We start from the raw sequence: 142636 nt of genomic DNA, 5'->3' as shown, positions 1-142636 counted from the left end.
GATCATGGAACAAGCAATATGATCTAGAGCAGAAGTGGCAAACTGTTTTAGTGGATTTGGTGGCCTGAATTAGATTAATTGGGAAATGTTTAACAAAATCTATAAAAATATAATATAGATAATGCTAATTTGTGGTTTTCTATGTCAGTATGCTGAGTGGCAGCCCAGACAGCCATTTCTAGTTGAATTTGACACAGCTGTTGTAATGGGGATATAGCATTGAATTTGACAAACAGTACATGCAGTTTCAAATCACATTTCTGACTAGCTTTGGGACCCTAGGCATGTCACTTAACTTGTAAGCTTGAGTTTCCTCATCTGTGAAATGAGCTGGAGAAGAAAATGGAAACCATTATTTTTGCCAAGAAAACTCCAAATGGATTACAAAGAGTCAGACATGACTGAAAATGCCTGAACAGTGCTCTAGAAGAAAGTGAATAAATATCCTGGAACATCAGAAGTAGAAGAAAATCTAATTTACCATTGAAGGGCAGGGTTCACGACTCCTTAAGATATGGTTTATCTCTATACTTCCTGCTCATTCTTGATGATTCTCAGCATAACTGTAACTGACTTTTGGATAGGGTAGTTACTGCATTTATTCAAGAATTTGTCATTTACCAACTTCATGCAAGACACAGGGGGACACCAGGGGACTGAATTCCTGCTGAGAATGCAACATTCATATTATATACATACATTCTCACACATACACACAGATAATTCTAAAAGAGAGAAAGCACTGGTCATCATGAAACCCTCTCCCCCTAAAATATAGCAATTGGGGTAAGCATGGAAGGAGGTTTTGGATTCTGCTCTAGGAGGCCGAGATGAGAAGGAAATTATTTCTAGAATGTGTGGCAGATACAGAATTTGCACTTGGGTCCTTTGAATCTAAATAATAAGTACTAACATATATCTAGGACTTTGTCAAGACACTGAGTGCTTAGCACTTTACAATTCTCCGATTTGATTCTCCTAACAACCCTGGGATGTAGGTGCTATTATTTCCATTTTACAGATGAGGAAGCCGAGGTATTCAGAGACTTTCCCAGGCCTTTCTAGTGTCCCATACTGGCTGAGAGTATCATCATTTTACAGAGGAGGAAACTGAGGCATTAGTGCAGACCTTATCCTAAATCACAAAACAAAGTATTTGTTTATTATCTTCCTCTTAAAAGAAGAAAATCTAAATCCCCACCTTTAATATGTTATCTAAACATATCAATATATGTTTGAACTAAATCACATAGTTTGCACTGGCTGAGAGTATTGCGTTTTACAGTCGTTTCTTGTAATGGCTTTTAAATAAATATCAGTGATTTTGGACATCTGGCTTCAAGTAGGTGTCAGTAGACTTCCTGAGAGCAAGTCCCGTGTGGAAGCAGAGCTTCTTTTGGGTAGGAATTCAGAGTCGTACATTAGAGGGGCGGGGCCAGCGGAAGTTGCATCTGCGCACTAGGCCGGGTTTGGGTGGAAATCGAGGTGTTGGCTATAGGGAGGTGGAGCCAGCGGAAGCTGCGCCTGCGCCCTGAACCTGGTTTGGGTGGGAATTCTGAAAAAACGTCGCGGGCGACTGGGAGTCCAGATCCAGAACTGGATTTGGACTGAAATTGAGAGCCGTCGCCGGCGATGGTGAGTGACGAGTGCTGGCCGCGGAGGGGCCTGATAACTCACTTACGGAGCTAGAGGTGAGGGTGAGAGCGGTGCTTCATTCCCAGGACACCCTTTCATCTCTCCCCGAATACCCCAGGGCCCATCCGTCAGTGAGCCTGCTCATGTTGGGAAGCCTCCCTGAGGATCCCTGCCCTCCCTTCCCCCTCACGGGCCACCGGAAGCAGTGACCTCGTCTGGGCCTGGGAGTGGGCCGCTCTGGTCCCCCACAGGCTGTAAGAGCATCTGGGACCCTGAGGCCCTGCTCGGGGGTTATGTGGGGGGGGGGAGGGGCGATTCAGTCATTCTTTTGGGGTCAGACTCCACTCCATTGATGATTTCTAGAGGTTTGAGGATGTCTTTAAAATCTTGGGGTTTTGCAGATCCAAGTGTTCTCGAAGGTGGTCCCCTTTAGCAAAGGAGCAGAGATGTCCAACCTTAGACACTAGTGTGACCCAGGGCAATCATTTAACATGTTTGCCTCAATTTCGTCAACTATAAAATGGGGATAATAATAGAGGTAATATTTGTAAAGCATTTCGCTTCCCTGTTGTATAATAATAGGTTCTTTATAAATGTGTATTCCTTCTCTCCTAATCTAAGCTTCTTCCTGATATTGAAATTTATTGACCAGTTAGAAACAAAGTATAGTGGAGTTATAAATAACATATTAAAAGTAGGGATTTAGATTTTTTTTTTCTTTAAGAGGAAGATTATAAACAAATACTTTGTATATACAAGACCAAACAGAAGAAAATAACTGGAACATTAGGTGGAGTTATATTTAAAAGAGCTTTAAATGTCAGTCTGTGAAATTTTAATTTAATCCTAGATGTAATAGTGATCTACTAAAGATTTCTGAGTAGTTAATAACGTGGTCAGATTTGTTCCATAAGAAAATTGTTTTGGCAGTTGTGTGGAGGATAAAATGTAGAGAATAAAACTTGAGCCAAGAAGATGAAAATTATTACAATTGTGGAGATAGAATCTTTAGATCTTGGCCACTAATTGGATATGGGGGAGTCAAAGAGTAAGGGAAAGGGGTAGAAGAAGCAAACTCTTCTCTCTGCCTCCTTATCTCACAACTTATCTTACAACTCAACATTATTTCCCTATATTTTTTCCTTTACTCCAAAGTTGAAAAGATGCCTTTTTTCTTTGCAAAGACCAATCCTACTGTTTGTATCCTGGATCTCATTTCTTCCCATTTTCTCCTGTAGATTGTCCCCATAATCATCCTTTTTCTTATTTTCAGTCCCAATCCACAGGTTCCTTCCCTACTTGCAATATTTATGCCTATTTCCTTCATCCTTTAAAAAAAAAATTAATCTTATCTCTGCTAGCTGCTTCTATCTCTTTTCTTTTTTTCCAGCTAAACTGAGAAAGAGTGATCTTCCTTTCCTCATTCTCTTGTAAGTTCTTTCATATCTGGCTTCTAATCTCATTACCAAATTAAAACTCTTCTCACCAAAGTTACCAAATATTTTTAAATTGCTGTATCTAATGACCCCTGCTTGTTTCTCATCTTTCTTGACCTCCCTGAAGCTTTTGACATTGTTGCTCACTCTTTACTCCTTTATATTCTCTTTCTGAGCTCTTGTCACTCTTCTACTCTTTTGTCTTCTGAACTCTCCCTCTTTTCTTTATACTTTTTCACTGGATAACTTTATCAACTCCCATAGGTTTAATTTTCATTTCAGTGCAAATGACACACAGATCTACATGTCCAACTATAGTTTCTCTTTCTTAAAGAGATCCAGTCAACTATTGTCTATTGGTCATTTTCAGCTGGATGTTCCATATGTATCTCAAATTTAGCTTGTCCAAAACAGAACTCATCTTTTCCCAAAAATCTACTCTTCTTCCACATTTGCCTTTTATTGTCAGGAGTACTGTCACCTAGGTTCACAGTCTTGATGTTACTAATGCTTCACTCTTGCTTATCTCACATCCATTGAATTGCCAGATTTTGCATATATATACCTCCACATTATCTGATGTATCCGATCTTTATTTTCCCTTCTCACAAATTTAGTTCACTTCTCTTCACCTCTTAATGGATAGCAATAACTTCCTATTTGGTCTCCTTGCCTCAAGTCTCTACCTATTTCATTCTATCTTTGTGTGAATGTAGAACACAGCTTCCAAAGTGATTTTTCTCAAGCATAGGACTGATCATGTCCCTTTTTTTACTTAATAAATCTCATTACTCCTAGGATCATATAAAAATTACACTATTTGGCATTTAAAGCTCTTCATAATATGACACTTTCCTTTTTTTCCTTCCATTTTTCTTACACATCATTCGCCTCTATCTGCTCAGTGATAAAGGCAAAGTGGTGTGCTTGCTGCTCCTCACACATAATATTCTCTGGATCTTTGAGAATCTTTTTTTTTGTTTCAGCTCTTAGGATAGTATCTGACATATATAGTAAGTACATATTTTTTTCTTCTTCATCTCCCATTACCACATTTTTATACTGGCTGTCTCATTTGCCCCTTCTCTCTATATCTTGAAATCTTTTTCTTTCTTTTACAACTTAGCTGAAACACTAGTCTTAATTGATTCCTGCATCTGCTATTGCCTTCTCTCCCAAGACTGCCTTGTGTTTATTCTCTTTATGCTTGAGAGGCAGCATGGCATAGTAGATACAGAATTAGCTTCAAAGCTAGACCTGGGTCCAATTTCTGCATCTTGATAAGATTCTGACTAGGTGAAAAAATTTCTCTTAATTTCTCTTAAGACTAAAAGTTGCAGAAAAGATACCAACTTGCATTTCTTGAGGAAGTTTCTTCACCCAGGTATTTCCTATATGAAATTGATCTAGGAGATGAAATGAGATGTTGCTTGAATATTAAAATATGAATCCCACTATTTACTTTATTCAGAGCTCCAACTCTGTGAAGGTTGTATACTTTTTCAGGTCACTTTCCAGAGAATTCATAAATTAACTGTGTTGTGATCAAATAGTTTTTGATAATATGATATGTTTTTAAAATCTCTTTGAGAAGAGAAAGAGCTCTCTAGAAATTCAAAGCATGTTTTCCACCTAGGACTTTTTTTTTTGTTATTCCAGATTATTTTACTTAAGCTTTTAGAATCCTAGTTTCTCCATCTATAAGATGGGGATATCACTCTGCTTCCTATTTTACATTTCTAATGAGAAGATCAAATAGCATAAGGTATATGTAAAAGAGATTTTGAAAATTGAAGTGCCAAATAAATATTAGTAATTAGTAATTAGAAAATTGAGTTATTTTCATAGTATAAATTATGAATTATGTATTTATCTGGAATATGCTTCTATAACATATAAATACATTATAATATGTGTATATAATATTATAAATATCTTAATTATCCACATTAAAGAGGGAGAGGTTAAGGACTGGTTACTCCCTTCCAGAGAATTTAATCTCAGTCTTGCAGGGGAAAAATCTTAGCTGCAAATTTCTCTGATAAAGTTCTGATACTCAAGATGTATTAATAACTGATTCAAATTTATGACAATAAGAGACATTGATAAACAAATGGTCAAAGTATAGCCATAAGTAGTTTATAATGGAAGAAAGACAAGTTATTAACAACCAATGCTTAAATGCTTAAAATAATAAAGAGAAATAAAAATTAAAGCAGATTCTACTTCATAGCCATCAGATTGGCAAAGATGATAAAAGAAGAAAATGATAATTATTGAAGGGACTTCAGGAAAACAAGTACAATAATGTGTTGTTGGTGTAGCTGTCAATTGGTCCAGCCAATTTAGAAAATATTTGGAGCCATGTCCCTCAATAATATTTGATCCATTGATGCCACTATAAATCAAAGAGATCAAAGAAAGAGGAAAAAGACCTATCCATATGTATAAAAATATTTATAGAAGCTCTTTTAAACAAAAAACTATAAAGGAATGGACAAAAATTATGGTATATAATTTTTATATACCATATAAATGAATGGATTTATAAGATTATAAGAATGGATTAAATGAATAGTTTTAGTTAAGTTAGAAAGACATATATGACTTGATGCAGAATGAAATGGGCAGAATCAGGAGAATACTTTCTATATTTCAATGTAAAGAAAAATTGTTTTAATTGCCTATGAAAATTAATTATAAGGGTTTGGTTTGGTTTGGTTTTTCAAAGTGGGAGAGGTAAAAATAGTGGGAGGGGATAGGGCCAGGTTTCTCTGTCTCTCAATTGAGAATATGGAAGATAAGCCAATGAAGGTAAAAGTTACATATATTTGAAAAGAAGAAACAATTCTATATAATAAAAGTTTGAACTTTTATATAGTCTCCTTTTCTATTGTTTATATGCAGATATTCATTTATTTACTGTTTATTGAATTCGGAAAAAAAAGAACAAAAGAGAAAAGATCACATGTTCGGTGGTGTGAAGAGATTAAAGAGGAGTCAGGATGAAGTTAATAACTACATTAGTTGAGATGAAATATAATAAAGGCAAAAAAACAGGACAGAAGCAAACCTTATTTTATTGTACTTTGCAGATAGTGTATTTCTTACAAATTGAAGGTTTGTGGCAACCCTACATTGAGTAAGTTTATAGGTACCATTTTTCCAACAGCATGTGCCGACATCATTTTTCTGTGTCACATTTTGATAATTCTCACAATGTTTCAAATCTTTTTTTTCATTAGTAATATACTTTTTTTGGTGATTTGTAAACAGTAATCTTTGGGGTTACTATTATAATGGTTTTGGAGTGCTCTGAACTGTGCTAGGAAAAGACAGTAAAATTATTCAATAAATATTGTGTGTTCTGATTGTTCACTCACTGGCTACTCCCCCCATTTCGCTCCCTTTCTTTTGATCTCCCTGAAAGTATAATGGCTTCTAAGTATTCACGTGAAAGACTCAATGCAGCAAACTTCGTTGTTGTCCTATTTTAAGACATTGCCACAACCATCCCAATTACAGCAACTACCATCCTGATCAGTCAGCAGCCATCAACATAGAAGCAAGATCTTCTCCCAGCAAAAACAAATCATAACTTTCTGAAGTCTCAGATGGTTAGCAATTTCTTTTAGTGATAGTTCTTTTAATTATTTTTAAATTAAGGATGAAACTCTTGCCCTCTCCCACCAGCTGACATCATTTGTTGTTTTCATCATAAAATGGACTTCTTAATTTTTTGACATAATATTATTGTATATTTAATAGGCTACAATATACAATGTATATTTTTATATGCATGGGGAAATAAAAAAATTCATGTGATTTGCTAAATGAGATTTTTGCTTTATTGTGGTGGTTTGCAATCAAATCCTTAATATCTCTGAGTTATACCTGTGATTGTAGTAGGGTTAGAAAGGAGAGAATAAATTCCAGAGGTATGTGGAGGGAGAATGAACAAGGCTTGGCAATTGCTTGTTTGTGATGTAGAGAGTGGAAAAAGACAAAGATAAGTTTTGAGATTTTAAGGCTGGTGACAAATAGAATAATGGGAGCACCAAAGTCAAAAAGTTTGGGGGAAGAGACAGATTTTTTTTGTTAAAGATTTCTGTTTTCAAAACATATGCATGAATAATTTTTCAACATTAATTTATGCAAAACTTTGTGTTCCAATTTTCTCTCCCCTTCCCACATCTCCTCCTCTAGGTAGCAAATAATCCAATATATGTTAAACGTGGTAGAAATATATGTTAAATCCAATATAACCATACATATTTATACAATTATCTTGCTGTACAAGAAAAATCAAATCGAACAGGAAAAAGAAATAGAAAAAATAAAATGCAAGGAAACAACAACAAAAAGAGTGAAAATGCTATGTTGTGAGTCACCCTCAGTTCCCAAAGTTCTCTCTCTCTGGATGTAGATGGCTCTCTTCATCACAAGATCATTGGAACTGGCTTAAATCATCTAATTGTTAGAAAGAGCCACATCCATCAAAATGGATCATCATATAATATTGCTGTTGCTGTGTACAATGATCTCATAGTTTTCTCACTTCATATAGCACCAGTTCATATAAGTCTCCCCACACCTCACTAAAATCATCCTGTTGATAATTTCTTACAGAACAATAATATTCCATGACATTCATATATCACAATTTATTTAGCCATTTTCCAACTGATGAACATCCACTCAGTTTCCACTTTCTAGCCACTACAAAAAGGGCTGCCATAATCACTTCCCTCTTTTAAGATTTCTTTGGGATATAATCCCAGTAGTAACACTGCTGAATCAAAGGGTATGTACAGTTTGATAGCCCTTTGGGTATAGGAACTATGTATATATAACCTGAAGAACAGAAAACTGAGGGAAACTCTTGTATTTGTAAGGCTATCATGTGGAAGAAGAAATTTAGAATACAGAAGGCAGACTTGGAAGCATAAGGTAGATGTTGCAAAGAGTCAAATTTAGGTTTGATGTTAAAAAAAACAAAAATCTAATAATTATAGAGTTCTACAGAAGTAGAATTGGCTTCCTTGGGAGATTATGGGTTTTCTTCTCACTAGAGATTTCCAAGTATGGAGATAGAAGCCATGATGATGATGATAACTAGCATTTTTGTAGTGCTATAAAATTTGCAAAGCATTTTACAAATGTTAATTATTTGATCATCACAATAACTGTAAAGTAGATACTATTTTTAGTTTCACTTTACTGTTGAGAAAACTGAGATTGAGAAGGTTGTGATTTGTCCAGGATCACTCAAGTATTAAGTCTGAGGAAGTCTATTCCTCTATCCACTGAACCATGTAACTACCTAGCTACCTGGGATAGAAAAGTGAGTTTAGAAAGAAGAAATAGAAGCAATGAGTAGAGACTACTCTTTTAAAATTTTGGTAGTGAAAAAAAAAGATAATTAGCATAAGTTCAAGGGATATCAAGGTTAAAGGTGTTAAGGACTCTTACGGAGTCCCCTGAACTTAATCTTTTTGAGTTTGCCACATTTGCTAGAAACACATTGCTTGTGCATCTTGGCACCCTATAGATAAGCAGACTATCCTGTCTAAATAATCTAGTAGTTTCCAAGGGAAAGGATGCAGCTTTTGCCATTGCCTTGCTCCTCCTCTTCAGGAGTAATTTTGTCCTTTTCCCACCTTTACTATATCTTTCCCTCCTCCCCCCATAGTGTACTCCTTTAGGTGGAGATTTCTTTCTCCTGCTATTATGAAAATGTAAACTCCTATATGGATTGAGAAATCTTTGAATTCCACATGCACGTTCATTTTTCTTGTAATAAACCTAGTTTTCACATAAGTTTTATGGAGTTGTTATTGCCTGTTGACAATGGTTTTGTTATTTTATTTTCAGAATAGAGAACACCTGAACCTATTTATATTTATAACATTCACAGTCCTTGAAGAGGTGATGATAGGATTAAGAATGTAAAATTGGTTTTGGCATGAAGGAGAGCCAGTTTATCATCTGAGACTGAAACTGAGCAGGGGAGGACAAAGATTTTAGAAAGTTGAGGGAACTTATTCTGGGTAGCTGTAATATCAGGAAAGTGGGAAATAAGATTGTCTTCTGAGACTGAGGGAAATGGTCCATAAATAAAAGAGAGTACTGGTTCCCTTCTGGAAATCAAAGTTGGAAAAACATGTTAAGTTTATGGATTAACTGTTAAGTTTCCTGATATTTAAATAATTAACTTTTACACCAGAAAGCATGAATAGTTCTGGACAACATGAACTCTTTATGAAGAAGTTGTTTGAACATTTCTGAGCAGCTCAAATTACAGATTCCCATTTTTGTTCCTCTCTGTTCTAAATTAAAGATAGAAATCCTATTTCCTATAGACTATTTTCCCACATAGTTATTAATGCAGTACTTAATTTTCTAGTTAGTAGATAAAGCAATAATTAGTAATAGTTGATATAGAATTTAATGGTAATTTTAAGTCAACAGACAATATGAACTTTGAGTTATAAGAATGCTGAAAACATGATAATTATAGAAAAATCTATAGAACAATTACACATCGTTAACATATATGGAACACAAGATTTTGCAAAGGTGAATATTTAAAATTATTTATGCATTTGTTTTGTAAATAAAAAAGCTTTAATAAAAAATTTTTAAAAAGAATACTGCAGGAAGAAAACAGTTGTTTTGTGAATTTCTTCTCAACTGTCCAGACTTTTGTGTTGAAAGTTTTCTGACTGCTATCAAGTCATAGCTATTTGACTTTGGATAACAATATAAGAAAGTTAAATTCCCCTATGAAAATGATGAAGTTTCAGTTAGAGATGCTGCAGCAAAGTTCAAACTATTTTTGGTAACTGAAATCTAAAAGATGAAATGGCTATGTTTTAAATAAAATGTACTCAGTCCTTTGGGAGAGTTAGGCAGTGTGGAAGGAACAGTGGACTAACAATTAGGAAGTTTGGTTTCTAGGTCTAACTTTGTTACTGTGGAATTTTGAGGAAGTCATTTAAGTTTTTCAAGTCTCAATATTATCTACAAATGAGCCTTAGAAGAAGAGAAGGTGGCCCAATGTTGAGGTATGGGGTGTGTGTTACGGTGTTGTCTTTTAAAGCATTCAGACTCAGACTTCCAATCCAAGGAAAGGCATTGATTGGGGTAATGCACCCAGCAAGCTGCACTTCTCAAGGGATGAAGCAGCTTAGGAAAGCAGGGCAAAGACTTTTATGGGGTAAATGATGCTGATTATATCACAAATATGTAGATTTTGAGGTGACAGGAGGGGTTTGTTAATATGGGGAGGAGTGCAGCTCACTTAGGATTTTATGTATGGTAATTATAACTAACCTGACTTTGTCCTAAGTTCGCCGAAAGGACAGCAAATAAGAAGAGTGCACAGGCACCACTTTGGAGAAAGGCCCGTCTGTGGCCTGTGGTCCAACAACCTGCTCAGGATTCTGTTGGTGTGGTTTTCTTATTGGCTGATTTCTGTGGTGTGTCTAAACCAGACAGTATGATTATAGAGCATGTCAGCCTGCTTGTTGTTCTAATGACATCCAGGATTAAGGATTTCTGTGGGATTTGGGCTGGAGGACAACAATTAGAATTCCATCACTGAGTCAGACCCCTGGGAGATACCTTGATCATAATCCAGAAAGACTGAGAAGGAAAGGTCAGATAGATAAGAAGAGACCCAGGAAAGAATGGTACCTAGAAAGAAAACTTAGAGAGAAGAGAATATAAAGGACAAGAGAGTAATGAAGAAAGTTAATTAGGAGGAATGAAAGACTGCATGGTAGTTGGGAAAAGGCCAATTGATCTGGCAATGGAGAGATCACTGATAATTTTGGAATGAGCAGGTTCTATGGAATAATGAAATAAACTGTATGGTAAGGGATTAAGAAGAGAATAAGAAGAGAGAAAATGGAGATACCCATTGTAAAAGACCTTTTCAAGAAGTTTAGCCAGTTGTGCAGATCCAATGAGATAATGTGATTCAATTCAGTTGGATCATTCTAGACTATAAAATTTTCTAGGAAAAAAAAATCACTGTATTATAATCCTTTGATCTAACTTGAACTCCAAATTAATAAATATAGAGGCTGGCCTCTATCTTGTCCCTGATAATCCTGATCATTTCTCCTTAAGAATTCTGGATAGAATGATAACACATTTATATAGAGCTTTAAGGCTTATTATAAAGCACTTTTACAGTAATGAATTTACAATAATTCAGGTCTTATTATCCAATTTTATAGGTGAGGAAACTGAGTCTTAGAGATGATCTGTCCATTGTTGGATAGCTATCAGAAAAGGCTGAATCCAAATCTAAATTAATGCCAAATCTCAATACCCACTCCCTCCCTCCTTTCCTCCCCTCCCCTCCCCTCCCCTCCCCCTCTCCCTCTGTCTCTCTCTCACACACACACATACACACACACAAGTGTATGGCATGTATATGTATGTGTGTATGTATATATATTCGGTCTCTCAGATTACCATTATTTCTGTCTCTGGATATAGAGTAGGGAAGAGATACAGAGAGAGAGGAGAGAAAGATTCAGACACACACACACACACACACACACACACGCACACACGCACACACACTCACAGAAGAGAGAGGAAAGAAAAATGTTGGCCTTGAAATAAGAAAAACTTAAGATTCAAATTCCACCAGAAGTGGCCAAAAATAAAAAGGCCATTTGTGCTTCAGCAACTTCCTAAGATTTACCTATTTTCTTTTGCCTAAGGACATTGAAAGGGTTTGTGATAAGGTCACACTGCTGGCGTAAGCTTTTCTTCTTTATAACTTTGAGACAGCTTATTATCTGCTATGCCTGGCTTTCTCTGATGAATATTCACATGGTATTTGAATATTGATGTATATAGAGTTGTAATTGGATGAATAAAGAAATAGTAAAAGTATGTGTGCAGGCCCATTTTTGGTAAAGAATAGACCCAATGCCAAATTAAAAAATTAGATACTTAAGGCATCAATTTGTTTTATTTTCAGTATCACATATATGCTTATAGTTTTCCAATTATTACCCCCCCCCAAAAAAAAAGCCCTTTTTAGAACATTCTTTTTGTCTAAATAAGGTTTTTTAAAGTAACGCTTCAGAGGTTCAATTGGATTACTTCATGTTTAATTTGTAGGTATTGTGTTGTTCTTAGGTGAAATACTTTTAAAAAAATTTCTGATAAATACCCAACTCATATCTGCAGAACACCTAAAGTCTTATGATTTAAACAGTTTTGTTTGCTCAGTACTACACTGTGCCTTGTTCTACCCACAAAGCCACGAAATAAGCCAGGTGTTTTCTGTGAGGAGTCATTAAAGAGCTATGCCTCATAAGATTCAATGAGAAACTGCCACTAATTTTAGTCATTAAAGAAATTTTCCATATCCATGTAAAGAATCAATCCATCAGGGTCTCCATCTGACCTGGTTGATGATTATATTTGTTAAAACAAAAGCAAAAATAAATCCCTAAGTTAGGAAATTTAAATTCCTAGAATCAAGTGGCTTATAGAAATTTTTCATTCTAGCTTTCCTTATGGTACTTTGTCATACTTGGGGATAGGCTTTGTGGAATTTTTTCTTAAAAAAGAGAGTGGTGAAAGGAACATCCTGATTAAAGATCACCAGGTAAGTGATTTAAATTTAAAGATATTTTGAAAAAATATGTGCTCATATATGGGAACAATGTGACTGAGATTTGTTGGAGTTTGTTGTCTAAAGTTTCACTAAGACAATTTAGAGTAGTAAAGTTTCAGACAGGTGTGGCATTGAATATTCTTTTCTTTCAAAAAAATATAGGGGTTTCCAAGGATAGCGCTATTAACAAGGTCATTCTTGTTTGTTTTGTTTTCTTTTCTCTACTCTTGTCCTCTTTTTTGCCCAGCTTAAAATTTAGCATGGTTTTTTGTTTGACAGGCTTGACCAGGTGGTCCATTTTAGACTTTATACACAGTGCATTCACAGTTTATATTAGTACTCTCCTAAATTTGGAGCAATTTAATGGAAATTTCTGGCTGTTTCTAAGATTCTAAGTGCAGCTGCCTAGTTAAGATAACATCAGTTTCTAGTGAATCCTGTAGGAATGGTTTCATGACTTTGTGCCATTGCTTTTCCTTGATTTATGAGGGGAAACTGCCTGTAATCTCTCACTATCCTATTTGCTAATACTCTGCAAAAGAGACATTGTCTAAACCCATGTATGCCATGTTGTCATGTGCTTCTCCTTGGGGGAAAAAAAAAACATGTTACCTGGATGAATGAGAGGGCTTGAAAGCTGAGTTGGCCTTGATACTAAATTTGGTTTTCTTCTTTTTAAATCAGATTTGCAAGTTGTTATCTCATTTGTGTTAAAAATAAATTCTCAGTTTTATAAATTCATCAGTGTTTTTATTTCAGCTGTTGATCTTTTCATTTTAAGATTTCTGTTTTGGTTTTTGGGAGTTTTTATGTATAACTTTTCTGGTTTTGTTTTTGTTCTTTTTAATTATGTACTCAATTCATTGATCTATTTTTTTCTCCTTTGTTGATAAAGATTTTTAAGGATATAAATTCTCCCCTAAAGAATGCTTTGGCTGCATACATTTGTCTCATTATTATAATTTTCTTTGATGAAATTGATGAAGTGTGAGAATTGAGGGTAAGAGATCTCCTAACAGCAATGGGATCCCCTCTGATTGATGTTGTAGATTCTTTGCAAAAGAATTTGCAAACCCGAAGTTTGTGACAAAAAGGGATTTATTTACACTAAGAAGACAGTGCTAAGAAGACAGCTTTCTTAGCAGGCAAACTCCTGAGAGGAATTAGCAAAGATGGGTTTACACTGAGAAGAAAGTATCTTCATCAGTGGGCTAAGTCCAGAAGGGCATTTAGCAAAGCTTTGAGTTCAGAGTCATCTTTTATTAGCCTTCTGAGGTCTGGGGCTTCTTTGATCTTTGGCCCCGAACTGGGGATCAATCTTTGGATGAATCTGAGAGACTGATTTTCAATTCAGTTCAATTCAAAATTGAATGAAATTACTTATCTTGGGAGTTTCCCTTATGGACAGGAGGCTGTGCCCCTTCCAGAAGTGGGGAGGGTTTGAGACCCTTCCCCCAAAGGTTCCTTTCCAACCCTCCTCCCACAGGTTAAACAGGACACCATTTACATCAAAATTATCTGTTCTTTTCTATGATTTGTTATTACTTGATTCACCAATTCTTTAGGGTTAACTTATGTAGTCTATAATTAATTTTTAAATTTTTATTTTATTTTTGATTCTATGTTCCTTTTCTTCTTAAATTATTAATTAATTCTTAAATTAAAAAGTAAATTATACTTTTAGAGGCACGTAGATAACACAGTTGATAAAAGTATTGTCCCTGAAGTCAGGAGGACCTGAGTTCAACTCCAGATTCAGACACTTAAGTCACTTAACCCCAATTGCCTTCCCCCCACACAAAAAAAGAAATGATACCCTTATCAGGGAAACTTACTACTAAGATTTCCACTCCTTCCCTAATTTCATGCTTTTGATCTAATTTTAGCTGCATTGAGCTTTTTTATACAAAAAAGATCTTAATTTTATGTAATCAAAATTATTTTATCTCCTGTGAATTTCTCTATCTTTTATTTGGTCATAAATTCTTCCCCCATTCATACATGTGATACCTTCCATGTTCCTATAATTTATTTATGATATCATCTTTTATGTGTAAATCAGGTACCCATTTTGAGTTTATCTTGGAATGAAGTATAAGATGTTAGTCTCCACCTATTTTTTGCTAGACTATTTAAAAAATTTTCCCAAAAGTTTTTGTCACATAGTAAGTTGTTCCCCTAATAGCTGAGATTGGGTTTATCAAACACTAGGTCATTGTGCAGGAATTAAGATTGCTGGGATAAATATCAATAGTCTCAGATATGTAAATATGCACTCTGATAGTAGAAAGTGAAGAAGTAAAAAAGAATTAAGAAGCCTCTTGATGAGGTTGAAAAAGGAGAGTGTAAAAGCTAGCTTGAAGTTTAACATCAAAAAACTAAAAATTTTGCATTTGGTCCCGTCATTCCTTGGATGACAAAGGGAGAAGAAATGAAATCAATTCAGATTTTATATTCTTGAACTCAAAGATCAATGCATATAATGACTGCAGCCGTGAAATTAAAAGATTCTTGTTCCTTGGAAGGAAAGCTATGGGAAATCTGGACAGCACACTAAAAAACAGAAATATCACCTTGCTGAAAAAGGTCTGTATATTCAAAGCTATGCTTTTAGCAATTTATGGCTCTAAGAGTTGAATTATAAGAATGCAGAACTTTGCAGAATCAATGCTTTCAAGTTGTGATGCTAGAGAAGACTTTTGAGAGTCCCTTGGACAGCTATGACATCAAATCAGTCAATATTTAAAGAAATTAATTCAGACTGTTCATTAGAAAGTTAAATACTGAAGCTGAAGCTTAAATAATTTGGCATATGATGAGAAGACAAGATTCAATGGAAAAAGTCCTGCTGTTGGGAAACACTGAAAGGGGGACCACAGAGGATGAGATGGATAGATAGTGTCAAGGAAGCAGTGAACATGAGCTTGGACAGACTTCAGGAGATAGTGGAGGACAGAGGGGCTTGGTATGCTTTTTGATCCTTGGCCTCATGAAGAGTCGGACATGCCTGAAGCACTGAAACAACAACAAAGGCTGTGGGGCTCTTTTACCTTTGAATATTGGGTACTTGTGTATTTTACTGAGCAGCCTATTTGTTATCCAATATAAACTTGTTTTAGCAGAGTTTGAAATCAGATACTATTAGGTTTCTTTCTTTACTCCCATCCATCCCTATTTTCATGGATTCCCTTAATATTCTTGATATTTTATTCCTCTAAATCAATTGTGTTGTTTTTGTTTCTAGCTCTATAAAGTAGTTCTTTGATAGTTTGATTGGTATTTATTTATTCAGTGAATAAGCAAATAAATTCAAAGGAGAGAAATAATTTTTTGAGAATAAGTAAATCAATTCAGGGAACACTTATTTTTTTATTAGCTAGTCTACATATAAGCAATTAATATTTCTATAATTATTCACATCTGCCTTTATTTGTCTAGAGAGTATTTTACAATTAGTTTTATAAAGTTCCTATATTTATCTTGGTAAGTAGACTTCCAAATATTTTATATTTCTGTAGTCATTTTAATTGAAATTTCTTTATCCTTACTGAATTTTGTTGGCAATATAAATATGTGCTGATAATTTATTTGGGTTTATATTGCATCCTGCAACTTTACAGACATTAATTGTTTCAATTAGTTTTTTAGTTAACTCTCTAGGATTCTCTAAGGGAAATATTGTCATCTGCAAAAAGTAACAGTTTTGTTTTCTCTTTGCAGATATTTATATCTATTCCTGAAATCTTTTTGTCTTTATTTTAATAGCTAGCATGTCTGGTACAATATTGAAGGCTAATGTATTCATAGACTTAACCTATTTCATTCCTTCTAGCTTATTTCCATTCCAAATAATGCTTTCTCTTAGATTTTGATAGCTATTGCTCATCATTTTAAAAGAAGCTCTGTTTATTCCTCTTCTTTCTAGTGTTTTTAAAAGGAATGGGCATTGTATTTTGTCCAAAAAAAAGGTTTTTCTGCATATGTTGAAATAATCATATGATTTGTTGTTATTTGTATTATTGGCAAGGCCAGCTATACTTTTTTTTTAATTTAATTTTATTTAATAATAACTTTGTATTGACAGAATCCATGCCAGGGTAATTTTTTTACATTATCCCTTGCACTCGCTTATGTTTCGTTTTTTCCCCTCCCTCCGTACCCCCCCCCAAGATGGCAAGCAGTCCTATATATGTTAAATATGGTGCAGTATATCCTAGATATAATACATATTTGCAGAACCAAACAGTTCTCCTGTTGCACAGGGAGAATTGGATTCAGCAGGTAAAAATAACTCGGGAAGAAAATCAAAAATGCAAATAGTTCACATTCGTTTCCCAGTGTTCCTTCTTTGGGTGTAGCTCTTTCTGTCCATCATTTATCCATTGAAACTCAGTTAGGTCTCTTTGTCATAGAAATCCACTTCCATCAGAATACATCCTCATACAATATCGTTGTTGAAGTGTATAATGATCTCCTGGTTCTGCTCATTTCACTTAGCATCAGTTCGTGTAAGTCTCTCCAAGCCTCTCTGTATTCATCCTGTTGGTCATTTCTTACAGAACAATAATATTCCATAACATTCATATACCACAATTTATTCAGCCATTCTCCAATTGATGGGCATCCATTCATTTTCCAGTTTCTAGCCACTACAAACAGGGCTGCTACCAACATTTTGGCACATACAGGTCCCTTTCCTTTTTTTAGTATCTCTTTGGGGTATAAGCCCAATAGAAACACTGGGCATAATTCCAGATTGCTCTCCAGAATGGTTGGATTAGTTCACAACTCCACCAACAATGCATCAGTGTCCCCGTTTTCCCGCATCCCCTCCAACATTCATCATTATTTTTTCCTGTCATCTTAGCCAATCTGACAGGTGTGTAGTGATATCTCAGAGTTGTCTTAATTTGCATTTCTCTGATCAATAATGATTTGGAACACTCTTTCATGTGAGTGGTAATAGTTTCAATTTCATCCTCTGAAAATTGTCTGTTCATATCCTTTGACCATTTATCAATTGGAGAATGGCTTGATTTTTTATAAATTTGAGTCAGTTCTCTATATATTTTGGAAATGAGGCCTTTATCAGAACCTTTAATTGTAAAAATGTTTTCCCAGTTTGTTGCTTCCCTACTAATCTTGTTTGCATTCGTTCTGTTTGTACAAAGGCTTTTTAATTTGATATAATCAAAATTTTCTATTTTGTGATCAGTAATGGTCTCTAGTTCATCTTTGGTCACAAATTTCTTTCTCCTCCACAAGTCTGAGAGATAAACTATCCTATGTTCCTCTAATTTATTTATAATCTCGTTCTTTATGCCTAGATCATGGACCCATTTTGATCTTATCTTGGTATATGGTGTTAAGCGTGGGTCCTTAAGGCCAGCTATACTTATAATTTTTCTAATAATGAACCAGCCCTGCGTTACTGTATAAATCCAGCCAGTAATGGTATGTGATCTTTCTGAAATCCTCTTCTATTTTTTGAGTGGCTGCATCTCATTTTCCGATCCCTTTCCAAGTCTCTCTCTGAGCCCTTCTGAATCTCTCTCTCTGGCTGAGTTTGTTCCAGTTTATATGCGGTATACTGAGTATAAGCCAATCATTATATCACTAGGGAACCATTATTTGTTTTAAGATTAATTCAATCATACTGAACTAGAGAACTATTAATCACCACACTAAACTAGATAACGATTGTCTTATCAATTCCACTGAGTATCAATTCCACCTTGTAAGAATCCTTGTTTCAAGTACAGAGTTCTGGCCCACAACAATTGCTAACAATTTGATGCAGCCAAAAATGATTTGCATTGAATAGGTGATATAATCTTGCCCTAGACTGAATAGATGATATACAATTATTGGAAAGACTTAGAATGATATGGATTTACCTTTATAATGTAAAATATATAAGGTAATTACAGACTTGAATATGAATGGAAACATACACAAATACCTTTTAATATATCTTAACGAACTTGGCCTTTCCCTTAAAGACAGATTCCATTAACCTAAATCAGGATTTAGTAATTTTGGGAAGCTGTATTCTAAAAAAGCTCTATGTAGATGTCTGATACTGTGGGATTGTTTGTTTGCTTTTAAGAGAAGGGGTCCTGAATCATGGTGGCTTCTATTAGACATTAGAATATGATTCACACTACCATTTATTTTTGGAAAAAAAATCTCATTGCTCAACAATTTTATTAGTATTACAAGTGTGTGTAAGACAATTTGTTAATTATCTCAGCATTGTTTCTAGGCAAGAGAGAGAATGTAAACAGGTAGAGTTTCCTTATTATTGCTGGGATTTTCTCTGCCACAACCACTGTGATATTTAATATTGATCAGGAAACAAAAGACATAATTCTACAAAGAGCTAAAGCAAGGATTAAAAGTTTAGTTGGGTCTAAATATGTATACATATATTTTATTTAACATATACTTTAATATATTTAATAGGTATGGGACTGCTTGCTATCTAGGGAAGGGGATGGAGGGAAAGAGGGGAAAAGTTGGAACAGAAGTTTTTGCAAGGGTCAATGTTGAAAAATTACCCATGCATATGTTTTGTCAATAAAAAGCTATTTAAAAAAAAGAGTAAAAAAAAAAAAGTTTAGTTGGAAGATGTTTTGTTTGTGGTGAACTCAACTAGTAATGAAAGTGATTTCATCTCTTTGTTCCCATGTGACCAAATTAAGAGAATGATTAAAAAGAGACTATATCCTTGTTAACTTAAGGAACTGTCACTTAATTTATCATGGTCTAAATCAAAGGGGATTAATTAACCTTTTGTTAATATGGAAGAGATCCTTAAGTTTTCCTATTTCTCTAAGTATGTACCTCTAAACATTAACATTCTATTCTATTTAAACAAAATATAGACCTATAATGAATAAGATACTAATACTTTTTAAACATTAGTGAGCATTACTTTAAGTTATACTACATTTTGTTTTTAGGGGTCTGATATTAAGTTTCTTAAGCACAGGTGTGATTGAACAGTGTTTTCATAAAGAATTCTAATTTGGATGTTTTTCTATTCTCAATACAGAAATTTCATGCAAGGTTCTGGAATGCCGCTATTAAAAGTACCATTTAAAAAACAGACAAAAGTTGGTAAGAGTGTTTTATTGGTCTTTTTCTTGAAGTATGTTCCTTAAAAAGGGAAGTTTCTTGTTTGTTTTAACAAATGTTTTATGCTTTTAATTGTTTCCCTTATTACTACTGCACTGTAATATATGTGTAGGCATATATGTATATATATGATTAATTGTATATGGCATATTTTGTGTGGGTATATATGGTGTATATATGTTATACATATGTATGTGTGTCTATATATACACATATATATACATGCATGTAGGGAGAGAAATGTGTGTCATATTCATTTGAAGTTTTGGCTTGTATGTACAGTGTCATAGGTAAAATCCATTCAAAACATTTTAATCATCAGAATGTATTATCTGATCTACCCAACAGGTACTGGATCTACTTAATATCTTGTCTAGGTCTGCCTTTACCACTCTCTGGTTAGATACTGTCTAACAGAGGAATAATCTTAATAAGCCCAAGCAATTTTTTTAATACTTAGTATAGTGTCTCACTGTCATAGCATTTTCCCCTTGCTCTCAAGCTCCATTTCAGTTGAAAAGAAGACATAATAACCAAATATTAAAGTATGAAATTCACCATTTATATTTCTGACTCACTTTCACCAACCACTATTTCATTTTGTCAGGTCTTTTTAATACCCACAGATTTAGACATTTATATAATTTATATAATCACATAGTTTCTGTAACCTGGAATACACACACACATATATGTATGTATACATGTTGAGGACCATGTCTAAGTAAGGGGCAGGTCAGTTCTCCTGAAAGGCCCTACAGCTGTGAATCACATACTTGAAGGAATTGCAAATCAGCCTTTATTGACGCAGATGTTCCCTGTGAATTGGGAATGAAATAAATTGGAGGCAAGAGGAGAGATGTCAGGCAATGCACCTGCCTCTTGAGTCTCCTTGTATTGTTATCATCACTCTCACATGAAGGGATTTATCTGCTGGTCAGAATTAGATCCCCAGCAGCCACTAGCAGGTTGTGCCTGTAACATATACATATATAAAATATAATTTCTCATCACCCCACTCAGATTGTTGATGTGGATGGGAATATTTCTCAAGTAAACATACTCCCAGTTTATAATGGCATGAGAGAGACACACTTATTTCCTCTGAGTTGGGTTCATGAATTAAGGAAAATAGCTGTGACCACTGTGCTAATTTATACCCTCATTATTTTTCATAGTTACCAGAGACTATTATAATTACTTCCTATTTCCTATTCCTACTTCCAAGATCTTGTTTCTCCAATCCATAGTTGACGCAGATGCCAAAAATATCTTCTTAAAGAATAAGCCTAAAGAATTATAGGAAAATGGTGGCATATTAGGATCACAGATATTAGGATTAGCACAGTAAAGTGATAAAAAGCATTAGAAGTAACAATAATAAAAGGAAAACCAAAAAATAATCTATAAACTCTATCATCTGCAGGAATGCATAAAAGGAAGCATGGAGCAGAGAAAAACAGGTCTGTAGAAGAGGAAGTGTGAAACAGTATGGTGCCACAAAAGCAGTCAAGGCCAGACCAGCATTTAACACAGACCAAGCTAGAACCACAATGATTGTATAGTCAAACATTTGGGCAACCCTTGCCCGACTCAGCATCCAGGTAGTTTAGAAATGGACCACAGCAAGATGTAAGACCAAACAGTTCCCCAAAAGGTAGAGCCTAGTCTTATCTACCAAATGCAAAATCAAGTAGGGCCTATTCATATCCTCCAGCAGTATAGGAATGGAGTTTGACCAGTAAGCCACTAGTACAGAAACTGAGGTTGAAGATAGGAGAGTAAATAAAAGAAAATATAGATCACAATGAAGCATTACTTTGGAATGAGAGCTCAAGGTATAATCTCAGGAGAAAAGAATAAATATGCAAGAATTCACGTAGGACCTTAGAGAAAGAAATTTCCTTACTATAAGAATACTTGGAAGAGATGAAATGCGAGATATAAAAATTAATGATTAAATAGGAAAAAATAGTAGCGGCAATTAATATCTTAGAATAGATGAATTGAAAATCTGTGAAAATCAGAATAAAAAAGACAGAAAATATTGACTCCATGAGACAGCAAGAAATATCAAAGCAAAATTTTTTTTAATTCAAAGAAAAAGAAACCCAAAAGAAAATAAACAATTGACCTGAAAAACAAAACAGGGAAAGATAAAAAAAATCATAGAATTACATGAAAATCATGAGAAAAAACATATTAGATGCCATATTTCAAGAAATTATAAATAAAAACTGTCTCGCTCTCTTCAAATAAGAGGACAAAGTGAAATAGAATTCACTATTATATCTGTAAAGAAACCTCAAAATGAAAACTCTAGGAATGTCATAGTTAAGACCAGAGTTTCCAGGTAAGTAGCCAAAAAGAAAAACTTCAAGTAGTAGGGATCACAGAAGACTTTTTAGCTGCTTATGATAAAGAAAAAGAGAACTTGAAGTGTGGCATTCCAAAAGGCAGCAGATAAAAGGATACAACCAAGAATAATCCTGATGAGGTTTAGATTTGGGATACCCAAATGAAATTAGGGTTTCTGGTGGTCAGGGAGTTAAATAAGGTCTAGTGGTGGTACAAGGGTAGGGAGTTCTGAGGATTCCCTTCTAGCAACACAAGCAGTTCTCTGTAAAGGAATTTACAGACCTGAAAACCTAGATTTATAAAAGAGGTTTATTATGGGAATTGGAAGTAAGGAAACAGGTGAGGGTAAAAATAAGAGGGCACTGGGAACAGTATTCCAGTGCGCAGAAGCTTCTTGGGGTGCCAAGCATGGTATGGCTGGCATATTTGAAACCTCTGCAAAGAGAGGGTTTTATTTTGGCTCTTTTATAATAGAGAGCTTTGGCTACAAGCTGAAGGGGACTCATGGGTGGAGTCCCAGGATGGCTCCTGGCTGGGTTTCAGCTAGGGCTAGAATTTGAATTGAATTCAATGGGTTTTGAGACTGAGCCCACCCTACCCAGATAACAAAGATGAAACTGTTTGTGCTTGGAGTGGAGTCCCCTCACTGAGGCAGAGTCGAAGGAGGTTTTCTCCTTTAAGGATTTTCAGTTTTGGGCTTCCCTCTTCAATCCTATGTGGCAAAACCTCAATATAATCCAACGTGGGGAAATGAATCTTGAATGAATTAAGAGAAATTCCAACTTTCCTGACGAAAAGGCCATAACTGAGTAGGTACTTTAAAATGCGAAGGTAGAACAAGAGGGGCATAAAAAAACTACAGACATTTGATGAGTTTGAAAGCCTTGTTAGAATAAATTGTTTTCATGCTAATGAGGGAGAGGAAACAGCCTCAGTAGATTCAGAGAGCACAGAGTAAAACATAAGTAAAACAGAGGGTCTGGGAGTTGTTTTTTTTTATTTGATGGTCTTTTCCTCTAGGAGAAAATTTGAAGAATAGGAGACTTATGAAGAAAAGATATAATAATAATAATATTATAAGGATGCATAGGATGAAGAGCATGCAAACATGGAGGAAGGCCTGGAAAAATGAGCATCCCATGAACATTATTTCTCCTGAACTGGACAAAGGAAAATAGAACATAAAACATTCTTACACACATACATAAAGAATATACATTTGAAGCATATTAAACTCAACAGGGAAATAAATAGAAACAGGAAGGGCAGTTAGTTAATAGCATTTGTTAAGTGCTTACAGTATGCCAGATACTGAAAATGCAAAGTGGAAAAGACAGTTCTTGCTCTCGAGTTCACAGTCCAATGGAGAGACAACATGCAAACATTACATACAAACAAGATATATATAGGATAAATTGAAGATAATTAATAGAGGGAAAGCCTTAGCATTGTGGGGACATCAGGAAATTGCACAAAGCAGAAACCCTCTTTGGACATATCTAGAATAAGTAAATGAATGCGTGAATGAATATCATTCTGTATTTTGAGGCTATCACCTTTCTATAAAATTTGGGATAATATATTTCATCTTTGGGCTTTTGAATTGTGTTTTACTAATCAAAATTAATAAGAACTCTAAAGTATTTCAAATTTGTTTTTCTTTAAATTATTGTTATTAAGTGTATAAGTTGTTTCCCTAGTTCTATTAATTTTATTCTGCACCAGTTCATATGGGTTTTACCATTTTCCTCTCAACTTGAGAACTTTTAATTTGTACACTGGAATATAATTCCAGAGAACTGATAAGGAAACATGCCATTTCTTGAGAGAGATGATGAACTCAATATGCAAAATAATGCATGTATTTTTTGGACATGACCAATGAGAGAATTTGTTTTGCTTGACTATATTTATTACAGCAGCTTTTTTACTTTTGTTTTTGTTTTTGTTTTGTTTTTTTTTACAATGAGGTTACAGTATAGTATAGTAAAGGGAAGAAAAGATTAAGATAGGAAAGAGGAAGGAAGGAGAAGTTTGAGTAACAGAACAGCTTTGAAAACTGAAGTTTGAATTTATTAAAAAGCAAACTAGACATAACTGAGATCTGCAGTTTCATGGGAAATCCTTTTTTCCTGTTCTGTTATGGCCTTCAAAATGCCTATTTTATATGGTCCAGAATTTTAAAAACATGGGTGGGGGGGAATTTTTACCATTTCTTTTCTCTACTCAGGAAACAGTACATTTGAGTTATAGATCAGGTTTTTTTTTTTTTTTTTTTTTTTTTAAGACCGATAATTAAAGGAATTTTGGAGGAATAAATATATAGGCTACAGAATTAAGTTACAGAGCCAAAGAAATAAAACTAAATGAATCCTTTACTTCAATTTAGATTCAAACATAAGCTTTCTGCGTTAACTAACCTGGTATCCATCTGAGAAAGGAGGCTTTCTCTGATCTGCTGCAGCCCAATTTGTTGTTTTTCTTCTGTTACAAAGAAAGAACCCCATTTGATTCTTTTCCTCTAACTCTTAGGGTGAAGTGTTTTCAAATATAAACAGGCCTACATCATGACAAGGCTCCTGCTCTTGCCTGTTCTTTCAAACTGAGTTAGTCAAACTTCACTTCCTGCCCCAAAAGAGCTCCTTAAGTTTATAATATCTTGTATAAAGTAAAGGACAGATATAAATATATCACTAAGAGCTATTATCTGGTTCAATTCCTCTATGATTGATGGCTAGTCTTTCTCAGTTGGTGCAGCAAATTTACTATCACTTTTTGGACTCTTGCACTCTCACTGTTCACCCATTGCAATAGTTGGTTATTAGAGTCTTTGCAGAGACTCCATCATTCTCTGGGGTCTCTATCAAAACCTCTTATAAGTACTTTTTGTGGAGTACCTTTCCTTCACTCTTCCAATTTGTTTGTTTCCTGAACACCAAGGTGATTGTTGTTGTTGAGTAAGTGTTTGTTCCTTTGCTGTAATTCATGACAGTGAACTTGAACACCATACTGTTTATATCCTTAGGGATGCTTAATGAAGTCATGGCTAATTGATAAATTTTTTTCATCTACTTTTTCAGCTAAGAAATAATGTACTTGTTATATATCATCTTCCTAGTTATCTTCCAAAGCACAAATTAATAGGTAGGTGTTGTTCTTGCCCAAATATCAGCAAGTATGGTTTAAAGCCTGTGGCATTATTCCTGGTAAAATTTCACAGTTATACAGAAATGCCATATGCACATGTAAATTACTGTGAAAAATCAGTAGTTATGAAGATGCTCTAGTCCATACAGATCTGTAGGATTCATTTTGTTCTAGATCTTGAGAATATCAAGACTAAGCAAATGCTGATCAGCTTGCCAACATCTAGATAATGAATAAACTCTACATAGTCATAAAAGTTCTTTTCTATCTCAGATGGGAGAGCCCTATAGATAAAGAAGAAACATTAGATTCATTATGTTATTTGTTTGTATTTACATTATTACTCAGAAGCTAGGGATAACTGATCAAGGATAGAGAATTTGGCACATGGGCTGATTTTAATTGACATGAAGTTGATTATTAGTAATATTGACTGATCTTGTCAAAAGCTATTGGCAACCAAGGAGGTCTATGCAAGATAGGGTGGCATGTGTCCAATCTCCTTAACCCCCATTTTGTTGGTCTAAGTCAGAAACTTGTTTTACTACTTTTCAAAATTAAATATTGTATCATAGTGCTTTGAGCCGGATGCATAGATGATTTTAGAATTATAAAGTACCTTTAGCAATTCACCAAATAACCATTGTTAATTGGATAAATACTTTGTAGATATATTTAGGGACCAAACTATATAAATCAAGCATGAAAGGAACAGATGAAGTAGAAATATGACAGAGAAAAATCCAAGAATTACAGGGGACCACAGGCTGATTATAAATCAGCAGTGTGGGGAATGAAGAATTGAATTTGATTCTGGGATATAATAACAGTAGTATAATAATATTCAAGAATGAGAAAGTATAAGTTCTTATGAATTGGTAAGATTCTTTTTGTATAATACATGAAATTTTGGTTTCCTATCTAAAGGAACTGTGAAAGGATTAATGGACATCTGTTAGAAAAGAACTACCAAAATTGATGAGTCTAGGTAAAAAAACTAAAGAAGTTATGGTTATGTGACCTAAGAAAATAAGACTAAGGAACAATTTAAATACTCTCTCGAAGTATGTGATTATTTGTTGGTGGGAGAGGAAGAAGAACTGAAGGCATTAATTCTGTTTTCCAAAAAATTTCCTTTAATTTGCCAGATTTGCTATATCTAAGGGAAAGGATTGAAGGTAAGGGAGATATTTTCAATAAGAGATGGTAAGATTATATGGATAGATGCCTACACTGAATTTCAAGGATTATTTCTCCTTATCTTCAAATTCTGTTCTCTTTTTTTCTGATCAGAAATTGTATTTGATCAATTTAAACAAGTATGATAAGTCTCTTTGAAATCACTTTACAGGAGACTCATAAAAGATTGATTCACAAGCTAATTAGTTAAATTATAATGGGATATTTATCAGACAAGATAACTTACTATTAATTTGTATAGGGCATTCTTTTTTGAAGATTATATGCATTTGGGAGGTCAAATTTTAGCCAAGAGGTCACTTTATTCTGCTTAAAATATGTTTTACTGTTATTATTACTATGACAGCATGACAAGCAAAAAATAACCTACTTAATGTATTTTTCTTTCTAAACTTTTCTATGATTTATAATTATTCCTCCCAAGTATTTGAAGATGATGAAAGTGGACCTCCTAACACTAGAGCCCTAACTAGGGCTAGGAAAGGTAGGCAGCTATAAAAAGTACAGTATCTGAGGTGAGGGAGTGGGGTGGTGAATGGGGAAAACAAAATGAGGGACATTATTTAATGTTACTTTAAAAAAAAAAACTTGATTAAGAATTGTGGTACACATGTATTTATTTTATGGTAAGTCAAGTTGTATGTGTTTAAGTAAAGGCTTGATGAACAGTAACATATTCACAATTTTCTAATGGGGAAAGGACCATATACTTTTCAGATTTTGCCGGGAGAGCATAAAGGCTTCTTTCCTTATTCACGCAGGAAGTTTTAGAGCTTTATTTTTATAAATCTTCAACAAGGATTTTCAGTACCAGAATTGGACAGCTTTGGTTATATTAGGTAGAAGTATTAGATGATTAGAATTACTGTCCTTTTATTAGCATGGTGTACATAATAATATAGTACTTAATAATCTTTAGGTTTAGTTCCTTGATATTAGGATGCCTCCTTCCAAGAGGCATGTGTAGAGCCTTTCCTAAGTACTATCTTAGGTTCCTGGATAAAGAATGGCCCCCTTTCTAGAAGTTAATGTGTAAAACAGACATATTGATGATATTCCATCTCCTCTGGGGATTCCCCATACTGCTTCTTTCCTTCTTCAACCCAATAAATTTGCTTCCCCTTGATTTGGCAATACAATATTTCATTGGGAATTAACATACAGTATTTGTTTTTAGTAACCCATTATCCTGACCACTTCTATCAACTCAAGTCTGTCTAAGGCCTTGAGTAACCTATTATCTTGAACTATCATTAGCAGCTAAGTCTCCCTGAGGCAAAGCCTATGCTTTTCTCTTAAATTGTTTTTGTCCCAGGTAAACTATATTTGTATAAATAGTTTTGTTAATCTGAGGAAGAAGGAAAGGAAGCAGAAAGAAGAGGAAAAGAACAATAAAAGAACAGAATTCCAAAAAAACACTTTGTCACAATGTGGGTACATGCAATAGTTTGTTAAGTATATTTTTAAAAATTTTCTATTTTGGGGATTTTTCCTTTATTACAGTATTACTTACAATTTCTTAGACAAGAAAATAATAATAGAACTAATTTTGCATAAATTTATTGAAACACTAATAATTCTGCCTTTGACTTTAAAAGAACTGGATTGGAATCATAGGAGAGAGATAAAACTGAGTATAATCTTTCAGCCGGAAAAATATATATTTATTTTTCAAAGTTGACCATCATTACAGTATTACTGTGTACAGTGACCTGATTCTGCTCATTTCACTTGTTTCAATTCATGTAGGTTTTCCCATATTTTTCTGAAACCATCCCTTTCATAATTTCTTAGAGCACAATTGTATTCCATCATAATCACGTTACAAATTATTCAGCCATTACCCAGTTGTTGAGGATCCCCATAATTTCTAATTCTTTGCCCTGAGAAAAGAGCTGCTATAAATATTTTTGTACATTCAGGTCCTTTACCTTTTCTTTTGATTTCTTTGGAATGCAAAACTAATCGTGATATGGTTTGGTCAAAAGGTATATGTAGTTTTATAACCTTTTGAGTATAGTTTCAAATTGTTCTTCAGAATGGTTGGATCATTTCACAATTCCATCTATAATTCATTAGTGTAACTATTTTCCCTCATCCCTTCTAGCATTTTATCATTTCTGATAGGTGTGAAATGGTAGCTCAGAATTTTTAAAATTTTCATTTCTTTAATCAATAACGATTTAAAGCATTTTTCATGTGACTATAAATAGGTTTTATTTCTTTTTCTGAAGCTGCCTTTTCATTTTCTTTGACTATTTATCAATTGAGGAATGGTTCTTACATTATTTAATTCATTGTCTGATATCTTTCAGCAAAATGTAGTTTTCCTGATTACCTCTTTTAATTAGGTCTATTTTACTTTTAAAACTCTGACATCATGATTGTTATTCCTACCTTTTTTTTTTTAACTTCAACTGAAGAATAATAGATTCTGCTTCAATTCTGTTTTTTAACTCTGTGTATATCTTTCTGTTCCAGGTATGTCTTTTGTAAACCACTTATTCTAAAATTCTAGGTTCTAATCCATTCTGCCATTTACTTCCATTTTTTGGGCGAGCTCATTCCATTCCCATTCACAGTTAAGATTACTAACTCTGCATTTCTTCCAGTCCCATTTTCTTCTGTTTATTCTTCTCTCTCTTTTTATCCTATCCCTCCTCAAAAGTCTATTTTGCCTCTGGCTACTACTACTCTTAACCTGCCCCCCCCTTGATCATCTCTTTCTCCCTCTCCCTTATTCCCTCTCTTTCCTCTTTGACAATGGGGTAAGCAAATTTCTACACCCAGCTGAGTGTGTGTGTCTGAGTGTGTGGCTTGTTCCTTCTTTGAACCAATTCCAGAGAGACTGAGTTTAATTCAAGCATTGCCCACCATCTTACTCCTAAGTTTTCCTCTCCACTATAAAAGTTTTTTCTTGCATGTCTCTTTTATGTGAGAAAGTTTTCCCCATTCTACTTCTCACTTCCTTCTTCTCCCAGTGCACCCTTTTTTATAATTGACTCATACCTGTGCCTTTATAGGTATTCATCCATGCAGATTACTTTTAACTGCCCCAATGATAAAATTCTTAGTAGTTACATATGTCATTTTCACACATAGAAATGTAATCAGTTTTGGGGCAGCTAGGTGGCACAGTGGATAGAACACCAGTCCTGAAGTCAAGAGGACCTGAGTTCAAATGTGGTCTCAGACACTTACCACTTCCTAGCTGTGTGACCCCAATTGCCTCAGCAAATAATTAAAAAAAAAAATGTAATCAGTTCAGCATTATTGAATCCCTTATGATTTGCCTTTCATGTTTGCCTTTTTTATGCTTCTCTTGAGTCTTATGTTTGGATGTAAAATTTTCTATTCAGTTAGAAATGCTTGAAAGTCCTCTAATTTCATTAAATATGTTTTGTATTTCCCTGTCATTGTAGTAGCTTTTAATGGCCAAGTTATTTTTGTTATTATGGTTATTTGTCTATTTATTTCTTTCTCTGAAGCTGCCTTTTCATTTTCTTTGACTATTTATCAATTGAGGAATGGTTCTTATATTATTTAATTCATTGTCTGATATCTTTCAGCAAAATGTAGTTTTCCTGATTACCTCTTTTAATTAGGTCTATTTCCAGTCTATTTCTTGACTTTAAATTTTGTGTTATATATTGTATTACTTGCTGTCTAGGATAAAGGATAGGGGGAAGGGAAGGGAAAAAAATTTGAAACATGGGGTTTTGCAAGGGTGAATGTTGAAAATATGTGTATGTTTTGAAAACAAAAAGCTTTAATAATAAAAAATCTATGAATGTTGGAAACTATCTTTGCTTGTATTTTAAAAAACAAAAATATTTGTAGAAGCCTTTATTGTATAGTGGCAAGGGACTGGAAACTGAGTGGGGAATGGCTGGATATATTATGGTATATGAATTTAATGGAATATAATTATTCTATAATAAATGATGATCAAGCAGATTTCAGAAAAGCTTGGAAAGACTTATATGAATTGGTGTTAAGTAAAGTGAACAGAACCAAGGGGACATTGTACACAGTAACAACAAAATTATGCGATGATCACTATGTTGGACTTGGCTCTTCTCAAAGTGAGATGATCCAACAACATAATTCCAATAGACTTGTAATGAAGAGAACCATCTGCCTCCAAAGAGAACATTATGAGGACTGAATATGGATCATAATAGTGTTTTCACTTTTTTGTTGTTGTTTGCTTGCTTGGTTTTTTTCTCTTGTTTTTCCTTTTTGATCTTATTTTTCTTGTGCAGCATGATAAATGTGGAAATGTGTTTAGAAGAATTGCACATGTTTTAATCTATGTTGGATTACTTGTTCTAGAGGGACAGAGGGAGAAAAATCTGGAACACAAGGTTTTGCAAAGGTGAATGTTGAAAACTGTTTGCATGTATTTGGGAAAATAAAATACTATTAAATTAAAAAAAATAAAATGCAATCTCTTTTCCCTTCTAAAATCCCCTTCACCATCTGATTTTGTTTAGCAGGAATTTAAATGTCTCTTTACTTGGAAGGCTCTGGTAGGACATGACACATTATCTCTTTGATTATTTAATACTCATTTGCTCTCTCAAAATTCCTTACAGTTTTGCCAACTGACTCCAGAAATACTTGGGTTTGGTTATCATATTTCATAAACTATTTTTGACTAACCATATACAATGCAACAAGCTTGTATCTCAGTTAACTTCATTATTAGTTTTATTTGCTTATACTCATCTTTAGAAATGTCAGTGGACCTATGAACAGTCTGGCAAGGATTCCTTTATTTAACAAAAATTAAATGAATTCAGAATTAATTGGATAGATTGAGAAGATAAGTTATTAATGGTTCAATGTGAACTTGGCTGGGATTGGTTGATGAATTAATAAACATTTGTTATGCATTTACCATGTACCAGACATCATACTAAGTACTGAAAATACAAAGACAATAAGCAAAGACAAATCAACATCAAAGGAATCTGCATTCTAACAGAGTAAACACCATGTACATGAATAGGTATATTAAAAAGTCATGCAGAGTAAGATTAATAATCTTAGGTTGCTGCTGGTATTGGGGGAACTAGGAAATGCTAGATGCAGAAAATATTACTTGAGCTGAGGCTTCTGAAAAGGCCAAAATTCTAAGTGGGGGTGGTTAGAAGGGAGAGTATTGCAGGCACCATAGACTAAATAAGACTAAGAAAGTACAGAGAAAAGGCCCTTGATGTTACAATCAGGCATGGCAAAGAGATAAGTAGCGGTGATAGGGGGAGGCAAAGAACAAGGAAAAAGTACTGTTACAAAAATCTGAAGAGGATAGAAAAAAGATTGAGAGGGAACATGGTAGTTTTCTTCAAATATCTGAGCTGTCATATGGAGAAAAGATTAGCCTTTTTTTTTTTTTTTTTTTTTTTTTTTTTTTGGCCATAAAGAGCAAAACCAGAAGCAACAGGTGAAAGTTGTGAAGAGACAAATTTAGTCTAGAAGTTAGGAAAAACTTCTTAATTTGAACTGTTCAGAAGTGGGACAGATTATCTCAAGAGGTAGTATATTCTCTCACCTTGGAGATTCCTAAGCAGAAATCACTTGTGGACATTCCTTTTGGATATGGGTTGAATTAGATGGCCCGCAGGTCCCTTCTTCACGCATAAATTCTCTCGTTCTGTGATTATACGATCCTCAAGCAGCTTACGGTTTACATGCAGCAATAGTTTTCTTTTTCTGAATATTTTTTATAAAGCTTTTTATTTTCAAAATATATGCATAGACAGTTTTCAACATTCACCCTTGCAAAACCTTGTGTTTCAAAATTTTTTCTTTCTCTTCCCCCTGCTCCCTCCCATAGACAGCAAGTAATCCAATATATGTTAAATATGCGCAGTTCTTCTATACATATTTCCACAATTATGCTACACAAAAATCAGATCAAAAAGGAAAGAAATGAGAAAGAAAACAAAATGCAAGCAAATAAAAACAAAAAAAGTGAAAATATTATATTTTGATCCACACTCAATTCCCCCCAGATTCCCCTCTGGATGCAGATAGCTCTCTCCATCATAAGACCATTGGAACTGGCCTGAATCATTTCACTGTTGAAAAGAGCCATGTCTATCAGAATGGATCATCACATAATCTTCTTGCTGTTGTGTATGATATTTTTTTTGATTCTACTCACTTCACTCAGCATCGGTTCATGTAAATCTCTCCAGGCCTCTCTGAAATTGTCCTGCTGATCATTTCTAATATAACAATAATATCCCATAACATTCATACACCATAATTTATTCCGCCATTCTTTAACTGATGAGCAGTAGATACACCATTGGATCAAAGCATATATACAGTTTGAAAATCCTTTGGGCATAGTTGGTGGCATGTATATAAATAATAAGTGTCTGGATTAGACTGGATGATGAGCATCTACTCAATTTCCAGTTCCTTGACACCACAAAAAGGGCTGCTACAAACATTTTTGCACATGTAGGACCTTTTCCCTTTTTTATAATATTTTTTGGGAAACAGACGCAATAGAGACACTGCTGGACAAAAGGATATGAACAGTTTGGTAGCCTTTTGGACATAGTTCCATATTGCTCTGCAGAATGTTTGGATCAATTCACAACTCCACAAGCAATGCATTGGTTTTCCAGTTTTCCCACATCCCCTTCAACATTTATCATTGTCTTTTTCCAGTCATCTTAGCCAGTCTGAGAGATTTGTAATGCTGGTTTCAGAGTTGAAAGATAGTTTTCAACATTCACCTTTGCAAAACCTTGTGTTTCAACTTTTTCTCCCTTCCTCCCTGGTATATATGTGTAATTCTTCTATATTCTGTATTCGTCATGCTGTGCAAGAAAAGCCAGATCAAAAGATGAAAGAAAGAAAAAAGGAAAAAAAGGAAACAAATAACAAAAATAAGGTGATTCATAGTCGGCTTCCATAGCTCTCTCTGGCTCTTTCCATCACAAGTCTATTGTAAATGTCTTGAATCACCTCATTGTTGAAAAGAGGCAAGTCCATTACAGTTGATCATCACGTAATCTTCTTGTATACAACATTCTCTTGGTTCTGCTCATTTCACTTAACCATCAGTTCATGTAAGTCTCTCCAGGCCTCTCTAAAATCATCCTGCTGGTCATTTCTTACAGAACAATAATATTCCATAACATTCATATACCACAATTTATTTAACCATTCTCCAATTGATAGGCATCCACTCTGCTTCCAGTTTGTTGCCACTACAAAAAGGGCTGCCACAAACTTTTTTGCATACATGGGTCCTTTTTCCTCCTTTAAGATCTCTTTGGGATATAAACCCAGTAGATACACCATTGGATCAAAGGATACATGCAATTTGAAAATCCTTTGGGCATAGTTGGTGGCATGTATATAAATAATAAGTGTCTGGATTAGACTTTTTTGTGAGCTCTTCTCTGTGAAGGAATGAATGAAAATTACTATATGTCAAGCACTATGTGAAGAGCTGAGGATAAAAATAGAAAAGAAAAACTGTCCCTTCCCTTAAGAAACTCATATTCTAATAGGAGGAGACAATACGTATAAATGGTTTAGCTGTAGGTCAAATAGAACTCCCCAGTCAGGTTAGGGTCCAAAAGCAAAGTAGGTGATAATGCAGATTTAATGTTATTTTCATTGTTAAAGTTATATCTATTTTTTATCTTGAACCACTTGATAATGCCAAAAATTTTGGTAGGGAAGAACTTTCTTCTCTTGATCTTCAGTAGATGTGACTGCTGAGGCAGCAGAGGTAGTTGCCAGGTCTGTGTCCTGATAAGTTCATAAAAGTTGGGCTTACCATAAACTTTTGGAAAATTAACAGCCTTAGAAATTTTGCCATGTGAAGGTACAGAAATCCCAAATCCAAAAAGTCAATCTGTTCTATAAAAATGTCAGCATCTACTGATAATTCTGTGAAGTGGGAGGTGAGAGATGTTAAGTAAGTAGAAGAATCCTTTAGGAAACTTCAGCTTTTTTGACTTTACCATCTTCCTCATTGTGAAGACATGAACACTTGGAAGTTTTAGCTTTCTTATTTGGTAATTTGTGTACCAGATGATTTGATTAACTCTTGATATTGAGAATTTAAGAGAGAGAAAAATCTCATTTATACCTGAGGATCTTTTGTTAGAGATAAGGAACCTATTAGCCTATGGCTGCTTCTAAAGATGAATATTCTGTTCATCCATTTTTTTTTTCTCCTTTACAGAACAGGAGAGGCATTTGCAAGCGAACAACAAAGAATTCAATGAAAAATTTGAATATGCGGTAAGCACACTGCTTTATGGCAATTTGAAGTGATTGTTGAAAGACCTGGAAATTAGCCTGTAGGACTGTTTATGTGGGTGACTGGGTCCTAAAAGATATTGGGAACCATTGATCCATCAATCAACAAGCATTATTATTATTTTCCAGGCACTATGATAGGCATGGAGATACAAAAACAAATGAAACTGTTCCTTCTGTGTGGGGTGAGTGCTAGATCCTCTCACCCAAATTGACTACTCAGAAGCATTTCAGATACAAACAAAAAGCATTTATTTTGTCCTTGCAAGGAGAGGCTCAAACACGCCAGCTGAGCAGCTCAGCATGGCATGTGGTGGTGAGCTGAAAATGGTGAATTGATTAAGTAGCAAAAGACTTGGGTTCATTGGATGGACTGAAAAGGAATTAACCATTGACCAATGGTCAGCAGTGCTGTCTGCTTCCTGTGGGTCATGTAATTTCCTGAAGCTTAGACTGAGGGTCTGACTTTTGTGCCCTACAGACCCCTGAGAATAGGGATCATGTGATTTAGGCCTAGGGTCTGACCCACTCCCTCTCAGACTTTTTGAGAAATTTTCACCTAGTCTCATTCAGTGCTTCCTTTTTTTCATACATTTGAAGATTTCTTAACGCCAATCCTGATATATTTCTTCCACTAGGACTTCCCCATTATCTAGTCCTTCAGGCTGGTCCCTCTTCAGTACTAACTGTAACCCACCCTCTACCATTCAGAACCAACACCTGCACATCAGTGGAAGCCTTTACTGAGACCATTTTAGCTAAGAAATCTTGAACTATTCTTTGATTAAGTGCATAAGTAAGCAGGTAACAGGACATTGCTGCTTAAAACAATGAGCAGGAATCAGAGACCCCACTTCCACCAACTCCCACCATTTGTCTTGGAAACCCTGTTATCACAGACCAACAGACTGGCTTCTGGCGGCCATAGCACTACAGCATTGTCGGGGGCCAGGGGCCATTGTCATATCCTTCCCACATCAAGCAGTCCAGACCCAGACTCATTGGGACAAAGGACGAAGGTCTCATCTTCTGGAACTGCTTCAGACTGACAAGGGACATGGAGCTGGCCCTGCCCAGTGCGGTCCACACTGAAGAGGGGAGACAAATGACTTGTAGGCAGCATCAGGAGTATCAAAGCTGAGTGTCAAGATCAGGTCTCAGATGATTTTAGTGTGACCAAGTGGTTGGAATTTCGTGGCTTGCAGTCTGGAAGAAAAACTCTCACAAGTATAATAAAAGTGCAAGGACTAAATATGAGCAAAAAAAAAGGAATAAACCAAAATGGAATTAATATGGAGATTATGAGGGACAGTCACCAGGAACCTCAGGAAGGCTGCAGGGGAGATGAAGTATCATGAATGCCTCTCATCCAAACAGCTCTTCCTGGATAAATACTAAAGAATGTTTTCCCCAAATCCCTGCTTTTATTTCCTCAAAGGAGTTGGGGCAATGGGTGGAACATTGTGGCCTTAAGTGAGTATGATCTGCTTTAGCATAAACTTTAGGGCCTTTTCAGTCTTATAAGGAAAGACTTTTACCCAATTAGTATAGGCGTTAACAAAACCAAAAGCAGCTTGAAGCCCCTGCAAGGGGACATATATGTAAAATCTATCTACCAATCCTACCCAAATATGTACCTTCCTCTGGATAAGTTTCAGGAGAGGGAGGTTTAATAGTGCTTTCAGAATTTACTTGCCCTGGAAACTAGATGAGGGAATGAAGGAGTCAGGAGTAGGGGAATTAAAGATGCCAGGGTCAGAAACAAACAGGCAGCCGCATAGACTTACAGATTCAGCTGCCCTTTTTCCTTGGCCTGAAGTGAATCCCCCTTCCTTTACGAAACATAACAGAAACCTCTTTAGATCCAGCTTGTCTGGATCTCATACCTAATGGGGGAATGTTTGGCTATCAAAAATCTCCTTTCTTTCCATATAACCCCCATGAGCTTGCAAAACATGAAAAACTTATATGAAGTCATTAGAGATATTCACTGTCATTTATTTTCACAATTCTAAAGCTCTGATATAGGCAAAAATGCTCCAAACCTGGTGGGGAGCCAGAATCTCCAACAATTGGCCCAGGATGAGCTTAGGAGCTTCCTCAGTTAGAAGGGCTGTGGAAGCCACTGCTCTAAGACCTTGGGTAGGTCACCCCAAAGACACCAAGTTTCTTTGAGAAGTAAACAAGGAATCTGGGATCTAGGACCTGGCCCCACCTTTTATCAATATGTAGAGTGAAAGGCTTTAGGTAGGGCTAAGATAGGAGAGAAGTCAGTTTAGCTTTCTTTTTTCTTTTTTTTAAATAACTTTTTATTGATAGAACTCATGCCAGGGTAATTTTTTACAACTTTATCCCTTGCATTCACTTCTGTTCTAATTTTTCCCCTCCCTCCCTCCACCTCCTCCCCCAGATGGCAAGCAATCCTTTACATGTTGAATAGATTACAGTATATCCTGGATACAATATACGTGTGCAGAACCGAACAGTTTTCTTGTTGCACAGGGAGAATTGAATTCAGAAGGTATAAATAATCTGGGAAGAAAAACAAAAATGCAAGCAGTTTATATTCATCTCCCAGTGTTCTTTCTTTGGGTGTAGCTGCTTCTGCCCATCTTTGATCAATTGAAACTGAATTAGCTCTCTTTATCAAAAAGATCCACTTCCATCAGAATACATCCTCATACAGTATCATTGTTGAGGTATATAATGATCTCCTGGTTCTGCTCATTTCACTTAGCATCAGTCCATGTAGGTCTCTCCAGGCCTCTCTGTATTCATCCTGCTGGTCATTCCTTACAGAACAATAATATTCCATAATATTCATATACCACAATTTACCCAACCATTCTCTAAGTGATGGGCATCCATCCATTCTGGCCACTACAAACAGGGCTGTCACAAACATTTTGGCACATACAGGTCACTTTCCCTTCTTTAGTATCTCTTTGGGATATAAGCCCAGTAGAAACACTGCTGGATCAAAGGATATGCACAGTTTGATAACTTTTTGAACATAGTTCCAAATTGCTCTCCAGAATGGCTGGATGTGTTCACAATTCCACCAACAATGTATCAGTATCTGTCAGTTTAGCTTTCAAGATCTGCTTTCTCTAGCAGGAAGCAAAAGGGAGTTGAGAGGGGGGCCAAATACTTAACAGGCTGATAGGCAAAGTAGGCCTTTAGACAAAGAGACTCTGGCAAGCAGAAAGTTAAGGATTTTATGACAGCAGCCATAGAAGCCTCCAGGGCTGAGCTGCAGATCAAGATATCATCTACATACTTTTTTGTGCTCATGGCTTCTAGTGACCATTCAGTCTGATTATAGAAATTTGTTATAAGAGGAAAAAGCAGAGATATGATTATAATAGTGGCAAATCTGATCCTTCAAGGCCTCAGCCTGAGAGCACATACATGACAAGATAAAGCATCTTTAGCTCTGTTTGACAAGCAATTATGCAATAACAATTCTACCTCATAGCTAGATTCAGGAATAATCAGGTAGAAAACAAAGAAACAGAACTGGGAAACTGAGTTAGAAAGAGGCCACCTTGAGCAGAGGCTAAGGTTGTCCTCCTAATTCTTGCCCAGATAAGCTGTCCACCTATGACAGCAATTCAGGAAGATATTCCTTTCAAATGATGGGTTACTGACTTAATGATCCACCAGGCAATCATATCCAAATTCGAAATCAAAACAATATTAGTTACATTCCTGAGAGATTTCATTTTAATAGCAAGTTTCACCAATCAGAGGCTTCAGGTGTACATAAAAACAAAAAACATCTTACAAACAATTGTGCATAACCTATCAAATGTGCCTGCAAGACACAGTCAAAACTAGTGTGGGGATATCAAATTAAAATTCTGCTATAGATCCTTAAAGAAAGCTATAGATCATATTTGTTATCATATTCATTAAAAAGGAGACTGTTATGCATTTAAATAAATATTGAATAATTTGGTGAAGACAGATGGAGATCTTGGTAGTAATAACTTGCAGTTCTAAAAAAACTCTTACCAGTTTCTTGCATTCCTAAGCAGTTGAATCTTTAATGTGGCATCAAAAATGACTTTGTTTTCATGCAAAAGCTAGTATACAGTTTTTTTAAAATAACTTTTTATTGACAGAACCCATGCCAGGGTAATTTTTTACAGCATTATCCCTTGCACTCACTTCTGTTTCGATTTTTCCCCTCCCTCTCTCCACCCCCTCCCCAAGACGGCAAGCAGTCCTTTACATGTTAAATAGGTTACAGTATATCTTAGATACAATATATGCATGCATAACCAAACAGTTCTCTTGTTGCACAGGGAGAATTGGATTCAGAAGGTAAAAATAACCCGGGAAGAAAAACAAAAATGCAAGCAGTTTATATTCATTTCCCAGTGTTCTTTCTCTGGGTGTTGCTGCTTCTGTCCATCTTTGATCAATTAAAGCTCTCTTTATCGAAGAGATCTATTTCCATCAGAATACATCCTCAAACAGTATCGTTGTTGAGGTATATAATGATCTCCTGGTTCTGCTCATTTCACTCAGCATCAGTTCATGTAAGTCTCGCCAGTCCTCTCTGTATTCATCCTGCTGGTCATTCCTTACAGAACAATAATATTCCATAACATTCATATACTACAATTTACCCAACCATTCTCCAATTGATGGACATCCTTTCATTTTCCAGCTTCTAGCCATTACAAACAGGGCTGCCACAAACATTTTGGCACATACAGGTCCCTTTCCCTTCTTTAGTATTTCTTTGGGGTATAAGCCCAGAAGTAACACTGCTGGGTCAAAGAGTATGGCTTACGAGGCAGCATTCCTTCCCTTGGATCACCAAGCCTGATCCCAGGGTCTCTTCCGCCTGAGGATAGCCCAAGGACACAGGCTCTGCCCTGGGGAGAGCAGTTCCAATCTCTGGACTGCTCGTTCCCCTTTAGCCCTGGATCATAGCCCAGCTACCTAACTGACCACTTGCCCTTGGGCTTCTTCTTCAGAGGCTCGTGCTCCTGGTTGTATCTGGGGGCCTCTCTTCAGGCCCATACTCCACAGAGAGGGAGGCTGAGGCTCTGATCTCAAGGACAGTCAGAGAAAACCCACCCGGCACCTGCTTTGAATCAGGATCCCAGCCATCTCCCTGGGAACCCACAGGTCCTTGCAAGGAGAGGACCAAGCATGCCAGCTGAGCAACCCAGAGCCTTTCAGCTCCCATCTCACAGCACTGTGCCTGGTCTGGCCAGCTGGAAATGGTGAAGAGGTTAAATAGCAAACGACTTGGGTTCATTGGATGAACTAAAAAGTTCATTGTAACCATTGACCAAAGGTCAGCAATGCTGTCTGCTTCCTGTGGGTCACGTAACTTCTTGAAACTTGGGCCTAGAGTCTGACCTTTCCTGCCCTACAGACCTCTGAGAATAGAGATCACATGACTTTCTGAAACTTAGGCCTGAGGACTGATCCGCTCCATCTCATAGACTTTTAAGAAATCTTCACCAGATCCCATTCAGTACCCTCAAGGAGCTTGCATTTTATGAGGAAAACAACATGTATACATATAGATTAAAAAATATTCATAGTCAATGAAACGTAATGGAGAGACCCCAGGAACTGGGAGATTAGGAAAGACCTTGTGTAGGAGGTAGTACTTGAACTGAGTTCCGAAGTAGGCTTATATAGAGTTGGGAAATTCCAGGTATGAGAAGACAGCCAGCTTATCCAAAATCACAGAGAAAAGATGGAGAAAGAGCAAACAGGCAGGGTGACTGGAATATAAAGTACAGGAGATAATGGACAGTCAGTCTGGAAAGGCAACCTGGAGCTGGATTGTAAAGGGCTTTACATGTCCTTCTGAGTAGAGGAATAACAGGTCATACTCTGCTTTATGACTATCTAGCTATGTAACTGTATAGAGGATGGATGGGAAAAGGGACCAACTGGAGGCAAGGAGACATATTAGAAGGCTGTTGCAATAGTCCATATGAGATATAATGCAGGCCTGAATTCATTAAGTAATGAAGAAGAGGAAAAGGATAAGAAAAGTATTCGGGGAAAGACTTGGTAATTAATTAGATGGGGGTGAGAGGTTTGATAAATAAAAAGGAAGAGTTGAAGATGACTTTAAAGTAGCAAACCTGAATGTTACTTTTTACAGAAATGGGGAAGTTAGGAAGAATCAGCAAATGAATGAATGAAAAGCATTTATTAAGTGCTTACTCTGTACTAAGCACTATACTAAGCACTGAGGATACAAACAGTTGCTGCTCTTTTCAAGCATCCACTTTAATTGAAAAAAAAAGATATATAGAAGTTTACCTGTAGAGTGGATGGAAAGGTTCTCAGGTTTTATTAGTAAGGTCCAGGGTTTTTTGAGTGCCTTAAAAAGTCAGTATTTATGTTTAATCTTATCAGAAATATTCTAATTGACAATTCCCTACTCATCCAAACAATGTAAGCAGCCACATCTACCTAGAGCAAGTCAGGTGGAAAGAACTAGAAGAGTCAGCCCATGATTTTAGGGAAGAGAGAGTTAGACTAAGGGGTCAGAATGGAGTATTGTATCTTAATTCCTTCCCATGAGGGTGAGGATTCAGTAGTGGCAGGGGGAGCCATTTTCCATTTGGAAAGAAAGAAAAAGATCATGGCATTGACAGAAATGAAGAGGAAAAGGCATCCTAAGGCAGCTGTTGCTGCTGGCCTCTTTGGTACCCAGTAGGATCTGAGCAGCAGGTGACTTGGAGCCAAGTAAATTTAGGGATGGAGAGTTACTTAATAAATTCTGTTTTGCATATTTTATATTTGAGATGCCTGTAGGATATCCATTTTGAAAGGCTTAATAGATAGTTTATAATACAGGATTAGTACTCAGGATAGACTAGATAAGGATATATATAATTCTGGGAGTCATTTGCATAAAGATAATTGAACCCATGGAAGAAGATGAGATCACTAAGAAAAAAAAAAAGTGGACAGAAAGAAGACACAGATTACCTTATTAGAGTGCAGCTAAAGTTAAGGAAGTGGAGTTCTAAAGCTTTGAGTTCCAGATCAATCACCATCCCAATCAGAAATTATTAAGGAGAGGATTACAAAGAAGACTGGGACATAGTTTCTGTATATCTCTAATTAGGAAGTTTGCTTGGGTCACTCTTGTATAAAATCTGTTCTTGTTTGAACTATACCTTAAAGAAAGTACTAAAAAAGTCTTCTGCAGAAGTCAGTGATTTCTTCTTTGCCTACCGAAGTCCCTAGCTCCCAAGCACTGCTCCCATTTTTTCAAAGTACCTCTCCCCAACAAAGATAGTTGAGTCATTTTGTGCAGTTTGACTTCACTTAAATCCAATTCACTTGCAAATCTAAACATCATGCCATGAAGTCTTTGGTCCTCTTTGAAAACAGAGGACAAACAATAACCTCTCCCCATTACTAATAATCAAGAGTCCTGCTTTCCTCATGAACATTTGGATCCAACGATTCCCTTAACCCCCACCACCTTTATAGTCAAACTTGAGAGCAGCAGGAAGAATCTTCTAGGAAACCTTTGCTTCTCTCCCAAACCTCAATAAAGCAGCTGCAGCTTTTACCAACATAGATTGGCTTACAGGATCATACAAAGGATGTTAGAATATTATATTTCAAGATCTCCTCTAATTTATAGTAGAAGCTGTCTTTTGCTTCCTTGATATTTGAATTGCTTCTTTCTAAATTCTGTTAACAATTTTTCTCTCACTTGGAGCTCTGGATTTTGGCTATGACAGTCCTGGGATTTTTCCTTTTAGAGTTTCTTTAAAGAGGTGATCAGTAGATTTTTTCTATATTTACTTTGCTCTCTCATTCTAATAGATCTGAGCAGTTTTCATTTATGATTTCTTGAAATTTAATGTCTAGTCTTTTAAAAAAATATGGTTTCATTCTTGATCTGTTTTATAGGTCAGTTGCTTCTTACATCAGATATCTTACGTTTCTTCTATTTTTTCAATCTTTGGTGTAGCACACTACTTGAAAACTAGAACAGACCAACAGAAATCAGTGGCTCCATGAGTCAGCAAGAAATATTATTGCTACATCAAAAGATTGAAAAAATAGAACAATCTGTGGCAGCACTCAGATAAGGCATTGCATGGGTAGTTATGCTTTCTCTTAAGGACTTTCTACCAGAAGTTTTATTTCATTTTTTAACTTTTGCTTCATTTCTTCCAAGTATTCATTTACCTTTGAGTTTGTATTTCAGACTTCTTTCTCAGCTTCTGTCTTTTTATCAGAAATGCTTGGAACTCTTCTATTCCATTAAAAAAAAATCCATTTTTTCTTTCTTATAGAATCATGTTCTGCTTTTTTTCTGTGCATAGTTGTTTTTTTTCCTTATTCCCTGTCTCCCATTCCCCACCTCAGGGTCTCCTGATACCATTCCTGGCAAGGCCTGAATGATACACAAGCTTTAATTTGTAGTAATACTCATTGGTATTTTCTTTGATTTTTTTTCTCTCTGTCTTTAATTTTGGAATTAAGGCCTTGTTTCAGGACCAAACTCTAACCCCTGTAATGTTTGGTCTTCTCCACAGGCTATCTGGGTTCATACTCTGATCCCTTACCCCGGATTTGCCCCTTGATTTTTAAGGTTCAGAGTATTGTATCTTCAGGACTGTCTCTGGTGTCCCATGAGGATATTCCAGAGATCTTGGAGTTCCTGAGCCTGAGATGCTTTAGTTGACTGCTGCCAAAGATTGTTCCTGCTTCCTTTGACCATATCCAAGCACCTTTAAGGTGAAGGAGTTTTGGTGTTTTTTTTTTTAATTAAAGCTTTTTATTTTTCAAAACATATGCATGGACAATTCTTCAGCCTTAGTCCTTGCAAAACCTTGTGTTCCAGTTCTCCCCTATGCCCTCCCCTAGATGGCAAGTAGGCCAATACATGTTAAACATGGTAGAAATATATGTTAAATCTAATGTAGGCATAAATATTTATGCAATTATCATCCTGCACAAGAAAAAATCATATCAAACCAGTAAAAAAAAAAGAAGCAAAATAAAATACAAGCAAACAACAACAAAAAAAGTGAAAATGTTATGTTGTGTAACACACTCATTTCCCCAGTGTTCTCTCTCTGGGTGTAGATGGCTCTCTTTTTCATTGAACAATTGGAACTGGCCTGAATTATCTCATTGTTGAAGAGAGCCACGTCCATCAGAATTGATCATTGTATAATCTTGTAGCCATGTACAATGATCTCCTGCTTCTGCTCATTTCACTCAGCACTAGTTCATGTGAGTCTCTCCAGGCCTTTCTAAAATCATCCTATTGGTCATTTCTTATAGAACAATAATATTCCATAACATTCATATATCATAACTTATTCAGCCATTCTCCAGTTGATGGGCATCCATTCAATTTCCAGTTTCTAGCCACTACAAAAAAGGGTTGCCTCAAACATTTTGCACATGTAGGACTCTTCCCCTTCTGTAAGATTTCTTTGGGATATAATCCCGATAGAAACACTGCTGAATCAAAGGGTATATACAGTTTGACAACTTTTTGAGCATAGTTCCAAATCCCTCTCCAGAATGTTTGGATCCATTCACAATTCCATCAACAATGTATCAGTGTCCTAGTTTTTCCACATCCCCTCCAACATTGGTTATTATCTTTTTCTGTCATTTTAGTCAATCTGAGAGGTGTGCAGTAGTACCTCAGAATTGTCTTAATTTGCTCTGATCAATAGTGATTTGGAACATCTTTTCATATGACTAGAAATAGTTTCATTTTTTTCATCTGAAAATTGGCTGTTCATATCTTTAAGGTCAAGGAGTTTTCTAACCAGCCTAATTCTTTCTTAGGAGAATCCTCCACTCCTGCTTTCTTTAGGATGCAGATGGTCAGAAAGGATGTTACTTGTGCTGGCTCCGACTTGCCTGCCAGCCCCTTTTCCTATTGCCCTTGAATTTTTGGCATTTGGTGAAATTCTTGGTCGGTTCTGGGATGTGAGAAAGAACTTACTATAGTTTTTATTGGATTTCTCAGTCATTTGTGGTTTGACACAAACTTTGGGGTTTTTCTGGAAAGCGTTGAATCAAATATAAAATGCTCTGTAGCATTGAAAGTCTGCTTCCTTTGAGTCTTTTCAGTCTTCTTACACTTTACTCTCCTACACATATTCTGATCCAGCCATACTGGCCTCCTCGTTGTTCATTGCATGTGAAACTCACATGTTCTGAGTCTATACCTCTTCCTTAACTGTACCTCATGCCTTACTCACCTACTGGCTTCCCGGGTTTCTTTTGAGTCTCAGCAAAATCTTCTGAGAAAGGTTTTTCCTCCGTTTCCTCCTATATACTGCTATTGCCTTCTCTTTGAAACTAGCTTCCATTTACATTGTATGTATATTTTTATGTGCATAGTTATTTGCATGTTGTTTCCTTCATTAGAATATGAGCTCCTTAAGAGTAGAAATCATATTTTGCCTTTCTTTATATCCTCTAGTGCTTAGCAAAGTGCCTTAGCACCTAGCAAATGCTTTTAAAATGCTGGTTGACTGAGTGCAAATCTTTACGTTTAACTTTATTAATTTTCACTTTCCAGTTCAATCTAATCCATTGACAATTTATTAAGCAGGTAATAGATGCAAAGCATTATGCTAGGTACTAGAGTTACAAAGATAAAGTGAAAAAAATAACCCCCTGCTCTCCAGGAGTTAATATTCTTCTGGAAAAGAAAACTAAATAGATAAACATATATGTGATCTTTTGAGAAAGAGGAAAAGGAAGGGAGCATTAATAAGTAGAAAGATCAAGAAAAGTTTCTTATAGAAAGTGATATGTAAGCTGTTTTGAAAAAAGTTAATGAGGAGGCCCTTTTCAAAAGTTTGGAAATAGGAGAATGTATGAAATGCTGAGTTGAACTTCAGGTAGGTTAGTCCTTCTTGAATGTAGAGTCTTGGGATATACCCATAGTTAAAAAGAGTAAGCAGAAAAGGTAAACTGGAGCCACATTATGATTGGCCTTAAATGTTAAACTAAGGAGTTTGCATTTTTTTTCCTCAAGACATTAAGTAGTTACTAAACTATTTTAGCAGGGAATAACATGATCAAATTTGTATTTTAGGAAGATTATTTTGGCAAAAGGGGAGAAATTGGCTGCAAGTAAGACCAGTTAGCAATCTTATTGCAATAGTTCAATTAAGAGCTTATGATAGCTTGAACTAAGATGGAAAGGAAAGAGGTGCAAGACATGTTAGGTAAATAAAATGAGACAAGATATGCTGATTGACTGAATAGTGGGAATGAAGCTGAGAAAATACTCCAAGTTTGGAGATTGGAAAAATTGTGGTGTCTTCAACAAAAATAGAAAAGTTTGAAGGAGGAATGAGTATGTAGGAGGGTGAATAATTAGTTTTGATTAGGAAATATTGAGTTTGAGAAGCTCATAAGAAAAATTAGGACTAGATTTATAGATGTGGGAGCCAGCTACATAATAAAATCCATGATAGTTGAAGGATGTCACCAACCAAAGAATCACTCACCAAGCATTTGTTAAGGACCTTTATTGTTCCAGGTACTATGCTAAATTCTAGGGACAGAAAGACAGAAATAAAATAATCCTTGCCCTAAGAAGCTGTCTAAGGAGACATATCAGAGCAGAGTCAGCTGGGAGGGGAGGGGAGAGGAGGTCAGGAAAAAACTTCATTTAGAAAGAAACACATGAACTGAGTCTTGAAGGAAAATAGAAATTTTGAGAGACAGAAATGAAGATTGAATATATTCCAAGCCTAGAAGACAACCAAAAACAAAAACAGAGAATATTATGTGTTAGCTTATATAATGTAAGACAATTTAATTGGGTATAGTATTGTATAATAACAAACAAAGGAGTTTACATTTGATCCTAGAAATAATAAGGAAGCCTATCTAGAGTTAACTGGAGTCTATGAGCCATCTTATGAAACTTGACTTATTCTTCTACCCTGTTCAAATCTTTTGGATATTAATATATCAAGATAGTATTCTATCAATAGACTAATTGATCAGTGGAATAGGTTAGGTTTAAAGGATAAAATAGTCAATAACTTTAATAATCTAGTGTTTGACAAACCCAAAGCTTTTGGGATAAGAATTCACTGTTTGACAAAAACTGCTGGGAAAATTGGAAATTAATATGGCAGAAACTAGACATTGACCCACACTTAACACTGTACACCAAGATAAGGTCGAACATAGGCATAAAGAATGAGATTATAAATAAATTAGAAGAACATAGCATAGTTTACCTCTTAGATTTGTGGAAAAAGACAGAATCTATGACCAAAGAAAAACTAGAGATCATTATTGATCACAAAATAGAAATCTTTGATTATATCAAATTGAAAAGTTTTTGTACAAACAAAACTAATGCAGACAAGATTAGAAGGGAAGCAATAAACTGGGAAAACATTTTTACAGTCAAAGGTTCTGATAAAGGCCTCATTTCCAAAATATATAGAGAATTGACTCAAATTTATAAGAAACCAAAGAGATATTAAAGAAGGGAAAGGGACCCATATGTGCAAGAATGTTTTTGGTAGCCCTTTTTGTAGTGTTTCCAGAAACTGGAAACTGAGTGGATGCCCATCAATTGGAGAATGGCTGAATAAATTGTGGTATATGAATGCTATGGAATATTATTGTTCTGTAAGAAATGAGCAGCAGGATGATTTTTTCTTTTCTTTTCTTTTCTTTTTTTTATTATAGCTTTTTATTTACAAGATATATGCATAGGTAATTTTTCAGCATTGACAGTTGCAAATCCTTTTGTTCCAACTTTTCCCCTCCTTCCCCCCACCCCTTCCCCGAAATGGCAGGTTGACCAATACATGTTAAATATGTTAAAGTATAAGTTAAATACAATATATATATATATACATGTTCAAACAGTTATTTTGCTGTATAAAAAGAGTTGGACTTTGAAATAGTGTACAATTAGCCTGTGAAGGAAATAAAAAATGCAGGCAGACAAAAATAGAGAGATTGGGAATTCTATGTAGTGGTTCATCGTCATCTTCCAGAGTTCTTTCCCTGGGTGTAGCTGGTTCAGTTCATTACTGCTCTATTGGAACTGATTGTTGAAGAGGATGATTTTAGAAAGTCCTGGAGAGATTTACATGAACTGATGCTAAGTGAAATGAGCAGGACCAGGAGATCATTATACTTCAACAATACTATATGATGATCGATTCTGATGCATGTGGCTCTCTTCAACAATGAGATGAACAAAAAGTTGGAACAAAAGGTTTTGCAATTGTCAGTGTGGGAAAATTGCCCATACATATATCTTGTAAACAAAAAGCTATAATTAAAAAAAGATAGTATTCTATCTATCTACTTAACTTTGTGTGACTGGAGAAATTGAAAAATATTTCATTTGAGATTTTACCCAAGGCACTAATAAAATAGTCAAAATATTCAAATAGTCAATAGACACAAATAGTCAATAAAATAGTCAAATACTTAGTGGATCAAGTACAGAGATCTGTGGCAAAGCCGCCCCTCACATATACACATCAATTGACTGATTCCCAAGTTATTCAAGTACTCACCTAAATGCAATATCATCCAGGCTATATATTTTTTATCTTTCTGAAAGATAACATCCATGAAAAATTATGTCAAATACCCAACTAAAATGGGTGTTTGTGGAAACTATTCCAATTCCACCTTGCCATTGCAAGACAAATCTTATATTTTTTTAAACTACCTATTCTACCTTCTAGGCTCCCAGAGACCCTAAATGAAATGGAAGATAAGGGGGGAAAAGAATAAGTCCCTGCCTTCAACAATACCTAAATGTCAGCTAAATAGGAGTACATATATCCAAGAGCTAATTTCTACTATGTCACTTCTGTGTTCCATTTCCTCTTTGTTTTGGGCTTAGAAGGTATGTGCATTTCTGTGAAGATTGGCAAGAAGAGGGAGAAGTGTTAGGGGGGAATCTCTGTAGAGAAAAATCCATCTCTAAGGATCTGTCTCATTTTTTAAGAAGTATGTGAGTTTTTTTGGTTTTGTTTTCTGCAGAACAATGCCATCAAGACATCAAAATACAATTTCTTCACATTTCTGCCCTTGAATCTATTCGAACAATTTCAGAGAGTAGCAAATGCATATTTCCTCTTCTTGCTGGTCCTACAGGTATTTGGTGAATGTTTTCTCAATGTGTTTTTTTTGTTTGTTTTTTAAGTAACATTTTATTAAGATCTTCAAAAGAAAACCAAAATGTGACTTTCCTACCTGGGTAAATTTAAACATAGTAAAACTGAAAATCACATGATCTGCATGGGTTCAAGGCCAGTTCTCAGTAGGTGAGATCAAATTTGGCTTCAGTCTGGCCATACCTGAAATGAATAAAGCAGAGCCACTAGCCTAAACCACTGATCATCTCCAGACATATAAGAGTCAGAATGTTTAGCTTTTAGGACCATAAACAAACATACTGGGACTTTGGGTACCAAATGTTCCATTTGGGGCTTTCTTCAGTTGAAAGTCCTTTTCCCCAAGTGGCTTATATTTTTATGTATCCATAGACATTTCTGAACTCCTTTTAATATACAATTCCTTCACGTGGCTTTGATGTAGAGCCCAACTTCTTAGGCTGCTAAGTCCCTGCATCCAATGACATTGTCAAGGATGATAGGTCTAGATAGGCACAAGGTAACTGTCTGGGGCGGGGAGAAGAGGCAGGGCAAGAAAAAAGGAAAAGGATAAAAAATAAAGATGAGAGACATCTGCACATCATTGACAAATTTCCTCAACTTTTCCCTCCTAATCCTTCTCAGCCCAAAAGTGTACTTCAAACTTGGCCTAAAGGATTTGAGTTGTTTTTTTCTGTGCTTCATCTTCCTCCTCACTGTTCTTTATCATTGAGAGGTCTTCCATGAAAGGAACTAACACTTAGCTATCAAACAGAACAGCTGACCCAACACTACAGTCTTAGTAACCTTCAATGCTTTCTCTTCTTTATTCTTTGAAGTTGTATTTGTACATAATTAAGAGATTCTGTGTTGGCAAGCTTAGAATTTGAGTCCATTATTTTACAATGTGTTCTGTCCTATCTTTATTTTCTAATACTAAGTACCTTCTCTTTTTTTGCAGCTCATACCACAGGTATCATCTTTGTCGTGGTATACAACAGTGGTTCCTCTGGTATTAGTGCTCTCAATGACAGGAGTGAAGGATGCCATTGATGACATGGTGAGGTGATTTATTATTGGCCTTTTTGTTTTCTGTTGGGTTTTCCATGGGGGAGGGCAAAAAATATTTTTTAGAATTTCTCAAATTGTTGTAGGAGAGAAAAGGTTCAGTTACTTCTTCCTATAGGGATAACTTTCTTTCATAAGCTCTTTTTCTAGTTTAACCTTGAAGTGTACAGTAGCTAGGGGATTGTGCTACTCCGGTTCTGTACCTGGGCATATAGTTTGGATCAAGTGCAGTCCTGAGGAACCTAGCCTCGGTTGACAAGGACCTTCCTTTTGTTATACTATCAGCTCATTTAAAACCATCCACTCTGGCATTTCAGGGATGATATTAATTTATAGTTTAGATTAAACCTAAGGTTCCTCCCCCAGGGGTTACATGTAAAGGTACTCAATATGCAATATGATTCCTATATGGGACAGATAATGAATTCCTATACATACAAGAAATGCCAATCCTAAAAGATTCACAAGTATCTATTAACATAACAGAATTCAGTCACTTATAATTGATATTACAGTCTGTTGGGAAGCTGATACTAATCTTAATGAAACATGAAGCAATTTGCAGGACTGCTAATTAGCATTTTACATTTTACTTTGACTCTGCAGTATCCAAAAAACATGTCCTCTACATGTTTGCTGCTGAAATGTGCAAGCTTAGGCTGATACTCTTGTCAGTGGCCAGCCTCTCTGGTATAGAAGTTTCTTCTACCACCAGCTAGATACAACTTAATAAGACCCATAACATCCATAACTTTCAAACTCACAAGATTGCCTGTAAGCCTACTACATATGTGCATCTCATGATATTCATTGATATCAAGAAAAGAATAAACATAATATCAAGAAAGAATAAACATAAAAGAGACAGCCAAATTTAGGCTTATGCTCATCTAGACATGAATATGCTTTTGGATGACAGTTTTCCAACTGTGACATGTTGGATGTCATGTTCTAGTTAGTTGGAAGCCAGAGTGGAAATAACAGTGGCAAATCACCCTTCTCCCCAGTCCCTTCTTGGGAAGCAGTTTGAAACTGTCCTGAAATTTATAGCCAGAAAGGAACAGATAGGCAAAGGGGCCAGATAATCCCTTTTGACAATCCATTGAAATCATCTCTTCCATCTCCATAGCCAATAAAAAGAACTCTTTACCCTTTTCAAATTATAATCCTTTAGCTATGAGTCACACGTGACTGGTAGTCACTCTAAACTTCTAGACACAGAAACAAGAATGTCAATTCTGTCCATGCTCCATGAAATGGTCCTTATAAAGCCAATTCAATCTCCCTACATCAAACTGTCTTCTCCCACAGTCTCTTAGGATTATGTGTTTGATTATGACCTAGCTCTGGGTATAAAGGGACAATGCTATGTTATTCCTCCCCAGAATAATGTGTAACAGTGACTGAGAAGGGGCAAGAGACAGTAGTTTGAAAACAATAGAAAAATCTCACTATGGTGGAAGGAGGAAGAGGACGGAAAGCTTGACAGAGAGAAGCAGCCTCCAAGTAATGGAAGAATCAATTAAAGCTGTTATCTGAGTAGCAATGAAATAGGTAGAGAGTGAAGGAAATGTTTGTGCATGGAAGGCATCTGGAACACTCAATGGGAACACTGTGAAAAGACTATGTCCCTCAAAGGAGATACATTGAGAGCCAGGGCACAGGTGAAGCAGCTTCAAATTATTCATTCAGAACAGTTATTTAAGACAAAGTCGGAGCTAACCCTTAGGCTAGCTTATTTAGTTATACAGAAGGCAGAATAGTTACATTGTCTTGGTATTGAATTAACAATTCAGGAAACTGGGACAGAGTCAGAGGTCTAGAGGAGCTGTTGTACCAGCAGCAATCTAGAGGTTTATTCTTCCTTATTCCTATATGTGAGTTATTATAACTACTTAGCATTTCCTTCCCTAGGATTTGGAACCCAGAATATTTTTCCTAAGTAATATATTGGAGGTACACCAGTGCTTCTCAAATCACAGAAGAAATCACCATCTGATAAGATTTTAGGCTCTACTTACTAAGTGTATGTATTCAAAAGTGTCAAATATAGACTTTACACATTATTACCATCTAAGACAATGTTGAACTAGAAAATCAATCTGTAACAATGTTGAAGACCTAAGGTGAATTGCAAAATGGAAAAAAGATGTTGTCATTGCTTTATCCTTTCACTGCTCAGTTCTTATCCTTGCATAATCTTCCTGAGGTAAATATTTTCTCAAAACAAGGAATTTATAAGCATAGCAAGTTTGACAATGGCATTATGACAATAGCTGTTTTTTTTTAACTTCAGGCAAGTGATCAGAAAATTTTTTCCATATTATGAAAATGTTTCTAATTCTCATTCTTTTATCAAAACTTTACTATTCTTTTTGAACATTTTTCTTTTATGTTATAGTATCGGCATGACAGTGACAAACAACTCAACAATCAACCTGTTCTGGTGTTAGTAAATGGCATGTAAGTGCTTGTGATTGGGGGGCTGAGGGGCAGGAAGAGTGGGACAAGTATTTCTAGCAAAAGTGACAATGTTGGATAAGATGACTCTGTTCATATTTGGTAGGGTTGCCATTAGAGAAATAATAGGTACAAATAGGTAGATAGCATTGTGGATAAAATGTTGGACTCAATAAGATGTGAGTTCAATTCCTCACAGTTACTGGATGTGTAATCCTCAGCAAGTCAGCTAACTTCTTTGTGCTTCATTTTTCTCACATGTTAAATGAGAGCAACAATTGGACTCTAAAGTCCCTTCTAACTCTGAAACTGATTCTTTGTATGATTTACTCCAGTAGTTTTACTTGGCAGTTTTTAACATCCATTCATTAAATAATAGTATTCCATATACATGTATAGAGCATTATACTTAATGCTACAGGGATAGACAGATAACTACAACATAGCTCCTGCCATCATATAATTTATTGTGTTAAAGGGGAAATAAAGCATGTATAGAAATAACTACAATGTAGAGCAAATAAAGAATGTTCCAAAAGTTTCATTGATGTTTTAATTGCTTAAAATAGCATGAAGACTTTTGGAATACCCTGACTAAATACTTTGAGAGCGAGAAAAACAGTGCACTATGGGATGCCAGAGAAGACAGTTTGCTTCTGATTGAGGTGGAAAAGGGGTATGAAGTTTGCGTAGATTTTGCAATCAAAACTGATCTAATAAAGACGCTTGTAAGCCTAACAAAAGGAGTGAATAACAGACTCATAACAATGCCACTTGGCAGGAAAATGTCATGCCATTATCATCAGTGCCTATGCTCCCACTTTAACAAACCCTGATGAGATCAAAGAAAAATTTTATGAAGACCTGGAGACCTTATCATCAAGTGTTCCAAAAGAGGACAAGCTTATAAATCTGGGGGACTTAAATGCCAGTGTATATTTAGACTATCAGGCATGCTGGGGAGTCCTTAGGAGGAATGGAGATGGGAACCGCAACAGGACACTTACTTGTACAGCTTGAGACCTTCTCATCACCAACACTATTCTTTTTACCTAAATGCAATACAATTTCATAGATGCTCCCATCCTTGCAGCAAATATTGGCATTGTGTTTATAAGGAGAAAAAACAGGATGTGAGAGTGACAAAGGCAGTATGTAGTGCATAGTGTTGAACTGATCATAGGTTTATCCTCTCCAAGTTGAATATTCATCTTCAAAAGAAGTGATGGCCCAAGTCAAAAAGACTGTCAGAAGAATTAATGTCAGTAGGTTTGAGTTCTTCGTTTGGAGAGAACAGTTTGTGGCTGATTTGGAAGGTAAGTTGAGCCAACACACAGTTGCCAATAGTGGAGGAGAAAAGGAGTGGACAGCTTTCAAAGAATTGGTGTACAGCACTGCATTTGCTCATTTGGGTCAGAACACTGGCAAACACTGAGACTGGTTTGATAAAAAAAAAAAATGATGGTAAATAAAAACTAGAACTCCATAGGGTATACCAATAGAATAATTTATCCATCTCTAAGAAAATAGCTTTCAATTTCATCAAAAATAAAGTATACTCAAAAGTAAGATACAAGTTTCTTGGCTCAGTAAGAAGGCAGTGAAATTCAGTTTTATGCTGATAGTAACAATCCAAAGCATTTTTATGACACACTGAAGGCTGTTTATGGGCCAAAGACTTCTAGTGCATCTCAACTACTCAGTGCTGATGTAGCCACATTAATTAGTGATAAAGATACGATCTTAGAGAGATGAGCTAAACACTTCCATAGTGTTCTCAACAGATTGTCATCAAACAATGCTGAAGCTATTAACTGTTTAAGTGTTTAAATCACTCCCTAGCTGAAATTCCAACTGAAGAAGAGTTTTTGAATGTCATTAGGTTACTTTTATGTGGCAAAGTACCCAACATTTATTGTATTCCAGCTGAGATTTACAAAGTGGGGTATTCACTGATCATACAAAAGCTGATTGAAATTTTCTAGATTATATGGCAAGAAAAGGTTGTGCTCTCAGAGTTCAAGGATACCTCCATTATCCATCTCTATAAAGGTAAAGGGAATAGATTGTCCTGTGACAATCACAGGAGTGTATTTTTCTTAGTCATTGCTGGCAAGATTCTTGCCAGAGTTGTCCTTAATAGACTTACCCTAAGCCTGGAAGATCAGGTCATCTATCTTAGAGCTAGTGTATCTTCAGAAGGGGCCAACGAATAGTGCAAAACAGAGATCTGTACACAACCTTTGTAGATATGATCGAGACCTTTAATACTGTCAATCATGAGAGCTTTTGGAAAATTATGTCAGAATTTGATTGTACAAAGAAGTTCATCAGTATAGTACATCATTTTCATGATAGCGCACTTACCCAGGTTCTGGACAATGGACAATCTCCTGAGCTTTCCTGGTCACTGAGTGAAACAAGGCCATGTTCTTGCTCCGTGCTTTTAGCATGATATTTTCATTCTTGTCAAACTCCTTCAATAAGGACAAATATGACATCAAAGTCAGAGATTGCACTGATGGTAAATTCTTCAGCTGGAAAAGGCTACAAGCCAAAACTAAAGTAGAAGGAGTGTTGGTGCAGTATTTTTTGTTTGCAAATGACTGTGCACTCAATGCAGCTCTGAACTGAGGTTACACTAAAGTATGGACCAGTTCTCTGCTGCTTGTGCAAATTTTGGCCTAACAACACCAAGAAAACACAGGTCTTCCATCACTACACCATCCATATGTGCAACCCTTGGTTACAACAACTGGAGAAGCCGTGAAGGCTGTGTATAAGTTCTCTTATCTTGGCAGTAGACTTTGCAGGAATGTCCACATTGATAATGAGACTGAAACATGCATTGCCAGAGCCAGCTCAGTGTTTGGGAGGTTTCAAAGGAGAGGGTTGGAGAGAATTAGACTAACTACCAAATTGAAGGTCTACAGAACTGTTCTGCTGACTTCATTATTGTCTGCTTATGAAACCTGAATGGTATATGAGTGCCATGTCCCAGGAAGATGAATTGCTTCCATGTGAATTGTCTTAGGAAGATTCTGAAGATCACCTGGCAGGATAAGGTACCAGACACTGAGGTCCTTTCTTCAACTGAACTGCCAAGCATTCAAACTCTAATTCAGAAAATACAACTTTGTTGGGCTGGCCACATTGCTCAAATGCCAAATGTACACTTGCCAAAAATAGTATTTTATGGAGAACTCACATAGGCTACTCACAAGATGGTCAGAAAAAGTGATCCAAGGACATTCTCAAGATCTCTTAAGAACTTTAGAATTGATTGCGTGATATGGGAGACACTGGCACAAGATTGTCCAGCGTGGCGCCCTCATCAGAGAAGATGCTGTGCTCTGTGAGCAAAGCAAGATTGAATTAGCTCAGAAGAAACACGAGATGCACAAAGTTAAAACCACCCCAAATGTTCATAGGGATTGTTTATGTCCTACTTGTGGCAGAGCACTCTGAGCTCATGTTGGACTGATCAGCCAAAGTTGGACACACTGTAACTTAGACTCTTTAACATACTGATATCATTTTGGTTCTCTTCAAGAATGAAAGACAGCAACCAATCAATCAATATGTGTGGGGAGGGAGGGAGAAAAAAAAAGAGAGAGAGAAAGAGTCTGTGTCTGTGTCTGTGTCTGTGTCTGTCTATGTTTGGTATCAGAGGGCCACCAAACTACTGGGCAGTAGGGTTTTATGTATAAAATGAATCAAGATGTTCCTTTGGTATGATTGGTAGAGTGAGTTATTTATCTCTAATGCAATAAACTTCAGACTAAACAGAAGGTCCACAGAGCTCTAACATTCCCACATTATTAGGACTTACATGATGGGATCTAATCTTGGCAATAAAGAGCTTATCTGATTTCTTGAATGGGCTTTATCACCTCTAAAACTCCCTGAACATGACCTTGAAGGAAAGGAGAGGGCCCCCATCCATGGGGTTCAGTCTTCTGACATTTGGTCCTCTCTGAAAATGAAGGGTGGGCAACAACATGTTAATTGTGATAGCATTCTTATACAGAGAAGTAAATTACATCAAATACTTCCAGTGCTTCTTGTGGGGAGGTAATAGGCAGTAACCACATCAGAGATAGAAGGGCAGATATATGTACCACATTCTAAAATGCAACAGCTAAAGATGTTGCATTGTTGTATTCTAAGGATTCTTATAGCAGAAAAATTAGTCTGATGAGCACCATTTAGAGATAGTAGGATCTCTGAGTAAAGGCATCACAAGAGCCCAACAACAGACAGGTTCTGCAGTATAATGTTCTGTTTGGTTTTCTGGAGGTCTCTGGACCAGCCTTTGTTTCATCTGAATAATTACCACAAGAATAGCCAGGGATAAAGTCCAAATTCTTTATTATTTGCTTCACAATCTAGTTTCCTTGCCTGGGGCCCAGGCTAATTTTCTAGAGGTCCTGTAGAATGTGTCTTGGTTTCTGTGGGGGAGGTAGGAGGACCACCACCACAGTCTCTGTCTTGAAGTCTATTGTCTATCTTGTCCAAGAGCTTGTGCTCTAGCCTCCAACCCTCTGTCTTCTCTGAGTCTGCCTCTGAGCCCTTTCCAAGTCTCTCTCTTGAGCCCTTCTGAGTGTCTCACTGGCTGTGTTTGTCCCAGTTTATATGCAGTATACTGAGTATAAGCCAATCATTATATCACTAGGGAACCATTATTTGTTGTAAGATTAATTCAGTCATATTGAACTAGAGAACTATTAATCACCATGCTAAACTAGATAACGATTGTCTTATCAATTCCACTGAGTTAGCACCTTCTAGGAATCCTTATTTCAGGTACAGAGTTCTGGCTCATTACACTGCAGGAGAGCAATTGCAGTTATCAAGGAGGAGACTAGACAACCTTGAGATATAGAAGGTGGGTGAAGAACTATTAGCCACAAATTGGTCAGTGTTAAAATAGTACATAAAGAATATCATGAACCTTCACAGCTATCAAGAGTGATTACTCAGTGGATGCCCATCAGTTGGAGAATGGCCGAATAAATTGTGGTATATGAATGTTATGGAATATTATTGTTCTGTAAGAAATGACCAGCAGGATGAATACAGAGAACCTTGGAGAGACTTACATGAACTGATGCTAAGTGAAATGAGGAGAACCAGGAGATCATTGTACATGGCAACAAAAAGATTATACGAGGATCAATTCTGATGGACATGGCTCTTGTCAACAATGAGGGATTCAGACCAGTTCCAGTGGTCTTCCATCTGCATCCAGAGAGAGGACTAGAACTGAGTATAGACCATAACACAGTATTTTTACCTTTTTTGTTTTTGTTTGCTTGCTTGCCTTTTTTTTTTTCATTTTTTCTCCTTTTGATCTGATTTTTCTTGTCCAACAAATATATGTGAAAATATATTTAGAAGAATTGCATATATTGGATTCTAGGGTAATCTGTCAGAGGGAGGGGTAAGGAGAAGGGAGAGAAATATTTGAAAACCAAGGTTTTTCAGAGGTGAATGTTGAAAACTATTTTGCATGTATTTTGAAAAATAAAAGACTATTATTATTTTTAAAAAGAGAGAGAGATTACTCAGGGGCAACTAGGTAGTGTAGAGGATAGAGTACCAGCCTTGGAGTCAGGAGGAACTGAGTTCAAATCCAGCTTCATACATTTGACACCTACTATGACCCTGGATAAGTCACTTAACCATAATTGCTTCATCTCTCACCCCAAAAAAGAGAGCAATGTCTCAATGGCTGAATCTTACTTACATGAATTGATGCTGAGTAAAGTGAGAAGAACCAGGAAATGATTGTATGTGCAACAGCAAGATTGTGTGATGCTCAAGTATGTCAGACTTGGTTCTTCTCAGCAATGCAGTGATCCAAGGCAGTTCCAATAAACTTTGGATAGAAAATGTAATGTTCATGTAGAGAGAACTCTTTGAAGCCTGAATGTGGATTGAAGTAAAGAAAAGGATTGTTACATTTTTTTTCTTTCTCATGATTTTCCCCTTTTGTTCTGATTTTTCTCTTTCAACATGATTCATATGGAAATATGTAAAAAATGAATGTATATATACCAACCTAAATTTTTTTAAAAATATACAAGAAAAAAGAAAAAAGTTATTACTCATCATGACTGTCAGCACAATCTCCTCACTTAACACTCAACACTCAACAGCGTCTCCTATGTGCACAACCTATATTACATGTGCTATGGAGAAGATAAATGATGGAAGTAGTCTTTGCCTTTGACAAACTTAGAGTCCAGATAGGGAGATACATAAAACAGCAATTAATATATAAACAAATTATATGGTATATATTGTAAGTGGCATAAGAATTCAGAAGGGAGGGATATTAATGATATTTGCATTAACAAAAGGGGAAAAAAGCTTTATGGAGGAGTTAGAAATCCAAATAGGTCTTCAGGGATAGACAGTATTTGGATTGATACAGCAGAAAGACAAAGTGTTGTGGAAAGGGACATTCCAAATGAACAGTAGGAATAACAACAAAAAAGCCAACAGTGAATTTAATACATCTGTGCTTGAGATAGTGACAAGCCTGACCAGCGTGCAGGGAACATGTTAGGTAGTGAAAAATGAGAAAGTGAGGTCAGATTGTCAAAGGCCTTGAAAAATCAAGCTAAGGAGCTTACCTGTGAAATCATTGCAAGATTCCCATGAAGTCTCTTGTATTTTGCTAAGCTGACTGTAGCTATCACACATTCCTTTTGGGAATTCTCAAGATTACTAGTGGGAAATAAAATGAAATTGGTGTCTATCTTCTCCCGTATCAACAACTTGTATTATAAACATGTAGAGTCATTGAACAAGAGAGTCCCATCACCACTAACCTACCCCAACAGCTCAGCCTACTCCCAGAGCTTAGTTCAATCATTTGTTTCTGTCCTTCCCTTCCCCTTTGGCCACTCTTGGAAAAGACATTAGGAGGGGAAACCTCAGATCAAGGGGCAGGTTTGGCAAGGCAGCTTAGTTGTTACTCGTTTCCTTCCCTGGAACAGATAGAAACATGCCCTAGTTTTTATGTTGACGTCTCAGTAGAGCAAATGGGACAGCCTGTTAACAAAGAAAAGAGTACCAAAATCGGAAACAAAAATGTCTTATTTTGTTTAAATGTCTTATTTTACTGACACTTTTTCAGCTTCATATAGAACCCAAACTTCTGAGTCTCAGAAGTTAGAATAAGGAGATTATATTTCTTCCCCTTTACTTTTATTGATAAGAGCTATAGCAAACAATTTCTGCGTGGCTGGCAAATACAAAAATTGAAAAAGAATTAACATAAGACATACCTTCAGATTTCATTCCCTTGAGTCCAGTGGCTACCTTTGGTGTTTCTAGGAAGGAATGGCTGAAAAGAGAGACCCAACTGGCTCTTCTCAGAAGAGGCATACATGGTACTGTGACAATCTAACAGCTGCTGGAGGAGCCCTTTCCTTTCACATCTAGCAGTATGTGTATATTATGTCCATATGTAAGTAATGAGGTTGCTTTTAGTTTAGAAGTGAGCACTATGTTCTACTCACAGGCCTTCAGTTATCTTTGCCAGTACAAATCTGCATGGTAAACTAATGGCTAATTGCTTATATTTGCAAAGTGCTTTTTCAGTCATTAAGGTATATAGCATTCCTCCTTAGCCTTTCCTTGGATAAGGTTTATTAACCTTGCTTAGTAACAAAGAAGTTGAGGCACAAAATGAGGAAAGGGTCTCACTTTCAGACTACTTATTTGGGAAAAGGTGGGAGGATGACTATGGAAGTGTGAACCAGTTATTTTAGAAAAATAAACATGATGTGAAATTCAATATTCACTAAATCCCCATTAGAGTATGTTGGTTGCTGGAATCTCTTTAAGGGAACTGTTTCCTCTCTTTGGTACTTGTCATTGTCAGAGATGGAAAGAATGTTAGATTTAGGCTTAGAAGATCTAGGTTTGAACACTAACCCCAACATATACAATTAGTGACTGAGGACAAGCTACTTAATGCCTCTGTACATCAACATCTTCATCTATAAAATAAGGATAATAATATCCAAGGATTGTTGTTGTCAAATAGGCGATCACAGTGTCAGGAGATATGCATGTGGAACCCAGAGTTCCCAGTCCTTATAGAAGTTTGCATATGTGTGACAGTACAACAAAAGGGGGAGGAGAAAACAGAAAGGAGCGTGGCAAAGAAAAGGAGGGCAAAGGTGCAAAAAAAGGTGGGAAAAGGGCAAAACTCCTTCAGAAGGGGAGGAGCAAGGCAATGCCAAAAGCCACATTTTTTCTCTTCTTGAAACTGGATCATGACTCCATTTGGGGTCATGTAACAGAATGTGAGGAGCAAAAACAAATAGATAACAGTAAAATTTACCTTGCCAGGTATTACAACAAAATTTAGTTCTTGATTTGTATATTTATTTTATATACCCCAGGTTGTATAAATGTTTGTCAGGCAAAAAGAGGTCGAGTGGGAAAAGTTTAAGAAGCCCTATGAAGATAATAAGAGCATCCATTTATTCGCAAAGGACTCCAATTGCACAAGCATTTTCCTGGCCTGGTCCAGACTGGCTGGTGCCTGTCTTGCCTGCTAAGGACGCACAGGGATCCAGCTTGGGGTGGAAACAACAAATTATGTCAGCCATGGGAGGAAAAAGAAGGGATTCATCCTTGACACATTCAGGTCCTCCTGCATGTTCTGGGTTCAGTGCTACTGGAAAATATGGCACCTCAAAAAGAAACGTTCAGGACATCCCTTAATAGTCTTTAACATTGTGAAAAAAGTACGTTGTAATCCACAATATAAATGTGAATCATCAGAATTCCACTAGAATTTTGAGTCCATTCCTACAGCTAGGACTCTAGGACAATCCCTGTCCTACTTCAAACATTATTAGCTTCTTGACCTCCAGCTGACCCAAAATGGCCCAAGAGCAGCCATTTAAAGAGTTGTTCTCCTGCAGGATAAAGGAAGAAAAGTGGATGAACATCAAAGTGGGAGATATAATAAAACTACAAAATAACAACTCTGTCACAGTGAGTACCTTATTTACCTATAACTAGTATCTTTTGACCTCAATGGGCTCTGCAGCTGTTTATGTCAGTCACCCCTGCTTATAGCAGCCTTGGCAGGGATTAAATGCACACACCCTCTGAGGAAACTCGGCTTCTCATTTCATGCCATAGCTTTAACCCAAGAATGAGTTTTTAAATGGGGAAGGAGAGGCAGGGAAATAACTTGTAGAGAGAATTTGGGTTGAATTTGTGAGGGCAAAGTCCCAGTCTTAGGAATCCAGTAATATCATCAAGACTCTGAGTCGCAACTACTATCTCTGTCATAGTGTCCTTTCAAAAACGTATCTTTTCTCTCATTGATGCTATTGGTAACTTCACACAGGGTTGTCATGAGAATTAAATAAAAACCAATATATAAGGATATTGTAAAGATCTATACACATGTGAAGAATTATTCTTGTTAGCATTATTCCTTATCTTTAATCTTTTCTAACTTCAGGCTGATATGCTGTTACTCTCCAGCAGTGAACCCTGTAGTCTGACCTACATAGAAACTGCAGAGTTAGATGGGTGAGTATTCCGGCCTATGGATAGATTAGGTAAACAAAGCCAACAGTGTCAGGTATAAGTTATTCCCACAGGTGTGTCAAGAAAAAGTTGTTCTTCAGTAGGAAAAATTTGGTAATATTAGAGAACAAACAGGTTGTACTTCTAGGTATCCTGGGCAAGAGAATTGTACAAACTATTCATGCTTCAGGTAGGGGATGGACTGAATGGCCTCTTCTTTACATAGGTAGGATCTTGTACTCTCCTAATATGGCCTTGAAGAACTATGGCCACCTCCACCCCAAGAGATATCATCACAGCAGGACTTTTTTTGAAGGGTAGGCAAAATATTTTGGAAAGTTTCACAGAGCTTAGGTATAAAAGTTTTTAAAATCCTGATCAAACTATTTCCCCAGTCTCCTTTGTGTCAAATATTATAAAGCATCTTTAGTTTTTACTCCTATCCCCATTCCTTTGTTTAATTGCCTATTAATCACTGAGCAAGTGTCTATAAGGGTTTGTGTGAAGAACATGTGTACAGGAGTTTCAGCCCTTGAATGTAATATACTGAGGAACTCAAGCTGTTTTATAGGAAACATGCTGTCTATTTTTATGCCTCATCTCCAGGGTTCTCTTTACAGGTTCTTTAGGATCTCTAGTCTATCTATCTCAGTTTGAACTTGGGAACATATAGAGAGAAGCTTATTAATGTAGTTATAACTTCAGGATCAATACTTAATCTCAGGAAAGAGCTGAGTTGTGGTTTTCTTTGAACAGAGGAGCATGACCCAATTCCATTTTGAATATAGTATATTTTCTGAAACCCCTGTAAATGGACATAAGTATATGTATGTGTGCTGCTTTTAGTTCCTTCATATATATATATATATATACACACACATGCACATTTATACATACATACACATATAAATGGATAATAGTTTATGCAATTTGACATATAATCTACATGTTAAATATTTATTATTAATATAATTATGTACATTCACATATATGTGTATATATATTTATTTTTTGTGTATATATCTATATGTATATGTATACATATATATATATATATATATATATGTTTAATATTACTCCAGGGAAACCAACTTGAAAGTAAGGCAAGCCCTGACTGTTACCAGCAACCTAGGAGACAACCTGGAGAAACTGAACACTTTTAAAGGTAAGGTAGAATTAGGTTGCTTTTGGAAAGTATCAGACTATTTCATCATTTCACATCTAGATCTTTTATATATTGGTTAAATTACGTTCCTTGAAAAGTTTGTCATTCAATTTTTTCTCTGTGTGTGTGATCAATGCCAAGTGCAAAATTTATTCCCTCTGATGTCCAGAAAATAATGCAAGACTATATAGGAATAAGGAATTGTATGTACCAAGAAATGAGATGAAAAGTGTTAGGGGAGGGGTGGAAAATGCTCACATTTTATTATTTAGTAATTTTTAGTAATTTCTGACTCTTAGTGATTCCTTCTCAAGTTTTCTTTGCAAAGATATTAAAATGATTTGCCATTTCCTTTAATAGATGAGGAAACTGAAATAAATAAGGGTTAAGGGCTTGTCAGGGATCACACAGTTAATATGTATCTGAGGTCATATTTGAACTCAGGCCTTTCTAACCTCCATGTCTGGCACTCTACTCACTGTGCCACCTAACTGCCCCCAGTATACTTATTTCTGCACTGCCTATGGGTTTAATCTCTATATCCCAAGATATATGAATTATTTCCTCCATAAGCTACAACTCTCTCATTCCTTTATCTTTCTTCAGGTGAAGTCAGATGTGAGCCTCCCAATAACAAACTAGATGAATTCAAAGGGATATTGATCTACGAAAATGAAAAGTATTCCTTGGACAATGAGAAGATGTTGCTAAGAGGCTGCACCATCCGGAACACAGACTGGTGCTATGGCCTCGTGATTTATGCTGGTAAATTTCACTATGTCTTTTCCAAAGCTGTAGCCTACAGGATACCATTAAAATATGGCAAATTTTGTCAGTATTATTTTCTTTAAATGGCAAAAACAGAACACATGCTATTCATGTATATATACTTGTACATCTATCAGGATATCATCTATGTGGGTGGTCTGAAATTTCTAGTGACTTAAAAAAAATCCCCCAGTGTTCTAGCTATCTGCATTAGAATCGTTTTGTGTTGAGTCTATGAGCCACACATTAATCTTTTCAACTATTTTTCAATATGTAAGAAAAAGTAAATATATTGAAGAAGCATATACAGAAAGAGGATTTTCATTTATAAAGTAGGGAGAAAAACACATCTTTGTGACTCATTCATATGGAGAGTACATACACAGAATGTGTCCGTGCAGAGTATTTAACTAGAGATAATACATACCTCACAAGTGTTTACCAGAAATGATAAAGAAAGAGAATATAGAGAATGTCAAGAGAGGATATTACATTGATATTAGTTAAACATTATAATCTATTCTTTGGCAGATATGTGATCTCATTGATTTGAATCATCCAAATATGGAGATCATGGTGCATCTATACCTCCCCATCTTGTTTCTATATTGACCATGTCTTCTCTTAAATCTACTGTAGGGGTCCACTCAACATTTTAAAGATTTGTGTCTAACTCTTGATATTTCATAGACACCAGTAGAATATGTGAGCTCTCTATTAGTTATCTTTTAATGTTGCCTATTTTTCTAGTTTACAGTTCTCTAATAACATTCCTTTATGTAACTTTTGTGAAATTTTTTATTTTTATTATGTTTCAGTTCTTCTAAACTTCATGTGTTTTTCCTTGCCCACTGAGTGATCTTTAACTTCATTTCTTTGGAAATTATCACATTTATTGCCTCTCAGCCTTACATTACTGGAAGAAGATTGGTATTTTTTTTTTTCAAAAAGTGGACACTTGCTTCCCAAGAGAAACTTGAGGTCATTAAAAGAATTCCATTTTCCCAAAAGCAATTCTACCTCCTTTTCAGTTTTGGGCCCAACTAATTATTGTGCATTATCCATCCTACTGTATATTATATGGGGAAAGAATACATCTAATACATGCTACAATCAGTAGCACCCTTTTCCAAGCAGAAGCAGGGGATTTTCCCAGGCCGTTCTCCCAATTAGAAAAAGGGAAGTGGCCCCTTTGTTCTCTCCTCAGTGCTTAATGTTAATGGGCTAAGTGTTGACTTCAGCTGGATAATGGACAACTATTCTTGTTCCTTCCTTCACACAGTGTGATCAAAAGTTAAAGTTCCATGAGACAGAATTTATTAAGAGGAAGAATCTTCATGCCTTTCAAAGAATCTTAGTTTTAGAGACCTATATAGTCCAATATTCTTAAGACCCCAGCAGTTGAAAAGGAAAGTAAAGAGACTCAGTAAGACAGTCACAATCTAGTCAAAAGCTTGGGAATACTTTCCTAGTTGAATCTTGGTCTGCAGGACCTTGTCTCCAAGGTCCTTACCCAAAAGCCAAAAAGGTATGAAATAAACATATTCCCAACCCCCTAAATCTCATTAATCAAGTAGTAATAAAGCAGAAGCAGCCTCATTGGTGTTACCAAGTCAGTTTCTGCATCTCACTCTCATTTGACTCTATGGTTTCTAGGGCATGGGAAACTCTATATAGAGCCCCAGCAGGCTCAAGTTTCAAGAAAGGAAATTGAACTTTTAATGAAGCTTTTGCAAAAAGAATAACCTCCTTTATCAGATGATGTGTTCTTATTTTGGCTGAAAAATATTACTATTGTATTAATATAACAGAGTTCCTATCTCTTGTTGTATAGCATAACATCTAAATTACATCTTTCCTGCAAAGGGCTGGTAGAAGGTACTCATCTCTAAAGACTCTTTTTGGGAAATTGCCTCCTTCACACACTTAGCCACATTTCTATTGCAATGTTATGTCTAAAGGCTAATACCTGAATGAAAAGAACAATACTGCATGATAGAAATTTTGTTTTTATGTTCACCCCAATATCTTTTCAGGGTTGATCATCCACCTTTGTGATCTGCCTTTTACCTAAACCTTCCCCATAACCCCCAGAAGCTGTAGTACGCACAGTGGCCATCCCTAGTAAACTTTTTGAGCAGGTGGACTTCACCAAATTGAGGATAACCTCAGCTGGTGAGTTAGGGAATGTCTGCCCCAAGCACACGAAGATTCTCCCTAGCAGAGCAAGCAGATGAGAACATCTGCCAAAATGATACCGAAGTAGGAACTGCAGAAAACTTAGAGCTTGGTCAGGCGTCAGAAACCCCCAAGGTCATCTATTGTAGCCAGGGCTACCATTAGTTGTGTTTATATTCGTCCTGCCACTGGACTTCACTGCTTCAGGAAGAGAGAATGAAGCTGACCACTTCTCTGACTCACAAATCCAAATAATGCAAAAGTTAAGATATTATCCGGGATGTTATTGGTCCTCTTCAAAAGGACAAACAGTTCACAGAATTGATGATCAGGAGAAGTAATCATCAAATAGTGAAAGGCCAAATAAATCACCTTCTTTTCAGATTTTTACTCTGAGATTCCCATACTGATTCTCCCAACTAGAATCCTTGTGCTGGTGGTTGGTTTTCAGAGCTATTTATTAACCATGAAGAGTTCTCTGCTAAGATGATCCTCACCTCAGAGGTCTTCAGTCTTTCATTTGTATTCTTTGCAAGCTCTTGCTATCAGTTTCCACATTCTTCCCCTCCACAATAGCTTTGTTCTTATGTTCCCAACCCTTTTCTTCATTTATTGTGGGAAAGCTGTCTTGCTGGTTCAGAATTTACGGACTGAACTGACCCTATAGTGGAAGATGCTTCCCAAAAGCTTGTGATTCCTACTGTTGGAAAATTCTGTTACAAAAAATGATCAGCTCTTTTATAGGTGCCTGTCTGTGGAAAACAAAGCTTTCAGAGCTCAAGAAAGGAATAGGTATGAAGTTTCTATAAATATTTGTTGTTCAGTTATCTTCATGATCCCATGATCCCATAGCATGTTGTTAGTCTGTCCTCTACTATCTAAAAACCGAGTAGATACTAAATTTAGAAATGTGGCTTCCATAGTGTGTGTTGTAGACAGAATTTTCCCCAGAGCCATGTCTTCTTACACTGCTTTTGCTTGATTCTGAATAAAACTGGTCATTCCCCAAAATACATCTGTGTTTAACCTAGGTCATGACACCAAATTAATGCAAAACAGTGGAAAGACCATCTTTAAACGGACAAACATAGATCATCTCATGAATGTCCTTGTGTTCTGGGTAAGTCAAAGAATTTTCTCTTCCCTCCTTTACAAGTGGGCAGACTTTGTATAGAAGTAACTAATGTTTCCAGTGTGTGTGTGTGTGTGTGTGTGTGTGTTCATAAAGGAAGGAAGGAGCACATTATAAAGTTTAAAGTGCTATGTAAAGTGTTAACATTAAAGTCATCTTAAACTTACCTCTCAGAATTTTATGAGAATCAAATTAGATAATATTTATAAAGTACTTAGCACAGTTCTTGACTGTAAGAACTATATAAATATTTATTCCCTTACAATTCCCCATGTCCTTGGCATATGCCAGGTATTGTGCTAAAAAGTACTTTACAAAGATTACCTCATTTGAACTTCACAACAACCCTGAGAGCTAAGTTTAAGAAAACCTTAAAGTTAACACATTTATAAAGTACTTTAAAGTTTATAATGTTCTATATTCACAAAATCCTTTTAAGGTAAATAGTACAAGTATTATTGTTTTTATTTTATAACAAGGTCCCAATTAATGTGAATGAAGTGTGATCTTATAAAGGGCCATACTATTTGAATTTGTACTAATTGAAGTTATACATACATGTAAAATAGGGTCATTTATTCTAACCCATTGGAAATATTCAATGGAAAATTTTAAAATAAATATTTAATTTGATAAGAAATATGTATTTCTTATTCCAGTTTATCACAAAATAATGAAATAGTTATAGAAAGAAAAGTTTAAAAACTAAAAACCTCCCACTACGTTATCTAAAGATAAAACCTATATCAACAATATGATGAAAATGTCATCATTGCCACTTATGTTAGTAGCATAATCTGAACTTTCTTCTTTTCCTAAATCTTAATATGTGTTGATACAGAGCTTTATTCATTTTTTCATAAATTTGAATATTTGCATTCTGACATATAAGCCAAGCATAGTTGGATGACCTTGAACATTATCTAAAATTATAATGCAATAGTGTCATGCTTGTGATATATTTCAGTAACTAGGGTAAAAGGACTTGAAAACCAGTCTTCCAAAGCTGCTTTAATAATCTATGATTTCTTATTTTACTGCTAAAGAACTGAAAGTGTTTAGCCTCTCAGAACCCAAGGATTTCAAAACCAATAAAAATTAAGGATTTTAATTTAAAACTGTGTTTTCTTTCATCTCCCAATAAAATTGTTAGACAATCCTTACACTAAATCCAGGTCCAATTTTTTTTTCTTCTTAGAAAGATAAGTTATAGGAAGCATCTTTTTTTAGAATAAGCCTATTTTACATTAAAAATTTTTATCACTTTATCTACCTTCTTCAGTTATTTTCTTCAAAATATCAGGATGCTGTTCACTCTTACCTTCACTGGCCACTTCTTTGATGATTTTTACATTCAATTGAATTAACTGTAAAATGTATTCTTTTAGTTGTTGTATTTTTTTGTTTCAGACTTTCTCCCTTCTTCCCCCACCCACTAGACTGACATATATTGGGACACTAATATATTGCTGGTGGAACTGTGAAATGATCCAGCCATATATTGCAGAGTGAACTGGAACTATGCCCAAAGAGTTATAGAACAGTGAACATGTGTCCCAAATTTTCACATCTCCTTCAACATTTGTCATTTTCCCTTTCTATCATTTTAGCTAACCTGATGAGTATGAGATTATATCTTAGTTGTTTTAATTTTCATTTCTCTAATCAATAATGATTTAGAGCATTTTTATATGACTATAGCTTTGATTTCTTTATACCAAAATTGTCTGTTCATGTCCTTTGACCACTTATCAATTGGGGAATTATTCATATTCTTATAAACTTGACACAGTTCATTAGATATTTAAGTTATGAAATCTTTACTCAAGAAAATGTCTATAAATTTTTTTTTCTCAACTTTCTGCTTTCCTGCTAATCTCAGCTACATTGGTTTTAGTTGTATAGACATTTTTAGTTTATTCAAAATTATCCATTTTACACCTCACAAAGCTCTCTATAATCTTGTTTATTCACAAATTCTTCTATTTATAAGTCTAATAGATAATATATTCTATATGTTCTTCTACTTTATATTACTTCCCTTTATATCCATTTTATCCATGTATTCATTTTGATGTGATGGTATAAGATATTGTCTGTACTAATTTCTGCCAGATTTACAATTTTTTAAACCAGGTAGTGAATTCTTATGCCAGAAAGTTAAATCTTTAGATTTCTCAAACACAAAATTACATTACAAATTTATGGAGTATGTCTAATCTGCTTTGCTGATCTACCTTTTTTCTTAGTACCAGATAGTTTAGTAATTAAATGCCTTATTTCTCTAATTGTTGTAGAAGTATTTATATAGTTCCTGAATTTATCTTAACAGATTTTATGCTGTCAACAGTTATTTTACATGGAAATCTACAGTTATTTCTTCTTGCAGGGTTTTGTTCGTGATATATAAATATGCTGATGATTTATGTGGATTTATTTTATATACTGCTATTTTACTAAAATTAGTTCAACTTTAATTGAATCTCTAGGATTTTCCAAGTATATTATCATATCTATAAAAAGATATAATTTTATTATCTCATTGCTCATTCTGATTCCATTTCTTTTTCTTTTCTTATTTTTATTGCTAGTGTTTCTGATACATGATTGACTAATATAGGTGATAATGAGCATCCTAGCTTCACTCTCGCAAATAATGCTTGCTGATGGTTTTAGGTAGATGCTGCTTATCATTTTAAGGAAAAATCCATTTATACATATACTTTCAAGTGTTTTGATAGAAATAAGTGTTATGTTTTCTTAAAAGTTTTTTTCCTCCATCTATTGATCTAATATTTTTGTTATTGATTTGATCAATAATGTTAATAATTTTCCTTATGTTAGACCAACTCTGCATTCCTGTTATAAATCCCACTTAGTCACCATGCAGTCTTTATTGACATACTTAGCTAGTCTTAACTAGTATTTTATTTAGGATTTTTGGATCCATATGTTTTAGTGAAATTAGTCTATAATTTTCTTTCTCTGTTTTGTTTTCTCTGGTGTAGGTATCAATACCATATTTGTTTCATAAAAGGAGTTTGGTAGGACTTCTTTGCCTGTTATTCCAAATAAATTATTTAATATTGAAATTAGTTGATCTTTAAATATTGTTAGAATTTACTTGTAAATCCATCTGGTTCTAAAGCTTTTGTCTTAGGAAGTTCATTTATGGTCTGTTCAATTTCTTTTTCTAAAATAGTTTTTTTTTTTAACATTGTCTAGCCTGTTTTTTAATAATAGGCTTTTATTTTCAAAATACATGCAAAGATAGTCTTCAACATTCACCCTTGCCAAACCTTGTTCCAAATTTTTCTCCCTCCCTTCCCTTCACCCTCTTCCCTATTCAGCAAGCGTTTTCCTCTCTATTTCCACTAGTAATACCACTACTACCACCACCATCATTATTACCCCAGTTTAAAACCTTATCATTTTATTCATCCACATCCTGAGAGAAAACTATGAAGACTGAATATGGATCAAAGCATAGTATTTTCACCTTTTTATTGTTTGTTTGCTTGTTATTTTTTTCTTATAGTTTTTTTTTCCCTTTTGATCTGATTTTTTCTTTTTGCTCAGCATGACAAATATGGGAATATCTTTAGAAAAGTTGCACATATTTAACCTATATCATTGGGTTGTTTGCTTTCTTGGGAAAGAGGGAAGAGAGAGGAAAGGGAGAACATTTTGGAACCCAGGGTTCTGTGAAAACTATCTTTGCATGTATTTGGAAAAAATAAAATATCATTAAAAAAGAAAAATTAGATCAAAAAAAAAAAACAAGCAAACAAACAACAACAACAAAAAGATGAGAACAGGGGCACAGTGGATAGAGCACTAGCCCTGAATTCAGGAGGTCCTGAGTTCAAATCTAGCCTCAGACACTTAACACTTTCTAGCTCTGTGACCTTGGACAAGTTACTTAATTCCAATTGTCTCAGGAAAAAAAAAGGTGAAAATACTATGTTGTGATGCACATTCAGTCCCCACAGTCCTCCCTCTGGATGCAGATGGCTCCCTCCATCCCAAGTCTATTGAAATTGGCCTGAATCACCTAACTGTTGAAAAAAGCCAAATCCATGAGAGGTGATCATCCCATAATCTTCTTGTTTTTGTGTACAATGTTCTATTGGTTCTGCTCACTTACTTAGTTCATGTAAGCATGACATAAATTTTGAGTTTAGTTGTTTTCAGTTTCAGCCTTGAGAAATAACAAGGTATAGGTATAGGTCTTCTGCTATCTACTTCCCCAAGCAAACCAGGCATTTTTCAAAGTGATAGGATGTTTATTGTCTGTCTTAAGGCACAGTAGGAGATGTAAGCCAAGGAGGGCTGTCCTGAAGGTCTTCCACCATGACCTCAGCCCCACCTTTTGCTATGACCTCAGTTTAGCCCCCTCATCCTGGAGTTGTTGACTTTGCCAGCTTGCAATTAGGGCAGACCAAGCTCCCATAGGTAGCAGTTACTGCCGCTATTTAGTGAAATGTTTGTAAAAATAATGCTACCATTTTCATTAGATTTCATTCTGTTTATTATGTCACTAACAAAGTTTGTGAGTTTTGCCTCAACCCCACCTTTCCTATAAGTCCTGTTTTTTGAAATTCCATTATTTTTCATAGCTTTATAATTTTTAGGAATGCACATATGTTGTACTAATGGCAGAACTAATAGGTTATTATTATCCTGATAGTATAGATGAGGAAATGGACTTGACCAGGGTTAAATAACCTAGGAAGAGTTTGAGATGGAATTTGAACTCAGGATCTTCCTGATTTAGTAACACTGGAAAAGTTCTGACATGATATGCAGTATTTCACACTTTTAGATTGCTACCTTAGCAGAGGAATGGGAACAACATTTTTCTTGTCTTTGCACTTGCTCAGCAGAAGCAAGCATTCTTGAAATCCTGTGCAGCTTTAATCACCTCTTGAGAGGACAAGGAAAGCCATCATTTCCATATCCCCAAGTGACCAAAGGCATTGACCCAATTGTTTGAGCAATGACATCACATAATAGCACATATAATTGGCCGCTGGCTGATGTTGCTTTCATGTTAAGAGGGTTTTGTCTAAACCATGTATTGCATTTGTACCTATTGTAATTCAGTGAATTTGGGGTTCTCCAATGACCCTTGCAGTAATAGACAATGTTTTCTTGTTGTGGCCATCTTTTAAGAGCTCATGGCATATTAGCCCTTTGATTTCAGAGGCAAGATGAATGAGGTAGGGACTCACAGGGTGTGAAAAGAGCTCCAGTTTATTATGCCAGAGAACCTTGTTGATATACATTTTTGTAAGCGTGATCAGCATGTGGACAATCCCCAATCACCATTCAGAGAAGCAGCTGGATATGCATGGTATATGCCAATGGGAGGAGAGCCAATCCGGAAATTCAGCAGCTTGCTCACAGGCGAAAAGTCCTGTCCAGGCTTCCCTGCTCATGTAGCCACTGGCTGTGACCCTCTGTCTCACACCTGTTCCCATGATGTCCTGTGTATCACTTGACAGGAAGAGTTTGCTGAACTCTTAACAGTTGAGATTGAAAGGCAAATGTGGCATAATGGGTACATTTCTGATCTCAGAGTCAGGAAGAGAAGAGCTCAAGCCCAACCTTTGATACATACCTGGCTGTGTAGCTCTTGGGAATCACTTAATCTCTCTGTGCTTTCAGCAAACTCGCAGAGATTCTCAGTTGCAGAATAGTTGCTGATCTGCTTTGATAGAGGGAATTTCCTCCTCGAAGATCCAGACAAAAACACTGGGGAGCAGTGTGAGAGATGAAGTAGCAGGGAAGAAAAGCATTGAAGGATTGAAATCTGGGAGGGAATTTGGAGCTTAATTCCCCAATTTTGCAGATGAGGAGACCAATAGCCAATCAGTGTATATGTCTTACTATCTTGAGGATTGTGTCCAGTTCGAGATGTCACACCTGAAGAGGGACTGAAAAACTGAAAGAGGGAGACTGTAAGGGTCTGAATTATTTCATGTAAGGAATAGGTAAAGGAGATGTCTGACTTGGAAATTAAGAGATTTAGTAGGACAAGAGATATCCATAGTAGCCATTTTCAAATATCTGAAGTGGAATGTCAAGTCAAGTGGAATGTTAAGTGGAAAAGAGATTAGACATTCAATCTAGGATTCTCTACTTGGATATTTGCTCTTATCTCAAACTTAGAATCTAAAATGATCATTATCATTATCTTCACACCAGTTCCTCTTTCTAGATCTATTAATGGTATCACAAATTTCCTTTTCACCAAAGTGTGAAATATTCAGGTTGTCTCTAACTTCCTCTACATGCAGTCAGTTGCCAAATTCTATCAGTCATTCTTACTCCTTCCACACTGTATAAAGTCCTCATTACTCTTCCCCTGAACTGTTCCTATAACCTCTTAACTGGTTTCCCCACACCCAGTTTTTCTATTCTATCCTACACAACATTGCCAATTTAATTTTCCTGATGTACAGCTCTGACCACATCAGTTTTCTGCTCAAAAAAAAAAAAAAAAAAAACCTCCTATTGTTCCACATTTCTCATCAAATATCTTTTAGATTCTTTGGCTTGGTATTTCTGGGTGCTCCATAATTTATGTCCAATTTATGTTTTTGACCTTATGTCACACTATTCTTTGTGGATGCTTTGCTACAATTAAACTGAACTACTTGTTGTTCCCTAAACTTTCATACCTCCTGCCTCCACATTGTTCCTCATGCTGTCCCCCATGCTTGGAATGCATTCCCAAACAATATGCATATTGAAATCTTTCTCTTCTTTTAAGACCTGATTCAGATATTGTTTCTTCTGTGAAATGTTCTTTTGAAGCTCAAGTTATATTGAATTAGAACACTAAAACCACAAAATCAAAATGCCAAAATACCCATGGACTCCTAAAGCTTATATGACTAGCCTCTTTCACCAGCTGTAAACTAGGACTCACCTTGCTGATGGTTCTTCACTGTTACTGCCTTCCCTCTGGATTGGGTTTTCCAACCATGCAGGTTTGCTTCTGGGAGAAAATGCTAAAGAGGCTGGAAGAAATTAATCATCTAATTGAGCCTCTTCTTTTTACAAATGAGGAAACTGAAGTGCTGAGAAGTTAGCACACATACACACACACACACACACACACACACACACACACACAAATACACACACACACACACCATGTGAATGCAGACCTTCCTACATGCTTCCTTCCCAAAAGAGCCTAGAAAGTACTCCAAAAATGTCAGATTCAGATAAATGAACAAATTTTGTTACCATCTTCTCACTACTGCTCTTCCAGCCTTGTATACATGCTGTGAAGCAGGGACACAAGGACCCAGCTCCTAGTGCCAAAGCACTCTTTCAAATCAAGGATCAATGAAGTCAGGACTGACCAGTTCTACATTTGCCCAGACTCTCAGCATCTCAGTTTGCTGCCTTTCTCTCCCATTTCACACACCAAATTGTCTTTTCAACTTAGTCACTCTAGTTACTTTCTAAACTCTAATGGTCACTCACTCCTTTATTTATTCTTCCTGAGGTCCCTGTGGACACAAATGCTAATTCTTTTTCCTTTACCACACTTAGATTACTTTCCACCCTCCCAAAATATCAATAGTAAACTTAATATCTCTAATTAATACCATGGAAGCTGTGGATTGTGATATGTCCCTAATTCATAAAACTGGCAGTCTTAAAATTATTAAAATACAGATGTTTCTACTTATCAATAATTTGACAACAAATTATGCTTTATTCAAGGCTGGCATTAGAAGAGAAGTTCATTGTTAAAAGCCTTTAAGCACCAGGACAAATTCTAAGTTAGGGCCTTACAGGCTAGCTGGAGAGACAGATGTATACCTAAAAGCATAAACGGAAATGCCAGATGGTATGTGCCAAGTTTTAGGTGACTGCTACAAATAACAAACTAGTCCTAGATATCTCACTACATAAAGCCCAGCAAGTTTTCCTCCTTAGTAAAATTATTCACTAATTGAGACAGACTCTAATTAAGTGCCCCATTTGTCTCTAGTGAAACAAAAAATTCAACTTCATCCAGTGCTCAGTTTTGCCACAGGGGGAAAAAAAAAAGGGCACAACATTTTCATCTTTTATAACTTAAACTTAATCATTTAAAATGTCTGTGACTGTAAGATGTGCTGGTTCAACTTCATAGCCATCTCTACCCCGGTAAGTTCATGTAAAGTCCTTAAGCTCTTCAGGAACTGAATCAACAGGGCATCCTCATGATAGCACTGGACCTAGATGATTTCAAGCGTTGCTGAGATTGGGTTTTTGGCATCAGCTGGTAAGAGATTTAGGAGACCCTGCATAAGTATCAATCCTGTGGGCTAATTTGTTCTGACTATAGGTGTCTCAAGCCTATGGCTGGTAGATTAACACTATTAAATTTGATTGACATTTGGTAACTACAGATCTTAGCATCTGGAGAAAAGCCAAACTGGATTCTTTTTACAACAGTATATCTATCACTCCACAGTTATTAGCAATGCAGAGTGAAACATACTATTTTTCATTTTTTTTCCAGTTTAGGTTTTCTTCCACTAAATGACTTATATGAAAATATGTTTTACATGATTGTACATGTTTAACCTATATTCTCAGAAGGGAGAAAGGAAGGGAAGGAGAGAATTTGAAATTCATTTTTTTCTTAAAGTGAATGTTGAAAATAGTTTTTTGAAAATTGTTTTTACATGTAATTGGGGAAAAAATAAAAATGTTATTTAGAAAAAATTATCTTGTCCAAAACAGAACACATTATCTTTTCCCCTAAATCCCTCTATATTACTGTTAAGGGGACCACCACCCCCAACTCTTTATTTACTCTCTTTCTCACTGTCCATATTTAATCTGTTGTCAAGGCCTGTCAACTTTTACCTTTTCAGCACCTGTTACGGTTGCTTTTTTCCTCTTGATACTGCTACTACCTTAAAGCAGTTTCTCACCACCATATATTTGGACTGCAATGACCTGATAATTGGTCTTCCTGCCATAAATCTCTCCCCATTTTAGTTCATGCTCTACTCAGTTGCTTAAGGGACCTTGCAAAAGCTCCAGCCTAACCATGTCACTCCCCTATTTATGGTGTTCAAAGCCCTTCATCATCTGCCCCCTTTACCTTTCCAGTCTTCTACCTTATATGCCCCTCAATTTCATATACTCTAGATCCAGGAACAACAATCCTTCTTGATGCTCCTTGGGACAAGACATTTTATTTTTCTACTCTGGATTTTCACTAACATCTCCCCATCTCCTTCCCCAAGCATGGAATACTCTTCTTTATCTCTACTGTAAAGGGCAGGAACCCTGGAGAAATATACTTAAGGCTCTATATCATTGATTTAATCCTACAACAAGGTGTTAATTCCAGAAAGCTAGCCTGACCGCAGGCGAAGGAAACAGACTGTGAAGGAGATAATAAAGACTTTGGACTTTCCCTAACTATTCTTGTGGTGATTATTCTATTGAAACCAAGGTTGGTCCAAAGGCTTCCAGAAAGCTAACCAGAACATTAGAGTTCAGAAAGTCACCAAGGTAGTAAATGACAGAACCAACTTCTGAACTGGCTTCTCTGACTCGAAATCCAGATGAAAAAAGATTTTGCTTCATCCTTAATGTTATCTACAGATGAAGGTAGGGCAGCTGAATGATCATTTCAAGCTTAATAAATGTGTTTTCTCTGCAGCCTAAAAAAGTCTTTTCCGCAAAGCAGAAACAAAAGCCTAAACAAGTCAAAATGACTAAAGAAAACAAGCTGCTACCACACACCTTTCTAGTGTGTAACAAAAGAAACTTGATGGCATCATTTGTTATGTAATAAGCTGATAAACCAAAAAGCTAGCCTGGCCCCAGGCAAAGGAGACAGACTGTGAAGGAGATAATAAAGACTTTGGACTTATCCCTGACTATTCTTGTGGTGATTACTCTGCTGAGACCAAGGCTAGTCCAAAGGCCCTCCAGAAAGCTAGCCCAGACATTACATTTTGGCACCCGAATGTGGAAATAAGGATTTACACTTGGCAGTCCAGACTGACACAATCCTGAGGTCAGTGGAAAAGTTCTGTGACCTAGAAATTAGGGTGAATATAAAATTAGACAACCAGGAAAATTTGGTAAGGGCTAAACTAGTGTTTCAGTTGAAATGAGACAAATGCTTAGAAAAGAGCCTTTTCCACCCCCAAGGGAAGTGTGTAGAATGCATAGTTAAGCTAATAAAAAACCAAGGTTTGATTGTAACTTGGAAGGAGATCATTGGACTTTTAGAAACATTACAGTATACATCCCCTTGGTTCTCTAAAAAAGACAAATTAAAGCCAGGCAAGAGGAAACTAGTAGGAGAGCAACTAATTGAATATTACAATATAATGGTCCTGATTCAATTTCTAAAGAAACATTTATATATATATATATATATATATATATGTATATATATATATATATATATATATATATATATATATATATATATATATATATATATATATATATATATATATATATATATAACATGTAATGCAATTGGCTTTAGGGAATTATATAAGTTTTAGAATAAGGAAAAAGGAGAAAGATCGGGAAGGGGAATACTGATGACAAACTAGTTGAAAAGAATGAAGAATTAGACAAGGAGTTTAGTACAATTCTGATGGACATTTCCCATCATCTGACCTACTTCCCTCAATTAACCCTTCATTGGGTAGAGGGAGAAGAGGATGGGGAGAGGCAGTGGCACAATCAGCACCACCTATGAAGCAGTCTAAGACTCAATTACAAAAGGCACTAGTTAAAGCTAAAAAAGGACAGGATGTATCTGATTTAAGAATAGAAGCATACCCTGTTATTTAAGAGTTTGACTCCTCAGGTCAAGAAAGGAGAAGATATACTTCTTTTGATTTGGAAATTATTAAATATCTGAAAAAGGGTTGCATTCTTTATGGAGCTATATCATCTTATATTAAGATGATATTAGAGAATTTGGCTTATGAGATTTTAATCCCTAATGATTGGAAATATAGCAAGGACATGTTTAGAACCTGGACAAAATTTGTTGTGGCTTTTGGAATATAGTGAACTATGTAGAATACAAGACCAACGAAATAGGCAAACTGGAGTTAAAATACCAGTCACCTTTGACCAACTAGCAGGTAAAGGTCAGTATGCAGACACTTCAATACAGATTAATTACCCTTTGATAGCATATAAGCAAATTGCTGCTGCTGTTATCAAAGAATGGGGCAGCCTCTCAGAAAGGCAAGACAGAGGGGAAGCCTTCAGGAAAATAGAGCAAGGTCCAAATGAACCCTTTGCTGATTTTGTGGGACGTCTGCAAATAGCTATTATACCAATGATTGGAGAAAATGCAGCAACGAGAATAATGATGCCAGAGAAATGCTAGAGAAAATGCTAATGAGGTTTGTAGAAGAATTATATGGGGAATACACGAAGATGCTCCTTTAGAGGAGATCATAAGATGCTGTGCCACAGTGGCACAAATGCTTATTATACCCAGACTATGATGAACATGGGAAGATAGGGTCCCTCTTGGCAAGGGACTTCTAGAGAACCTTGTCAATGCTTTCAGTATGGTAAAATTGGGCATCTGAAAGCTCAATGTAGGTATAGAGACAGAGTGAGAGGACAGGATGGGAGAACAAGACCCAAAACCCCATGTCCAAAATGCAACAAGGGCTTCCACTGGGCCTCAGAATGTAGATTGACCCAGGGAAATGAAGGCAAAGCCCAGCTCCAGGACCTCAAACAAAAAACAGGTGGGGCATGATGGCAACTGAGGTTACACCCAGAGAGTCTTTAGAAGTTCAATACTCTGACATGATCAATCAGCCAAAAAGCAATCATATGGGAGAAAGGGATTACAATTGGGGAGAATACAGATTTTATAACCGACATAAAGGCAGTATCCAATGCGAGCAGCTCCAATAAAATTGCCAGTTGATAAGGAGAGATCCAGAAAGTGGCGAATGGAAGGTTAACTGCTTGGAGAAATGGTTTCATCTCTATAGATGAAGAAGGAATCAGATGGGTGCCAAAAAGCACCTTAAGAGAGACAGAAAAAGAGAAAAACCTCAAAGCAAAGGAGAAGACCTAAGAAATATCTGACACTAAAAGAGCATGGCTGATAATGAGACTGTTACAGAACTTCAAAACTCATAGGAATCATTGGATTCCCTGAGACATGATGAGACTATTGCAGGACTTCAAAACTTGCAGGAATTATTGGATTCCCTGACACATGAAGTAATGAACAATAGATTGATTTTGGACTATTTCTAGGATGTATGGACATGTATAATTCCTCATGTTGATTCATGTTGTTTGTTCCATCACTACTACCCTGTGTTATATTACTATGTGCTTGTGTAATACCTCCCATGTTGATGGATTTATGTATATCTGTTTCGAGTACCTTTAGAAACCCACTAATCTGGCTTGACTCCCCATTTCCCTTTGGTGTTTTCACCTCCTTTCCTGACATGTCAGGAAGGGCATGATCACCTCCTTTTTGGGGTTCTCATCTCTCTGAGAAGTCAGGGAGGACATGACCACCTATGTTCTAAAAACAAAAGAAAGCAGGAGATGTAAAGGGCCAGAGCTCTGGAGAAGTGTATTTAAGGCACAGTGTGGTTGATTTAGTCCTACAACAAGGTGTTAACTCAGTGAAATTAAGATAAAAATTCTCTAGTTTACATGTACTTAGTACTTGGTATAGTTCTACAAGTTGACACCTATTCTACAAGATTGATACCTATGATGATGTTATTATAATAGAGTATATAAGAGCTAAGAGATTTGGGAGGGGAGACAGACTGGAAGGTAAAGATCCTCGTGGTGGTTGTCCTGTTTCTGTCACTTCTTCACTGAGATGAGAGTAATTCCATCTTTGATCAGCTGTTGTGGCTCTCCTGCCCTCTGCACTTTATGAGATTCCATCTTGGACCAACCTCTGGTCGCTCTCCTGCCTCCTGCATTCCTTCACTGAAACCAAGACCCATTCTGAAGGACCTCCAGAAAGCTAGCCCAGGCCCAGGCAAATGAGACATACTGTGAAAGAGATAATAAAAACTTTGGACTTTATCCCCAACTATTCTCGTGATGATTATTCTGTTGAACCAAGGCTGATCCTGAGACCTCCAGAAAGCTAACTAGAACATTACACTCTGCCTCCTGGCTTCCTGAACTTCCTTCAGCTCCTAACCAAAATCCTACTTTCTATAGGAAGACTTTGACACTCTCTCCTAATTCTAGTGCTTTTTCTTTGCTGATTATTTCCAGTTTATCCTAGAAATAATTTGTCTGTACATAATTATTTGCATATTCTGTCTCCTTGAGAACAGGGTCTGTCTTTTACATATCCCTAGCACTTAACACAGTGCATGACATATTGTAGATATTTAATAAATGTGTATTGACTGAATGCCCATAACAGCAATATCCTTCCCTTTCTACCCCTCACCTGCTGACATATTCCAGTTGTAATCTATATATCCTTTTACACCCAGGTCAAAATCCATATCTTTCATGAAATTCAAATCAGAATTAATTTCTTTCCCTCTAGCGTACCTTATTTATAGTCCTTTCATAGCATTTCCTATTTATTGTATATTGTAGTTACAGACTGAGGTGAGTTCTGTCCTGACAGTAAGCAGTTACGGAGCAGGTCCTTTGTACTCTTGCGTCCAGAAGAGAGCAGCAGAGGTCTCCTTTGAAGTGGATTAATGTGAGTGTGCAGCCAATTGCTGCCAGTTATGGGGAGAAGAAAGCAGGATGGGCTGGCTGGGGAGAGATAGCACAAGTTGCCTTCCCTCTCAGACAAATGCAGCCAAGCCAAGAAGGCCTGCAGATGATCAGTCTTCTCAGCAGGGCTAGAGTCGATGTGGCCAAATGCTCCTGGTGAGTAGCTGGTCAAGAAGGCAAATTATAGTTGGACAGGACTTCTGGGGCCGCACTAGTAATCCCACAAAGATGGGTTACCAACTTGCATTGGAAACTTGACAGCAGTGATTTATGTGTAATGTTTATTTTCCCTTAAAACTGGAATTGTGTATTACTCACCTTTATATTCTCTACAATGCTTTTTATACCCATAAATGTTGAATGTATTGTAGATAACTAAATGCATGAGTAGATGTCCAAAAGTGACTTTGTCACTGTTTGTCACATCTTTGTGTGATACTGTCAGTCTGATGTAATATACCCTTTGCTCCTAAAACTAGATGGTATAGAAACTTCCTAATATCCACCTTTATATTTACCCCCTATTTTTAGAAAAGGAAAAACTTTCTAATGATTGTAGCTGTTCAGTAATGAAATGGGCTGCCTGGTTAAATTGTCACAGGAAGGATTGAAGCAGAGATTCTGTAGAAGGAATTTCTTTTTTTCTTTTTTAAGATTTATATATACATATTTATACAATTATCTCACTGCACAAGAAAAATCAGATCAGAAAGAAAAAAATGAGAAAAAAAACAAAGTTCAAGCAAACAGCAACAGTGAGAATGTTATGTTGTGATCCACATTCAGTTCCCACAGTTCTCTCTCTGAGTGTAGATGGCTCTCTTTATCAAAAAATCATTGAAACTACCCTGAATCATCTCATTGTTGGAAAGAATCAGGTCCATCAGAATTGATCATCATATAATCTTCTTGTGGTTTTGTACAATGATCTCCTGTTCTGCTTATTTCACTCAGCATTTGTTCATGAAAATGTCTCCAGGCCTCTCTAAAAGCATTCTGCTGATCATTTCTTACAGAACAGTAATATTCCATAACATTCATATATCGTACCTCAAGATCTAAAAATGATTATATCATGGTCCAGCCTACTTGTGGGTTCATATATGTGTGTATGCGTTTGTGTGTGTGTGTGTGTATGTGTGTGTGTATGAAAGAGTCATAATTGAACACCAAATAGACAATTTTGATTTATATTAAATCAAAAAGTTTTTGTACAAACAAATCTAATGCAGACAAGATTAGAAGGGAAGCAATAAATTGGGAAAACATTTTTACATTTAAGGGTTCTGATAAAGGCTTCATTTCTAAAATATATAAATTTATAAGAATTCAAGCCATTTTCCAATTGATAAATGGTCAAGGATATGAACAGACAATTTTCAGATGAAGAAATTGAAACCATCTCTATTCATGTGAAAAGGTGCTCTGAATCACTATTGATCAGAGAAATGCATTTAAAAGACAACTCTGAGATACCACTACACACCTGGCTAAGATGACAGGAAAAAATAATGACAAATATTGGAAGGGATATGGGAAAACTGGGACACTGATACATTGTTGTTGGAACTGTGAACAAATCTAACCATTCTGGAAAAGAGTTTAGAACTATGCTCAAAAAGTTATCAAACTGCATATCTTTTGATCTAGCAGTGTTTCTCTTAATCTGATCTGACAGGGGTTAACAAAGAGACATGAACTGTAATATGAACAGTCCCTTTGGCTGAGGTATACTCATGACTGGAGAGAATGAAAGAAGGGGCAAAGGCAGAGAAGTTTACTGAATTTTCCCCTCTTACTATCCTTCTCTAGAGCTACATTATGTTGAAGTTGGGGTTTTGAATCTTTTTAAAAATAATTTACGTATTTTCCCATTCTTAGTTGACATGTGTTGTATCTTGGTGATTGGGCATGAAATTTAGGAGAACATACATGATTGGAGTTGTCAGATATCCCTTAATACTTCCTAGAGTGTTTTTCCTTTTTTCAGCATCTACTCTACCCTTCATTCTACATTCTGTTTTCCAGTGACCAGGTTTCTTACAGTAAAAACAGAATTTCTTGTTCACATTTCTTGTTGATTAAAGGGACCAGATTTTCCTTTCCTAATGGTCCAGAAGGGATTCAGGGACTAGTTTCATCCTCTTCCGTTAGTTGTGATCTCTAGAGAAAATAAGTGTGAGAATGTTGCCAATCAAAAATAGCTTAATTTGTTTACAGTTAGGTGGGTGAAGATTATTAGCAAAATAAGATAAAAAGTGAAATGTCAAGGCAGGGTTAAAAAGGAGTGACTATAAGGTACAAATCATTTACCAATTTTTTTTCCTCTTTGCTCTCTTCACTTCAGGAATTACTGTCAAACTCAATGCCTTAAGTTGCCCTAAAATAATGGAATATTAATCTTGCCAATTACTTTTTAAAAACCTTTTATAAAATATAATCCTCTTTTTCCTTAAACCAAATTCTATGGAGTGGTACCCCAAAACTTACTAAGATGTTTCAGAAAGGAGTGAGTTCCTGGAACTATCCCTAAGTCTCAGGATTCTTTCCTGTGATCTTAAAATGATAGATTTCCAAACCTCCAGAATCCACTAAGATGTTTTTATCAGTTCTACAACTTTATCTAATTTTATTTCTTTAATTCCAACTTGGCCAATATTTCAGTGTAAAAAAAATTTCAGGGTTTTTTCTTTTCTTTTTCTTATAACTTAATGTGCAGAAAGCCTAAAGTGGAGCTAGTCCTTCTTACTAAGATAACTGCTTCAGCTATGAAAGTTTATTAATCTTTCCTCTCTCGCTAGAAGTTTTTCTGGCTGGCTTCATTTTAAATCTTTCAAGGTAACAGAATCTAGCTTACAACACAAACACAACACAGACATTAAAAAGACACAAAGACAAAATGACGAGATAAAAGCAAATTGTATAAATCTAATTTTACCTGGTTAACTTAGAGCACATAGAATTTGAGACATATAGAAAAAAACAGACCAGAGCTGCTCAAAGGGGCCAGATTACAGAAGTGTGCCATTCACAAAGCTAACTAAACATTCTCTTAGCCTGCAATGGGGCTGAAGCTGGGGTTTTGAATCTTTTTTTTTTTTTTAATAATTTACAGATTTTCCCGTTCTTAGCTGGCATGTGTTGTATCCTGGCAATTGGGCATGGAATTTGGGATAACCAGAAGGGTTATTACTTCCAGATCTATCTGCCTCAAAAAGAGGAATTCACTGCCCCAAGTGTTTCTACCTTCCTCATATTCTGGTCATATCTCATCATTCTCAACACTGTGGTGCCAATTTCCCTCTATGTCAGGTATGTGTATCTTTCTGGGGAAGGAAAAAGTCATGCTCTGGTAAAGTAACTACCCTCATACTTTCCATCTTGGGAAGAAGACTGCAATAAAGCTCAGTAAAAGCCCAGAGGTTCTACTCTGGTGCTCAGAAACTGACTACCACAAGAGCTTTATCTACTCAGGAGAGAAGGGATAGGTTCTCCAATTTTTCCTGAGAAGTTCTCTAGAGAAATAACTGAAGTTTTCCCTAGAAGGGACCCCCTGAGGAGATGATGAGAATTCCCAGCTCTCTCCTTACATTCCTAGTTAAAGGCAAGGAACTTCAGACTTCTTTTTCAGGGTGCCTTATTTCTACCTAATAAATGTTTTATCAACTATGAGTTGACTACTCTATACAAAAAGAGGAAAAAATGTTACAAAGTAAGTATACATATTCAGGTAGATAATGTAGCCCCTGATCTTGGAGGGCAACCCAGGACAGATTCGATTGAAAGCCATTCTGCCTTTGTTCTGACTTTCACTATAGGTTTCCTGACTTCCAGATTCCACAGCACTTCTTCAGCTCCCATCCCCCATCTCTCATTCACACCACTGCCGGCATGTAGTATTAGGACAAAGTCTAAACTCTTTAGTTTGCTTTCCAAAGACTTCCTAGTAACTGGTCTGATTTTCCAACTCCCACACTCCCGGCCTTTACCTCTCCACTGTGCAGAGTTGGCACTGATTTCCAGTTGTATTCTGCATATGCTCAGTTCCAATTTTGGACTATAACTCATGCTTCTATTGCTTGGATTACCCATCCTGTCCTCTCAACTCAGCTTCCTCTTATCCAAAATTCAAAGTGCAATTCAGAGTCCCTTCTCTAAAAAACTTTGTTAGCAATAGGAACCTATTAATGCTTTTGAGCTGAAGAGTGACATGATTAATATTGTGCATAAGGTATATTAATCTGGGAGCAGTATGCAGAACATACAAAAGAAGGAAGAAACTGTAGGCCATGAGACAAGTTAAGAGGCTGATAAAGTGATATCTTTCACATTATACTGTTTTAGTATCTCACATCAGCTTAAGAATTAAATGAAAATTTGGGGAGAATTGCCAACAGATAATACAGAAAATGTTTAGAAACTCAGAAATACATTAAATATGTATTGGTTTTGTAAACACTCATAAAAGAAAAAGAAAAAATTCATCCATCTTTTTTGGTACAAAGGAAAAAATTTCCAGATCACAGGGGCACTTTTCCCTCAACCCCCACAATATAAAAGAGTCAACTATAGTCAGTCAGTCTATAAAGCAAAAAGACTCAGATGAGGATAATTGCAAGTAGGAATGCAAAGGAAAGGCAATAGATAAAATATTACAGAAGTAGAATCATAGAATCTTAAAATTGGAAGGAAGATTGGAAATCTCTAATCTAACCTCCTCCCATATGGGAATCCATTCTACAATATTCCTGATAGGTTATCATTTAATGACTTCAGCCACCCATAAGAATGGCCATATTTTAAATATCTTTATCATCTGTAATTGTGCCTTTATGTGATCCTGAATTTTAAATTCTCCTTGCTGATCATAATGCCCTATCCTCCTGCTTCTCCTGCTGTTTCACTAAGTCTTTTCATGCCTTATTACTCTTCCCACTTTTTTAGTTGGTCAGGTCATCTCTAGCCATTTCCCTCCTTTGCAGTTTTGGCCTTGTTTACTTATTTAATGATAGAATGTCTTCTGTCTTTGAATCTTTTGTTTTCAAGTCCTGTACCTCCATTTTCATCCTGTCATAGCTCTCACTCTCAGTCACCACTATAATGTCACCTCTCCATTCACTTCCTCCACTGGAAGATATCTTACAAGCATGTTTATCACCACAAATTCATGTTTTCTGAGATCATAACTCATATGCCCTCATAACTGCATGGTAGTCCTTTTATTCCCTGATCTTACCCTCTCTCCCCCAACTATGTCTCCTGTCCCTCTTCTCCCACAGATGTTGCCACTGACTTTTCTGAAAAAAAAGAAGCTGTCTATTATGAATTCCCAAATCTCCTTTATTCCACAATTCAAACCCCCTTTACTCCCAAATCTCCTTTATTCCACAATTCAAACCCCCTTTACACTGCTACTCAGCCTTTCTTCCTTTGTTTCTATTTCTGAAAAAGAAGTTGCCCTTCTTCTTTCCAAAGCCAGCCTACTTACATTTATCTTTAAAAATTTTTTTTTATTATTATAATCTTTTATTTACAAGGTATATGCATGGGTAATTTTTCAGCATTGACAATTGCCAACCCTTTTGTTCCAATTTTTCCCCTCCTTCCTCTCATCCCCTCCCCCAGATGGCAGGCTGACCAATACATATTAAATATGTTAGAGTATATGTTAAATACAATATATGTATATATATCCATACAGTTATTTTGCTATACAAAAAGAATTGGACTTTGAAATAGCCTTACATTTATCTTTGACTCTATTCTCACTTTCCTCTCAACTTATTCTAGAATTTCACCACCCCACCTTCCTTCTCATTCTTGCTATTTACTGTTCCTTTCCTGCTGCCTACAAACATAACCATGTCTGTCTCATCCCTAAATAAATCTTCACTTGGTCTGCCTTCCCCTCAAGATATTATCCTATTGGCTAAGATGACAGGAAAAAATAATGATGAATGTTGGAGGGGATGCGGGAAAACTGGGACACTGATACATTGTTGGTGGAGTTTTTTTTTTTTAATAACTTTTTTATTGATAGAACGCATGCCAGGGTAATTTTTTACAGCATTATCCCTTGCATTCACTTCTGTTCCGATTTTTCCCCTCCCTCCCTCCACCCCTTCCCCCAGATGGCAAGCAGTCCTTTACATGTTGAATAGGTTACAGTATATCCTAGATACAATATATGTGTGCAGAATCGAACAGTTTTCTTGTTGCACAGGGAGAATTGAATTCAGAAGGTATAAATAACCCGGGAAGAAAAACAAAAATGCAAGCAGTTTATATTCATTTCCCAGTGTTCTTTCTCTGGGTGTAGCTGCTTCTGTCCATCTTTGATCAATTAAAGCTCTCTTTATCGAAGAGATCCACTTCCATCAGAATACATCCTCAAACAGTATCGTTGTTGAGGTATATAATGATCTCCTGGTTCTGCTCATTTCAGTTAGCATCAGTTCATGTAAGTCTCGCCAGGCCTCTCTGTATTTATCCTGCTGGTCATTCCTTACAGAACAATAATATTCCATAACATTCATATACCACAATTTACCCAGCCATTCTCCAATTGATGGACATCCTTTCATTTTCCAGCTTCTAGCCACTACAAATAGGGCTGTCACAAACATTTTGGCACATACAGGTCCCTTTCCTTTCTTTAGTATCTCTTTGGGGTATAAGCCCAGTAGAAACACTGCTGGATCAAAGGATATGCACAGTTTGATAACTTTTGGGGCATAATCCAGATTGCTCTCCAGAATGGCTGGATGTGTTCACAATTCCTGTTGGTGGAGTTGTGAACGAATCCAACCATTCTGGAGAGCAATCTGGAATTATGACCAAAATGTTACCAAACTGTGCATACCCTTTGAAGATCCAGCAGTGTTACTTCTGGGTTTATATCCCAAAGAGATACTAAAGAAGGGAAAGGGACCTGTATGTGCCAAAATGTTTGTGGCAGCCCTGTTTGTAGTGGCTAGAAGCTGGAAAATGAATGGATGCCCATCAATTGGAGAATGGCTGAGTAAATTGTGATATATGAATGTTATGGAATATTATTGCTCTGTAAGGAATGACCAGCAGGATGAATACAGAGAGGCTTGGAGAGACCTACATGGACTGATGCTAAGTGAAATGGGCAGAACCAGGAGATCATTATATACCTCAACAACGATACTGTATGAGGATGTATTTTGATGGAAATGGATTTCTTTGACAAAGAGACCTAATTCAGTTTCAATTGATCAGTGATGGACAGAAGCAGCTACACCCAAAGAAAGAACACTGGGAAATGAATGTAAACTATTTGCATTTTTGTTTTTCTTCCCGGGTTATTTTTACCTTCTGAATCCAATTCTCCCTGTGCAACAAGAGAACTGTTCAGTTCTGCACACATATATTGTATCTAGGATATACTGCAACATATTTAACATGTAAAGGACTGCTTGCCATCTAGGGGAGAGGGTGGAGGGAGGGAGGGGAAAAATAGGAACAGAAGTGAGTGCAAGGGATAATGTTGTAAAAAATTACCCTGGCATGGATTCTGTCAATAAAAAGTTATTATAAAATAAAATAAAAATAAAAAATAAAATTCCATTAGGATTTTTCTAAAAAAAAAAAAAAAGATATTATCCTATCTCTTCTCAGTTCATCTATTCACACTTCTTCTATTTCCTCACCACTCTATTGAAACTTCCTGCTCAAAGATTACAAATTCTTAACTGTTTAATCTTACTCAGGCCTCATCCTTCTCCTCTTTTCAGATTTCTGATAGTGATCACACCCTCCTTCTCCATGTAATTTCCTTCTCTGGCTTCTAGAAAAGCATCATAGCATGATGGATAACGCATTGGGTTTGGACTTAGGAAGATTTCCTGGGGGCTAAATACAACCTTTCTGAATCTCAATTTCTCCACGTAAGTTACAGATAATAATGGCACTTATAAGAATCTTGTGAGGATCAAATGAGTTCATGTATATGAAATGTTTTATGAAGCTCAGAACATCATGGAAATACCAGTGGCCACTATTTGATGGCACTCCTTGCCTTTCAGGTTCCTTCTTATCAGTACCTTTGTTTACTATCCTCTTTCTTCTTCATCCCTTTTACATGCATGTCCTCTAAGACTCTGTCCTAGTAAACTCATTAATTCCTATGGTTTAAACTGTCATCAATATGCAAATGACTCCCAAATGGACATATCCAGTCCTAACTTCTCTCTTGAACTTCAGTTCTATCCTGTCATTTACTTGCTGGGCATCTCTACCTGAACATCTCATCAACACCTCACACTTAGCAGGTGTAAAAACAAAACTCGTTCTCTCAACCTAAACTCCTTCTTCAGACCTCCCATTTCTGTGGAGAGCCCCACCTTTTGCCCTGAGTTAAAAAACACAGGCTGCTAACCTGAGAGTGATCCTTTAATCTTCCTTTTTCTTCAATGCCATATTTTTTTAATTTCACTTCTAAAATATTTCTTGTGTCTTTCCCCTTTTCTCTATTCACAGAATTAGCACTATGAACTATCACTTCTCCCCTGGACTAGTGTAGTCACCTTCAGTCTTCCACATCTCTAATCCATATCTCTATTCCATATCTCTAATTCATAAAGAAAATATATTTTTAAAATGAATGTACATGCATAACTAAAATGTTTTCACATATAATTGGAGACAATAAAATTTTAAAAAATTCATCTTCTGTGAATTTCTCTATTACTTCTCCTTCCTGTTTAGGACAGGAGTGGTTTCTGTGCTCAGCACAGGCTCAGGTAGGAGATAATGAGAATAATCAAAATCATCTCTCTAAGGTACAAATCTGGCAGTGCTCAAAATCCTTATAGAGGCAATTTTATATTGCCTCAAAAATAAAATGTAAATTCTCCAGCCTGGCTTTGAAAGGCCTCCAGCGTATGAGCTTAACCTCCTCATCCAGCTTTAGTTCATATATGCATCTGAATTCGTAGGCATCCCATCTCCCACCAGTCCATGCAATTTATTTTTATTTATACCATCCTTCTCAATCCCCATTGCTGTTATCTGCCAATCAAATCTCCACAGAGCACTTCTTCAAAGACTTTAGCACTTGGCCTACAATCATCCTGTCATCATCCTCAAGGACTTCAGTATTCATAATGGAGGATCATTATCAGAACCTGACTACAAAGTTTCTCATATTCCTTAGTTTTAAAGACCTCCTTCCCTAGCATTGTCAGACTTACTACCTCACCTTTTTTAATGGATTAACTACCAATAAGATTCTGAATCTTGAAATCTATTTTCTTCTTTTTCTCAATAGTATTTTATTTTTCCAAATACATATAAAAATATTTTTCAACATTCATTTTTGTAAGACTTGTGTGTTCCAGAATTTTTCCTTCTCTCTTTTACTTCTCTCTCTCCCAGGATAGCAGGCAATCTCATATAGGTTAAATAAGTATAATCCTTTTAAACATATTTCCATATTTGTTATGTTGTGCAAGAGAAATAAGACCAAAAGGGAGAAAATCATGAAAAAGAAAAAGCAAACACGCAAACAAAAAAAGGTAAAAATACTATGCTTTGCTCTACATTCATAATTCTCTCTCTCTCTCTCTCTCTCTCTCTCTCTCTCTCTCTCTGAAAGTGAATGGCATTTTCCATTCCAAGTTTATTAAAATTGTCTTATATTACCCATATTGCTTAGAAGAGCCAAGACCATCACAGGTTGATCTTGCTGATACTGTGTAAAACATTCTCCTGGTTCTGCTAACTTCACTTCATGTAAGTCTTTCCTAGCTTTTCTGAAATCAGCCTGCTCATCATGAAATCTGTTTTTTAATCTCATTATCTCCTACCTGACCCTCTGCTGAGCACAGAAACTACTCCTGTCCTAAACAGGAAGGAGAAGTAATAGAGAAATTCACAGAAGATGAATTTTTTTTAATTTTTATTTCCCCCAATTACATGTAAAAACATTTTGGTTATGCATATATATTCATTTTTTTATTATGGCTTTATTTACAAGTTATATGCATGGGTAATTTTATAGCATTGACAATTGCCAAACCTTTTGTTCCAATTTTTTCCCTCCTTCCCCCCATCCCCTCCCCCAGATGGCAGGTTGCCCACTACATGTTAAATATATTAAAGTATAAATTAAATAAAATATAAATATGTATATTCATTTTTTAATACATTTTCTTATGAATCATATTGGGAAAGAAAAATCCAAACAGAAGGGGAAAACCATGAGAGAAAAAAAAAACAGAAGAAAAAGAAAAAAAACTGAATATAGCATTGTGAATTTATAGTCATTCTCCGTAGTTCTCTCTCTAGATGCAGATGGCTTTCCATCCAAAGTTTGTTGGGATTGCTTTGGATCACTGAATCACTGAGAAGAACCAAACCCTTCATAATTGATCATCTCACCTTCTTGCTGTTACTGTGTACAATGTATTCCTGGTTCTACTTGTTTCACTCACCATCAGTTCATGTAAATCTTTCCAAGCATTTCTAAAATCAACCTGTTTATCATTTTTATAGAATAATATAATATTCCATTACTTTCATATACCATAACGTATTCAGCCATTCCTCAATTGAAGGGCATCTAATCATTTTCCAATTCTTTTCCACTACAAAAAGGGCTGCCACAAACATCTTTGCACATGTGGGTCCCTTTCCTTTCTTTAAGATCTCTGAGACATAAGCTTAGCAAAAACACTGCTGGATCAAAGGATATGCACTTTAGCCCTTTGACCATAGTTTCAAATTGTTCGCCAGAATGGTTGGAACATTTCACAATTCCATCAACAATACATTAGTGTCCCAGTTTTCCTACATCCTCTTCAACATTTATCATTATCTTTTCCTGTTATCTTAGCCAATCTTAAGTTGAGTTGTGAGGTGGTACCTCAGTGTTGTTTTAATTTTGCATTTCTCTAATCAATAGTGATTTAGAGCATTTTTTCATATGACTATAGATGACTTTAATTTCTTTATCTGAAAATTGTCTGTTCATATTCTTTGACCCTTTACAAATTGGGGAATGACTTCTACTCTTATAATTTGATTCAGTTCTTTATATACTTTAGAAATGAGGCCTTTATAAGAGACACTGGCTATAAAATTTTTTCCTCAATTTTCTGCTTCCCTCTAATCTTGAATGCATTGGTTTTGTCTGTGAAAAATTTTTTTAGGTTAATGTAATCAAAGTTGTCCATTTTGCATTTCATAATGTTGTCCAGTTCTTCTTTGGCCATAAATTCCTCCCTTTTCCTAAGATCTGATATAAATTATCCCTTGCCTTCCTAATTTACTTATTATATCACTTTTTACACTTAAATTATGTACCCATTTTGACTTTATTTTGGTATGAGGTATGAGATATAAGTCTGTGCCAAGTTTCTGACATTATTTTCCATTTTCCCAGCAATTGTTGTGAAATAGTGAGTTCTTATCCCAGAAGTTAGAATTTTGGGATTTAGACATATATTATTATGTCATGTGTATCTAACTTAGTAATGCATCACTCTATTTCTTAGCCAGTACCATATGGTTTTGATGACTTCTGCTTTATAATAGAGTTTTAGGTCTTGTACCACTAAATATTTTCTCTTTATATTTTTTCATTCTTGATATTCTTAACCTTTTGTTCTTCCAGATGAATTTTGTTACTAATTTTCCAGCTCTATAAAATAATTTTTGCCAGTTTGGTATACTTGTCATTTTTATTATATTAGCTCAGCCTATCCATGACCAATTGGTATTTTTCTAATTGTTTGTATGAAAAGTGTTTTGCAATTGTGTTCATTTAGTTCCTGGGTTTTTTCTTGGCAGGTAGACACCCAAATAGTTCATTTTATCTACAGTTATTTTCCTTCTTTCCCTTTTGTGCCTCCTCATATAACCAAATTTATCCCATTTTACCTCCCCTCCCTTACTCTTTTCACAGTACAATCCTTTTTCCACCCCTTCATGTCTTTTTCTTTAATGTCATCACATCAAAGTCAATTTATACCCACATTCTTTGTCTATGTATGCCCTCTCTAACTGCCCTAATAAAAGATACCATTTTCAAGAGTTACAAGTATCATTTTGCTCTCTAGGTTTGTAAACAATTTAATCTTTAAATAATGTGTTTTTTCTTTCCTGTTTACCTTTTTATAAATTTCAGTGTTGTTTTAATTTTCTTCTATTGAGTCCTGTGTTTGAAGATCAAATGTTCTGTTTGGTTCTGGTCTTTTTAATAGTTTTTAAATTTTTAAAATAATAATAATTTAATTTAATAATAAATAATAAAATAAATAAAATTTAATAATAATTGAAAATGCCTTACTTTATTGAAGATTAATCTCCTCCCTAAAAGATGATACTCAGTCTCATTGAGAAAGTTAATTCTGATTGTAATCCCAGGTCCTTTGCCTTCCAGAATACGATATTCCAGGCCCTCTGAGCCTTTATTTTAAAGGTGCCAGACTGTGGCTCCTTGATACTTGAAATTTTTTTCTGACAGCTTGCAATATTTTTTCCTTGAGATTATACTTCTAGAATTTTACAATAATGTTTCTTGGGGTTTTCCTTGTGGGATCTTTTTCCAGAGGTGATCAAATGGAGTCTTTCAGTGAATATTTTGTCCTCTGATTCTAGTGTATCAATGGAATTTTCCTTGATGATCTCTTGAAGAATGCTATCTGAGGTCTTTTTTTTTTGGTCCTGGCCTTCTGGAAGACCAATGAGTTTTAAATTGTCTCTCGTGGATCTATTTTCCAGATAGGTTGTTTTTCCAATGAGGTATTTTATATTTTCTCCATTTTTCATTCTATTTAGTTTGTTTGACTAATTTGTAATGTCTCATAGAGTCATTAGCTTCCCTTTGCCCGGTTTTTAATGTATGATTTTCTTTAGTTAGTTTTTGTATTTTTTTTCAATTTGATTAATTTGGTTTTTTAAAGTGTTATTTTCTTAAGTGGATTTTTTTTTTTTTACATTTGGCCAATTGTGTTTTTTAAGGAATTGTTTTCTTCAGTCAATTTTTGTCCTTCCTTTTCCAAGCTGTTGACTCTGTCTTGCATATCTCTTGTTTCTTTTCCCAATTCCTCTTCTACCTATCTTATTTGCCTTTTAAAATCCTTTATGAGCATCTCCAAGAAGTCTTTTTGGGCTTGAGACCAATTCATGTCATCCTTTAAGATTTCCCATGTGGGCATTTTGTTCTCTTCTGAGTTGATATTTTAGTCTTCCCTGTCTCCATAGTAGCTTTCAATGGTTAAGGTTCATTTCTGTTTCTTTCTCATTTTCTTCCTTCCCATTCTTTCCATTCCTCCCATTCCTCCCATTCTTTCCTTTCCTTCCTTCCTTTCTTCCTTCATTCCTTTCTTCCTCCCTCCCTCCCTTCCTTCCTTCCTTCCTTCTTTCCTTCCTTCCTTCCTTTTTTTTTCCCTTCCTTTCTTCCTTCCTATTTTGTGACTTTTAAGGTTGAGCTCTGCTCCTGGAGTACAGAGAGTACTGTCCAAACTTCTTGTGCCATTCTGAACCTGGGCTTTAAGAACAGAAGCACCTTGTATTTGGTGTCTTGCTCACAGCAGGGTAACCCTATCTGTCTCTCCAGGCAATAGCCTGATTTACCAGATTGGCAGTCCCCCTTCTTCAGTGGGACTGGAGACTGCCTCAGTAAGGACCAGAGGTCTAGATTACTTATCCGGTGTCATTAAGACCCTCTCATTGACTTTCCCAAACAACATCTGAGTCTCCCTCCTGGAATCCCTTTATCCTTTGACTGAGATAGTCTATATCTGATTCTGCTACCCTGATCTTAGATTCTTAATAATCACCTAATAAAAAACTGAGCTGATTTCATTTTACTCATAAATTTATACTGCATAATTCCATGTGGTCTCTTACTTCCCCTTAATGATTTTTCTCTACTATTAATGATTTTGTATATTAGCAGCCATTCCAAAAGATTTCCCATCTCAAATTCCCAGTGGCTTCCTTATTCCCAGCCCCAGGCCAACAACACTCAGATGATTTAGTTTTCTGTTTCTCTTATAAACCACTCCTGCTCCTGCATTTACATTTACATTCTCATTCCTTCTCATGCTCACTTCACAACTGTCTTCCCCATAGGTCAGTGCACTAATGGAGTTCACAAAATTAGTGTAAAATGAAATATTCCTTAGGATACTCACCCAGCTTTAGCAATATTCTTCTCTACATATTTCTTAGGTCAACTCTTTACACTGTCAAACACTGCTTACAGAGTCATACTAAGGATGACAGCCACTGGAAATCGTAGCTTTCCTTCTTTTTCCTTAAATATCTTCCAGCTATAGCATTCACACATGGCAGAGGGACATTATTATTATTCACCAAACAATCCACCTGCCTCTTACAGTTTTAGTGTGCTCCTAATTACAATACTAATACCATCTTATCAAGTCTTATTACATCTCAAAATGTGTCTTATGTCTGTCCCCTCCTTTATATTCCCAGTAATTCTTCCTGTCTTCCTTTTCCTTGTTCAGTGCCATTCTCCATACCATGCCAGGTTATTCTTCCTCAGGAAGAGATATGATTATGTCATTTTTTCTCAGAACTCTCAGGGGCTCCCTACTGCCTACCAAGTAAAATTCATTTTCCTTTGCCTGGCATTCAGATCATCTCAAAGTTGGCACTACCTTATCTTTCCAGATTTATGTCATACTACTCTAATATGTGTACCATGTTCCAGACAAACCAGACTATGTTCTCTGGCCTCCTCATTTATTTTTGCTCCAGAAGTATTCTTTCTCTCTAAAATCCTTTAAAATCTAATCATATGCCATATTCTAACAGCCTTGCAGTTGGGCTTTGGGCTATATAATGTTTAACTCATCTTTTGGGTTTCTTGCCATTCTTTTATAATTTTGTTTTATTTATTTCTTACATATGTGAATTGTTTTTCCTCCTTTAACTATTCTTACTTTTTAAAAGGTATACTCCTTCATTGATATTTTCCACCATCTGTTTTGCCTTTTCAATTATTGTGTTCTTTTAAAATTCTTCCTTGAGCAAATTTTAAACTATTCTGGGGATTCTTGCAGTATGGATGTCCATTCTGTCTTCTAGAGGTATAGTTATCATAATAGCCATGATCTGTTCTTCTTGAGATTTTTTCTTAATTTAACTCTGTAGTATTTATTCATTGCATTGGAATTCCATTTTTTCTTCTGTTGGATTTCCTATGAGATTTTGTCTTGTAAGGATTTTTTTCCCTCATCATTTCTTTGTTGTTGTTATTATTTTATTTCAAGATTTATATGTCTTTGTTTTGAGGTGGTACAGGAAAGCTGGACTTAGTCACAACTACTTTTTTGGCCAGCTTGCTAAAATTTCCCTTAATTTTTGTTGTTCTTTACTCAATTTCTTCATTCTGTCTTTTGCTGATTCCAATTATCTTTAGTTCTCCTACACCATTTTCCCTTTCCTCCATCAAATATTAAATTAAAGAAAAAATATTGTGGCATGGAGATGACTGAGTTCTCAAAGGATTATGCCACTGACATGAAGTTATGTAAGGTTCTACCAAACTGGGAAGACTTTTTGTATAAGTCTTTTGACAGATTATGTTGTCTGAGGACCAGCCTAACTAGATTCAGAGAGTCTCATCACTAGACTGATTCCTTGGTGATAAACTTTTCAGTCATAGCAATTCTTGAAGACCATCTAAGGCATAGATATTTTGCAATCTGGGTCAATGAAAGGGAACATATATCAATGAAATCACAGATTCTTGAACTATTAAAGTAAGTTTCTTTATAATTTTTCCCAAAAGTTTTTGGAGTGAATTATAACTTTTTGTTATTTAGCACTTATTTATTTATCCACTTAAGCTTCTCGTTCAACATCCCTTGGAGATCTAGGTATTGCACATTGTTGGAGTTTTTCTTTTGTTTCTCTTATAGTGCAGAATATTGAATTATATAGGTTTTTTCTCATTTTTCTCATTGGTTCTCAAATTAATTTCATTTTTCATGTTATTTCTAGAGATTTTGTTGGATTTGGACATTTCTCTGAGTTTTTGTTGAGCAGGCTTAGATTTCCCTGGGTCTTACATGTGCCTCCTCTGCTATCGCCATGGAGCAGGACTTTCCATCCCACACTGACCAGAGTTCTCTCTCTTCATTTCTCCACAGTGTAGAGATAATACGATTGGGCAACAGCTTCTACATCAACTGGGACCGAAAAATGTTTTACATCCCATATAACACACCAGCCCAGGCCCATACCACAACTCTGAATGAGGAACTAGGCCAGATCCAATATGTGTTCTCTGACAAGACGGGGACACTGACTCAGAATATCATGGTTTTCATCAAGTGTTCCATTAATGGGCGGTCATACGGTATACACAACTTACTTTCTATCAGAAAACATTTGTTACCAAGTTATTGTTGGGTATGATAAAAATCTGGCATGATATTACTATTCTTTATAAATCATCCAAGCCTAAACTCAGTAAATTTAAATGATTGCATGTGCTCCAAACGAAATCTAGCTCTAGCTTTGATCCTTTCATGTGGCAAAGAAGACACATCCCTACAGCCACCCTTCTCTGAATTTCTCCATGGACTAAGTCCTGGGGGAAGCCACTAAAAGGGAACAGTATGGGAAGGTAGGAAGAGGATCAGTGATTCTGACATTATTGCTTGATTTCATAAATTGTGGCTTTTGTGATCATTCTATATTTCCAAAATATATAGATATAAAATGTGTGTGTATGTGTGTATGTGTGTGTGTGTGCATGTGTGTGTGTAAGGCATGTAAGGCTCCTTTCTTTAAATGTCTATGAACAATGGCCTTTTTAGTAGGAAGGGGAAGACCTTATATTAAAAAAAAAAAAAAGACAAGAGAATAGGCACAAATCAGAGCATTCCAATATTTTCTTGTATTCCTACCAATCTAGATCTTGTACTGATTGCCTCTGATGGATCATTTTTGGCCAAGGTGTGTACATATTTTGAGAGAAATAAGTATTTTCTTTAGTTAATGTCTCAGACAGAATCAGAGGTTGAATAATAATACTTGCATTATCTAACTCTCATGATTTTCATGAAGATCAAATAAAATAAAGTATGTCAAATGCTTTGCAAATTTTTAAGGCACTATAAATGATTGTTATTATTATTAAGATGGATGAAGAGTCAGGAGATATTATTGTAATGAATATGAGACCCATCTGCATCACAGAGAACATCTAGACTTGTCACCTAATTAGTCATGGGTCATTGTTTTTTATACTCAAAAAGGACCAATGACATTACAATGTTGAGATTGAGGTACAGTATGTGGTTACTCTGTCCTGTATGAACTCAAAAGGATCTACCATGAATTGGGCACAAATAGACCATTGAACATTTGGAATGGAACTATTTCTAGATTTGCATGTTTCATATTTCCCTTATGCTGCTATAATTCTGCTTTGTTCTGAATATATCTAATAATTATATATGGTTTGCAAAATACCACAAATATATCATCATCATTATTATTAAATTATCAAATCTTTATAACTCTTTGAGCTAGATACTAAAGGTATTATTATCTCCTTCTTTACACATGAGGAAATGAAATTCAGAAGTGTCATCAAAGATAACTCATCTATGGTCACACAACTATTAGGCTGGGATTTGAAGTGGGATTTGAACTCAAATTCTTTTGATTCCAAGTCCATGCTCTTCCACTACACTAGATTGCCTCTCAAGAAAATAATAATAACTTTTATTATACGACTTCTTGAAGTTTATAAAGTTCTGGTGGTGCAGTCGATAGAGTGCCTAGCCTAGAGTCAGATTCAAATTCATCTTCCTGAGTTCAGATCTGTCCTCAGACACTTATTAATTGTATGATCCTGGGCAAGTCACTTAATTTTGTTTGCCTCAGTTTCCTCATCTGTAAAATGAGCTGGAGAAGGAAGTGGAGAAGAAAATCTTTGCCAAGAAAACCCCAAATGGGGTCATGAAGAATTAGACACAATTGAAAAATAACTGAACAAAAATGTTTTACATACATTGTTTTATATAAGCCTGGATATAGCCCTGTGATATAAGTGACTGCAGTTGTTATCCCCCTTTTATAATTTCCATACTTATGCAGCTTATGAAAAAAAATGACCAAAAAAAGGACAGGCCAGATTTGAAGTCAATTATTTATTATTTTAAGTCCAGAATTTTAGCATTTATACCAGATTGTTTGTGTACTAGCTACACTCCTCCTCTGAATACTTGTAACCCCTTTGAAGACCTAAATCACTAATAAATTCTATAGATTAATCCTATTCAGAGTTGTATCTTTGTGGCATCTTTACTCAATGTATAGTTACTAACCTAAACTTTCTTAGTTAGGGAAACATAAGATGATAAAATTAGAACAAACTTGGGAAGCCATCTCCTCCATTGCATTCCTATATTGTCTGAATCGTCCCTAAGAATTGATCTAATGCATATTCTACAGTTACTAAAAAACATGCTACTGGCGCCACCTATTTCCCAGTTGTTCATTCACTTTCACTTAAAGAAGCAGAACTGGGGCCCTCATTCTCCTCCTCCAATTAATGACCAGTATAGAGGGTCACAATCAGTGGGGGAACTCTGGGTAAGGTATAAGACCTTTCGGCCCAGAGGGAACCTGCTGACAATGTCTGGCTCAGCTCCCCATCTCCCGTAAGGGCTCTCAGCCTTCCTGAGAAGTCAGGGGGCAGTGATAACCTGTGTTAAGATTGAAGCAGAGGAATAGCAGGTGGCAAACTACAATAACAAGTTGTTTATGTGACTCTACATGCTCAGAGTTGTTTTTGTAACATTATAAAAAGGGGAAAGCCCTTGAAATAAATGAACTCCATTTTCCCACCATCCTCGGGAGTCTCACTCATCACTTCTCTACTAAGAAGGTATATTTTAACCACCCCGGCATGGGGGCTCTAGAAAGCACGATATGTTTTGTCGCCCCAATTTGGGGGCCCTAGAAAACAGGATATAATAGACCAGACTTTAGGAAGGGAGAAAAAGGAATCAATTTTTAAGTGAGGTTTAAGTGTGAATGAAGCACTTCAAGATCTAGGAATGAAAGAATCATGTGTAGAGGCTTACAGGTTCTCTTTTAGATTTGTTTATCCTCCTTCAGGCAATTTGTAACACATTGTTACTTGATTTTTTGATTAGATACTTGGGCTGGGTTGCAAGATGTCTGGCATATAACTCTGGGTCAGAATGACATCCAAAGTCCATTTCTCAACAGGTGATGTCTACGATATGACTGGACAAAAGATGGAAATCACAGAGGTGAGAGATGACATCATGGTTCCTGGAGAAATTCACATGTAAATTTCAAGGCCTGTGCCAACATATTACAAAATGACCCCCTGACACAGTCCTACTCCCTGAAATGGGTACCTGTCCCACTACACGACATGGGCACACACATACCACTTTGTCTTCCTAATGATGACCTACCCCCCTGACACTAGATCCCTTGATAATGAGATTGGATCTCATTAATCCCTGCCACCAAAGGCCTTGTGACATGATTATACATATCCCCAAAATATTCCAAAAAGGGAAAAAAAAGAAGAGATTAGTATTTTATTGCAAGTCAATAAATGTGTCCCATGCATAAAACAGAAAAAAAGAAAAAGTATCTTCTAACAAAGATTATAATCTGGAGAAAAGAGAGTTATTCACAGCAAATAGTTAAATAATAATAAAAGATAACATATTATTATATATAATAGTATAGACAATGTTAGAAGTTAGAAATAGAAACAACTCTGTGGATCTAAGTGATCAAGAAAGGAGGAGTTAAAATATGAACTGTGTCCTAAAAGATTAATAGCATTTGAATGGGTGGGGAAGAAAGGCATTTCAAATGGGAAAAAGCATGAAAAAAACATACAAAGATGGAAATGTATATGGAACAAAAGTGAGGAAAAGACAAAAATCATAATTCTAGATGTTTAAGCTTAATGACATTGTTGTGAGTAATAACGAAGTAAAGTGAAGCTGATTTGTGGAGAAAAGATTAATTCTGATTAAATCATGGTGAATTTGAGCTATCACCAGACAGTATATCCAGTGGAGCTGTCCAGCAGGCAGGCTCATTTGTAGAGCTGAAATTCAAGAGAGGCCAAGGCAAGGAATACAGATTGAGATATAGCTGAAGTTTAGGGGATGAATGATCTCTGAAGAAGACTATATGACAGTGGAGAAAAGGCCAAACACAGGATTAAAATGAAAACTTATATTTCATGAGTGAGGAACCAGAAAAAGTGATCAGAAAGGGAAGGAGGAGAATAAACCTAGTGGAACAACTTAATGAAAGAGAGAAGTGTTCACCAGTGACAAATGCTGCAAAGAGTGCAAAGAATGAAGACTAAGAAAGTCTTGGGATATGTTGATTAAGATAATCAGTGGTTCTTCGAGTGTTTTTTATAGTGGGCATAAAGGGTGGAGGAGTGAATGGATCAAAAAGTAGTTGTAGTGATTATTCTTTCTTAAAAAAAAAACCTAATGGGAAGGAGAGTGACAAGATAGCAGCTCAAGGGATAGCAGTTAAAATTTTTGGTAGCGAGAAAATCTTGTAGAAGGAAAGGGTCTGGTAGAGAAGGAAAGATTGAAAATGCAAAAGAGAGACAAGAAATGGTTACTAGAATGAGTTCTGATAGAGGCAGGATGGGATGTAATGAAAAGTTAAAAGGTTTACCAGGTCCCTGAAACAGTGGGATGATAAAGCAGGGCACTATAATTGAACTATAAGACTTAGAAAATGGTAAGAGAACCCGGTAGGAAATATCTCCACAGATCTAAAAACCAGAGTACCTAGATCAACTAAAGAATCCAGACATTTCCCTAAAAGAGCTTAACAGTAGCTGCTGGAATGATTGTTTTTGCCTTGTGTTGTAGGAAACAGAGAAAGTTGACTTCTCCTACAATAAACTGGCTGATCCCAGGTTTTCATTTTATGACAAGACTTTGGTAGAAGCAGTAAAAAAAGGAGATATAATGGTCCACCTTTTTTTTCTCTGCCTCTCGCTCTGTCACACAGTGATGTCAGAAGAGAAAGTGGAAGGTAAGAGAAGGGCTGGGATGCGAGGTTATACAATCAGTAAAAAAGTTCATGGGGCCAAGCTTTGAGTTCTCAAAATCAGTCCCTCCAATTAAAAATCTCTCCAGTTAAAGATCCTATCTATTGTGGAGACATCGGGAGATGGTTCAAGAGTACTCTGCTTGATAGTTTCTCACAATTTAAATGCTTCCCTAAACATATTAATTTCTTAGAGCAGCTTATTACGTCTCATCGTATTTTAGCAATCTTTTATCCAATCTTTATCTGAAACATGTACAGTATGGTACTGTAAAGCAATGAGACTGAATCTTCCATAACACACCAGAACTTATATGTTCAAATGACTTCATCCTTCAAAGTGTCACATTTAGAGATTACCTACTTGTATGGTTCTTTATAAATCTTAGACTGACATACAAATGTGAGTTATTAACAACAATAACTATACTTATTTCAGCACTACATTTAAAGGATCTTTGATTTCTTCAGTATAGTCACAATATTTCCTGATATTAACTCTTTTGCATGCCTTAATGATTTTTTTCTGGCTGAAAACAACAACCAACTGTCAATGAACCTTTTGGTAATGAAATTCTTTAAACCTACACTGTCTTCAGAGGAGACAGAGACAGAGACAAAGACAGAGACAGTGAGACAGAGAATCCATTACTGAAATCATAATAATGATAGTGCTTTAAGGTTTAAAAAGGATTTTCTTACTACAAGCCTGTGAAGTAGAATAGTGCAAGTGTTATTTCATTTATTCTACAGATAAGGAAACTAAGACTCACAATTTCAGTTAATGTTCTCTATACTGGAAACCTTTGCAACTAAATAAAGCCTTGAATCAGCATAGTCTTCAATTGCAGAGTGTTACCTCAATAATATAATAAAACATTAGAGTAGGGTTTACATGGAGAAACAATAATAGTAATATTATTATTAATGCCTCTTGTGTATGTAAAACCTAATTTTCAAAATGCTTTCATATTCATTTCATTTGGTTTTTATTTAGCCTGATGAAGTATAAGAGATAGACATTACTATTTCCATTTTACTGATTAAGAAATTGAAGAATACAAAAGTTAAATGATTTGCTCTAAGTAATATAGATCATAAGAATCAGAAAATAATGGAACTATCTTTTGGTTTTTGGCTTAATGCTCTTTCTACTGTATGACACTGCTTCTCTAATGTTGCCATTGAAATGATGCCATTGCTCTAAATATTTTTTAATTAAAACTTTTTATTTTCAAAACATATACATGAATAATTTTTCAACATTAATCCTTGCAAAACCTTGTGTTCCAATTGTCCCTCCCTTTCTCCTACCCCCTTCCCTAGATGGCAAGTAATATGTTAAACATGGTAGAAATAGATGCTAAATCCAATATATGCATACATATTTATTTTTTATAGCTTTTTATTTACAAGATACATGCATGGGTAATTTTTCAGCATTGACAATTGCAAAACCTTGTGTTTCAATTTTTTCCCTTCTTCCTCCCACCACCTCCCCCAGAGAGCAAGTTGACCAATACATATGCATACATATTTATACAATTATCTTGCTCCACAAGCAAAATCAGATCAAACAGGAAAAAATGAGAAAGAAAATAAAATGCAAACAAACAACAAAAAGAGTGAGAATGCTGTGATCCACACTCAATCCCCACAGTCCTCTCTCTGGGTGTAGATGGCTTTCTTCATCACAAGATCATGCAAACTGGTATCAATCATCTCATTATTGAAGAGAGCTACATCTATCAGAATTGATAATCATATAATCTTGTTGCTGTATATAATCTCCTGGTTCTACTCATTTCACTTAGCATCAGTTAATGTTAAGTCTCTCCAGGCATCTTTAAAATCATCCTCCTGATCGTTTCATATAAAATAATAATATTCCATAACATTCATATACTATAACTTATTTAGCCATTCTCCAACTTATGGGCATCCACTCAGTTTCCAGTTTCTTCCCACTATAAAAAGGGCTGCCACAAACATTTTTTATTAAAGTTTTTTATTTTTCAAAACATATGCATGAACAGTTCTTCAACATTAGCCCTTGCAAAACCTTGTATTTCAATTCCCCTTCTGTTTCTTCTATGCCATCCCCTAGATGGCAAGTAGTCCAATATATGTTAAACATGGTAGAAATATACGTTAAATCCAACATATGTTTATGTTTATACAATTATCATGCCACACAATAAAAATCCATTTAAACAGTTAAAAACAAGAAGTGAAATAAAATGCAAGCAAAAAACAACAAAAAAGAGTGAGAATGTTATTTGTGAACCACATTCAGTTCCCACACTCCTCTCTTTTGAGCGCAGATGGCTTTCTTCATCATAAGAACACTGGAACTAGTCTGAATCACTCATTGTTAAGTGTTAAGTGTGAGTCCATGCCTAATTTCTGCCATACTAATTTCCAATTATCCCAGCAGTTTTTATCAAATAATGAATTCTTATCCCCAAAGTTAGGATCTTTGGGTTTGTCAAACACTAGATTGCTATAGTGATTGACTGTTTTGTCCTGTTAATCTAACCTATTCCACTGATCAACTAATCTATTTCTTAGCCAATACCAAATGGTTTTGGTGACTGCTGCTTTATAATATAATTTTAGATCAGGTACAGCCAGGCCACCTTCATTTGATTTTTTTTTTCATTAATTCCCTTGAGATTCTCGACTTTTTATTGTTCCATATGAATTTTGTTGTTATTTTTTCTAGATCATTAAAATATTTTCTTGGAAGTCTGATTGGTATGGCACTAAATAAATAGATTAGTTTAGGGAGTATTGTCATCTTTATTATATTCACTCGGCCTATCCAAGAGCACTTAATATTTTTCCAATTATTTAAGTCTCACTTGATTTGTGTGGAAAATTTTTTGTAATTTTGCTCATATAATTCCTGACTTTCCTTTGGTAGATAGATTCCCAAATATTTTATGCTATCAACAGTTATTCTGAATGGAATTTCTCTTTGTATCTCTTGCTGTTGGGTTTTGTTGGTGATGTATAAAAATGCTGAGGATTTATGGGGATTTATTTTGTATCCTGCTACTTTGCTAAAATTATGAATTATTTCTAATAGCTTTTTAGTAGAATCTCTGGGGTTCTCTAGGTATACCATCATATCATCTGCAAAGAGTGATAGTTTGGTTTCCTCATTGCCTATTCTAATTCCTTTAATCTCTTTCTCGACTCTTATTGCAGAAGCTAGTGTTTCTAATACAATATTGAATAATAATGGTGATAGTGGGCAACCTTGCTTCACTCCAGATCTTACTGGGAAAGGTTCCAGTTTTTCCCCATTGCATATGATGCTTACTGACAGTTTTAAATAGATGCTCCTGACTATTTTAAGGAAAAGTCCGTTTATTCCTATGCTCTCAAGTGTTTTTATTAGGAATGGATGTTGGATTTTATCAAATGCTTTTTCTGCATCTATTGAGATGATCATATGGTTTTTGTTTGTTTGGTTACTGATATAGTCGATTATGCTAATAGTTTTCCTAATATTGAATCAGCCCTGCATTCCTGGTATAAATCCTACTTGGTCATAGTGTATTATTCCGGGGATGATTTTCTGTAATCTTTTTGCTAATATTTTATTTAAGATTTTAGCATCAATATTCATTAGGGAGATTGATCTATAATTTTCTTTCTCTGTTTTCAACCTACCTGGTTTAGGTATCAGTACCATGTCTGTGTCATAAAAGGAGTTTGGTAGGACTCCTTCAATCCCTATTTTTTCAAATAGTTTATTTAGCATTGGAGTTAATTGTTCTTTAAATATTTGGTAGAATTCACATGTAAATCCATCTGGTCCTGGGGATTTTTTCTTAGGGAGTTGGTTGATAGTTTGTTCTATTTCTTTTTCTGAGATGGGACTGTTTAGGATATTTACTTCTTCCTCTGTTAGTTTGGGCAAGCTATATTTTTGGAGGTATTCTTCTATTTCATTTAAGTTGTCGAATTTATTGGCATAAAGTTGGGCAAAGTAACTCCTAATTATTGCTCTAATTTCCTCTTCGTTAGTGGCAAGTTCTCCCTTTTCATTTTTAAGACTAACAATTTGATTTTCCTCTGTCCTTTTATTAATCAGATTTACTAAGGGTTTGTCTATTTTGTTGGTTTTTTTCATAGAACCAATTCTTAGTTTTATTAATTAATTCAATAGTTTTTTACTTTCAATTTTATTGATCTCTCCTTTTATTTTTAGAATTTCAAGTTTAGTGTTTGACTGGGGGTTTTTAAATTGTTCCTTTTCTAGCATTTTTAGTTGCAAGCCCAATTCATTGACCTTCTCTTTCTCTATTTTATGCAAATAGGCTTCTAGAGATATGAAATTTCCCCTTATTACCACTTTGGCTGCATCCCATACATTTTGGTATGATGTCTCATTATTATCGTTTTCTTGGGTAAAGTTATTAATTATGTTTATGATTTGCTGTTTCACCCAATCATTCTTTAGTATGAGATTATTTAGTTTCCAATTATTTTTTGGTATACTTTCCCCTGGCTTTTTGTTGAATGTAATTTTCATTGCAGCGTGGTCTGAAAAGGATGCATTTACTATTTCTGCCTTACTGCATTTGAGTTTGAGGTTTTTATGTCCTAATATATGGTCAATTTTTGTATAGGTTCCATGAACTGCTGAAAAGAAAGTGTACTCCTTTCTGTCTCCATTACATTTTCTCCAGTGATCTATCATATCTAATTTTTCTAGTATTCTATTTACCTCTTTGACTTCTTTCTTATTTATTTTGTGGTTTGATTTATCTAATTCTGAGAGTGCAAGGTTGAGATCTCCCACTATTATAGTTTTGCTGTCTATTTCTTCTTGCAACTCTCTTAATTTATCTTTTAAGAATTTAGATGCTACACCACTTGGCGCATATATGTTTAATATTGATATTGCTTCATTATCTATGCTACCCTTTAGCAAGATATAGTACCCTTCCTTATCTCTTTTAATTAGATCAATTTTTGCTTTAGCTTGATCTGAATCAGGATGGCTACCCCTGCTTTTTTGACTTTACCTGAAGCATAGTAGATTTTGCTCCAACCTTTTACCTTTAACCTGCATGTATCTCCCAGCTTCAGGTGTGTTTCCTGTAAACAACATATTGTAGGATTCTGGCTTTTAATCCATTCTGCTAACCGCTTCCTCTTTATGGGGGAGTTTACCCCATTCACATTTATAGTTAAAATGACCAATTCTATATTACTTGCCATCTTGTTAACCCCTGTTTATGCTTTTCTCCCTTCTTTCCCCCTTACCCTCCTTCCTAATATTAAGCTTGTGAGCACCACTTGCTTCTCACAGCTCTCCCTTTTTAGTATCCCTCCCCCCGCCTTAGAGTTCCTCCCCCTATCTTACCACTTTCCCTCACAGTTTCCATATTCCCTTCCGCTTAGCTTATTCCTTCCCTTTTCACTTTTCCCTTCTCACTTTTCAATGAGGTCAGAGAAGTTTCACCATAAATTGAATATATCTAAAATTTGTCTCTTAAAACTAATTCTGAAGGCAGTAAGATACCCACTATATTCATCCCCCTCCATTCTTTCTCTCAGATATAATAGGTTTCCTTTGCCTCTTCATGAGATGTAGTACCCCCACTTTACCCTTTTTCTGGTACAATGTCCTTTCCACATCTAGTTTCTAGAACAAGGTATACATGTATTCTTTATATATATTTATAGCAGAAATATAGTTCCCAAGATTAATCTTTACTTTTTTAGATTTCTCTTGAGTTCTATATTTGTAGATCAAACTTTTTGTTAAGTTCTTTACTTAACAAACTTTTGTTTGTTTGTTGGGTAAGGGGAAAGTTATTTTTGGTTGCATATCAAGTTTCTTAGTCTTTCGGAATATCATATTCCAGGCCCTGCAATCCTTTAATGTGGATGCTGCTAGATCCTGGGTGATCCTTATTGTGGCTCCTCGATACTTGAATTGGGTTTTTCCAGCCGCTTGCAGTATTTTTTCCTTCATCTGAGGGTGCTGGCATTTGGCCACTATATTTCTTGGTGTTTTGATTTTAGGATCCCTTTCAGTAGGTGATCGATGAATTCTTTCAATGTCTATTTTACCCTCTGTTTCTATGACTTCTTGGCAGTTCTCTTTGATAATTTCCTGGAAAATAGTGTACAGGCCCTTTTTTTCATCATACTTTTCTGGGAGTCCAGTGATTCTCAGATTGTCTCTCCTGGATCTGCTTTCCAGGTCTGTTGTTTTCCCAAGAAGGTATTTCACATTCTTTTCCATTGTTTTTTTGGATTTGCTTGACTGATTCTTCTTGTCTCCTTGAGATATTCAATTCGATTTGTTCAATTCTGATTTTCAATGAAGTATTTTCTTCACTCACTTTTTAAATATCTTTTTCTAATTGTCCAAAATTGAGTTCTTTTGTTCTATGGAATTTTTTTCCATTTCACCAATTTTATTTTTTAGAGAGCTATTTTCTGTTTCCAGTTCACTAATCCTATTTTTCAAGGATTTTATTTCTTTATCCACTCTGTCTTTAAATGAGTGGGATGACTGCTCCAGACTCTCTTGCCAAGCCTCCTTTTCCTTTTCCCATTTTTCTTCTAGTTCTCTCGTGAGAGCCTTTTTAATTTCTTCTATGAGATTCATCTGTGCTGAGGAACAGATGATCTCCTCCTTTGGGGATTCACCTGGAGACAGTCTGTTTTTAGTCTCCTCAGGGTTTAGAGTCTGCTCTCTATCCGTATAGAAGCTGTCAAGGGTTAAGGTCCTTTTCAATTTTTTGCTCATTTTGTCAGAGAAGAATCAAAGACAAACTTTCCTGGCGAATTTCAAGGATGTCTTCTCTTAGTAACTATTTGTGGATTTTTTTTTTCAGTGAAGCATTAATTCAGAGGCTTGTAATGAAATGGATTTTGAGAGAAAATGCGGAGCTTACACGGCTGTGTGCCTCCTCTCCGCCATCTTGGCCGGAAGTCTCCAGAAATACAGTTCTTTAGAGTTCTTTTTATCTTTTATGCTTCTCTTGAGTCCTATATTTGGAGGTCAAATTTTTTGTTTAGTGTAATGGACTGAGGCTTGAGTTGATGCACTGAGGTCCCAAGCACATGAGGCTAAATAGTAATTGGACCATATTCTATTAATATATAAGCTTGGAGAAAGAATGGCCCCCACCCACTCTTTGTGCAAGTCCTGATGTGTTGTATAGGAAATGACGATTTTGGTGGGTGGAGGCAGGGGAGTGGAAGTTTAGTTCTAGTTTTTTCATTAAGAATAAATGAAATTCACCTGTTTCATTAAATGCCCATCTTCTTCTGGAAGAAAATGCTCAGCTTAGCTGGGTAGTTTATTCTTGGCTGCATTCCAAGTTCCTTTGCCTTTGGGAATATCAGATTCCAGGCCCTTCCATCCTTTAACGTGGAAGGAGCTAGATCCTAAGTGATCCTTATTGTGGCTCCTCAGTATTTGAGTTGTTTTTTTCTGGCTGCTTGTAATATTTTTTCCTTAGTCTGATAGTTCTGAAATTTAGCCACAGTATTCCTCAGAGCTTTTATTTCGGGTTCTCTTTCAGAAGATGTTTGATGAATTCTTTCAATGCCTATTTTACCTTCTGATTCTATTACATCTGTGCAGTTATTTTTGATGATTTCCTGTAAAATAGTGTCTAGGCTCTTTTTTTTAATCATAATTTTCAGGAAGTCCAATAATCCTCAGATTATCTCTCCTAGATCTATTTTCCAGGTCTGTTGTTTTTCCAAGTAGATATTTAACATTTTTTCCTATTTTTTCTCATTTTTTTGGTTTTGCTTGACTGATTCTTGATGTCTCAATGAATCATTCATTTCTATTTGTTCAGTTCTGATTTTTAATGAGTTATTTTCTTCATTAGCTTTTTTTTACTTCTTTTTGTATGTGTCCAATTGAATTTTTGTTTTGGTCCATGGAATTTTTTTCCATTTCATTAATTTTTTTTTACTGAGTTATTTTCTTTTTCCAATTCACAAATCCTACTTTTCTGGGAGTTCTTTATCTTTTCTGATTCACAAATTCTGTTTCCCTGGGAGTTCTTTACTTTTTCCAGTTCACATTTCAGGGAGTTGTTTTCTTTTTCCACTTTATCAAATCTGTCTTTTAATGAGTTATATGCCTTTTCCAAATCCTCTTGCAAAGTTTTACTTTCCTTTCCCCATTCTTCTTCTAGCTCTCTTTTAAGATCTTTTATAATTTCTTCTAGGAGAGTCTTGTGTGATGGGGACCAGGTTACATGCCCCTTGGGGTTTTGCCTGAAGCCTGTCTGCTATTAGTCTCCTCGAGGCTGGAAACCTGTTCTCTTTCTGTAGAAGCTATTGATGGTCAGAGTTTGCTTGGCTTTTTTACTCATTTTTTTTAAAAGTCCTTAGGGTCTGCCTTCAAGGTAAGAAGGTTATTAGCTTCCTCTACATAACAGAGATAGATGGACAGTAACTGTCCTGAAAATGGGCTGCAAAGAGTGGCTAAGTTGTGGAAGTGCCCTGGGAAGAGTTCTGCAGCAAAAGTGTCACTGCCTTGGGAAGAGAGGCCATGCTATGGCAATTCTGGGCAGACTCCCCCCCACCTCCACTGTGCAGATGTGTGGCTGCCCCACGCAGAGCCCCCCTGCTGTGCAGAAGTGTCACTGGCCTGGGCAAAAACCCCGTGCTGTAGAATGCAGCTGCACATGTGCTGTGGTCTGTGCTGAGTCACTTCTGGTGCTGGGTGGGTGTAGCCGGATCTTGTTAAGCTCTGGGGTTTTGGGATACACTCTACCTTTGGCGTTTGTGTAACTTCTCTGCTGATCTATTGCTTTGCAACCAAAGCAGAGCAGCCAACCTGTGGTAGAGTCTTCCCTGCAAAATCTCCACCTGTGGAGACCATCCCCAACCCCCATTCTGCTCAGCCTGCTAGCCTTCGCATTCTGCCTCCCTGCCTGTGCTGGCCTCCTCCTGCCTGATCAACACAGATCTTTTCTGGTGATCTTCCAAATTATTTCCAGCTGGTAATTTGTTGTACTCACAGTATTTGTGGATTTTAGCCATCCAGCACTATTTTTCAGAGGCTGAATTTGGTAATTAGTAATAAGGATACAAAGGGAGCTTAGAATGAAGCGTGTGTCCTCTCCGCCATCTCGGCTCTGCCCCACTTCTCGTATTATTTTGTCAAGATTTTTTTTTTATCATAGCTTTCAGATAGTCCAGTTATTTTTATGTTTTCTTTTATTTTTTAAATAATAACTTTTTATTTTTCAAAATATATGCAAAGATAGTTTTCAATATTCATCCTTGTAAAACCTTATGTTCCAAATGTTTTTCCCTTCCTCCTCACCTACTCTCTCCCCTAGATAGCAAGTAATTCAGTATAGGTTATGTTAAATTTTTTATTAAGTTTGGGTTTGGTTGATAGAAAGTCCTGGAAATCTGAAAGTTTATTGAATGTTCATTTTTCTCATTCAATATTCTAGATAATTTTACTGGATATAATATTTTTAGCTGTAGGCCTAGTTCTTTTGATATCAGTAGACAGGATTCCAGGATCTGCAGTCTTTTATTGTGGCTGTTAATAAGTCCTATACAATTCAAATTGTAGCTTCAGTGTTTCTGAATTTTTTTTTCTTGTTTCTTGCAAAATTTTCTTTTTGATGGCGGTTTTGAAATTTCAAATAATATTCCTATGTGTTTTCTATAAAATGTCTCAGTGAAGTGGTGATCGATGAATTTTTTCTATTTCTACTTTCTCCTCCTGTTCTATCACTCCAGGACATTTTTCTTGAATTATTTCTTGCATTATTGTATCAAGGTTCTTTTTTTGATCACAACTTTCAGTCAGTCCAATTATTCTTATATTTTCTCTTCTTGATCTGTTCTTCAGGTCTGTTGTTTTTCTTATAACATGTTTCACATTCTGTTCTATTTTTTCATTCTTTTTTCTTATTTCTTGGTCTCTTATAGCTCCACTAATTTTCCCTTGTACATTCATTTTTGAGACTTTGTATCTCCTTTCTAATTGGTTAACTTTTTTTTTTACAGTCTTGTTTTTCTTGGATTTTTTTTTCTTAGTTTTCAGTGTCTTTCATTTTATTTTTAAATTCTTTTTTGAATTCTTTTAGAAATTTTCTCTGGGCAGAAAGCAATTTTATATTACTCTTTGGGGCAGAAGCTTTTTTTACTTTATTCCTCCTCTGAAAATGAATCCTGGTCTTCCCTGTTCCCACAGTAAGTTTCTGTGGTGGGGTTCTTTCTTTTTTTACCAGTTCATTATTTTTTTTAGATGAAAAGTATTAGCATAAACAACTCTAATTGTGAAGTTGGGAGGTGGATGGTGCCTCTAGCTTCACTTCAGCTCTCCCCTCTGACCTAGAACCCCAAACCAAGAGCTCTACCCTCCAGCAAGTGACTGCATCCAGGTGTGTCTTTGCCCCAGTGCCTTCACATTCATGGGTGTTTTGGTTCTTTCTTGTCCAGGGCTGCATCTCTGCAGCAGTGATGGGCCTGGCATTCTTAATCAGCCAAAGTTTTTTCAGTCTTCCTGAACTCAGACCCCAACTCCACAAAAAATCCAGGAGGTGAAAGTTTCTATGCTTCTTGCTGAGGTTCCACTCTAACCCACCCAGCCCCAGGACATTCCACCTGGTGTTTCTACAGAGCTAGCCTGAAGTGTTTGCACTTCCCTCAGATTAATCCCTGACCCAGGGTCTTTCTTCAGATCTTCTTCCCATTATACCTGGAGGACTCCTATTCTACCCCAAGTCTTCTTGATTTTTTCACCACTCTGTGTTCACCCTGGTGTGCAAATCTGTTCTATTTTTTGGGAGAGATATGGAGAGCTTAAAATTTACCAACCTACTCTGCCAATTTCCAGAATCCTCCCTTTTAGTATAAGTTAAATATGTTCAATTTTTCTAAACATATTTCCACATTTATCATGCTTCACAGGAAAAATCAGATCAAAAGAGAAAAAAATGAGAAACAAACAAACATGTTTTCTCTTTTTGACCTGTTCTCCAGATCAGTTTTCTCATGAAATTCTTTTCTATTTTTGCATTTTTATATTTTGTTTTATTATTTCTTGATCTTTTATAATTTCACAGGCTTCCCCTTGCCCAATTCTAATTTTCAACAAGTCATTTTCTTCCTTAAAATTCTCCTTTTCTGTTGGTTAACTTTCATAATCTTCTTGTTTTTCTTGGATTATCTCTTTATTTTAACTTTTTCCCAAATCTCTCTCATTGATTTTTAAAGCTTTTTTAGCTCTTCTATGAATTCTTTCAGGGCAGGTAACCATTTAATATTACTCTTTGGGATAGGAAAGCATTTTTAACTCTTCCTCTGAAAATAAGCCCCATTCTTCCCCATTCCCATAGTAATTTTCCATGGTTGTAATTCTTTCTCCTTTGCCTGATCATTTTTAAAAAAATTTAATGTTCCTTCAGTTTTTTCCTCTGGCTTGGAACACAAAACCAAAGTCCCCACAGCCAGCAGCACCCCTCCCCACTCCTTTTGCCTTCACCAAGTGTGTGCTGGTTTCTTCTTGTCCCAGGGCCACTTCTCCACAGCACAGTGTAATTATCAGCAGAGATTCCTTCAATTTTCCCCTACTCAGACTCCTTACAGTGTCTGTGGCTGGGACCAAGGCTCCCAGCTAACTAGAGGTCTGGCAGCTTGCTGTTTCAGTGGAACTAGCCTATGAGTATTTATATAAGGCCTATCTTCATGAGTCAATACATAGGACTTCTCATCAAAAATAAAGTTAGAAATGACTGAGGGAAAAGCAAATCTTTGGGCAACTCTACTCTAGGAAACACCTATTCTCATATAACTGTTTCACATTCTCATCCCCTTCTTTGAGTCGGGACCAGCTACTTCATTGTACCTTCTGGCTGTCCAATACATCAAAGATGTCTCTTTCAGAGAGTCTCCTTCAGAGCCTCAATGTTTCATTTAGATTCTGTGTCTTTCCCTTCATTGTTGAACTTGGCCCTTCTTGCAAAAATTTGACTATGGAATCAGTTGTTGCTACTGAGGGCTGTGGAGGAAGATTCATTAATTTCTATCTAGAATAGCAGAAAAGCATGCATAGACTATAAGAATCAGTACGGGAACCCTACCATTTGCTTGTTGTTTGTGTTAGTCTACTCTTAGCATGCAGTGGTTATTTCAGAGCTTGTAATTTTAGGTCCATATTCAAAGAGCAAGTCATTGCAGAATTAACTGACTCAAAGAATTCTTCCCTTGCAATATTTGGCAATTCTGTCCTTTATGGGGCATAATGGGGAAAGCACTGAATTTAGAATTGGAAGATATGAATTTGAATCTTGCTTCTGGATTTTATTAGCTATGTATTAACAATTGGTACATTATTAAATCTTTCTTAGCCCCACTTTCTTCATCTGTGAAAAAGACATTGATTACACAATGTATCTAACATCATATTTTCTCTGTTAACAGGAAAGCATTTTATAAATTTTAAAGTTCCATCTAAATATAAGTTAATATGGTTGTGAATCATGTTTTCTGTTCCGGACTGAAACAAATCAAAATTATGTCTTCTGTGTATTCCAGAGCCCATTTCTCAGTCTTTATCAGTTTATGTATTTGTTTGAGACAAGGGGGAATCAGAGCTTAGGATAATCATGTCATTGGTGGGTAGATAATCTAGGATTCAAGTTGCTTCTGTATCCTATATTCTGAGATATTTGCTGATCAGTTACATAGCTTTATGATCACATTTTGTTAATCCCCAGCCTGTCCTTACTGTGACTTGAGTGAATAAGCTGCACTATACTTAGGAAAGTAGTAGCTCGTTCGGTTCTGCATACATATATTGTATCTAGGATATACTGCAACATATTTAACATATAAAGGACTACTTGTCATCTAGGGAAGGGGATGGAGGGAAGGAGGGGAAAAATCGGAACAGAAGTGAGTGCAAGGGATAATGTTGTAAAAAATTACCCTGGCATGGGTTCTGTTAAAAAAAGGTAATTTAAAAAAAAAAAAGGAAAGTAGTAGCTCAAGCAGCCTTAATTTATTAGTGGTGGTAGAGATTAGGAATGTGGGAGTGAGAAAGATTCATAACTGAGGTGCATCCTCATTCTTCAAAACTAAATGTGTTCCTTAAGAACTCATGCAAAGCATCATTTCAGCTTAAGTATGCTTCCAGTGCTCATCCTTAATGCTTCTAGCTCTCTCCTTTTTTCTCTCTAGGAGAACTTATATATCAGGCACAATCTCCTGATGAAGAAGCTCTTGTCACTGCTGCCAGAAATTTTGGCTTTGTGTTTCACTCTCGAACATCTGAAACAATCACTGTAATAGAAATGGGGGTCACAAAAGTCTATAAACTCCTAGCTATTCTGGACTTCAACAATGTACGAAAACGGATGTCTGTGATTGGTAGGTGCCGTAGTCCCTCTTATCATATATATTCTGTGGGTCTGTCTTTGTCCCCCTGTCTCCCACACATACTTCAGAGGTGCCTCACTCCTTGGTACTCCAAATAGCAATAATAGCCTTGTATTCTCAGAGCCAAGACATCCATTAAATCCAACTTTTCAGGCTTCTCACAAAGCAGAGAAAAAAGCGGGAAATGCACATCTCCTGGGAGCTTAGGAGTAGCTCTCTACTTTCTACTCAGTAAACTCAAAACATTACTCTAGATTTTGGAATTGATGGCTTGGAACTAAGACTTGTCATGCTTTCTTGAGTCTTTTGAAGGACAAGATTCCTTGGTACCATTAAGAAATCCACTTTTCCCCTTATGTTGGCAGTACTCCTCAGGTATCTACCTGTGGCAGAAGCTTCCTCACCACCTCACAAGCTCCGTGTCAGGGAGTCTGGCACTAGATCTTACAGCCAGAAGCTTTCCCCCTCTTCCTTTCCAGAAGGGTGATACCTTTGCACACCAGAACCAGATCATGATGGCCCTTGTTTTACTTGTTCTTAGTGCAGACACCCACAGGTAAGGTGATTTTGTTCTGCAAGGGAGCTGACACCATCATCTGGGAATTGCTCCACTCAACCTGCAGATTCCTTCAGGATGTGACCATGGAACACTTGGATGTGAGTACACCTGTATGGATCATGATGTATCTAACATAATATTTCTCTGAAAAAGTCTATGCATATTTGTACAGATGTCTATTTTGGGGAATTGGTGAGTCTATGTCCATGCACATATGTATACTTATGTATAGTTATATAAGTATATATATACGTGTGTGTTTGTGTGCCTGTGGGTATGATGTCCCATCATCTCTGTTAACATGTGTCTGAAGGTGAGTATATTTTGCAGCTTTGTGTATGTTTGTGTTTATTACTTTATATGTCTCTGTGTCTGCATAGCCATACATATATCTGTCTTTGTATTATGGAAGTGAGAAAGACCAAACAATCTGAGCTATTCCAGCTTTGAGTTTTGTGAAAAGAATGGTGAGCACAGGTCAATTCAGCAAATATTTAAGTGTTGTTTGAAGAATATAACAGAAAACAGTGTAAGGATGTAGAAAGATGAATAAGCTCTAGTTACTGCCCTCAAGGGGCAGTTATAAACTCAAAGAGTTTATAACCTACTAGAAGAATAGCATAGTATATTCATATATGTGTGTGTGTGTGTGTGTGTGTACACATATATGTGTGTATGAGAGAAACAGTAGCACTGGGATAAAATGTGGAGTGAGGAAAATATCCACAGTACAGAAAGAGAATAGTTTCTAAAGGTATGTATACCCTAGATAGATTTGCTATTTGCTTCCCACCAAGAAGTTAGGGACTCAGCCTCAAAGGGAATTTTACTATCAATTTCTTATCTTTTCACAGAAGCTGTCCTAGTATACTTTTCTTTGGACACACACACACACACACACACCATCACCATCACCATCATTCTGGTCAGTGATACAAGGAAGTATCAGTACTTCTCTCAGTTGGTGGTAAACAAGGACATGAGTCTCTCATATGTGTATAGGTGAGGATGTGTATATATCCCTATCTGCAAGGGATCATTCCTCCTCCCTCTTTTCTATACTTTCCCTTAGGATGCCTATTTATGACTTAACTACCCTTCAAGGCTACCTCTGGAGTTCACTTTAATCTGATTTTACCTTTGGGAAGGTAGGAAACACTGATTTCCTTGAATCTGTACCTCCTCACAATAATCTTGTCATCATGAATCCAAATATGGGATGGCTTATCAGGGAAAAAGTTGGAAATGTCTAAGGGACAGGCAAACCTTTAGGCAGCTCCAGCTCTGGTAAATATCTCCTCTCATATAACTACTTCACTTTCTCCGTGAAGGATCCAGCTGCTTCTTTTTACCTCTTAACTGCCTATAACTCCCAAAGATACCCTACCATGTCTCTTCTAAATTCTCTCCCTTTCCCTTCTCTATCAATTCATTATTGAATTCTTCCTTTGCTTATAGAAATTGAACAGTTAGCCACTTATTTCTATTTCTATAACATCTTCCTGAGAGGTTGGTGAGGAAGATTAAAATCCTCAGGCTGCCCAATACAGGATTCTATTCTTCAAGCATGCAATAGTTATTTCTTCTAGCTGGTGGAACATCCTGGCCCTTGATCATTCCTGTACAGAGGACTTAGTTCTGTCCTGACCTTCTCTGGGAACATATATGTCTTCCAGGAATTTGCCGGTGATGGTTTGCGTACCCTTGCTGTGGCCTTCCGAGAACTGGATGAAGAAACATTCCAAAGCTGGAGTCGAAAACACTACGAAGCCAGCATTTCCCTGGAAGATCGGGAGGAAAAGTTAGGACTAGTCTATGAAGAAATTGAAAAAGACATGATGGTTAGTCCAAGGGAGCAGGAACTGGACTTCTCCTGGGAAAAAAGGCTCATGGGTCAAGAGGGGCATGGCTATACTCTTTCTAGTTCATATAACTGGAATAGAAAAATAATAAGAGAAGGGGGTCACTACTTATGTGATAGATACATGATAAATCTTTACATAATAAATCTTTTTTTTTTAAAAGGTCTTTGAAGAGAATGTAGTTTGGTTCTAAGACAGTGACTGAACTCTTCAGTGTATACTCACCATCCTTAACTCCTACTTATCTCATGCATTCAGTTTTCTCATCTGTAAAATTAAGGGCTTGATTCACCAAGATCTCTTTTAGCTCTAACACCTTGATGATTTCTTGACAAAGCCATTACAACAAAAAGTTCTGGAAAAATATCAGAAAAGTACCATCCCCTAAATCTAAATGAATTCAGAATTTCCTAGATAACTGAAATCCTCAGGGGATCTAAAAACATAGTCATTTTAATTTTGAGCTTTACTTCTTTTCCCTATTAGGCTGTTTCCTAACCATTACATCTGAAGTCAAATAAGGTGATTCTGGTTTCTCCCACTACTCTACCTCAGTTCTTTTTCTAATTAAGGGAGAGATGGGAGGAGATGTAGGAATTTATATAATCTACCAATAAAAGACATAAAGATCCATGCTCTCTTTTAACTAGAATATAAAAGCAAATGAGTATCAAACAGGAATATTTAGAGTAAAGATTAAATTTCTAGAGGATCAGTTCTTTTGGAGTATGTGTCTATATTACACATTGCCTGCCCTTCTGAGGCCATACCAGAAAGATCATCCACTCAACCCTTCTGATTAAGCCTCATAAGAGGTTTATCTAAGCCTTTATCCAAGACTTATGCTAGGCCCTGAACAGGTGATAAATAGCCATTAGAAAACATAGGCCATATCAATATCTAGTTGGAGACAAAGATAAAAATGTCTTTAAATCTCATGAAACAATAAATAAGTGTATAATAACAAATACTTAAACTGAGACTAGCAGGACCTAAAGGAAAAAGGACTGATTTAGGTGAAGATAGATTTTATTTATTCTCATTGGAAAAGAAAACTCAGGGAACATTGCTTTTATAAACTGAGAAAGATGGATATTTGGAGTAAACATAATAATAGGGGATATTTATATAGCACATGGAATACATTACTTCATTTGGTCTTCATAATCACTCATTGAGTGAGGTGGAACAAATATTTCCAGGCTAAGAGAAGGTTAAAGACTTGGTCAACATCCCACAACTAGTAAATAGCAGAATTAGTACTTGAATCAGGTCTTTTGAGTGCAAGTCTAATGCATAATTTATATGATAAAACTGGATGTGTATTGAAATGGATGTTTTGAGAAATAGATGTTTAAGAAGATACATTGTATATTAAGAAGCAGATGGTATGTGTTACGCAAATCATTCTGAGAAATAGGCATAAACATGGTATTGTTGAAAAGCAAAAGTTTGGAACTCAAAATCTTACCAAGAGGAATGCTGAAAACTATTTTTATATGTAATTGGAGGAAAAATAAAATGCTATTAAGTAGAAAAAAAACAAAGGATAGATTTAGAACAAATTTAAACATTTAGAACAAATATAAAATGTACAAAATACCTAGGAATCTACTTACCAAGGCATATTCCAAACATAAAAAGAAATTTATTTTTTTCAAGAATGATTTAAATAAATGGAAGAATATTTACTGTTCCTTGTTGGAGTGTGCAAATAGATATATACTTCCAAAAAAGAAAGAAACACAAAAATGATCAAATGAATTAATATTTTAAAATGCTTAGCACAATGCCTAGCATATAATATATACTATATAAATGCTAGCTATTATTATTAAGCAAGTTTTTGAGAAGTGATACATGTAGGTTACTGAACTGAATTTTGCACAACTGGACAATTCTCAGAATACAATTTAAACCAAGTTGACCAGGGTAGAGAGAATGCCAAAGGATGGAGACAAACTGGCTTAAAACTTTTAAACAGATTGCTCCATGGGAGTTAGTGTAAGAGAGTTCTTATTTGATCTCAGCAAAACAGAAGATTAAAGTAGCCTAGGATGAATTCAGACCTGCTTTTTTATTTCCAGCTTTTAGGGGCCACAGCCATTGAAGATAAGTTACAAGATGGAGTACCTGAGACAATAGCCATTCTGATCAAAGCAAATATTAACTTGTGGATTTTGACTGGAGACAAGCAAGGTAAAGACAGCCTACAGACTAACAGCATTTGCTCCCTCCCATCCCTCTCCTATCCCAAAAGCGCCAATTCACCTTCAAATCACTCCTTCCTTACTGTACATGTAGGTTACCGACCTGAATTTTGCACAACTGGACAATTCTCAGAATACAATTTAAACCAAGATAACTAGGGTAGAAAGATGTACCTCAGCTGTAAACTCCACTATCCCCTGGCAAGGTGAAATATAAGGCCCAGTCTGATTTAGGAGACAAGATTTATAGTCATGAAATAGAAAATGAAATTATAGTCTCAAGGCCGAAGTTCTGCATTTCTACTTGTCTGCTAAAGAGCTTCAACCCAATATTTTACTCTCACCTCAAAGCCAAAATGTGCAAGATCAAATTATTATCTTTATCAATACACCCTACCTCTTTCCCAATTTGGCATCCTTCATAGCTACCTCATTTTTCTCTTCCATCTCCCTTCTTATAATCATCTAGTCTTAAAAATCTGATATCTTTGACTCCTCCTTCTCTTTAATCCCCCCCAATTCACTTACCAAGTCCTATCAGTTTTTCTTTTAAAATGTCTAACATCTGTACCCTTCCTTTCCATTCCCATCTCACTACTTTGATCACAATCCTCATCACATACTTTTTATAGATCACATACCTTTTTGGGTTATTAACACTCTGATAAGTTATGAGAATGTCTTAACTGATTTTTAAGACTAATGGTTTACTCTTCCCAAAGCAGAACTTACTATTGAAAAAAAATAGACTCCACTCTGCATTTCTGGTTCAGTGAAGTCATTGTTCTTTATTAGTTATAATTGAAAGAGGAGACACAATTTAAAGGGTTTAGAGGAAAGATAGGAACTTATGGACAAAAGGGCTTCAAAGGAAATCATGCTGGGAGGATGGGAAGTGCTCAAGGATGAAATGCTGAAGACAGAGATGCGAGACCATTCCGATGACCAGGAAACATGGAATTTGTCCAAAGATACCAATGTGAATATATAAGGAATTCACCAAACTACTTAGATTTTCAAAATAAATTTACAGAAGATGAGATCAAGGCCAGAGAACAGAGTAGAAATAGAGGAGTGTGCACAGTCCTATAAAAATATCAGGAATACTTTAGCTCAGAAACCTGGTAAGGGCTAATGACAACAAAAGGTCGGGTTTTTGTTTTGCTATATTGGGAGAAAAAGTAAAATCAGAGAAAGGCTATAAGGCCTTTATTAACTGGCAAGAGAGAGAAGACAATGCTGCTCAATTTTTATTTTGTTTCTATTTTCTTTGCAAAGGAGGATGATCTTTACACTGGAAATGACTGAACAAAAATAACTAACAGGGAGCTAATACCCAAGATAAGTGTCAAAAAAATAAAATGCTGTACTCTTGTGTTTTAAGTACAAGTCTACCAGAAAGAATTTTTATTCAATTTAACTTAATTATAAATCTAAACCATTCTCAACTTAGAGAAATGAACAAACTGGCATTGTCCCTGTACCATTCCTCCCTGCCCCTCATGCCTTCATACATGTCTACCCCAAGATGATTTGAAATAACATTTATATATTTGAAATAACATTTATATGAATCTTAAACAAGAAAAAGACAAAATGTGTTAAAATACAATTTGGGGTGAACATTCCAGAACAATGGCTACTACTTAATTCCTATCTGGACCACTCTTCTATAAGATTGTTAATATCTCCTCTCAGTGATCAATATGGCAGGCTTTTCTAAATAAAAGAATAGAGCATTTCCTTTGGGTTGGTTATAGGCTCTTTAGAGAAGTGGTCACCTTTAATCCATTTTAAAGGAAAGCCTTAGCTTTTATTGTACCCATTTCTCTAAAGGGAAACATTTGGAAAGGGCTAAGAGAAATCTAGAGAAAATAGTATTTCTTAATATTTTCAGTTGAAATAAAAATGATGTTTTAACATGCTTATACAATAAATAGGGAAATAAGAAGAGAGCACCTAGCTACCTTTGATGAATTCAAGTTACCTGGCTCAGATGAATTATATATCTAATGACGGGTATGATGGGTGAAATCTAAAATAACTGAGGAAACAAAAGCTTGAGCTTCTGAGCATATCAATTTATTAAGCAATGCATGTCACTTGCATAACAAATTGGAATCAGGCCTTCCTTAGCTTAGCACTGGACTCCAAATGCTGTAAAAAATGTTATTATGCATTAAAAGAACAATGATCAAAATAAAAGCAAGAATACAAATTAGGTAATCTGATTTCTAATCTGAGGAAAGATTGGGAGGAAGAGAGCAAATTGGTGTAATTCCCTGAAATCAGAAGAAAAAGGTGTCCTATTCCCCTAATCAATCAACAGAAGAAGAAAATAGTCATTGATTGACAAGTATGGACAAATTTTCAGATAAGAAATATAGTTTGCTTGAGATGTCCTAGTATCAATGTTTATTTGGATCTAAGTTCCTTGTCAGTGTAACCTAAATCCTTAGTTAAAGCAAGAGATCAGCTTCTTAGCCATGCAGGATAAGTTCAATCAATGCAATAAAGTTTTCTCGCAAGACAGAAATTGGACTAGACCCATAACTAAACACAAAAGGTACTAAACTTGATCCAGGATTGAGTCACAAGATGGAGTCTGTGTGAACTCAGTTCCCACTGAGAGTTGCCATATATGAATACTGAACTATTATCAGTAATATATGAAATATGGAAAACAGGACATCACAAGATTTAAGAGGACAAATATTTCAATTTTCATAAAAGGAAAAATATTAGTGTCTACAGACTTTAAATCAATAAACTTAATTTTGACTTAAAAGATTCTAGAATGTATCACTAAAGAGAGATGACTAATGAATAGCTAGATAGTATTTTTAAAATCCAGAATTGATTTTTTTCATATTATTACTAATGTAGTAGAGAAGTAGAATGACATGAATAGTTTACCTAGACTTTAGCAGTTTTTTTTAATAAAGTATTTCATGCTGTTGTTGTGGAGAAGATGAAATAGATTCAGAACTTAGTTGGATAACTAGAATCAAAGAGTAATTAACTAATTAATGGTTCAATTTCAACCTAGTTTATTAGTGGCTTCATAATGCATATTTGATGTGCTCATCAGATTTGCAGGTGACACAAATATGGTAAGGAGAGCTAACACACTGGATGACAGTCAGGATCCCAAAAAATCTTGACAAGCTATACCCTTAGGCTGAACATAAAAAGATCTAATTTAGTAGGAATAAGTGTAAAATTTTGCACTTAAATATAAAAACATCAGTTTCACAGATACATGATGGGAGAGGTAGCAGTTCTCTTAAAAAAAAAAAAAAAAAAAGATGTAGGAGTCTTAGTGGACCAAAAATTCAATATCCAGTAGTGTGAGATGACAGACAAAAAAGCTAATGTAGTCTTGGACTGTATTAAAAGAAGCACAGCTTCCAGGCAGAATGAAGTGAACTATCTCTAATATTTTCATGCACATGCTGGATAACCACTCGTTGCATATATTATAGGAGGGGTTCCCATCCAGGATGGTTTTGGCTAGGTTTCCAGGTCAGATTCTGTTACTTCCCCCCTCAATCAGAAATGAAGACCATTATTGTCCCTTCCAATTTTCTAATTCTCTGATACTGTGCAATATTCAGAGAGACATAGTCTTCATGTCATGAAGGAGCAATTTTACCTTGCTAATCAAGGCAGGACATTTTTTTAAATAATTTTAAGGAAAAAAATCAAATAAGCATGGCACAAAATTAGGGGGTAGAATGAGGAACAAAATTAAGAGATAGGTGAGTGTATATAGTACTGGAAAAGTCAGAGAAGCTTAGGAGCTTAGTGGCATTTTTAGAATATTCTGAAAAAGATAAAATGTATAAAAAGGTATATATCCTTTGACCCACCAATACCACTGTTAGGTCTGTTTCCCAAGGTGTCCAAGGGGAAAAAAATACATGTATTCTAAAATATTTATAGCAGCTCTCTTTGTGGTGGCAAACAAGTGGAAATTGAGGGGATGTCTATCAGTTGGGAAATGGCTAAAAAAAGTTATGATATATGATTGTGATGGAATACTACTGTGCTACATAAAAATGATAACCTGATTGATTTTGGAAAAACTGAAAAGGCTTGCATGAAATAATAAAGATTCAAATGAGCAGAACTAAACACAGTAACAAGTAATATTAACAGTAATATTATTCAAAGAACAAGAGTGAGTGACTAAGTTATTCTGAATATTATACTCAAACAATTGCAGTGGATCTCCAAAGAAAGAAATGATAAATAGGAGTATGTATAGTATGATTTTACATATGTATGTATGTTTTATATTATGTGTGTGTGAGATACAGACAGACAGAGGGATACAGAGAGAGAGGGGAAAAGAAGGAGAGAGAAAGAGAGGGAGAGGAAGGGAAAGAGATGCTATGAGGTGGGTAGGGAGTGAGGGAGGATTCAAAACTTAAGATGTAACAAAAGATACATTTAATTTAAAGACAGAAAAAGACAAAATGTTAAGTTTATCAATGATGACAATTGGATGATATCTTTTCATTATTCTGCTTGGATACAATGTACTTTCTAAATGGAATGCATTTCCTTATAGTTTTTTCAAGTTAGCACTGCCTGGTCTTCCCACAACCTTAGCAGGAATGCCATTCTCTCTAGAATAACAATAAAAATAAGGCAGGGCCCGGCTCCACACTTCCTAATGTCACTTGTACCTTGTGTGTTTTAACACCTTCATGTGGAGTTGGGTTTTTTTATGTGAATGTGTGATTTCATTGGCATATAGAATGCTGTAGAACAATCCCTCTATGGATTTAATTGAACAATTTATCTTTAATTTTTGTAGTATTTGTAATGCCGGAGAAACTGAGGCAAGATAGAGATTAGGAAGTCTTTAATAATTTATTTAAAAGGGAGAGATTTACTGGGACCAAATGGATCTATAATTTAGTCCCAGGACTGAATGAGACTATTATCTCCAAGAATCCAGCTAACAACGAGAGTTCTCAATGACATATATACACACACTCGGCTCAGACTCAGGGGGTAGAGCGAGGCAGGGGCAAAGGCAGGGTGGTGAGAGTGGGAATGGGACTCAGACAGGGTGGGGTGAGCCTCTGGAGATTGGGGAAGGCATCTTTATAAGATGGTATCTGATATTCTGATGGCTTGGAATAGGGAGAGACATTCTGCTGTTCTAAAACATAAGATCTTTTATCCTTATCAAATATTCTGATAAAGAGGGAGGGGAGGTTTTGCAGGACAATTATAAACTGAGGCAGAATACTTAGAGAAACTGAGTCAAGACTGGGTCAGGATAATTAGGGAAACTGAGTCAGAATAATAAAAGAGAACTGTGGCATAACATTTCACACATTCTCTCTTCTGAATATTCAAATCATTGAATTACCTTCCTCCAGAAGGTCTTAGCACCATAATTTTGACCAACCCTATGTAAAGCAAATAAACCAAACTAAAACTAGAAACATGCAAGGACTTATAGCAAGGACCAGTCTCTCCCTGATAACCCTAGAATTATTAGCATCAAACAGCATTCCTCATTTAGGGAAACACACAGGCCTCCCTGTTCAGGTCCTCTATAGTTGGGGAGCATCTAGCCAGAGAATCCAGTGTGAGATGGACAGTTCACTGTGAGTTAAGTCTATGGCCATTTGTGCATAATTCAGCCTCTGCTGCATAGCTTTGCTCAAGACAATCCTGCTGCCCATCCTAAGAGGACACCCCAAGTCTGTCAGGGACTCCAAAAGGGAAAAAATGGGGCCTGGAGTAACTCTACCTGTCCCCTCTCAATAGAACAGGAGCTGCTACTAGGAAACAGATTTCTAAGCAAATTATGCACTTAGACCAAGGCAGACAACCCCAAACTATTAGAGTTCTGATATCAAAATGCTGAAATACTAATTAAGGGACTGGAGTAATAGGAATGGAGAAACAGATAGAAGAGACTACCAGTCCTAGGACAGGTGTCTAATTTCTGATTGTTTCTAAAAAATAATCGCCCAAAAAACTGAGTCTGCCAGGGCAATTCTAGCAGAATAAGGGATTTCAAAGTTAAAACATAATTTCCAACTCAATATGAACTAATGAGAAAAAGGGCAGGGCAGAAATGCCTAAGAAAAATACATCAGTTTTCCCAATTTCCTGACCAGTTTCAACCAGTTTCTCCCCTTTTTTTCATGGAAAGGAATTATCAAATGAGCATTCCACATATAAATTCCAAGAGTGAATCACAGTTTCTATACATAACAGACTAGGACAGTAAGTTTCCTAAAAATCCCTCAAACATATAGTAATAGTTAAACAGTTTTAACAAATCTTCAACAGTTAAAATTTTAACAATAATTCAACCACTTTCCTACTCCCCAATATCAGTCCAAATTACATTAGGAGCAGTGATCTTCTCAAAAACTGTTGTCTTCTGAGGAGATGCTCAGTCCAGAGAGGGGAGAGCGTGGCCATGTTGCCTGCTACCAAAGCTTCAGATGGGCCGATCCTTGTCTCGGAAGCAAGTCAATACCTGTAATCTGACCAAAATCTAGAAGGAAAAAACACAAATCTAACAAGTAAAGGTTAAAGCAAACTGATACAAAATGTGAAGAGGTCAGTATGAATTGACCAGCAGCTTCTCACTGTGCTAACTGTCCTTTCTTATTTAGAAACCTTTAAAAACCTGAATATCCACAGACACAAATATTCAGTAACAGATAAATGATATTTGCCCAAGTATTCAGGATATAATGATTACATATAACCAGGTTGGAAACAGCGAGATATAACATATAACCATATTGGAAATAGCAAGGTATGATATAATTGAATTGCATTACCAGTTTCTATTGACTATTGCTCTGATCATAGAAATTATTTACAGGAGGAAAAAATGCAGGGACACAACCATAAAATAAGCAGTTAAAATATAACTTTCAGCAAAAACAGGATAAAATAGCTTTAATTCATTTTTACTCCAGTTAATTATCCCACTAACTATAGAGCTTTAAAACTCCCAAATAGTATTAACTATAAGCCCAAAGAATTTTACTTCTAATAACAAATTCTATTGACCAAGTTTTAGACAAATCCTAAACAGATATTTACCATAATCTTATATGTATGACAGTAAAAATTTGTCTCAGTAAGTTCACTTCTTTCATATCTAAGTAGATGTTTCCATAAGAGAACATTATACATACAAATCAGTTTGCTTTTAAAAATACCCAATACATAGGCAAATATTCCAAATTACATATTGTCTATAACAGAAAGATTTTCAAAAGGACAAAAAAATATTATTTTCAGGATGACCTCAGGATGACCCAATACAATCAATTAAAATTTAGAATATCCTATACAGAATACTTAATATCACATAAAAGAATCCAATATGTTCTTAAAACTATTAAACTTTTAGAAATACCATAACCTCATATTGATAACAGTAATAAATTTGTTTCAGTAAATTCACAAGTTATCTTTCATATCTAACAGAAACATTTTCAAAAGGACAAGGAAAAACTATTTTCAGAAGCCCTTTAAATTATGGGCATAACCTCAGGATACAATTAATTAAACTTATATAGAATGCCCAATTCCACATAAAAGAATCGGAAAGATTCTTTAAAATATCAATTAAACAGTAGAAGCAATTAATACTTTTACCAGCAAGGAGCTGTAGTTTGTTTAAAAAACAAAAATTAAAAAAAAAAAACAAAAACATCTTAATGGGGCCAGGGGGATTAGATTGTCCCTTTCCACGTGGTCGCCCTTCCTCCATTCCACCATGCTTCCTGACCCCAACTTCTCACAGCTAACCTTTTTAGGGTACCATATTCCCCAAATCCAATCTGCTAGCTAAAGACAGGCTCTAACCTCACGGGGTATCTCCTTTCCCATGGCAAATGGCAAATTCACTAGGGATTTGTGCCTTTTTGTTCTCCATTTCTGGAAAGCTATTTTCTTCTCTCTTTCTCCTCTCACACCCTCTTCCTGTTCCATCTCTTGTCTCTCTTCTCCCAGTGCTTACATGCTCAAAACTTCTCCAACATGCTTTAAACATTCCTAAACCAATACTAGATGCTCCATTTAAACTATGAATTGCTTTTGCAAATCAATCTTTCTTGTCCCTTGTCTTTAAATCACTTTTTAAAAAACTTTAAAAACCAAATTTCATAAGACTTAATACATATACCCAACAGAGCAGAGTTTACAAATTACCCAATACTTCTAGAAAGCAACATAACATCTAAGTAGGGAGATACAAACATGACCTCCCAAGGTAAGCTACTGGCATTTTGTTTTAATAACCTATATTTTAACTTAAAATCCAATCAAATACAGATTTAAATTGCCAATAACATAAAACTGCTTTTCCTATCATATTTCAAATAATGAATTTCTGTCTGGTCCCACGTGGCCATTATTCCCAATGGACTTTTCCTAAGCCCCAACTTTGGCCAGAGTTGGAGCATTTAGGAAAGTCAGACTTTTCTTTACCTAATTAGAGGCCTTTCAGGTAAGTTAACAGAACTTCACTCCAACAAGTTCTTAAAATCTTACATTCAAAGATAACTAAATCTAGCCTGCGTAGGCAACAGTAAAATTATTTCCCACAATTTAAAACTGCCCAAAAGAATCCTCAGAACAAATTTGGCATGCAAAGGCAATAGTAAAATTATTTCCCACAATTTTAAAATCATCCTAAAATTCTGAATTAGATGTTTCTCCAGCCAGAGTTTCAATCAGATAAGGTTTTATTGCCCTTTACTCTAGCAGGCTCTGAAAACTTGCTTCAAGGAAAAACCATCTGCCTTTTTGTTCCTTTTACTCACAAATTAGTACAACAGGTTAAAAGTTTAAAATCATAAGAAATTTATATTAAGTACAATTGCAACATCAAAGTAACTAATTCTCAAATTTCTAAATTTAACAGAGCTCTGAACCAAACAAGTCACACAGAACACATGGACATGACTGTGCAGTCAAAAACATTTAACACACAGTTTTTAGCCAGATGACATCTTTAAAAAAAAAAAACAACCTAGATTTATATTCTGGAATGCCCAGAGTTGTGCCAACTGGCACACAAATGTGTCTTAGACACCCAGGTAGGGTCCCCTGCATCCAGAAGACCCTACTCCCAGAATTTATGCCCATCGGCATTTCATAATTCTGGGAATCCAGATGCTAGCATACAGAACAGAACAGGTCTTATACAGATAGAATAGAACAGATCTTAAGACATCCAGACTTACTCTCTCGTGGCCGAAATGGTGTCCACTATCAGGCTTCAGGTACAGTTGTGGCTGGAAACTGCTCTTTCCCCAAGGCTCTGGAAAAAAAAAATCCAGGGGGCCTGGGCCTCTCCAGGCCAAGAATTCAGATCCCCAGCTACCCTGAGGCCCAAGGGGAATACCCAAAAGTCTCTTATCTCTAATCCTGCTCATTTTCTAACATCTCACTGGGGAGCCTCCAAAATGTAATGCTAAGAAGCTAAGCAAGATAGAGATTAACGAGTATTTAATAATTTATAAAATGGGAGAGATTTACTGGGACCAAATGGATCCATGGTGTGGTCCCAGGGCTGAATGAGACCATCATCTCCAAGAATCCAGCCAACAATGACATATATATATATATATATATATATATATATATATATATATATATATATATATATATATATATATATACACACACACACATGGCTCAGACTCGGGGTAGATTGAGGCAAGGTACTAAGAATGGAAGGGAATTCTGACAGGGTGGGGCGAGCCACCAGAGATGGGGAGAGGCATCTTGATAAGATGGTATCTGATATTTTGCTAGCTTGGGATGGGGAGAGACATTCTGACATTCTGATAAAACATAAGATCTTTTATCCTTATCAAATATTCTGATAAAGAAGGAGGGGAGTTTTTGCAGGACAGTTATAAACTGAGGCAGAACACTTAGAGAAAATGAATCAGGACTGAGTCAGGATAATTAGGGAAACTGAGTCAGGACAATAAAAGAGAACTGTGGCATAACAATCTTAAAGGATAACATGGAGGACTAGTATTTGTCAGAGAAAGGTTTGAATCCAAATCTTCCTGACTCCAAAGCCAGCTTGCTAGTCACCATAATGATGGTAAGGCAAAATAAACTGCATTTTCTTTCTAGATTTTAGGACCCTTGATATATTCCATCTCTCACAGTCCTTCAAAACATATTCTTTGCTACTGTCTGCCCAGTTTTGGGCTCACTATGCATCAACATGTGATATCCTACATGTGTTTTGTTTGAAATGCTTTCTCTTTTCTATTTTTTAATGTCTAACTCCAACTCCTGTTTCCTCCATGAAATCAACTGTTCCACTTTACAGAGACCCTCTATTTCTTGGATTTCTAAAACACTTATTGTCTGTATCATATAATCTAGCTCTTTATTGGTTTCTGTTTCCTGATCCGTGAAGTAGCACACTGTGTAGAATGCCAGGTCTGGGATCTTCCTGAGTTCAAACCTGGCTTTAGTCACTTAGTGTCTGTGTGCCTCAGGGCACATCACTTAACCCTGTTTGCCTCAGTTTCCTCATCTGTAAAATGAGCTGCTGAAGAAAAGCAAAACACTTTAGTATCTTTGCCAAGGGAATGCCAAATGAGGCACAAAGAGTCAGATACAACTGAAATGACTGAATAATAATGATGAATTGTTTCCTATTGGATTTGGCCCCTTAAATAAATGTAGGGAAAGAAAAAATGTTCCCTAGGACAAGAATCTCATATACCGTCCCACATCACTCAGTCTCTCATTAACCTAAATGATCGGTGTTTAATACTTATTGAAATGCTGAGCTGGAAGGTATACTCTAAATACTACTAGAGGATTTTAAAAATCAGTGTATACTTAGGCAATCAGGGAAGGCTTCATGGAAGATACCTGATAGGAATGTACTGATGAATAACAATTGCCTGTTTGTAAGAGGTAAGCTGATTGAGCCATTTGGTCACACTTGAGGTCATCTAAAGATATTATTGTCTAAAGGGAATAATGAGTGAAGGAGGTCTCAGCTCTGGAAGGAATAATTGGTCAGATGTAGACTTGATCTGATCACTTAAAAGCGTGGAATGGCTCTTCCAAGCACCATTCCTTAGTCATTCATGACATAATCCCTTTCTCTACAGAGACTGCAGTGAATATTGCCTATGCTTGCAATATGCTAAGTGATGATATGGATGACGTGTTCATTATAAATGCCAAGGACAGTAGCATGGTCCTGCAGGAACTCAGGTACTAACAAGAGGGCAACCTCAACTATTACCTTCTATGGTCGAGTCCTGGGGTCAGTTCAGCAAATGTCTTTTCCTTCTGTGCGGTTTTACTCCAGTGTAGAGCCTGGGAAAGGTGAGGCTGAGAAGAACTTTTTAGCAGAAAGAAGATAAAAAAAAATGAAGAAGAGGGATAGACTGTTGAGAGGAATATGAAAGAAAAAAATAGATATGGTGACCTCTGGGGTAACCTGGGGACCGAGAAAAAGAGGTGATATGGGGGATTAGGAGGACCTCCTGCAAAGGTTGGGGAAGTTTGAACATTTGAAAGGAGATGAAGTATTGAGAGACAGCCGGGGAGGAAAAAAAGAGTCTTCTGAAGGACATAAGAGGGATGTTGGAACATTATGGGGAGTAGTACAAAGGAAAGGAAAGATACTGATGGGCAAGCATGGGTTTAGGGTTTGCTTAGGTCCCAGGATCTTGAAGGAACCATTTCCATCCCAGGGAAGATATATGGACAGAGAGCTGTTTTGATCAACCATTCTTTACTTTCAGGTCAGCGAGAAATAAGATGAAACCTGGCTCTTTACTGGAGACAGACCCAGTAACTGCCTTTTTAGCCCGCACAAAAAGGAAGAACTTCATCATGCCTGAAGAAGTGGCCACTGGTAGCTTCGGCCTAGTCATCAATGGCCACAGTCTGGTGGGCAATGGGAAGCTGTGAACCTTTCCTTTTCATTCAGGGAGCTCATTTAGGAACTACTGCCATACATACACCCTTCTCCTTCCCAAGTAATATCTCAAAGCAGAGGTAATTGAGAAATCTTAGAGTAGCTCCCTTTTTCTGAGAATATCCTTCCTCAGAGAACTGCTGAGAATAAGCTTTCCATCTGAAGTTCTACATCTACTGTGGTCCTCATGTCCTAGGAGCTTCAGGTACAATCTATTTCTCCAGGTCCAGCAAGTATCTGTACCTGAGAACTAGCCCATTGATTTCACTCTGAGTAAGATTCTGTAATATTTTTTTTCTATAGATTAGATCAGAAATGAGGGAATACAGACCTGGCCTTGGGGCTTGTTCACTATTCAAAGGCATATTGGAGCATGGGTTATCACACTGAATGTTTAATAAAAACCCTTATGTTTGGAGGCTTTCCTGTGGGGGACACAAAAAAGGTAGAGGCCAGAGGGTTACTGAGTAGCCTAATGAGTAAATTGCGTATTTGGGGCCACAGGCTCATGCCCTAGAGAAGAACATGGAGGTGGAACTGCTCAGAACAGCTTGTATGTGCAAATCGGTGATCTGTTGTCGTGTGACGCCTCTGCAGAAGGCCCAAATGGTAGAACTAGTGAAGAAATACAAGCAGGTGGTGACACTAGCCATTGGTGATGGAGCCAACGACGTCAGTATGATCAAAGGCAAGTGGGTCTGGGGAGTCAGGTTGCTCTTCCTTCATATCAATAGTAGTGACATAGGAAGCAGCGGCTTCCAAGCTGAACACTGAAGGCAGAAAAGGAATCTGAAAGTTGTAATGGGGGTGGGAGAAAGAAGAGACAGAGGCAAAGAGCCTTCTTGGCCTTGGGGATGGTGTGTGTGAATGCGCACAGATGGGATGTCAAGTATGAGAAACAGCAGTAAAAACTGAGGGCACTTACAGAATAAGCCTGGAAAGAGAGTTTAGAGCAAGTTATGAGAGATCTTGAAGACTAGATTAGGGATTTGTATTTTATCTTAAAAGTAACAGGAAGTTTTTTAGCAAGTAAATGGCAGAATCAACTCTGTGCCTTTTAACAGTACAGAGCAGAAACAAATAGAAAAGCCAATTAATTCCTATTAGAAAGGAGAAAAGTAAGCTTCCCCAGAAACTGGCATTTCAGTGCTTGTGATTAATTGGAAGAACTTAAAAGTTCCTTTCTCCTGGGGAAAAAAATCAGCATAAAAAAATAAAGAAAATAATTTGCATGAATCAAATAAGCTTTCCTTCTACCAGGGCAATTTTATTTATGGCTTATTAAAAAGACTTTGCTTAGTAGGAGAGTAAAACCCTATTCTTCCTGACTGCCACCTCCAGCACTCTATCCAGTATCCCATCAGCACATGAGGTAAAGGTGTCAAGTGGCTTTAAGTGAGAGCCACATTGTGCTTTTAATACTCTTTTCCATCCTTAACCAATTAATAGTCCTGGAAATAGGTATGGTAAGTGAAGAACTGCCTGAATCTCATTGCAGCTGCCCACATTGGGGTAGGCATCAGTGGCCAGGAGGGGATGCAAGCCGTTCTTGCCAGTGACTTCTCCTTTGCCCAGTTCCGCTTTCTGCAGCGCCTGCTCTTGGTCCATGGTCGGTGGTCCTATTTACGAATGTGCAAATTCCTCCGCTATTTCTTCTACAAGAACTTTGCCTTCACACTGGTGCATTTCTGGTATGGCTTCTTCTCCGGCTTCTCTGCACAGGTAGGTCAGGCACCCATGTCACAGTACTCCCAGGCATGCCTTCAGGCAGATGTTGATGAAGTCTCTCTGGGCTTGACTATCAGTTCAGTCACCAGTATCATTGCCAAGATATCCCTTTCTCTCCCCTAAGTGAATTATCTGTCCTTAATAGAATCAACTTCTCTTCATTTATAACTGAAATATTTCTCAGTCTAGAAATTCCCAGAATCTGGAGGAGCCCCTATGAAGGCTCTGGGACAATGCAAGCTGAGCTCAGGGGGATGGCTAGCACAGGAGCGTGCTTTAGGCCATGCAGTGCAATGTTTTCCCTAGCCCTGGATTCCACTGTGAAGCTCCATGTCCTGAAAAAGCTAAGTTAGAATATGGTATTCCCACATTTTCATTACTACCACAGAAACTTTGGGAATGTCATTGGAGAAGATCTGCTGACTTGACAGATCAGGAATGGTCTTAAGAGAGGGCTTAGAAGTCAGGCAAGGGCACCATCCTCCTTACCACTTGTGGTGGCTACTTCCCCTACTCCTTCCAAAGCTAAAACTAGATATAGATTTAGATATAGTCCAGGGAGAAAGAGTAAGTGGGTTGGCAGCCTTACATGGGTTATATTGAATTTTGGAGCACTGGAAAAAGAAGAGTTATATGGGGAGGGAGGGAAGGAAGGCCTAAGTCTGCCAAAGATCTTCAAAAGCCTGTCTACCTTGCTCTGATAAGCATCATAATCAGTATTCTTTTATTCCTAGATAAAATCTTAAACAATCTATATGTCCAAGGACCTACATGAAAACCTATATGTAGTCTCTAAGCAGTTTTTGAGGAAACTGAAAGTCTGCCTACCTTTTATCTTCAACATGGCTACCCCCCAGGCATTGGCATAAAGCCCTCATTTTAGGAAGAATCATAGTGTCTGGAAAGCTGGGGGGAAGGGAAGAACCTATATCAAAAATTGGCTTTCTGCCTAGTCAAGACCTATGAAATGCAAGGGTGTGGCCAATAGCGACAGTCCCTAATCACCAATCCCTAATCCCCAATATCCCTAATGAGGAAACTGGCCCCAGGCTCATAGGGAAAGGAGAATACCATGAAATATGGAAAGAGAGATTAATCTGATTTCTCTCTTTGGTGTCTCTGCAGACGATCTATGATGAGTGGTTTATAGCTTTCTACAACTTGGTCTACACATCTCTCCCTGTCCTGGCCCTGACCCTTTTTGACCAGGTAAGACCCAGGCACAATCTCCAGGCAGTGACAGGTTTCCTCCCCTTTAGAACAAAATAGGGGAAAGGCATGGCTTTTCAGCTGAGTGAAACTGAGCAAAGCTGGAAGTGAGCTTCTAAATAGTTGTATAAAATGAATTTTTCTAAAAAGATTTATTTTAATGTGATGAGGAGATGGGAAAACCTGATAGTGAATCTTTTTGTAAAAGAAAAAAATTCTTCTATAAAATAAAAATCACTGCCCAGATGTATCTGTTATGTAAATCTGGGTTGCCTTAAAGTACAGTAAAGTACAGCAATTAGAAGGAAACATGGAAATTCCAGTATAGTGTAACTGAGTTCATAAGTACTGAGGAAATTGTAGTGTAGAGGACAAGTGAGGTTAACTAGGAAAGAATTCCTGAAAGAAGAGATTTCAAAGGGGAAGAATATGGATTACTGATGAGGAGAAGTGAAAAATGTGCCAGACTTCTACTAACCCAATCTATCTGCCTGTAATTGTCCTACTCCCCAGAAGAACACTAGAGTTTGACTGGAGAGAATCACATGAGGAGTACAGATGAGATGGAATGGGGCAGTTGAGTGAGAGACCTTTAAAAATAGTCTTGAGAAATTTGTACTTGTTAGGAGTAATGGAAAGTCACATTTTCTACATTGGTCTGGAATTCCCCTCTGGAACTCCTAAAAGTCTGGAAATTCTTGTGGAAAAATCTGTTTCAGAAATAGTACCCCTGCCCCACCCTGTGCCCCAGCCTTGGGCCACAGGGGCAGAATGAGAGCCTCTGTAAAAGTCACAACCCAGTGTGAGGAAGAGTACTAAAACTGGAATCCTCAGAGTCCTCGGTTTGAATTCTGCTTTCTGTACTTACTAGCCATGTGACACTGGGGAAATCACCTCACCTCCTGAGAGCTTCTGTTCCCTCGTCTATGAGATAGAAATATTGATATCTAGAATTCCTACCTGTTGTGAAGAAAACATTCTGCAAAGTTGAAGACAGTGTATAAATAGGGACTGAAAAAAGACTGAAGGGGACCTGGAGCCATAGCTAGGCCAGCTATGAATTTTCTCACTTGGGCAGCTCCAAATCCTATGATCCTATATCAGTCTTAGCCTCCATTAGCTCTCTTCCTCATTACTCAAGACTCACCAGAGCTGAGACTTTCATCCAACAGTCTCCAACTTACAAGATGACACTGACTCAGAGGTGTTTCCAGAAGAGCCTCATTCTATTGCATCTGAGGCACTGGGGTGCATAGGGGGCCAGGCCTTTGGGACTATCATTTTTTGTTTTTTCCAAGTGGTTTCACATATATTCCTTTATTTTGATTTGCCTAACAACCCTCTGAGATAGGGAAGAAAAAAAGGAATGATATGGAAATTGTCCAAGATCTCTCACTAGTGATTAGAGGACTTTAGATGAGAATCCAGAGTTTTAGAATCCTGGACAGGAGGCTCTCCAGCTACTAAAACCACATTGCATTCATCTACGTAGATGAATGCAAAACAAATGACATTTGAACCTGAGAGTATCCTATCTCTATTGCTTATCTACTCTAACTTTGGTATGACCTGAGGGTAGAAGGGACTTGTGAGGACTTTTATCTTGTTCTTATTTCCTTTTGGAATAATCCCTAGTATCATGATTTGAAGGAGCCTTCCTCACCTAGGGAAGTGTCTAGTCCTGAGAATGTAGATGCTAGGTGGTAGTATTCCTGAAAGTGGGAATAGACCTTGGTTGGGAGGGTAAGGAGAATCTCTCTTCAGCCCTTGAAAAAAAGCAGGAAAGATGTTTAGTGCCTGGAAAAAATCTTTAGAAGCTGGTTTCTTACCTTCATGGCTCCAACCCCATGCTTTTAGGATGTGAATGATTTGTGGAGCCTTCGATTCCCTGAGCTATATGAACCAGGCCAATACAACCTCTACTTCAACAAGAAGGAATTTGTGAAGTGTATAATTTATGGCATCTACAGCTCCTTGGTGTTGTTCTTCGTCCCCTATGGGTCTACTTATAACTCAGTGCAAAGCAGTGGGAAGGACATCTCTGACTACCAGTCTTTTGCCCTAATAGTGCAGACCTCTTTGCTCGTGGTGGCGACTGTGCAGGTACGGTGGTGGAGGTGGAAAGGAGGAAGGGAGACTTATAGATAGGGAAGGGAGGAATAAGGGTGCCAGTTGTGGGGAGGTTGATGTGGCAGGGGGCTGGTCTATAGCAAGGGAAGGAAAGGGGCTGACCCTTAGGTGGATGATTTTCAGGTGGGCCTGGAGACAGCCTACTGGACAACTGTGAACCAATTCTTCATTTGGGGCAGCCTGATCTTATACTTCAGCCTCATGTTCCTCCTTTATAGTGATGGCCTGTGTCTGCTCTTCCCTAACACCTTCCGATTCTTGGGTGAGCCTGGGTAGAGTTCAGGATGGGGCTTGGATCAGGCCTCAGGTCAAAAAAAGGGGATTTCATGGGACAGGAGAGAGATTCAAAGCTGACTTCACCCCATTGGGCTATAGGGTCTCATTCACTTATAACCCCTCTCAAAATAGTTCTGAATTCTTAGCCAGCTGTTGTTCCTTTCCTTCAATAGACTCTAGAAACTGACCAGTTTATTCCTTCTGTTGCTTCTGATCAGGATTTTTTTGTCCTCTGAATCCCCTTGTAGAAAGGAATGCAGTGGGTCACACATTCCCTTCCTCTCCTTGAAGCAAGCACACTTGGAAGTATTCTAAAGATGATATGGAGGGATAAAAATAGCAGAAATGAAGAAAGGTATTCCACAAGACTTGTGGTTTCATTGATGTGGAACCTCAAATCTGAAGGTGCAGATCCAACCCAGTAAAGCTTTTTTATCCTGCATCGCTTGTATGTCTGCCCCAAAACCCTGCACAGAGGTCTACCCATGATGAAAGCCTTCCTCTGGTTATCTTGACATTGTTAAGGATCACAACAGAGCACCCCAAACCACTCATGAGTTATCCCTCATTTATACAATACATTCAGCTTACCCCTTTTCCATCAATGAGGACAGTTTAAAATGTATTAAGCTTGTATGACTTAGTAGGGGTCCTCAAACTTTTAAAATAGGGGGCCAGTTCACTGTCCCTCAGACTGTTGGAGGGCCGGACTATAGTAAAAATAAAACCTCTTTTTGTGGGCTTTAAATAAAGAAACTTCATAGCCCTAGGTGAGGAGGATAAACATCCTCAACTGCTGCATCTGGCCCGGGAGCCGTAGTTTGAGGACTTAGAATCTAAGTCTTAAGACCTAAATCATCCCTGATGTTCAACATTCCTGATCTTAGTTTCTATTTTTCTCCTTTTCACTAATTTGTTTTCTCCATTCTAGTCTTCTGCAAGAGCATAAACCCTTTCCTGACCTCTTTATCACCTTTATTTTCATAGCTGCTACCCCTGGGTTCTTTCTCCCTTCAATGAAGAAGTTTCCCAATCCTCAGGTCTCCCTGTCTTCTCTTTTGCACTATGTTTTGCCAGGCAAGACAAAGGCAACTATAGGTATTAATGGAAGGGGGGAAGAGGAGGGTAATGGATATATAGATAATTCCACTGAGATTCATTTGCAGTCTGAAGGAAACCTCAGAAGTATCTACATCTTATGTCCCATCCAAGAGTCATTCCCTGCCCTGCCTTTGGGGACTAATATTACCCATGGAGTTGTCACTAGCCCATGACCAGTATATTCTCCACCCTCAGCTTCTCCCCTCCATTCCTAAGCACTTTGGCCCAGGCTCTCCTGTGTGTCGGGGGGGATTGCAGGTACAGCTCGGAACAGTCTGATCCAGCCTCAGGTGTGGCTGACGATCCTTCTCACCGTGGTCCTTTGCTTGCTGCCCGTGGCTGTGTACAGATTCCTCCGGATAGAGCTTGTGCCCACCAAAGTTGACAAGGTGAGCAAAAGAAGGGTAAGGAGGTGACATACCTTGGTACTATAGGTCCCTATTGTCTTTGCCCTGCTCTCATACCAAAAAGACTGGGCCTTTTATCATGCCCCAACAGGCACTTTGATTCTCCAAAATGTGCTTGGACTCTGGCAAAAGTGACAAAATTGGGTTTTTTGTTTGTTCCTTTCCTAACTTTTCTCAATGAGAATGCCAGAAGGACTAGAAGAGGAGCATCTATTGGCATATAGATCCCCTCTCCTTCCTCTCTACCCGGCTCCCTCTCAGAGGCAGACTCGAAGGCCCCAGCACTGAGTCCCTGGGGGAATGAAGTAGCCTGACCTGGAACACCTGGCCTCCCTGGGGCTCTAAAATGACAGCCATGGCAAAGCTGTCTGGTTTGAAGACCACAGCAAACACTGTGGTTCAGATGTCTTTGTGGCCTCTGGGGCCCATGTCTTCCCTAGACTCACCTCTTCTCATTGTCTCTCTGTGGCCTGGGTCCCTTCATGGCACATGTCCCTTATATATATAGCTCTTCCTCTGCGTCCTGAGCCTATGCCTCTCTGTAAGCCCGTGAGTTCCCGTAATTACGGCCATAGCACTGCACTGGGAAATCAGCAGTCCTGACTTCCAATCCTGGCTCGGACACCAAGTCACTTCTCCTTTCTGGGTCTCATCTGTAAAACACATGGATTGGACCAGGTGATCCCTAGCATTTTATGATCATAGGATCATAGATTTAGAGGTGGAAGAAACCTTGGAGATCATCTAATATTCACCCTCTCATTTCACAGATGAGAAAACTGAGGCCCAGAGGGGCTAAGGGACTTATTGATCAAGCAATCAAAAATCATTTGTGAAGTGCAAGGCATGTGTCACACAAGTACTAAGGAGAAGTATTTGAACTTGGGTCCTCTGACTATAAATTCATTGTTCTTTTCATTGTATCCCAATACCTGACACTGTAATCTTGATTCATTTTCCCCAGTTACCTGTGTCTATCCAGCTGGTCTGTGCTGCCCTTGAGACCTAATTAGGGCCTCATGCTTCCTGTGAGTTCCTTTATTCCTTTCTTTCCTTTCACCCCTTGCTCTTAAACTCCAGGTTCTCAGTAAGATCCGTGAATGCATGAAGTACCCTCTACCACCGCCACCCCGGATGAGATTGAGACGCACAAGTTCACGACGCTCCGCCTATGCCTTTGCCCACCAGCATGGTTTTGGGGCACTCATCACTTCGGGAAAGAACATGAAATCAAGGGCAAAGTTTGGCTTTGGTGATAACTTTTCTTCCCTTAAATGAAAGCTCCTTGGGGTCACTAGGACACCCCCCAACTCTTATCCATGCACCTGATTTGGGAGGGAAGGCTCAGTCTCTAGGAAACCTGCCAACAGAAGAATGCCCTTTCTCCTCAGCCCCTTCACTTCTCAGCAATTAGGGAAGGGGGCTCCGACTATCCAACCCAAATGTCTGAGGTAGAGACCCAGGCACGAATGGCCGGATGCCTTTGCCCCCCACCCTCTTTCCACTCCCCCCAAAAAACTACTCGAAAGAGAAGCACTGAGTTATTGAAGAAGGTCAACTGGTAGGTCAAATATGGGCATATTGATGCCATCCCTAGCCAAGCCCAGAATCTTAGGAAGAAAGATGAAAAGTCTTAGTATGAGACCTCTGAGAAGAAAAGGTGTTATCCCTGTAATTGGTTTGTCTACTTTAACATGAGGAGGGAAATTAAATACCTCATTCAGTATCCCCTACAGTCTCACAGTAACATAACTACCTTCCTCTTCTCTGGGTGATCCCTGCCCTACTTCTCTCCAAGTCCCACATCACTATAAACCTCCCTCTTTCCCCAAAATTCTGGACTTAACCCTACTATGCCTCTCTCTGGAAACAATTTGAAGAGTACTGTGGCACTAAGAGGCAAAGCCTGGCTCTTCTGGAGGCATACCTGAGCTAATGCGGCCCCTTAGGATTTGTCTCTTGTGAATTGGGGAGGGGCAGTATTTCTTTTGGGGTGCATAGCAGAAGAGGGAGATAGCTGTTTGATCCCTTCCATCCTAAAGATCCCTGGGAATTGGAAGTGAAGCTGATTTGGTAAGGTGACTGTTGAAGTTTGGGCCATAGAGCTGGCTAGAATGGAGAGAGCCCTACCATGAAGCCATTTTCAACTCTTATTTCTTGGGAGAGACGAGAAGTCAATGTGTGTTGTGCACTGTTGTCTTCAGTAAAATTATTTTCACAGGAAATTATACATAGTTGAGTGATCATTTATTGTTTAAATTCTCTGGGAATGGATAGGTCGGTGTGGCTGGGGCTAGAGTAATAGAGTGGGAAAGAAATTGTATTTGTCATTGTTCCATGGCTCTGCCCCATCCTCAGAATCAGCTTCTCCTTGCCACTCCCCCTCCCTCCCCCTTTCAGAATGAGATATTTTTCATTTGACTGCCACCCTCCTTCTTTTCTGAAGGGGCTAATGAGCCAACTCTCTTGCATCTACCTTATTCACTTCAAGCACTATTCCTCATTGCCTCTTTCCCTTTTCAGAAGATGAAAAGCAGTACCCCTGCTTCTGTGTTCATTTCCTGGGCCTAGGAAAACCTACACAGTCCTATGACATTTTTCTAAAGGTTTTTATAAGTAATCCCATAAAACTGACTTGGTATGAGAAACAGAAAGTTACAATGAGAAGACTTGTAAAAAAAAAAAATCTTATAAAAAAAATCACTCACTAGAAAAAGTTAAAAAGAGAACTTTGCTTAACTTCACTGGGCTCCTTTATTCACTCAATTCTTAGTTTTTGTTTTCCAGGGGCCAGCCGCATCCAACCCACCTCTTCCTTTCTTATTTTTAGAGGTTTTCTGGAGCTCTTCTTTAAGGTTCTCCTCTCCTGAGTGAAGTGGCCCATTTCACTTGATAAGAGACCTCCTAATACAGGATCGCTAGATACAAAAAGGGCTCAAAAAGAACCCCAGACTGTTACTATCTCAGTATCTTCTAGCTTCACTTGACAAAATCATCTCTGCTGCTGCCTCTAAATCCAAGATGGTGTCCCTTGGCCCCATTTTACCATTGTGTGTTCATCTCTTTCTATCCAAATATCTTACTATGTATCTAACATCTTCATGGAAACTATCTCTTTTTCTTTTTTGCCAAACCTGAGCTGACTCCCCACCCTGAAATAGGGAAGTAGTTAAGTCCTACCTCTAGAAGCAAAAAAAAAAAAAAAAAAAAGATAACACAAAGCCTTTGGTAACATAAAAATTCTCCATAAATAAAATACCCTAAGATCTTTCTATCAGTTTAATCATCAGATGGGGAGCTAAGGCAAAGTTACAAAGTGGGGCATAGAATAAAAAGAAGAAAAAATTAGTCTGGAAAAGGATATACAAGGAGCTGTATGGAAGCCTACACAAGTTTTTTTTTTTTGATACAGACTCAGGCAGAAGAAACTATTTCATCTAGACAAGCTATATATTTTAGGCAAACCAGTTGGAAAAAAGAGAAGAGAGGACAAAAGGAGAAAGGGACTTTCCCGAAGGCCACAGCATCAAAGATTACAGATAGGGAATGAGAAAACAGTTTTGGGATTTAA

General features: G+C 36.6%; 1 protein-coding gene across 1 annotated transcript; it reads left to right on the top strand.

The window, feature by feature from the left end:
- Positions 1 to 41497: 41497 nt before the first annotated feature.
- LOC127545473 (phospholipid-transporting ATPase FetA-like) lies at positions 41498 to 141283 on the top strand. Its single transcript, XM_051972788.1, has 24 exons — positions 41498 to 41561; positions 48863 to 49011; positions 49972 to 50070; positions 52480 to 52541; positions 61490 to 61562; positions 62041 to 62111; positions 63191 to 63273; positions 63880 to 64038; positions 67251 to 67339; positions 84222 to 84418; positions 97261 to 97511; positions 115412 to 115600; positions 116151 to 116266; positions 117845 to 118009; positions 120118 to 120229; positions 131397 to 131502; positions 132039 to 132186; positions 132719 to 132902; positions 133713 to 133936; positions 135068 to 135151; positions 137009 to 137254; positions 137405 to 137543; positions 138917 to 139047; positions 140146 to 141283. The coding sequence occupies exons 1-24, from the start codon at positions 41498 to 41500 to the stop codon at positions 140341 to 140343; spliced, it is 3339 nt and encodes a 1112-aa protein (XP_051828748.1). The 3' UTR covers positions 140344 to 141283.
- The last annotated feature ends 1353 nt before the right edge of the window (positions 141284 to 142636 follow it).

This window comes from Antechinus flavipes, chromosome 1 (genome assembly GCF_016432865.1).
Source record: "Antechinus flavipes isolate AdamAnt ecotype Samford, QLD, Australia chromosome 1, AdamAnt_v2, whole genome shotgun sequence".
Taxonomy (NCBI): domain Eukaryota; kingdom Metazoa; phylum Chordata; class Mammalia; order Dasyuromorphia; family Dasyuridae; genus Antechinus; species Antechinus flavipes.
This window is presented reverse-complemented; position numbering and strand designations above follow the sequence as displayed.

What these genes read in the sequence shown, in the direction of transcription:
- LOC127545473 (XM_051972788.1), top strand. Translation starts at nt 41,498, where the DNA reads ATGGCATTGACAGAAATGAAGAGGAAAAGGCATCCTAAGGCAGCTGTT. An exon ending in CTGGTGTTAGTAAATGGCAT is followed by an intron (nt 52,542 to 61,489) that starts GTAAGTGCTTGT and finishes GTTCTCCTGCAG; the next exon opens with GATAAAGGAAGAAAAGTGGA. An exon ending in CAGAAAACATTTGTTACCAA is followed by an intron (nt 97,512 to 115,411) that starts GTTATTGTTGGG and finishes TTTTCTCTCTAG; the next exon opens with GAGAACTTATATATCAGGCA.